The 144179-nt window shown below is 40.1% G+C and overlaps 8 protein-coding genes, 1 long non-coding RNA gene and 1 pseudogene across 11 annotated transcripts; 5 read left to right on the top strand and 5 right to left on the bottom strand.

Moving 5' to 3' along the window:
* Window positions 1–10154: 10154 nt before the first annotated feature.
* LOC132991044 (uncharacterized) lies at window positions 10155–14674 on the bottom strand. Its single transcript, XR_009676135.1, has 4 exons — window positions 14190–14674; window positions 11216–11307; window positions 11080–11110; window positions 10155–10885 (listed from the first exon to the last, which is right to left on the bottom strand). It is a non-coding gene; the product is annotated as an uncharacterized LOC132991044 (long non-coding RNA).
* Window positions 14675–26122: 11448 nt separating this feature from the next.
* LOC132991355 (lactose-binding lectin l-2-like) lies at window positions 26123–27028 on the bottom strand. The gene has a single exon (XM_061060116.1). The coding sequence runs from the start codon at window positions 26941–26943 to the stop codon at window positions 26458–26460; it is 486 nt and encodes a 161-aa protein (XP_060916099.1). The 5' UTR covers window positions 26944–27028; the 3' UTR covers window positions 26123–26457.
* A 9660-nt stretch (window positions 27029–36688) lies between these two features.
* LOC132991303 (lactose-binding lectin l-2-like) lies at window positions 36689–37557 on the bottom strand. The gene has a single exon (XM_061060020.1). The coding sequence runs from the start codon at window positions 37468–37470 to the stop codon at window positions 36985–36987; it is 486 nt and encodes a 161-aa protein (XP_060916003.1). The 5' UTR covers window positions 37471–37557; the 3' UTR covers window positions 36689–36984.
* Window positions 37558–44332: 6775 nt separating this feature from the next.
* Window positions 44333–52926, top strand: cdca7b (cell division cycle associated 7b). Of its 2 annotated transcripts, none has more exons than XM_061060392.1 (10): window positions 44333–44383; window positions 46299–46442; window positions 46556–46656; window positions 46871–47069; window positions 47199–47261; window positions 48463–48639; window positions 49539–49694; window positions 49785–49934; window positions 50721–50857; window positions 52435–52926. In XM_061060392.1, exons 1-10 carry the CDS (start codon window positions 44348–44350, stop codon window positions 52454–52456), a joined length of 1185 nt encoding a protein of 394 aa, XP_060916375.1. In that variant the 5' UTR covers window positions 44333–44347; the 3' UTR covers window positions 52457–52926. The 2 variants fall into 2 exon arrangements, with proteins under 2 accessions (XP_060916375.1, XP_060916376.1); XM_061060393.1 differs by lacking the exon at window positions 44333–44383 and adding an exon at window positions 44393–44703.
* Window positions 52927–54367: 1441 nt separating this feature from the next.
* sp4 (sp4 transcription factor) lies at window positions 54368–62856 on the bottom strand. Its single transcript, XM_061060391.1, has 7 exons — window positions 62271–62856; window positions 61912–61982; window positions 60609–60959; window positions 59333–60512; window positions 58809–59007; window positions 57983–58182; window positions 54368–56709 (listed from the first exon to the last, which is right to left on the bottom strand). Exons 1-7 carry the CDS (start codon window positions 62275–62277, stop codon window positions 56435–56437), a joined length of 2283 nt encoding a protein of 760 aa, XP_060916374.1. The 5' UTR covers window positions 62278–62856; the 3' UTR covers window positions 54368–56434.
* Window positions 62857–81408: 18552 nt separating this feature from the next.
* On the top strand, window positions 81409–84083 carry sp8a (sp8 transcription factor a). Its single transcript, XM_061059213.1, has 2 exons — window positions 81409–81778; window positions 82416–84083. The coding sequence occupies exons 1-2, from the start codon at window positions 81758–81760 to the stop codon at window positions 83640–83642; spliced, it is 1248 nt and encodes a 415-aa protein (XP_060915196.1). The 5' UTR covers window positions 81409–81757; the 3' UTR covers window positions 83643–84083.
* A 1072-nt stretch (window positions 84084–85155) lies between these two features.
* itgb8 (integrin, beta 8) lies at window positions 85156–102093 on the bottom strand. 2 transcript variants are annotated; one of them, XM_061059211.1, is made up of 16 exons: window positions 101488–102093; window positions 100417–100502; window positions 97894–98065; window positions 97633–97739; window positions 97003–97142; window positions 96387–96552; window positions 95374–95532; window positions 94721–94816; window positions 94540–94632; window positions 93381–93521; window positions 91185–91605; window positions 90831–91053; window positions 90632–90735; window positions 89769–89888; window positions 88090–88253; window positions 85156–86880 (listed from the first exon to the last, which is right to left on the bottom strand). In XM_061059211.1, exons 1-16 carry the CDS (start codon window positions 101570–101572, stop codon window positions 86752–86754), a joined length of 2406 nt encoding a protein of 801 aa, XP_060915194.1. In that variant the 5' UTR covers window positions 101573–102093; the 3' UTR covers window positions 85156–86751. The 2 variants fall into 2 exon arrangements, with proteins under 2 accessions (XP_060915194.1, XP_060915195.1); XM_061059212.1 differs by lacking the exon at window positions 100417–100502.
* A 21126-nt stretch (window positions 102094–123219) lies between these two features.
* Window positions 123220–124054, top strand: LOC132991514 (4-galactosyl-N-acetylglucosaminide 3-alpha-L-fucosyltransferase 9-like; annotated as a pseudogene).
* Window positions 124055–126610: 2556 nt separating this feature from the next.
* On the top strand, window positions 126611–134528 carry LOC132991013 (transmembrane protein 196). The gene is made up of 5 exons (XM_061059568.1): window positions 126611–127167; window positions 129040–129096; window positions 131861–131996; window positions 133447–133565; window positions 133882–134528. The coding sequence occupies exons 1-5, from the start codon at window positions 127003–127005 to the stop codon at window positions 133951–133953; spliced, it is 549 nt and encodes a 182-aa protein (XP_060915551.1). The 5' UTR covers window positions 126611–127002; the 3' UTR covers window positions 133954–134528.
* Window positions 134529–136463: 1935 nt separating this feature from the next.
* Window positions 136464–139315, top strand: polr1f (RNA polymerase I subunit F). The gene is made up of 4 exons (XM_061059936.1): window positions 136464–136789; window positions 137371–137512; window positions 138102–138310; window positions 138737–139315. The coding sequence occupies exons 1-4, from the start codon at window positions 136488–136490 to the stop codon at window positions 139218–139220; spliced, it is 1137 nt and encodes a 378-aa protein (XP_060915919.1). The 5' UTR covers window positions 136464–136487; the 3' UTR covers window positions 139221–139315.
* Window positions 139316–144179: the final 4864 nt, after the last annotated feature.

Genomic DNA, 144179 nt, shown 5'->3' with positions numbered 1-144179 from the left:
AGGAAAATTATATATTATCAGTGTAACATATTAGATAACATGTTGTTTAACATACATTTAAGAAGCAGCATGATGTATTTAAAGTTAAAATGATATAGTATCAGTGTAACATATTAGATAACATGTTGTTTAACATACATTTAAGAAGCAGCATGATGTATTTAAAGTTAAAATGATATAGTATCAGTATAACATATTAGATAACATGTTGTTTAACATACATTTAAGAAGCAGCATGATGTATTTAAAGTTAAAATGATATATTATCAGTATAACATATTAAGTAACATGTTGTTTAACATACATTTAAGAAGCAGCATGATGTATTTAAAGTTCAGAAAGACTCAACAGTGATTTTGTTTTATTTACCTCGTGATGGAGGTGGTGCAGTCTTCCTCGTCACAGTCCCCAGTGATGGATGCTCCTCCCATGCTGATCACGGATCCTTCCACCTCTCAAACAGGGGTTCTAGGAATGAACCCTTTGCAGAATGTGCTTGTGCTGCAGACGCAGACAGGTGTGACGAGGCAGACGGTGCTGGTGCAGCTTCCAGACATCCAGACCCCGCTCAGTGTTTCTGTTTGCCGTGGTTGTCGTCTGCCGCAGGTGTTCATGGCCTCCCCTGGGACTCTGATGGCTTGAGCTGCTTTAATTCTCCTCTTTTTTCTTTTTTTTTTTTAAAAGGGCTGTTATTCATGCTCTTATGTTCTATGTTTGTTTGTGTTTTTGTCTGCCTGTTGTGTGAAAGTTATCAAACCGTCATAAAAATGAATAAAATGATAACTTCATATAGTTCTGGTTTGCTCGACTTTGTTCTGTCCAACTTGATTTCAACCTCGTTCTTTGACTATCAGCAAGGACCAAAGCTGATTTTACTTAACAACACTTCTTTCTTTCACCAAAGCATTTTTTTAAACAAGTTACTTTATATATAAACTACAATGTTTTCAGAAGATAAATTTGACTGAAACACGTTGGCTGTCCAACACAAAGAAAAAGAGGTTAGTTATATGCACATTACATAGGTGCAGGGCAAAAACAACAGACTGAGGAAGAAGATATGCCCGCACACTTTGCTCAAATGCCACAAACTTTTTATTCCATCAAAATCACAACATTTGACTAGAGGTCTTCTTTTCCTGTGATAAAGTTATCACCTTCCTCTTCTGTCCAACACAAAACATTAACAGTGATTTCATAAACTAGAGTAATTCATTTTTCATTTGGCACTGCAGTTCAAGATGGAACAAGTTTGATTTCCTTGGCTATCTTTACATCATTTTAAGATGAAGAGAGAGAGAGCTGAAGTGTGGGCTCAAGAGGAATATAAAGTGCAAAGAGGGAGATTCAATCGATCAATGAGCTCTACCAGAAGAAACAGACGAGGGCTGCAGTTAATTAACCAACTGAAAGATGTTTCACATGTCTTTCTAAATGTGAGCATGTGCTGCTTTCCTGTCATTCATGATATTAAATAAAGAGTCCTTGGGTTGAGGAATGTTTTTTTTTTGTTGGATAAACAAAGCAGTTTGAAGACTTACCTTCAGGCTGTGGGAAGTTGTTGGAGAGATTTTCAATGATCAGATCGACTGAATATGGAAACAATCATTGGTTCAGCATCCCTTCCTGTGAAATGTGCTCTCTGATTCACTATCAAAAAAATTAAATTTAAGTTTCTTGACGAGGATTAATGATGACTGACGGGGACAAATAGCAGGTCTACACTCCCTCCCGCCCACTACGCTCTGCCAATGAAAGGCGTCTGATCCAACCTTCACAACAGGGTCCTAAGTCTCTGACTAGACTCTTCTCCTCTGTCGCCCCCCGGTGGTGGAATGAACTTCCAAACTCCATTCGATCTGCAGAGTCCCTCTGCACCTTTAAGAAAAATCTAAAGACCCAGCTCTTTCATGAATACCTACTAACTTAATGATGATGGTCTCCATATTATTGATGATGATGATGGTTGTGACGATTGTTTTTGTTTGATAACGACGACTTATAAGATGGTTTCTATACTGATTAGAGCTCTCAAGAACTGCCCTCAATGTTGTGCTTTGCCTCTGGTCACTTCCTGTCAGCACCTGTGTGTCCAATCGGACTCAAAGCTGATCGTTTGCTCTTACTGACATTGTTCCCTTTTTTCTAGATCCTTGCTTGTGTTGTACTTACTCTCTGATGTATGTCGCTTTGGATAAAAGCGTCTGCTAAGTGAATTGTAGAATTTAATAGTAACTGCAAAATATTCAGATGTATTTATGAGGTTAGTAGTAATGGACAATCAGTTGTCATCAGACTACAGCTCGGTTGTATTTGTATGAGCACTGATGTACGTATGAAAAAGGTCAACTGAAGACCCGTCAGACCACATGTATGATCCTTCTTCCTGGCTGTCTCTCAGTCTGAACTCTTCATCAGCCAAGGACAACTGCACAATGTCTAAGCAGAAGTCTGACAAAAACAATTAAATCACTCAGGAAAGTCACAGAAAATCCCAAATTTATTCATTTAAGTCAAACTTGGGGGTACCAAAACAAAAACATTATAGTCTAAGTCAAATAAGATTTTTTTTGCTGTCAATGCAATACCATGGTACCTGTTACAATGTGCCTTGCAGCATGTTGGTGTCATAGTCTCTGTCTTTGAAGCACTTGATCTGCACTGTGGGATGATACTGAAAAGCTTACAGAGACAGTTGAAAATCATTTTTTTTACATCACTGAGACAACTACAGTGTCTGAACATGAGCCAAAGAGACCACTAGTTCATCCAGAAAGGCCATAGAGAGCCTTGAATGTGAAAGAACAAAATAACTAATTGTTGAATTAAACAGATGAATAGAACAAACTTTTTAAACTGCTCATAACAAATTTCCCAAGGAGCACAAACAAAAGCCAATCGTTTTAGGCATGAAGTCTTTCCATTTAATTTCTGTTCTACCGTACTGATGTGAACGGTGTTCCTTCTCTCCAGCATTGTTTGGCTCTCCTTCAAGCCAAAAGTAAAAGTTTACTGCAAGGCTACTTAAAGTCTGTGTCCTCTTATGGGCCTCAGAGAGTATGATATCAGACACTGCTAGTCTGCTAACATTGGTCTAATGGACTTGACATACTCATGCACTTGTTTACAATAACAGTGACAGAGCACAAGACAAAAAACACAAGCCGACACAGATGTCACATAAAACCTATAATTTATTTGTTTCAGTCAAATTCGACATAGTAAAAGACAGCTTTAGAAAAGACATGTGGCTTCAGCTGTCTGAGGGTCGAGGGGACACAAAGGGACACGTATTGCTTTGTGGTTGACTATCTTCTTCATTTACAACCCAGAAATTATAACAACATACCAAACGTGGGCATATATTTACACATCAACAATACTACAATAGTACAAAGCCTTCAATGTGTCCTCTCTTGCATTGTGAACTTTGTTAGTTTTTTTTTGTTTTTAACATGCAAAAAGGTTTTAAACAACATTATTTTAATTAAAAAATAATAATAATAATAATAATAATTTTACAGTCATGACAACAGCAGATAAAACACTGAACACATCTCCCTGTCAGTTCCTGTCCATCACAGAAGTCAGCATCAGAGGAAAAAACGTGAGCATCATCACACTGACCTGGTCTTCTGCTGCCCTCTACCGGCCACAAAACAGAACAAGCAGTTCTACATTCCAGTTTCGCAGCTTTTAAACCCATTCATCTTTTCTGCTAAAGAAAGCTCTTTGACATTGTTGAACCTCTGAACATGGCACATGTAGTTTTGTCACCTCAAAAATACATAAATAAACAATATACTACAATAAATTATGAGAATAGCACAGTTAATCTGATTTGAACACATTTGTATGTGTGTTTATCATGTACAGGATAGTTTAAAAAAAGACTACCAAAGGCCTTTTTCTTTATCGCTGACTTTGAAAAAAAAAACCATAGCCCTGATTTTACCGCTCCAGCAGTCAAAGAATGACTGACGAGGGTTCTTAATCAATGATATCTTTCCTGTTATAAAGGGTTCATGTGATATATTTGGATTTAAATAACTCATGGTAGGAAACAATCTCAAGAATAGTTTGTAATCTTAAATCCAGGGCAATAAAAATATTTCACATCCAAAATAAAGTTGAATATTCAACTTGCTCAAATAGCATTTCAGCTTCAGCTTATCGATGTGGATGACTGTGACCTCAAATCTGGCTCCATATTCAGTGTCAGAGAATCTACAGGAAGGGTTTGTGAAAACAACAGGACCTCGTCTGTTTTGAAAGAGCTATTCAAGTTAGTTATTCAAAAATGTAACAAATCAGTCAGTCACATCGGGGTAATTGATTTTTTTTCTTTTTCTGAAAATAACTAAAAACAATGTGTCTCTGAAATGTTTTGGAAATTTCAGTCCTCCATTCGATTCGTACTGATCTGCAGGAGAGAGCAGCTTAGAGTTGAAATGAGGATAAACTAACGTGGCAACAACATTTCTTCAATATTGCACTTAACCCTTCATGTTTTATAACTGCAAACACAATGCAAGGCTTGCATCACAACTTAACACACAAGAATCTCACTGGAATTTACCCAGCAGAAATGTACTGCTGATACAAGGAGACGACAAACTAACACGATTTGAAGACTGCTCATGGTTCTAAAGGGAGGGTTTCATATCTTAATTTGTAATAATCTTCATCACTACTACTGAATATTTTCAGAATGATTCTACTCAACACTTTCATGTGACTCCATACTGACAGACTCATAACAAAGCAGGTTGGTCTCAGTGATTTGAATAACAAATAGGTGTTTTTTACATTTCACAGCCATGACTACAGGGCAATGTCGTCAGAATTTGTTGACCTATTTCGTTCAGAAACAGATACATTTTCCAGTCAATATGTAGTTAGAGGGCAAGAATATTGGGAATCATTGTTATGAGTGAGAAGGATTAATAATGGGTAATAGCAAAGCTGTGAAAATCCTCCCAGAGTCTTACAAAGAAAGTATTTGTCCTTGTGCTTCCATAGTGTGTGTGTTGATTTTGTCCAATAAAGCTACAGTATGTCTAAACAAAGTTTCAGATGTGTTGCTTTGACTAATCTCTTCATGTAATAAAATGTAAGGATTCATATAGGAAAAGAAAAAGAGCTCTGTGATGAGGATGTGTTTTCATATCAACCAAAATACAATCACACATCCTGCAATCAGTCATCATAATGTCAGAAAGCTTCTCTGAGAGGAGGCAGATCTGAATCTTCTCCTGTTCAAGGAAATCAATGTCTGATATTTAAAAAAAAGACACTAATCTTTAAACAAAGAGCCAGGACTCAATGTGACATTTGGCACTGAAAAAATGCATAGGTCCATATTATATACAATGTTGAATAATGATTATCTATTCCTACAAAAACCTCGGAGAGAGGAGCGCACAAGGAGAGTTTAAATAAAAGTCAACCAGGACTTTAAAATACAAAGAACCAAGTGCTGTTCACTATTTACCAACAGTGTTTGAACTTTTGCACACTCAAGAGAACTATACTGTCAATATAATTCGAAAGATACAATACACTGTAGAGCTGCACTTTTAAGACGGAGCCTCAGTGAGAAAAAAAAAGGTCAAAATAAAAAAAGTGTAGGTATGTTGAAGTGTTGTACTGCTTCAGAACAGACTGCTGCTTGTGTTACATAATACAGTACTACACAAGAACCCAAAGAAGCTCCACAGCAAACACCAACAAACTGTAAGCATGTAAACATATACATGCACTAAAAGGCTGATTTATGATATGCTCATAGAATCGTACAAGACCATGTGTGGGGCAGGATTTGGATATCAGGGCCCAGTTGTTCAAAAGTCATCTGATTAGATTAAAGCTACCACATTATATTAAACATTGACGAGGGGTTGCTGAAAGAAAAAACAATTCTGAAAATGAATATGATCAGTTAATCCAATCTTGATTCTTATCTGGATAAAAACCTCCAGTAGGTGTTGTTAAAGACTTTGCAGTGCAGGATTGGAACAACTCTGACCTCAAAATGTGGATTGTCCTGATCCAAGAGGAGTGGATTCAGGCTGAATTACACGGACATGGAATTAGAGGAAAAACATATTTTTTTTAATTAATTTTTAAAATCATTTTGGAATTAATTAGCAAAATGTCAAATGTGACATAGTAAAACTGTTCTTTGCTGTGCAGGTAACGGTAGTCATGATTTAAAGCAATGTGCATATCTCAAGAATTTGACTAACAGTGAAAAGATTGATCTCCTCAAAGAAAAAGGAACATGCTTTGGCTGTTTAAAAACTGGACACATTAGCAAGGAATGTACAGATCGCCACACCTGTAGTATATGTCATCTAAAGCATCCCACAGTTCTTCACATCATAACCAAACCAAAAATAACAGAAGAAAAAGTCATCATTAGTGCGATTGTATCTAGGCCATCACGTTTTCTTACTGGGGCCGGGAACCATGACTGTGTTCTTCCAATAATACCTGTACAAGTCAAGTCAAAAAGTGGAAAAAAACATTTTGGAAACGTATGCTTTCTTGGACCCTGGAAGTTCTGCAAACTTCTGCACAGAAAATCTAAGGAAAAAACTGAATCTAAATGGCACCAAAACCAGGATACTTCTCCTTACAATGGGTCAGGAGAGCATAACAGACACACTTCTCGTACCTGGAATAGTTTCAGTGGTACTCAGTTTTATGATCTGTCCAATGTTTACACTCAAAAGAGCATGCCTGTCACCACAGACAATATTCTTACTCAGGAGGACATCAGCAAATGTCCTCACCTCAAAAGAATACAGTTTCCCTGTCTGGATGCTGACGTGGAGTTGCTGATTGGATCCAAAGCCTCAAAGCTTCTTGAACCCCAGGAAATTATTAATAGCTCTGGCAATGGACCATATGCCGTTCGAACCCTATTGGGGTGGGTTGTGAACGGTCTTGTACGAGGAGGTGGGATGACTACGGGAAGAGAAGCTGCCCTACAGCCACTGCCAATCTGATTTTCATCATCTGAGTGGAATATATATTGATTGTTCAGTAATGTAAGGACTCACTGCTCAAAGACTGGTTAGAAGGACCAAAAGTTTTCCAAACAAGGCAGAGGAGTGGCCACTGTCTAGTATTGAGCAACTGACAGTAACCTTGATGGACCAAAAGTTTAAAAATGAAATAGATAAAGGCCTGTTACAAAACAGTGAATGCCACTAGAGGTGTAGGACTGGTAAAGACCAGATGGATGAAAGACTCACACACCCATTCAGACTTTTGGCTCCTTTAATTTTATTTATTTGGGTAATTGTGTGTTAACACTTTTCCAATTATGGGGCCGGTATGTAGGAGACAATTTAGTGTGTGTGTATGTATGTGTTTTATTTCTATTGCTTTAGTTTATATGTTTATTTATGTACTCAGTACTAAGCTCTGAGAATGTTTCGGCGGTAGATTAGAAAACACTGGTAGCCGTGCGATTAAGCTTTTTCTACTTCAAACTATTTTAAAAACACAATTTAGTATCGGGTTTTGATTTACAAAGGACACAGGAGGTAAAAGAAGAGCTCTGTGTGTTTGGACTGAAACTAGAGAGGATTAAAGTGGTGAATTGTGGGGCCACTATCATGTTGCTGCTAGCTTTAAGGCAGCGATCGCTCCGTGACAGAAGAGAAGTCTGTTAACAGATTCTTCACACATTCATTCACTAACGTATTAACAACGTTTCAACTGTCACGTCACATAAATATGTTGGTGAAAATGTCTCTGAACGATGGAACACTACACCAAATCCTCTTACTGAAAAATAAATGTCAAAATAAAAAGTTTGCTAGCTCGATATAACACCTCGTCTCGCCCCACTCATCATTATTTACACTCACATATGAATACAAAATGTTTTAATATCATCCAGGTGACTTTACATGTGTTATTCTTTTCTAAGTGAGATGATAACTCACAGTTTATGTCCCCTTTTCTCTAAAATAAACGTCTGTAACCACTCCATTACAGCTATGAACACTGTTAGAAACTATTACAAATAAATATTATTTAAAAATAAAGATCCCTCTCGGGTAACACGGTTAATAATGACTCATCAGGTGTTTAAAGTCAGTTTCCTCTGATGACTCGTTTGAGCAGTTTGACGGAGAGAGATTGAACAGACACTCACATACATGGTTAATTTTATACCGTTATGATGCCGATCTCTGTTCAGAAATGTCATATTTTAAATGTTTACATCACTGCTCATCAGATTTAGGCTCATACTTGCAGTTTTAAATTATGGTTTTCGTTTTTTAAGACTTTTTAAATCGGTAATGACCTCAGTTTGTCCATTAACCACCATTCATTCAGATGGAATGATTTCACCCAGAAAGGGGCGGGGCCGGCATCGTTTGGGCAAAGTACCCGGATGGGTTGCTCTCATGAATTAGATAATTGTTCAACTACAACTTCCCGCCTTTCAGCAGTCCGCGCGCGGCCTCATCGCCTGTTGGCTGCGACTAGCTACGTCATTAACCGCCAACATGGTCACAACTGTTTTAATCATAAACACACAGACCTTTGTTCAATTTACATAACATTACAGGCCAAGACGAGCGAAAACACTCACTTCCTATATTTTGCATTGCGGGAACGATTACGTCCACCGAATAAGATTTACATAATGATTTTAACCACTCAACGGTCAATCCCATCCGCAGTGGTTAACTGATATCTTCAAACAACCGGCGTACAAATCATTAACACAATTTATCGGATTTGTAAATTAGGGAAAATCGATTTATATTCGTTACAATTCGACGCATCACAACCCATAAGGGCAGCTCTTTTTTTCACAAAAGCACAGAGGACGCGGCGTATCTTTTCTAAAATACATCGATTTCAACCGTACAAAAAACATAAAAAGCTGTACTAACCTTGGTACCAATCTGGCTTCCGCACTGACCGACCTGGAGAGGCAGAATTTCCCTCATTCTCTTTTTGATCGTAGACTGACTGCTTCTATAAATTAATTAACGTGTCTGTTAGCGTGTACCAACGGCGCAACCATCTGTTTTATACAACAACTGAGCCCCGCCCTCTACCCCTCAGCTCGAACGTTGGTTGGCTCATTTCTTTACGCATGATGTACACGGACAGATTTAGACCAATGAAATCGTCCCTGTCTTCTCCACTATTGGTCCAGTGTGTCTGTCAATCACATTCAGTGTCAAACGTATGACTACCGTTAACCTGTCGACGTTAGCCATGACGTTGGCCTACGTCCCTCATGATGGCGGAAAAGAAATGCGACACCGACAACAGATTTAATTCATTTCACAGCCGCATGCAAGCGTGTTAAAAGAAAATGAGACTCATCGATCAGCTGATCTTAATAAACTATTTTGACTGTATCTAGTTATAAAACGTCGAGTCGATTTTAAATATTTAAAACAAAAATACACTGTTGGTCTACTAGATATTAAAAAAAATCTAACAGCTAAAAAGAACAGAAGCATTTATTAAATAAAAAATGTACATCTATAGTGAAAATATCTTTATATCTTAAACTGTATTCATTAATTTTTCACTTTGACTTGACTGTGATAACTTTTTTTGATTCATGACAATTTTATAGTTTTTATGTAGCCTACTTATAACTTGGGTTTTAATTAAGTGCTATAATATATATAGTGTATGTACCGTATATATGTAAATCTATATATTCAAAAATAAAATTAGACACACATTATTATACATTGTCTTAAACTGAGAGATCTTCACTTGCTGTTTGACTGCTTTTATTTTGAAATAAAGTAAGGACCTTCTGGTGTATCGAAGGTTACGACCATAACTTAACCTCGTAAAAAGAAACTGATTATCATCAAGACACTAATATTGTAAGCAGAATTAATGATTTTTTTAAGAAAAAAATATGGGGTTTTGAAAACAGGACTATGTATTTAATTTGGAGAGCAGCAAGAGACTTTAAAACTGTGTTTGATGCTTTATTGTACCAATATATAAAAAGCATGTAACAGGAGAGTAGTTTCTGGAGTATTCGCCTTTTATTTCCTGCTATGGCATGGAATTACTCGGAAAATAATTGTCTGTATTAACCCCACTATTTTTGATGTCTTTCAAGAATGAGTGACAGCACAAAAGAGTGATGATTAAAATATTTATTATAAAAACAGACATCACATACATAGCATGGTTTGGGTGAAAAGTTGCAAGACTCAGTCCAGACTGTTGCAGTACATTTAGGGGACAAAGAAGACGGTTTCTTTCAAATGAAGCCAGTAAACGAGGCAGGCTGAGCTGTTCATCCTGGCCTTTACACGAGGCTCTGACTGAAAACACTACAGTCACATTTAATGGTGATTCCCACTTCAGAGCTGAGCTTTAGGTCACATGACAACCCCCCTTTGCCTTTTAAAAAGCAAACTACAAAGACAAGCAAGCACACAGAGGAAAACATGCAGAAAAAGAGCAACTTAATTACATAAATAATTCAATGCACAAACTCCACATTGAAAAAGTAAACTTAATATTTATATACAGGTTGGCTTAAGGGTTCTTCAAGGTTTCATGGTAAAGAGATAAATACAGCAGATTTGGCAAGGGTTAAGTGCAATATTGAAGAGGGAGACTTGAGTTTATTTTTGAGTGCTCAAAAAGACAAAATGAAGCTCTTTATTCAATGTGCACATTATGCATGAACATAGAACTTGCAGACTGTCATTATGTATGATTGCTTTCAGTCCTGGGCAGTGTGTTGTGCTTGGTGTTGTTTATATCTTTATCTTTGTTACGTACCCTCTCTTGTCTCTGTTGGTGGGCTCCGAAGCTGTAAACAGTTTTCCTTCAAACTCAACTGCTGATACGTTTGTTTACTCTGAGAGAAAGAAAGCAGGAGTGACATGAAGATGAGTGTTGAGATGAACTTATCATGTATTATAATATTAAGCACAGTTTAGACATTTGTTTTACTTATTTCCCTTAATTTTCTTTATTGAAATAAACTATTTGACATATTTGTAAGTGATAGTGTCAAGCAGCATGAATGTAGTAATATTCACTCTGACCTACCTTTTGGTTAGGAGGGCAGTCATCCACAGTGCTATGAGAAGAAACAAGCATGACAGTCAAACCCCAATTCACATAAACACAAGCTATCATATCTAATCCAGAAGAAGAAGTCCTTTGCAGGGACAAACACACTCACTGTCTGCGGCGCAGAAGTTTCTGGAACTCCTTCAGGTCTTTCTCGAGTGTGGGGAACTCGTACAAGTCTTCTAAAACATACCTGTACAGTGTCTGCAACAAAAACAAACATGGGAAAAATGTGTTCATTAAAACTTAACAACATATCATAGAAACTCTCTCCAACCTTCTCTCTGAACTGACTCTGTGATGGTTGTTTATCGAGCTACTGAAGTTGTCTGTGTGCACTGATACTACACACTTATACTGTAAAACGTATTTGTTCTACTACTGACACCTGGAGCATCACTGACTTTGATTTTGCTTAAAAATGGGGTTTCTGTGAATGGCAAGTATGCCAGTCAATAGACCAAGTGTAAACCATCAATTATTAGCCTCATCAAAATTCAGCTTGTTTCTTCTTGTTCATCGTTGTTTTACACTAGCAGTTACTTTCCAGTTGAGTGACCATCTTGTCTTCATTATAAAACTATTTGACAACTGCATAGAGATCAATGAAATATACACTTTTATCTAAATGTATCTCTATAGATCGAACAAAGATCTAAGAACGATATTGGCACATATATCTGTATGGGAATTTTTCTCTTCCTAATGTCGTTATCGGTATCAGCCCCAAAACTCTCATATGGGTCAGGCCCTAGTTTTCAGGTAAAATATCATGTGAGGCGCAAACAAAGCTTCAGCATCCAGTGTGTTCTCAAACATGCCAAGACTGTATTTTGTATTTAAAGTTCAGATACTTATTTCATGAAAAAACACACAATAAAGCAGCTTTATTTAAATCAGTGTTTGTCTGTTTTAGGTTTGGAGTCCTTCGGTGTACTGAGCCAGACCATATAACAACGTTAGTGCTCGAATCACATCAATGCAGGTTTAGTAGGCTAATGATTTTAAATATATAATAAAATAAAGACTTTTGTTATTTTAATCCTTCCATCTAAGTCCATATGTTTTCTGTATCTTGTACTGAAATGGGTGATTAGGTGACAGTGACACTAACATGTGTGTGTGTTTGTCTGTGTGTTTGCTAGGTAAAATGACCAAGAAGTATGAAAGCAGACACAGTAATAACTTAAACACACACATTTTCAAACACCTGCTGACATTGACCCACCATCGCCACCCATCCCAATTCTCCTCACTCATTCCTCTGTTACTAGGCAACCATCACCTGGGTTACGCACTCCTCATGAGATTATACCCAGGCCAACCCTCGCATTTTGGTTTCCGTGGCAACACGACACGGTGCAATGCAGCCGTTAGGTTACAGAGGGACAAGTGATCATGCGTGTGGGGATGACTTCACGTGTTACTGTGTTTTTCTTTTCTTGTTTCACAGAGACGTCGGATTGATTCAGATTCACCTCTGACTTTACTTTTTGTTTTACTGTGACACTGAAAATGTCTATGTGTTTTTATTTTATGGAGCTATGATGTACTGTGTAGATTATTTATTTTGTCCATATTAGAAATCAATTAAATCCAGGTTGAAGATAAAACATTTGTGGATTCACCGCTCACAAGAGAGCTGAATTGCTTCTTCTCCCTTTTCTTAATCTTCATTTTCAAACAAACAACCGATTCGCCCATGGCTTCATCAGGTTTGCTATAAAGTAAACTGCAGCAGGGTGGATAGCCTGCTGGGTAGTCTCCATATATGGTCATGTCTCCATGCCCTTTACTTTAAAATCTTCACTTATACTGTATGAACACAGCGGTACAACACATTACATTTTACAATCGATATACTTTTAAATAACACAACATCCTTAAAAGGAAAATTACCATAAGAGAAACCTATACACCCCTACATCAAGGGGAACTTAAAGAGAGGGGAAGATGGAGTGTTATTTCTTATAACTTAATCCTGAACTTGACCTTTTTAGAGACATTTTGTGACCTTTAGTTACTCAGATACTGTTATGTATATATGATTATCTTGCAATTTAACAATTTTTGCACAATTGCTGCAGTGCGGTATTATCGTTATCTCCGGCCACATTGCCTATCATATCACGGAAGGAGGAAGAAAAACCTGCTCTCTCATACAAGACACAACGATGTGTGTGGATAAGCAAACCAGAAAACTAATCCCAACGCAGCATGGTAACATCCAACATTTTCATTAACGACAAGGTAGCATGCATATTAAGAATATCACAGTGGCCAATTACTAAAGAATAAATGAAAAAAACGTTTTTTTAAGAAGAACCCCAGTTTCACCCGGTGTTAGACACTTGTTATGATGATTTAAAGACAGATTTATTTTTAGGAAAAAACCCAGGAATTCAATCACCTCCTTGTTCAAAGTAAGAATCTGATCACCAGCTTGAGCTGTTCTCATTGACCTCAAGAAACATAATTTAGGTCTTGTTAGCAAAAAGTTCAAGTCTTAATGTATAGATATCCTTTTAACATTAAAAGCAGGTAGTAGGTCATTATTTACACTCAGTAAGGAGGAGGAAGAAGTTTATATAACCGAATCATCAGCATTCATTTAATGTGAATGATTCTGCTGGTTATCATGTTTTAGATTCTAAAAAGAAAAAATACAGCCTTATATCCTGATTTAAGCATTCATTCCTTATGAAACCTTTTTTTTTTTCCTGTTTGCTTTTTCAGAAAGATGAGATAAAAACATCAACAAAGGTTCTCCTATGGAAGATCGCTCGAACTCAGATCACAGGAAAGGCAGCAAACAAAAAGATCAGGGAGAATACACACACCAACATCCACACATGGCTCTGTTCTCTCTTTCTTCACAATATGCTTGATGTTCTGTCTGTGCAGAACTGAGGCAGGAGAGCCCAGTTTTAGAACAAGACAGAGACAAATGAAGATGAATGACACACAGGTGAAGGGACACCAGAGGATCTAAGTTGTTAAATCATTCAAGAGAGGGAGACAAAGAGAGACAGAGTCAGAAGAGAGATAATAGAACTATATAATGATGAAGAAGAAGAGTGGAGTACCTTCATGAAGCTCCTGACGTGCTCCTCATCCTTGAGGAAATCCTTGTAGAGTCTGCTCCAGTGGGAGACCAGCTGCAGTACCTTACGCTTTCTGAAGAGGGCGTCTTTGCCCTCCTCCTGGCCCCTGCAGCAAGCACTGCTATAAGTGAGAGCAGTCAAGGAGACAAAGACAGGCAGTGTGTAGGTTAGATGTTTGTGTCTATGTGTGAATTAGTGATTCCAGAAAGGATATTGTCCTAGTAGAGCCTGACAGAGGTCATTGGTGGACATGAACACCAGGTAGGTCAACAGGAAGTCATCCAGCAGCATTTCTGAAACAAAGAAACGCATCATTAGACACTACTAAGATTTTAACCAATTCTTGGAACTAAGACACTGAGAGTAATGTGAAATTAATTTTCCGTTTTCCTCTTTGTTTCCATGTTCAGTCTGCACTATGCAGATGAAGACTTTTTTCTGTGATTGATGAGGTCTAAAATATCTGATTTAATGGAAGCTTTAAAAAAGGTGAACAGCAAGCAGCAATGTTTCGAGGCTCATTTTGTGTAACCCATTACACATTAACTTGCTGATCAAATTGTTTGTCTCTTGATATCACTTCCACTCATTGTTCATGTTAAGATGCAGAATGAAATGTGTAAAAATTGAATGAATAACATATTCGGCACTGCGCATGTGGATTTTGATGTTATCAAAATGTTCAGAGAATAACAGTAACCATATTTAGGAGTTTTATGCTGCTTAGACTGAAAATGAATCAGCTTAGACTGAAAAAATCAGTCATCAGTGAGCCAGAAACATAACTCTAGAAGAATGGTTAACACTGCTCTGTGTCATCTGGATCATTTTGAATGCAACTCTTATCACATTAAAAAGTGACAACATGTCAACATGTTCTTCTAAAGGTCAGATAAAGTTATGTTAAGTTTGATTCTTTAGGCCAAAGAGGTTTAAGTTTGCATGCTCATGTTGCTCAAAACTATCAATCAAAATCTTTCCAAAAACAACCACAGCCTGATAATGCAGATCATCTTTTTACATTAGTTAAGTCAGTTTTTGACACTGTTTTTAGTGTTTAAGTTTTAACAAATTATGAACAATGATACTTTGCAAATATTAGCTTTTAGTGCTGTTTATTGCGTCTACTGTATTTTATATAATAGTGAGATGTGAAACTACGTTTCCTGTAGCTTTGAGAAACAGGTAAGCAAATGTTTACACCACTACAAAAGATACAAGCTTCTTCTCATATTCTGAAACACAGAAAACAACACACACGGTGGAAGAAATTCATCAGAGTAAAAACTGCCAGTGTGTGTGTGAGACTCAGCAGGTGTTCAATGGCCAAGAATCCGAATATAAACAGCCCTCGTTGCAGATGGGTAATGTTGGTGGTGTGAGGGAGTAGTAGTAGTAGTAGAGTGTGTGTGTGTGTGTGTGTGTGTGTGTGTGTGTGTGTGTGTGTGTGTGTGTGTGTGTGTGTGTGTGTGTGTGTGTGTGTGTGTGTGTGTGTGTGTGTGTGTGTGTGTGTGTGTGTGTGTGTGTGTGTGTGTGTCAAACTCTTTCCCTGGGAAAAAGTGTGACCCAAATATGGCTCTGTCAGGCAGAGAGCAAAAAAATAAATTATAGAAGACTGAGCAGAGGCCGCGGCATTAATTTTGATCAAACGTTTTCTCTTTGGAAATAAAAACACTACTTTTCCAAAGAAATATTTGAAGGCAGGTCTGACTGAGCTCATGACTTTTTTAAAAACCCTGCTGACTAACTGTCATTTCTCCTTGTGTGAGGCCTTTTCCCTTCAATCTACAGATGAAAGGCTACTTGACCAGCTGTCAGTCTTTTCTCTTCCGTTACTTTCTCTCTCTTTCTCTTCCTGCAACCCAGTGCTTAATTTTCTCCTTCTTGCCAGCCACTTTTCCTGCTGCTCCTCTTCTCCTACACTCAGCTCTCTGTGATGATAAATATCAATGTTCATCTTCAACATATGCCCTCTGCGATGGCCGGCTGGCACGCAGAAAGTCAAACACACACACATAAACTCACACATACGGCACCCTGATGAATAACTCATTCACTTCTGACCTTGATCACACACGCAGTGATGCTAAGAAAAGCAACAGCCCACACGTAACTGCCAGCACACTTGACCTTTGATTTACAAACACTCAGGGTCGGTCTACAAAAGAAAGGTATAAAAATGTACCTGCTCATGATCTGAAATGTGATTGTTTCTTAGTCTAGATTGTAATAAACTTAAAAACCTTGGAATTGGGGCGCTCTATTTTAATGTCAACTGGGATTAATGGAAATATTTACATATTACTTTATTTTCTGGCATTTAATAATAATAATGTTAATAATCCAAACTTTAAATAAATAATTAAGTTAGTTCTCTGGAGAGTAATTGTAAGCGTTTGCATCTCAAAACAACATCTTTGAAAGATATAATAAGTAACATTTTTCACCATTAAATATCTAAAAAGTAACCAGAACTACAGCTTTTTTGTTGAGTTGTGTTCATGCATTATTTCAACAACAACAGAGGATATTTCAAGGAAGAAGAAAAGAATCCGCCTCTCTTTGAGATATCTATCATCAGAAATTCAAGAACTCTGCATAAACAACTAATTATCCCTCATATTATACACAAACCTATAAAAACTACAATAATCCCAGGGCGCCAGATTGCCTATAGTGGTTATGTCGCACACGCCCCATGCCCGCAGTCTACAGTCGGTGTGACTACGACCTCTGCTGCATTTCCTGTTTCCTATCTATCTTCAGCTGTCCTCTCCAATGAAGGCAAAAATATGAAAATAAATAAAATCAAATCAAAAATCATCAAATCCATCTTTCACTATGTTTTTATGTAGAACCTCTGAAGGCAGAAATTAACTACTGTGATTTTGGTCTTTGTAGGACAAGTATTGCATCACATGTCCAATTTAAAAAAAGATTTCTTATTCACACTGTATTAAAGTCCCTTAATTGTTTGAAAAAATAAAAACGTGCTGATTCATTTTCATTTTTTCCTTCAGTATCTGACTGTGATTACACTTGCATTACTGTGCATATTTTATTTGTGTATGCATTTAGTATAATCAAGTTGTTAAAAATAACTGGAATGATAAGGATGATAATCTCACTATGCTAAGACTTCCAGACAAATACAGCGTTTTTGTGATAGCATGTGGAAACATTTATGCTGTGTGCAAGTGTGAGTCGAGTCTCTCTCTCTCTCCTCCGCTCTTGCCCTTTCATCTTTCTCATCTCAACGTATAATGTAGTTATGGAGGTGAAAGATTTCTGGCAGACATACAAATACACAACATAAACCACTCTTTTGCTGCATAATGATGCAGAAATGAGATAATCTTGGGGAGAATATCATCAACTTTCCCCTTGTGCCGTGATCATAAATTCTGAAAGCTTATAGTACGAGTGTGATAATCTCATTCACAGCCTTAATTACAGTATGTGTTTTGAGAAGCGCACATTTCTATGGTATTGTGGGTTTGTGTTCAACTTTTCATCCAAAAAAAGCCTCCACTCAACAACTAGTGGTCACACAAAGTGTAATTTTTCATCAAATGCATCCAAATGTTTTATTTTAAACTATATAATCTGGTAACGTGGTGCAGCTGCAATACAATTTGTCTTCCATAAACAAATAAATAAAGAATCACAGGAGGATGTTCAAAAAATCTGTGCCCGAAATAAAAAATAAAGGACGAGAATCTATGTGAAACAACAAAAGAAGATCAAAGGTGCAGTGCAGAAGTGTCCACCACAGGAAACAATGCTGTGATGTCACCGTTTTCTTTTTGTCTGCAATAAAAAAAAGCCGTAAATGCTACGTTATCTTTTGCACATATAAAACAAGTGTGCTGCTGTTTAAGTGTGTGAGTGCCCGGCTAATCAAAGCCAACTGCCAGAGTGCAGAAAGAACCAGTCTGGACAGAACAGCCATACCTTTACACTAGTTACCCACGCCTCACCACACTCACCCACACATAAAACAAACACACACAAGCACAACATTTTCTGCTTCTGCTTAAAATTCAAACGTTTTCCTACCCTAGTTTCAATCACAGAGAACAAAAACATGTAGACACTGATGCAACAGGCTAACAGGCTGCCATTGAAGTGATCCTATTTCTTACAGGAGTCCTTTTTTTACCTTTTGATTTTGTTCTAAAATTGATAGAAGATTTAGGCTACTTCTGGGTTGTTTTATGGAAAGAGAAGGTAGTAATAATAATCAGAAAAATAACAGGAACACTAAGCAAACGTAAAGCATAAGCCCTTTGAACATCACAAGAAATAACAAGATGTACCAGGACATAAAACATTCACCTCCTCTGTCCACAGAAGCTTAACACGACAAATGCTGCATATCTTTATCCCATTTGGCATTTGGTCCTGGCACTCACTCTCGGGAATCAGGGACACGTTTTCTCCTGACTGTCACTGATGATGAAGATGAGTGGAGTGGACACTTTGAGCAGAAATTTGGCCTGTCAGGTGTTTTCGTTCCACATCAGGGCACATTGAGTCACACACATTTACTGCTTAGTAGACACATCACGACAAGAAAGAACAAGGGGACCCATGAGAAGAGTTTTAGAGGATTGGGCTACAAATTTGTCCCATTTGGACTGGGGATGAAAGCAGGCTTCAGAGAGGCTAGTTCATGCAAAACAGACTAGCTTAAGCAAAATCAAACAAATAATTAGTAAATTAAAAGAGATAGGCCTAATTTACTTTCATGTTGTTGTAAAAGTAGCAGTTTCCGCACCTTGGTCAAATTTGAGTTTTTGCTGCAACCCATAATTTTATATAATTTCACTTAACCCTTAGAGGGGTTAAGGTTGGTTAGATAAAATAAAAAGACATGGTTATTTTTGATGTATCACGCACACATGTGCACGTTAACACATACACACTGCCTCTGCGACAGTAATGTTTGTGTCAAAATGCACCTGAGTCGCGACAGGGTTATGAAACAGCCCCGCGGCAAAGAGAAACGTTGTCGTGAAAACTGATGGTTAATAAAACAGTCAGTCATTGATAACCTCAAACATATAAAAACCAGGAAGGAAGGTCGGACAGTCGGTCCGCGGTCTGTTTGAAGTACTCACGCTCTTCTTCCGCAGGTGCAGCCCGTGCTTCAGTAGTCCTGGCAGATCCCGGATTTTGTGTTTGAGCTGAGCCTGGTCTCGTGCACTCCGGTTCCATCGCAAACCCGCGAGCAAGCCGTCCTCTGCGGGCTCGGACTCGTCCATGGTTCGTCTCCCGACTTTTCCTGTCTTTCCTCGAGCTTCCGCCTGCGTGCGCTCGAGCTTGGGGTCTCAACACTGGATCCTCACAATGAGGCGCACCGCCGCCCGCGCCCGTACGCCATTTCCCCCCGCCTCGCGCTTACACTCAACGACCTGCATCTGCAACCAAACCGCGCGCGGCGTTAACGACCTATGTGTTCCGCAGCACGCGACGCTGCTGCTGCACCCAATGGCTCGCGCGTCCTACTCCTCCATACTGCCAGGTTGATGTGTGAGGTTGTGAATGGAGAGGAGGGGGGGTTGTCACAGGTGCACAAAAACATTGCATCACTTCCACCTTCATTCCACTGTTGCGTCGGTGCAGTTAACATTTAAGTAGCCTATCATTTTAAGTGTAGTTACATCATAAGTTGAAGGCTTAATTAAACACAATAGCCTACTAAATAATAGTCGAGGGGGAAGTAGTATAAAAGAAGCTAGTGGAAGCTCAGGATGACGACGTCATCACATTACCTGGCTCAAATTTCCATAGGTAAACAAAGAGCAGCCACAGAGTGTATGTCCCTGTGTGGGAGGCAGGGGCGGACTGGTCATCTGTGTGTTCTGGAGAATCACAGATACTTTTTTTTTCCTGATAATCTACTGTTTCACACTCCAGTCCGGTAGGTGGCAACAATGCGTCTTTAAATTGGATGCCAGCCGGCAGCCGCCCGTGCCCACCAGCTAATTGAAAAGAAGAAGAAGAAGAAGAAGAAGAAGAAGAAGAAGAAGTAGTAGCAGTAGTGAAGTAGTGATGTGAAAAGCAGTTCTTTTCAGTGTACTGAATCACTAGAATCAGTTCAGTAAAGTGATTCGTTCAAAAGATTCGTTCACCGAATCGTTCAGTACTTCTCCGCAGCTCTGTCTGTGAATCAGAATTTAATAAACTGAAACACGGCCGAACGCTTAGTTCTGCTCGCGATCGTACTGAGAACAGCCGGTGGTGAATAATAAACCAATGAGCTGAGAATTTAGTTGGATAAAGTTACAGTTTGCAAACTGAAAGCTGCTAAAACAATCACATTTATTTTCCCCGACCGTTCAGTTCAGTACGTTCAGTTCGTTCACTGAACGAACTGAGAGGAAGAGCGGAACTGAACGAGAGCTCACACACACACACTGTACTGACTGAGGAGAGGAGGGAGGGCGGGCTTTGAGTGACTCTTACGGTCTAGAGAGAGAGAGACACGAGAGCGCAACTGAAGTTGAGAAATGAACGACTCTTTTCAGTAAGTGATTCAGTTCAGTTCGTTCACCCAGATGATTCGTTCGTTTTGAACGAATCGTTCACGGACTACACATCACTATAGTGAAGACAATCTTTGGTAGTAGTAGTGAAGCACAAAAATATGGATAACGTCGGTAAAAAAACGCAAAGAAAAGGGCTGAGAAGGCGAGGGGAAAAAAAATGCGACATTTAGAAAGTGAAGCCGCTAAATGTCACAAGCTCACTGAAATGTTCAGCAGCACAGCCGGCAGCAGCAGCACAGCCGGCAGCAGCAGCACAGCCGGCAGCAGCAGCACAGCCGGCAGCAGTAGCACTGCGGCACAAGTTGATGTTAGCAGCAGCATCCAAGAAGTTAGCAGCATGAGTGAAGAAGAGAGTGTTGAGGCGAGCCAGACAGTTGTGCGGCCTCAGCATGGTAGGGCCACATGTGATGATGAGGGACAGAGAGATGGGCTGGTGGAAGTTCCACAGACAGATACAGGGCAAGTAAGTATGGAACATGACATGACAACTTGCAGGCTGATGTTAGCAAATGTTATTCAGGTGTTGCTACATTTTTATCTATACCCAGTTTGTGTTGCTCAGTACAATGCAAAAAATTAAATGAAATAAAATAAAGTGAAATAATGATTATAGTAGTTAAAACAGCTCCACTTTAAACATTTTAGGTGTAAAATGCCACATGCAGTAATATTAAGAAATAGGCTATATACTGTATATATATAAAACTGTTGTGCTTTTACTTTTTTAAAGTTTTGGTAACGTTACAGTTTTCTGATAATACTTTAATACTATAATAAAACTTTGAAGACTTTGAATACAGAAGTTACATTTGTAGTGGTGTATTTTCATTATTATTTGTGCAGTAAGTGAATTATTGCATAAATTAATTAAGATTATTGAGTAATAAAGTAATCATAAGATTGCATGGAATAGATGATGTTATGATTCAGTTGGATACATAAAACCAGTTTTTTTTTTTTTATCCATTCCATCATTTGTTTATTCAGGTTGAGCTTAGAAAATAAAATCTCCCGTGGAGTTTTTAAAGTCTTTACTCTGCTAACAGCTGTCAGTCTTTATATCTGCATGAGCCCTGTGAACGATAGCTGCCCAGCAGAGAGTTAAAGGGGAAAAGACGTTTTTGAAACACATCAAATATCAACCAGAAATAAAGTGAAATCATTTTTTCTGGAGATAGTTGACTTTTTTTTTTTTGTCAGGGTTTGGAAGGGATTGTTGTTCGGGTAAATAAAGTGAGGGAGCCACCATCACCACATTCAGCAAAACTTTGGACATAATTTCAATAAATAGATATATGATAAACAGTTATTGAAATGCAAACCACAACAAGAAAAACATCAGTCCAGATTTTTAAAACGATATGCACGTTTTCAGCCTCACACTAAACACATGTCTCTTCGTTGAGACACTATAACTTCATAACTGACGACCTGTATGTGTTAATTTCTTCACACTTTGTGACACAGCACACTCAACCAGCAATCACCTGATGTCAGGATGCACACTCAAAGACCGACTGCGACCAATCAGATCACAGAAATCACAGCCAAACAGCGGGGAGGTATCGTCTTGAGTGGAGTATCATTCCTGCAGAAAGTTGTGAAAATCTGGGCTGACGTTTTGCTCCTTGTGTGTCGAGTTTTTATTGATAAAGTAAATAAATACATTAAAAAAGTGATACTATAATAAAGAGAATCGAAACAACAATTTCAGTTCAACACAAAGCAAACAGTTCATGAAGTTTACACCTATGTTATCCTTCCCCTTAAGTTTTAATAACTGTTTCATTTTAACATTTAGTGTTTAAACAAAAGTGAATTCAAATCATACTGTGTAGTGTATTTAATCTTCATGAAGATTAACCTTTATTGATCCCCACAAGGGGAAATTTCAGTTTTTACACTATGTAGTCATGCAACACACACATAGGCTGAAATATATACACACATGCACACCAACAGGATCCTATGGACATGCACTAAGGGAGAGATGTCAGAGTGATGGAGCTGCCCACAGCGGGCCCCCCCCCCCCCTTCACACTCGCTGGAGGGGAAGTCTCCTGATTATACCCTGCTGTATTTCTCACATCAGTAGAAGGCTGGCAGAAGAAAGTCCGGATAGTCCGAATGAAAAATTTAGCCGTTTACGCTCACTCACATGCAGCACACCCAAAAAACTTCAGGAGTTTTGTGCCAGATGTGAAAGTACTCTTTGAGAGAGTAAAACTGTTGCAGAAATGTCCTGAGCCTGCATTCCTTCTATTAGCCAGCAGGGGAAACCTAACAGGTTGTAAAAAGATGTCTGATTGAAGAAAATGTTCCTACTTCTCAGTAGATTTATTCCATCAGTAAACATTTTCTGAACAAGACATTTTCAAGTCTTCTTCAACACAGCATGATGTTCCTTTAGTCAAGGATGTTCCCATTTAGAGTCAAAGAGACCAGAGAGGAAGATACCTCTCTTCCAAATATGGTTACTGTTGGATCGTATAAAACAAGACGATGATGCTGTGTTTAAAGAAACTGGAGAAAACTAACAAACAGCCCTTAATGTCAGTTTAGGTTATAGTACTGTCTCTCTTCACATTTCTCTTTAGAGAAAACACGTCTCTGCTTTAACAGGCATTTGGATGAAGAAAAGCAGATTTAATAGATTGAATAAAAAATGATATGCATTAAACGCAGTCACAACCTCGAAACAAACGCAGATAATCCAGTCAGTTTCTACGTCTGCACTCTGACAATCCTTTGCTCTTTAGTGAGTTTACACTGTCGTCAACACGTGTAAATTAAAAGGTTCCTGCATATTTTTTTCTAGGACCTGCTGTCCCAGTCGGAGTGGATGTTCAGGTTGAAAGTTTGGATGCTATTTCAGAAGTCGATATGGTAAGCCCTGACTCAAGTGTTTTGTGTATTAGACATGCGTTGTCCGTGGTTGGTTGTAACGGGACGTGTACTTCCTTGTTGAAGGACTTCACGATGACCCTGTACCTGAGGCATTACTGGAAAGACGAACGCCTGTCCTTCAGGAGCAACAAGAACCTGAGCATGACTTTCGACGGCCGCCTGGTGAAGAAAATCTGGGTCCCTGACATGTTTTTTGTCCACTCCAAGAAGTCCTTCACTCATGACACCACCACGGACAACGTCATGCTGCGGGTTTACCTCGATGGGAAAGTCCTCTACAGCCTCAGGTGAGTCCCAACATGAGCACACAGTTAAACATTCACACACACTAGCGCTCTCTTTCAATGTGTGCATTAAAGCGACAGCAATGTTGCGAACAGTGTACACAAGATACTAAGAGAGGAGCAGAGAGAATCACTCCAATCTGCTTTTGACATCAGTTCCATAAAGGAGCAACAGACACAACGTGTCCTTTTTTCAAACATCTATCCATCTATCCATTATCTAATCCCTTTTCGTGTCAAGGGTGGGAGTTGGAGCCAATCACAGCTTGTCATGGGGCGAGAGGTGGGGCACAGCCAAGACATTTGTTCCATTTCTTTGTTCTGTCACATGTTTAGTAACTTCGGAGATCCAAACTGCACATTTGTTTTCATTAAATAAATCTGATTGGTTGATTGATATCAGAAATTTGGGTTGCAATTTTTCATGAAGGAGTTGATGGTGGGTCCTGAGACTAGACCAGTTTAGAACCACTGCTCTGTGATATAAAAAAAATTATTTTCAACTGTCTCTGTAAGCTTTTCAATATCATCCCACAGTGCAGATCAAGTGCTTCAAAGACAGAGACTATGACACCAACATGCTACAAGGCACATTGTAACAGGTACCATGGTATTGCATTGACAGCAAAAAAAAAAATCTTATTTGACTTAGACTATAATATTTTTGTACCCCCAAGTTTGACTTAAATGAATAACATTGGGATTTTCTGTGACCTTCCTGAGTGATTTCTGTAACAAGACCACAGGTAACTGAACTCAAAAGCACGACTCACAAAACAGTCTTTACTTCTTAAGCAGACAGAATTCAAAAAAGTGATCCAAGAGGAAACAAAGGGCTTCTACGCTTCTCACAGGGGTCAAAGACAAACTGGCACAGAAGGAAGGGAAGCCACAGACTACATTACACTATAATGTTTTTGTTTTGGTACCCCCAAGTTTGACTTAAATGAATGAAATTGGGATTTTCTGTGACCTTCCTGAGTGATTTCATTGTTTTTGTCAGACTTCTGCTTAGACATTGTGCAGTTGTCCTTGGCTGATGAAGAGTTCAGACTGAGAGACAGCCAGGAAGAAGGATCATACATGTGGTCTGACGGGTCTTCAGTTGACCTTTTTCATACGTACATCAGTGCTCATACAAATACAACCGAGCTGTAGTCTGATGACAACTGATTGTCCATTACTACTAACCTCATAAATACATTTGAATATTTTGGAGTTACTATTCATTGTGTTTATAAAATGTGGCTTACTTTTACATTTGAAACGTTTCTTGCCCTGTGTTTTTTTTAATGAACCTGTGTGACTAGCTGTAGAATCTCCTTGGAGGTAAATCCCCCCAGGAGAAGTTGTCGCAACAAGTGTCATCCCCGTTCTTGCTACATTCTTGACTGTTTTTTAAGTTGTTTTTTGTTTTTTTTAATTAGACAACCATAGCCCATTTTAGGTGAGTTCAAGAGCTGTTTCTATGCAAATTATTTTATGTTGGTTAAGTAAGAGTGACACAAATATGAAAACATACAAATGACTGGTGATGCTTGGGTTCTGTCAGCATTATTAAAAGCCTGCTCCTTGATTTTATACCATCAAACTCTGAAATGACAGCATGTATATAAAAATAATGAAAATAACAAAACCTGCATCTTAAATCAGTGCTAACTATAGCTTTAATGTCTATTGTATCCATCTCAGCACAATCTCCCAACAGCACCCTTTCCAAATGACAATTATACGGCACCTGCTTCACACTGAGCCTGTGGGTTCTATTTGTGTCACTTCCCTCTTCATCCTCCTGCTGGGTAAAAGACGTGTTAGGAGGACAGCTAAATGACTATAAGCAGCAACAGGAAAACATAGGCTATTGATGCAGCCTGTTCCAAATGCCCAGACCATTACATCCCTCCACAGAGACACAAATACACACAAAGACAACACATGGCAGGGACACTAAATTAAAAATGAATTTACACAAAGCAATTAGTTGCTTTATAGGAGAGACTGTATGGTGCACAAATATTACAGATACAGGAATAATCTTTGGTGTGATGTCTTTGGAGATATGCACTTTGAAAACACTTGACTGACTTAAAAAAAGAATTAGACACACAGCTGTGATAGTTGCTGATGACAGCAGGACACATTACTGTGCAATAACTTTAGTCCGTAGGTATTTTTATAATCCTTGCAAATGGCATGACAGTCCATCAGCAAGAAACCGTTTATTTGTGATTCAAAATTCAACACAAACAGACACACATTATACAAAATGGATGATTATCAGCTGTAGCAGACATACATTATTTGTTTTACAAAAATCATGAAATTAATATACATAGTCTTCATATTTAGAGCAAATGTGATTTAAAATGTGTTTGTACATTTATTGTACAAAATGCAAAAAAAGTATTGTGTACACAAATGAAAGTGTATACGTGTGTTTGAAAAAACAGAGCAACAGGTGAGTAATAACCAGGTTGAATCAGACCATTTCTGACATCTCAGTTGCTATGGACAGTTTATGCGAGATGCACAAACATAGGGAATCAAAACAGAACAAGATAAATCATTCCATTTTTGCTCTGTGTCAAAATTGGTGTGGACACAATCTTCACCATGCGCGTTGTTAGGCTCGCCTGTCCTCCAAAAGAAATATTTGGCCTGGCAGCCATCAGACCACATCCATTTGCCTTCTTTGTGAATGTCAGTGAGTCCAATCCAGGTCCACTCCTCTGTATGGTCGTAGTTCCTAATCAGGGATTTGACAAAGTTTTGCTCTTCTAGACTGTGTATAGACACCAGGTTTGCGCTCAGTGACAAACAGTAGAGCTCTGCATCAGCCCACGTCGTAGGTGTGCTGATGTACTTGTAGCAGCGACCGTTGAAATTGTACCAGAACAGTGGACAGCCTCGACTTTGTATCCTTTTCTGATCTGGATCTGAAGAAGACACAGCACCCAGAGCCAGAGCAAACAGGAAGAGGAACAGCTGCATAGTGGTGTCACAGTCTCTCTCTGTCTTTGGAGAAGTTGGTCTGCACTGTAGGATGATAGCAAGAACCTTTAAGAAATGATCGAAAGATCACTTTCTTTTATATGCATCAGAGAGGGTGTTTACAATGTTGGTGAGATATCATTGGTCATAACTACCTGGCAAACACTTTCACTTTAAGATTTACCCAGATAACTGACTAAAGACCTATGATTTATGAATTTAAGGTCAAATAAATTAGATCTGATACGAACAAAGTGTTTCATTCACAAAAATATGTCTTTTTGGATCTCGATAACATGTTTTATTTTTGGAATATCTTGTATTGAGCTCTTAAAATAAATATATGAAACATAAAAGGAGACCCTTTCAAACATCTTTATTTCAAACATTATGAGGGTTCCTCGCTTCACATGTCATTCACTACTATGTTGATTACAGCTGTTGAGTGTTATTCTAAAGTCTGAAATTAAACATTTCCATTAAATGGAGTACAAATGTAAACCAGTTGACATGCATAATAAAAGCTTTACAAGCAGCTTTAAGACGTGCTTTAAGCTTTCAGGAACAGTTTTAAATTGCAACATAATCATTGACAAACAAAAAATCATATTCTCCATGCAGTGTTTGTCCACTCACATAAATGTTTTCTTCAATTTCTTGAATAGTTTATTTTAGCTTATGTCAGCTAAATCCAGGTTAATAGTTGTATCCTAGGAGATGAAGAAAGTGGAGATCAGACAAGTTCTCTATATTCTGGCCAATAAACTTGAAGAAGGACTCATTCAATTTAATTTCAGATTCTATCAACACACTAACTTGCTTCAGGCTGGTATTTCTTAATGTTGTTAGTTACTGATAATTAACTGAGTCTTTCCACATAAGTCTTGTTTAGATCGGGTTATCAGCTTGATAAATTCAATAAAACCCTCCCTGAGACCAAACTTTCCGCAACACTAAATAAGGAAGGCCATTCTAACAAAGCAAAGGTCACCTCAGCATCCAGAGAGAACATGTGACCTAGGTCGTGCTGACTATTGATGACAACAAGTGTCATTCATATCTGTTGATAGATAACAGTTGATGCGTTCTGGCACATTCAGAGGGATTTCAGGTTTTGTTCTTATTTGTTATTGGATTTGTATTTCATTACTTCATCATAACTATGCATTTGAATCATTTCAAGTAATCATAAAGGAACACAAAATGAAAACACTATCCATAAACTATATGAGACGGACAAATCTGCTTTTGACATCAGTTCCATAGAGGAGCAACAGATACAACGTGTCCTTTTTTCAAACATCTATCCATCTATCCATCAATCCATTATCTAATCCCTTTTCCTGTCAAGGGTATAGAGTGGGAGTTGGAGCCGATTACAGCTTGTCATAGGGCGAGAGGTGGGGCACAGCCAAGACAGGTCACCTGTAAGTTTTTGCTGAACTTTCATTTTTGGCAGGTCACCAGGAGCTCTGGGAAATTGGGAGAGGCATTTTTCTGTTCCGGAAACATTTAGACTCAACCATAAATTGAGAATATTTAGTTACTTGTTTGGTTAAAAAATAGACTCAATCTATTTATACAGCATTAGCTGCATGGGTTATACTGTATCAATAGTCTACTTCATATTCAATAAAATGTACATTTTTAAAATACAGTCTAAATTATAATATTTACAGTCTATGTTCAGAAAAATGCAACATGATACAGACATGAAAATAGAACACAGATTACAACTTCTTTTTGGCTTCCTGTCCATCACAGCAATCTACACCAGAGAAACAAAATAGCATTCAAACAGAACAAGTATTTTAACCTCCAGCTTCAAACCCAAACATTCCCCCCGTCTCAAATATGACACAACTTCTAAACCCTGATCATTTAAGATACCTTACCCCCTTAAATACACAAATAATGTGTATATTTGAACAGACTTTGATGAACACATTAAATGGGGGTCTGTTTTTGCATGTGTGAGTCAAATACGGGTAAACAGAACATAAGAGTAGCCTGTTTGGTGATTCATGAACCTGTACTCTTCAGCAATGCATGTATGATCCAGCTCCTCACATTTTTATCAGTTACTATGGATTGTTGTGTAAAAAAAAGAAAAGAAAAAAAGATATACTTTCATTTGATATTTATTCAAACAAAGGTCAATCAAATAATTATGTACACACATGCACATATCTTTATCATGAAGACTTTATACATCACTTCAGCAGGACACATTACTGTACAATAACTTTAGTCTGTAGGTATTTTTATAATCCTTGCGAATGGCATGACTGTCCAAAAGCAAGAAACCGTTTATTTCTGATTCAAAATTCAACACAGACAGACACACATTATACAGAATGGATGATTGACGGCTGTAGCAGACATACATTTTTAAAATGAATATACATAGTCTTTATATGTACCGTGTATGGCTTCATTTGAATTAATTTATTCATTTATTTTGTACACTGACTGGAATGTTATAATCCTTTTTATTATGTCATTCACTACTATGTTGATTACAGCTGTTGAGTGTTATTCTAAAGTCTGAAATTAAACATTTCCATTAAATGGAGTACAAATGTAAACCAGTTGACATGCATAATAAAAGCTTTACAAGCAGCTTTAAGACATGCTTTAAGCTTTCAGGAACAGTTTTAAATTGCAACATAATCATTGACAAACAAAAAATCATATTCTCCATGCAGTGTTTGTCCACTCAAATAAATGTTTTCTTCAATTTCTTGAATAGTTTATTTTAGCTTATGTCAGCTAAATCCAGGTTAATAGTTGTATCCTAGGAGATGAAGAAAGTGGAGATCAGACAAGTTCTCTATATTCTGGCCAATAAACTTGAAGGACTCATTCAATTTAATTTCAGATTCTATCAACACACTAACTTGCTTCAGGCTGGTATTTCTTAATGTTGTTAGTTACTGATAATTAACTGAGTCTTTCCACATAAGTCTTGTTTAGATCGGGTTATCAGGTTAATAAATTCAATAAAACCCTCCCTGAGACCAAACTTTCTGCAACACTAAATAAGGAAGGCCATTCTAACAAAGCAAAGGTCACCTCAGCATCCAGAGAGAACATGTGACCTAGGTCGTGCTGACTATTGATGACAACAAGTGTCATTCATATCTGTTGATAGATAACAGTTGATGCGTTCTGGCACATTCAGAGGGATTTCAGGTTTTGTATTTCATTACTTCATCGTAACTATGCATTTGAATCATTTCAAGTAATCATAAAGGAACACAAAATGAAAACACTATCCATAAACTATATGAGACGGACAAATCTGCTTTTGACATCAGTTCCATAGAGGAGCAACAGATACAACGTGTCCTTTTTTCAAACATCTATCCATCAATCCATCATCTAATCCCTTTTCCTCTCAAGGGTGGGAGTTGGAGCCGATCACAGCTTGTCATGGGGCGAGAGGTGGGGCACAGTCAAGACATTTGTTCCATTTCTTCTGTGCCAGTTTGTCTTTGTCCCCTGTGAGAAGCGTACAAGCCCTTTGTTTCCTCTTGGATCACTTTTTTGGATTCTGTCTGCTTAAGAAGTAAAGACTGTTTTGTGTGAGTCGTGCTTTTGAGTTCAGTTACCTGTGGTCTTGTGACCTTCACTCAGGAAGGTCACAGAAAATCCCAATGTTATGAATTTAAGTCAAACTTGGGGGTACAAAAACATTATAGTCTAAGTCAAATAAGATTTTTTTTTTGCTGTCAATGCAATACCATGGTACCTGTTACAATGTGCCTTGTAGCATGTTGGTGTCATAGTCTCTGTCTTTGAAGTACTTGATCTGCACTGTGGGATGATATTGAAAAGCTTACAGAGACAGTTGAAAATCATTTTTTTTATATCACAGAGCAGTGGTTCTAAACTGGTCTAGTCTCAGGACCCACCATCAACTCCTTCATGAAAAATTGCAACCCAAATTTCTGATATCAATCAACCAATCAGATTTATTTAATGAAAACAAATGTGCAGTTTGGATCGCCGAAGTTACCAAACATGTGACAGAACAAAGGAAGGGAAGCCACAGACTAAATACAAAGGTGAGGGGGAAGACAATAAAATGCAGCTGGGAACAATCAGGGCGGGGCAGTGAAGTCCCGAATGAGACCAGGGTCCAATACGTTGCTTGACAACATATTCTGGACCATACCCTTTCCAGTCAACCAGGTATTGACAACTCTTGATACTGGGAATAGTCCAACAAATCTAGGGGCCAACTTACAAGATTCCACTCGCAGAGGGAGATCCTTGGTGGACAACCAGACTCTCTGCCCCGGCTGGTACGAGGGAGCTGGAACTCGACGACGATCTGCTCCCCTTTTATACCTTGCAGATGTCCTGAGGAGCACCAGCTGGGCCTGTCTCCATATCCGCCGACAACGTCGAATGAGGGCCTGGGCTGATGGGACACTGACTTCCGACTCTAGCTCAGGGAACAGAGGTGGCTGGTAGCCATAGGCACACTGAAAAGGGCTAAAACCAGTAGAAGAGCATGGTAAGGTATTATGCGCATACTCAGCCGAGGTGTTTGCTCCAGGAAGATGGGTTATGGAAGACCAGGCAGCGAAGGCAGGTCTCCAACTCCTGATTCATCCGTTCGGTTTGACCATTCGACTCAGGGTGATAACCAGAAGAGAGGCTGACAGTGGCACCCAGCAGGGAGCAGAAAGCTTTCCAAAACTTCGAGATGAACTGGGGACCTCTGTCTGAAACAACATATTTAGGGAAACCATGGAGACGAAACACATTGGAAAGCAAGGCTTCTGCAGTTTCTTTGGCAGATGGCAATTTCGGTAAGGGAATGAAATGCACCATTTTGGAAAACCTGTCAACCACTGTTAGAACAGTGGTCTTACCTTCTGAAGGTGGCAGTCCTGTGACAAAGTCTAGTGAGATATTGGACCATGGGGCAGAGGTAGGAGGAGGACGCCGAGATGATTTACACTGGGAACACACAGGACAAGCTGCCACATACTCCTTGATATCTTTCGCCAAGCAGGGCCACCAGAATCGTTGTCTAACGATGAATGATGTCCGTAGAATCCCAGGATGGCAGGAGAAACGGGAGGTGTGAGCCCAATGAATAACCTGAGAACGGAGTGACACTGGGACAAACAACCTGTTAGGAGGGCAGTTGTTAGGCACTTGGGTGTTAGCATTGGCCTGTTTAACCCTCCCTTCAATGCCCCAGGTAACTGCTCCCACTACACATGAAGAAGGCAGGATGTTATAGGGATGTTTTGTGGCAGTGTTTTGGTCAAACAGGCGGGACAGAGCATCAGGCTTTTTGTTCTTTGAACCAGGGCGGCAAGTGAGACAAAAGTGAAATCTATTAAAAAAGAGAGCCCATCTGGCTTGTCTTGCGTTGAGTCGTTTAGCACTCCTGATGTACTGCAAGTTCTTGTGATCTGTCCAGACGAGGAAAGGATGTTCCGCCCCCTCCAACCAATGACGCCACTCCTCCAGAGCCACTTTGACAGCCAACAACTCTCTGTTACCAACATCATAGTTGGCCTCTGCTGAGGACAATTTCCGCAACAGGTAAGCACAGGGGTGGGGTTTGTTGTCCGTAGGAGACCGCTGGGAGAGCACAGCCCCGATGCCCACTTCAGAAGCATCCACCTCAACAGTGAACTGAAGGTGGGGATCTGGGAGTCTCAGGATTGGGGCAGACACAAAACTAACTCTCAGCTTCCCCTCAGGCCTCGTCAGCCTGAGGGGACCACTGAAACTTCACAAGGGGGGAGGTTAGGGTGTGCAGAGGTGCAGCAACAGAACTGAAATTTCTGATGAATGTTCTATAAAAGTTTGCAAATCCCAGAAAACGTTGCACTTGTTTGCGATTAGTGGGTGTGGGCCATTCCGTGACTTCACTGACCTTGGAAGGGTCCATTTGGACGTTGTCTTGAGAGACCACAAACCCCAGGAGCGGCACAGAGGAAACATGGAACTCACACTTTTCAGCTTTGACAAAGAGCCGGTTGTCTAGTAGGCGCTGTAGGACCTGACGTACATGCTGAATGTGAGTCTCCTCATCTGGAGAGAAGATGAGGATATCGTCCAGATAGACGAAGACGTAGTCGTTGAGCATGTCTCGGAGGACATCATTGACCAGTGCCTGGAACACAGCTGGGGCATTTGTAAGTCCAAAAGGCATTACCAAATATTCGTAGTGACCACTAGGGGTGTTGAAAGCAGTCTTCCATTCACCCCCCTCCCTTATTCTTATCAAATGGTAGGCATTTCTTAGAGCTAGGTTGGAAAAGATCTTAGCTCCTTGTAATAGTTCAAATGCAGACGAAATAAGAGGAAGGGGGTACCTGTTTTTGATGGTTATGTCGTTGAGGCCACGATAATCAAAGCAGGGACGGAGGGTCTCGTCCTTCTTGTCAACAAAGAAGAATCCAGCACCAGCAGGGGAGGAGGAAGGGCGGATTATTCCAGCAGCAAGGGAAGACTTGATATATAGCTCCATGGCTTCTCTTTCTGGAGGAGATAAAGAGTACAGACGACCTCTGGGGGGAGAGGTTCCTGGAAGCAAGTCAATAGCACAATCGTAAGCACGGTGGGGTGGTAAAGAAGTTGCGCGTGTTTTGTTAAATACCTCCTTAAAGTCCTGGTAGCAAGAGGGCACCTTGGTGAGGTCTGGGAACTCAGAGTCCGGAGGCTGAAGAAGCTCAGGTGGCGGTGAGCCCTCAGGCAACACAGCTGATGCCAGAGCCGAAGGTCCTTGCATGCTATCTGAGGGGAAACAGGTTACTTTGCATTTCTCCCCCCAACCTTTAACTTCTCCTGTAGACCAGTCCATGTGCGGATTATGTTTGATCAGCCAAGGATGTCCTAGAATGAGGGGGTGCATTGGGGACTCTAGGAGATGGAAGGAAATGTTCTCAGAATGATTATGTGCCATGATCAGCTTAATGTGTGGGGTCTCATGCGTAACGCTACACAACAAGCGGCCATCCAGAGCATTAGCAATCAGAACTTTAGAAAGGGGGATAGGAACTAAACCCAGTCTCTTAGCCGAATGAAAGTCCATGAAATTCCCATCAGCCCCAGAGTCCACTAATAAATCATGAGGGAGGGAGAGACAGGAGGAGATGAGTTCGGATTCAGTTAAGGGTCGAGAAGGAATAGAAGAAAAAGTTGTTCGGCTCACCAGTACCCTTCTCTCTACTGATGAGCCTTGTCTTTTACTGGGCAGGAAGAGATGAAATGTCCCAGTTGGGAGCAGTAGATACACCTCCCCTCCTGAAGACAGCGCTGTCGCGCCTCAGGAGTCAGTCTGGCCCTTCCGAGCTGCATAGGTTCTTCCGAAGTTGTAGAGGGCGCCGGTGGGCTGGACCCCTGGAGGTGATGTGGTGGAGGTCTGCGAGGAACAGGACGATTGGAGAATGACTGCCCCTTCAGGAACGATGGATCTGACATATACTTGGACCTCTCCTTTTCTCTCTCTGAGACGATTGTCGATCTTGATGGAAAGGGAAATGAAGGAGTCTGTCTGCTGGACGCTCTAAGGGAACGAGCTGGCCTTTAATTCCGTCAGAAAGTCCATTGTAAAAGGCATCCAGCAGCGAGGGAGTATTCCAACCACTGTCTGCAGCTAGGGTGCGGAATTCGATTGCATAATCTGAAACCCGGCGTCTACCTTGACGAAGGCTGAGGAGGGACCTGGAAGCCTCCAGACCAGGAGTGGAACGGTCAAAAATCTTTCTGAGAGTGCTGGTGAAGAGGTCCACAGAAAAACAAACAGCAGAATCTCTAACCCACTCAGCAGCGGCCCAAGCCTCTGCACGGCCAGTGAGGTGAGTTATTATATAGGCCACTTTTGCCCGCTCTGAGGGGAAGGAGGCAGCTTGCAGTTCAAAGTGTAGCCCACACTGAACCAGGAACGAGCGACAGTTGTCTGAGTCCCCAGAAAATCTTTCTGGTTTAGAAAGGTGCAGCGTGGGAGCTACCAGTGCATGAGGTGAGGAGGCAGGGACCGAAGCAGGTTGTGTCTCAGGAGATGGAACAAGGCTTTCAACAGGTGAAGTAACTCCAAGTGTGTCTAAACGAGCCATAATCTGGTGTAGGTGGTCATTCAAAAGACACACTTGATTACCAATGGAAGACTGGAAGGTTACTTGGCGTTCATTAATGTCTCTCACTCCAATGCAGACTGAGTTGAGTTGCTCCTCAAGTTGCACCAGTTGCCGGCCTTGAGCCTGAAGGGCCACTTGCAGGGAATCTGAGTCGGCTGAGTCCATTTCAGTGGCCAGTTCGTAATGTAACAAGACCACAGGTAACTGAACTCAAAAGCACGACTCACAAAAAACAGTCTCTGGTTGGGGGGAACAAAAAACAGTCTTTACTTCTTAAGCAGACAGAATCCAAAAAAGTGATCCAAGAGAAAACAAATGGCTTGTACGCTTCTCACAGGGGACAAAGACGAACTGGCACAGAAGGAAGCAAAGCCACAGACTAAATGCAAAGGTGAGGGGGAAGACAACAAGATGCAGCTGGGAACAATCAGGGCGGGGCAGACAATCACACAGGTGGGAAACACATGAGGGCAGGAAGTGAAGGATCTGAAATGAGAGGAGAGGTTAGTGACCAAAACAGAAAATAATACAAGTGGAAATTAAAACATAACCTAAGACACAGAGCTGGACATGACAGATTTAATTGTTTTTGTCAGACTTCTGCTTAGACATTGTGCAGTTGTCCTTGGCTGATGAAGAGTTCAGACTGAGAGACAGCCAGGAAGAAGGATCATACATGTGGTCTGACGGGTCTTCAGTTGACCTTTTTCATACGTACATCAGTGCTCATACAAATACAACCGAGCTGTAGTCTGATGACAACTGATTGTCCATTACTACTAACCTCATAAATACATTTGAATATTTTGGAGTTACTATTCATTGTGTTTATAAAATGTGGCTTACTTTTACATTTGAAACGTTTCTTGCCCTGTGTTTTTTTTAATGAACCTGTGTGACTAGCTGTAGAATCTCCTTGGAGGTAAATCCCCCCAGGAGAAGTTGTCGCAACAAGTGTCATCCCCGTTCTTGCTACATTCTTGACTGTTTTTTAAGTTTTTTTGTTTTTTTTTAATTAGACAACCATAGCCCATTTTAGGTGAGTTCAAGAGCTGTTTCTATGCAAATTATTTTATGTTGGTTAAGTAAGAGTGACACAAATATGAAAACATACAAATGACTGGTGATGCTTGGGTTCTGTCAGCATTATTAAGCCTGCTCCTTGATTTTATACCATCAAACTCTCAAATGACAGCATGTATATAAAAATAATGAAAATAACAAAACCTGCATCTTAAATCAGTGCTAACCATAGCTTTAATGTCTATTGTATCCATCTCAGCACAATCTCCCAACAGCACCCTTTCCAAATGACAATTATACGGCACCTGCTTCACACTGAGCCTGTGGGTTCTATTTGTGTCACTTCCCTCTTCATCCTCCTGCTGGGTAAAAGACGTGTTAGGAGGACAGCTAAATGACTATAAGCAGCAACAGGAAAACATAGGCTATTGATGCAGCCTGTTCCAAATGCCCAGACCATTACATCCCTCCACAGAGACACAAATACACACAAAGACAACACATGGCAGGGACACTAAATTAAAAATGAATTTACACAAAGCAATTAGTTGCTTTATAGGAGAGACTGTATGGTGCACAAATATTACAGATACAGGAATAATCTTTGGTGTGATTCAAAATTCAACACAAACAAACACACATTATACAGAATGGATGATTATCAGCTGTAGCAGACATACATTATTTGTTTTACAAAAATCATGAAATTAATATACATAGTCTTCATATTTAGAGCAAATGTGATTTAAAATGTGTTTGTACATTTATTGTACAAAATGCAAAAAAAGTATTGTGTACACAAATGAAAGTGTATACGTGTGTTTGATCTTACATATTTAAAAAAAACAGAGCAACAGGTGAGCAATAACCAGGTTGAATCAGACCATTTCTGACATCTCAGTTGCTATGGACAATTTATGCGAGATGCACAAACAGAGGGACCCAAAGCAGAACAAGGTAAATCATTCCATTTTCGCTCTCTGCCATAATTGCAGAGGCCACAATCTTCACCGTGCTGGTTGTTAGGCTCGCCTGTCCTCCAAAAGAAATATTTGGCCTGGCAGCCATCAGACCACATCCATTTGCCTTCTTTGTGAATGTCAGTGAGTCCAATCCAGGTCCACTCCTCTGTATGGTCGTAGTTCCTAATCAGGAATTTGACAAAGTTTTGCTCTTCTAGACTGTGTATAGACACCAGGTTTGCGCTCAGTGACAAACAGTAGAGCTCTGCATCAGCCCACGTCGTAGGTGTGCTGATGTACTTGTAGCAGCGACCGTTGAAATTGTACCAGAACAGTGGACAGCCTCCACGTTGTAGCCTTGTCTGATCTGGATCTGAAGAAGACACAGCACCCAGAGCCAGAGCAAACAGGAAGAGGAACAGCTGCATAGTGGTGTCACAGTCTCTCTCTGTCTTTGGAGAAGTTGGTCTGCACTGTAGGATGATAGCAAGAACCTTTAAGAAATGATCGAAAGATCACTTTCTTTTATATGCATCAGAGAGGGTGTTTACAATGTTGGTGAGATATCATTGGTCATAACTACCTGGCAAACACTTTCACTTTAAGATTTACCCAGATAACTGACTAAAGCCCTATGATTTATGAATTTAAGGTCAAATAAATTAGATCTGATACGAACAAAGTGTTTCATTCACAAAAATACGTCTTTTTGGATCTCGATAACATGTTTTATTTTTGGAATATCTTGTATTGAGCTCTTAAAATAAATATATGAAACATAAAAGGAGACCCTTTCAAACATCTTTATTTCAAACATTATGAGGGTTCCTCGCTTCACATGTCATTCACTACTATGTTGATTACAGCTGTTGAGTGTTATTCTAAAGTCTGAAATTAAACATTTCCATTAAATGGAGTACAAATGTAAACCAGTTGACATGCATAATAAAAGCTTTACAAGCAGCTTTAAGACGTGCTTTAAGCTTTCAGGAACAGTTTTAAATTGCAACATAATCATTGACAAACAAAAAATCATATTCTCCATGCAGTGTTTGTCCACTCACATAAATGTTTTCTTCAATTTCTTGAATAGTTTATTTTAGCTTATGTCAGCTAAATCCAGGTTAATAGTTGTATCCTAGGAGATGAAGAAAGTGGAGATCAGACAAGTTCTCTATATTCTGGCCAATAAACTTGAAGAAGGACTCATTCAATTTAATTTCAGATTCTATCAACACACTAACTTGCTTCAGGCTGGTATTTCTTAATGTTGTTAGTTACTGATAATTAACTGAGTCTTTCCACATAAGTCTTGTTTAGATCGGGTTATCAGCTTGATAAATTCAATAAAACCCTCCCTGAGACCAAACTTTCCGCAACACTAAATAAGGAAGGCCATTCTAACAAAGCAAAGGTCACCTCAGCATCCAGAGAGAACATGTGACCTAGGTCGTGCTGACTATTGATGACAACAAGTGTCATTCATATCTGTTGATAGATAACAGTTGATGCGTTCTGGCACATTCAGAGGGATTTCAGGTTTTGTTCTTATTTGTTATTGGATTTGTATTTCATTACTTCATCATAACTATGCATTTGAATCATTTCAAGTAATCATAAAGGAACACAAAATGAAAACACTATCCATAAACTATATGAGACGGACAAATCTGCTTTTGACATCAGTTCCATAGAGGAGCAACAGATACAACGTGTCCTTTTTTCAAACATCTATCCATCTATCCATCAATCCATTATCTAATCCCTTTTCCTGTCAAGGGTATAGAGTGGGAGTTGGAGCCGATTACAGCTTGTCATAGGGCGAGAGGTGGGGCACAGCCAAGACAGGTCACCTGCAAGTTTTTGCTGAACTTTCATTTTTGGCAGGTCACCAGGAGCTCTGGGAAATTGGGAGAGGCATTTTTCTGTTCCGGAAACATTTAGACTCAACCATAAATTGAGAATATTTAGTTACTTGTTTGGTTAAAAAATAGACTCAATCTATTTATACAACATTAGCTGCATGGGTTATACTGTATCAATAGTCTACTTCATATTCAATAAAATGTAAATTCTTAAACTACAGTCTAAATTATAATATTTACAGTCTATGTTCAGAAAAATGCAACATGATACAGACATGAAAATAGAACACAAATTACAACTTCTTTTTGGCTTCCTGTCCATCACAGCAATCTACACCAGAGAAACAAAATAGCATTCAAACAGAACGAGTATTTTAACCTCCAGCTTCAAACCCAAACATTCCCCCCGTCTCAAATATGACACAACTTCTAAACCCTGACCATTTAAGATACCTTACCCCCTTAAATACACAAATAATGTGTATATTTGAACAGACTTTGATGAACACATTAAATGGGGGTCTGTTTTTGCATGTGTGAGTCAAATACGGGTAAACAGAACATAAGAGTAGCCTGTTTGGTGATTCATGAACCTGTACTCTTCAGCAATGCATGTATGATCCAGCTCCTCACATTTTTATCAGTTACTATGGATTGTTGTGTAAAAAAAAGAAAAGAAAAAAAGATATACTTTCATTTGATATTTATTCAAACAAAGGTCAATCAAATAACTATGTACACACATGCACATATCTTTATCATGAAGACTTTATACATCACTTCAGCAGGACACATTACTGTACAATAACTTTAGTCTGTAGGTATTTTTATAATCCTTGCGAATGGCATGACTGTCCAAAAGCAAGAAACCGTTTATTTCTGATTCAAAATTCAACACAGACAGACACACATTATACAGAATGGATGATTGACGGCTGCAGCAGACATACATTTTTAAAATGAATATACATAGTCTTTATATGTACCGTGTATGGCTTCATTTGAATTCATAGTAAAAGTTTATTTTGTACATTGACTGGAATGTTATAATCCTTTTTATTATGAATAATACACTCTTAGTCATTTAAAATGCTTTGGAAATATTCACATGTAGAAGTGCCACGAGAGTTAGCTGTGTGAATGTCCCACATTCATCATTAAAGTGACTTCTCTACTCACAAATGAAAGTGTACAATTGTGGTAGAACTGAGCCTGCAAGAAATCAGCAGAAAGAGGAAACCCTCCGGACCACGGTACGAGAGTGAACAAAAAGGAGTAAACCACAAACTGTTGAGTTGCTAAGTCACACAGTTTATTACTTGCAGCAAGGAGAGAAGTTCAACGATGCGTACAGGATACACAAAGTAAGTTCTCTGCCCGCTCTTGGGGCGTACAATCTTTATATACTTGAGCATATAGTGCGGTCGAAACTTACAGAGGAGGAACACAGAAAAGGGTGTAGTTTTATCTATGTCCGTACCTTGTACCCTGTGGTACAAGAATGTGCCTTATAAGGAGGTGTTGTTGAGTCTGTGTTATCTCAAAGGTAAGAACCTCTGGGGTGAGATAAACATCGTAAAATGTTCGTGTGCTGCAGAGGTATAAGGTCATGTTGTATGTTTATGTAAGGTGGTCATATATGGTCATGTTACATGTATATGTGAGGCTATGTCTAATACATTGGATCAGTTAATAAGCAAACATAAAAGTATAAAAACATAAGATTCCACACACCTTACTATTAACACGTGTGTACAGGTGTGTTTGAGCTGACACGTAAAAAACGGAGTAACAGGTGAGCAATAACCAGGTTGAATCAGACAATTTCTGACATCTCAGTTGCTATGGACAATTTATGAGAGATGCACAAACAGAGGGACACATTTTAAAACAATGTGCATCATTTCATCATCAGTGTGCCAGAATTGTAAAGACCACAATGTTCATCTTTGAATGTTGTTTGGCTCTCCTGCTGCCTGAAAGAAGAATTGGCTGGCAGCCCTCAGACCACATCCATTTGCCTTCTTTGTGGATGTCAGTGAGTCCAATCCAGGTCACTCTCTGCATGGTCGTAGTTCATAATCAGGGATTTGACAAAGTTTCGCTCTTCATAAGACTAGATTCTTTTGTTTGTTTACATCAACATCAACAAAAATCAAAGCAAACAAAAAGTATATTCTCCACGTACAGCAATTGTCATCTCTAAGAAGTAATGATGTTATGATAGATATCTGGAGTAGCTCATGTTAGCTAACTTCAGGTAAATGTCTTTTTTTCTGGTATTAGTACAGGAGGTCAGACAAGTTTGGTATATTCTGACCAGAATTTAAACTTAGAGCCTTTATGATTGACATTGAGGCTGGTATTGATTCATGGACTTTGCTCTTAATAATAACACAAATATATAAACTAAAAATAATTAAAAGCCTGAATAACTACAATGATTATTCAACAATTAAAATCAAATAAAACAGTTACAGTCAGGTATTGGGTGGTTAAGAAGAATAGTTCTAAAGTGTCCAAAAGTAATAAAAGTGCTCAATTTTAGGTCATGTTGTAAAATGTTCCAGGAGTTTGCAGCACTAACGCTAAAAGCAGTTTTGCCCAGGTCAGTCCTGGCATGAGGAACCTGGAGAACCAGTCTCTCACTTGAACAAGTTCAAAATGAAGCAGGGTTCAGATGTAACAAGGAGGTGATATATGATGGTAGCTTTCCGGTAAGTGCTTTACAGATAAATAGATGCCAGTGGTTATTGCGTCTTTCAGTAAGAGAGGGCCAGCCAACTTTATCAAGTAAATGCAGTGGTGAGTCATATAGCTATCACCGGTTATAAATCAAGGTGCAGAATGATAAACAGCATCCAAGGGCTTAAGCGTAGTGGTAGATGCATGTCTATAGACTACATCACCATAATCCATGACTGAAAGAAAAACTGCTTTGATTATCCTTTTCCGACAGAACATAGGGAAATTTGATCTATTTCTATATAGGTAGCCAATCTTTTGTTGTAATTTGACAGTAAGATTTTCAATGTGACAATAAGATTTTTTGTGTCCTTTCTTAGGTATCTCATAGAGTTTTGTAGTTTTTCTGTTCGTAGTATGATGTGTGTCTATTGATGTCTTATTTTGCTGTCTTTATTTGTCTTATTTATTATTTATTTGTGCCTCATTTGTATATCACCAGTTTGTCACTTCATTGCACCTAATACATTTTTTTTTTAAAAAGCAAAAAATAAAATAAAATAAAATCTTTTCTAAGCAGGGTAATTTGGATATTGGCCTATAATTATTAGAGTCACTCTTATCGCCACTCTTATGTAAAGGGATAACATAAGCAGTTTTCCATACTTTGGGAATTACACCGGATGAAAGGGAAAGGTTAAAAATGCAATCAGAGAAGCTGAGAGACGGAGAAAGAGAGGATCCAGTTTGTCTTCACCTGTAGATTTCTTAGGATCTATAACCAAACTACACTGAATGTGACAGGAGATAAGTTAAACTGAGAGGAGTTATTTAGAATGGGAATACAGCCATTGTCAGTGGGAGGAAGGTCAATGTTAGGAGGGAGTGATCTATTATCCACATCCTCAAAGGAAAGGGTAGGTCACACTGGGTTGAGAAGAACATTACAGGAACTCTTTTATACCTGCAGCTTTAGCACTGCTGAACAAAACTAGCAAAAGATGATGCACTTTAACCATTTTCAGATTCTTAACAGGTGTCTGTTTGATCCTCAAAGGAAAGGGTAGGTTCCAGAAGAATGGAACCAAGTATGCAGAGAAATTCATAACGACAAACTCTAAATATTGGAAAGAATTTGCCTGGAAATTGTATTCAAGATTTTTCATTAATCCAGACATGCATTCAAAAATGAACACATCAGTGAAATCTGACTGCTGGAAAACTGTGGTGAGACAAAGGCAAACAATGCACATGTTTTCTTCTTCTGCTCAGTTTTAAAATCATTTTGGCATTCTATCATCAAGACCATTGTCGCCATATTTGATTTTAAAACCCAGCTTAACCCTGTGTATATTATTTTAGGGAAGTTACCCCCAGAACTAACACAAGAACCAGACCGGTACCTTTACAGAATACTCAGAACAGCAGCTATGAAATGAATATCTCAGTGTTGGTTAAAGCCCATCAGTGCAAAAATGGAAAATAACTATGCAAGAAATATCAGAAATGGACAGAATAACTTATAGGGTTAGGAATAAAGAGATAGAGTACAGAATACGCTGGTCCAAGTGGACCAAATGGGAGGCTATTATTTAATTAATGAATTAATGTATGAATAACCAGTATAAATAAATATAATTATAATAATAAACAACAATTAAAAACATGATATAGACAGATCTTGGTTATGTGTAAACACGCATACAATCTTTGATGTAAATATCTGCAGGAGATGACGCACACTTATTTATTATTTTTTCATTTAATCCTTTTCTACTTCTTTTTTAATTTCTTTAACAGTATGCTTAACCTGACTATCTATATGCTTGTAAAAAGGAGGCACAAAGCTCGCTCTGGATACTGCCTCTGTTAAATGCATTTTGAATCTGCATACTGTGTATATATTTCTATGTATTGTTTCCTTTTCACCACTGGGTGTTAAAAATATGAAAAAAATGTTTGCAAATATGTGTAAGTACAATGATCGGAAACGTTAATGTATTGCAATAAAAGTATTTAAAAAAAGGAAAGGGTAGGTCATACTGGGTTGAGAAGAACATTACAGGAACTCTTTTATACCTGCAGCTATTTCACTGCTGAACAAAACTAACAAAAGATGATGCACTTTAACCATTTTCAGATTCTTAACAGGTGTCTGTTTGAGGACTTCTCCATGGCCAGATGTAATTGATGTTGTTTTGTTTGAATGTTTGAATGTTTCCTTTGAATTGTTTTTATATAGGCTAATGTGTTATAGGCCTATTTATCTCTGTAAACGCTGAATTCCTGTCTGCAAATCAAATTCACCTTTCGGTACTAATAAGAAACCTTGAAACTTGAACCTTGAATGGCACAATGTTTGTATTGGGGAAAAGAAACAGTGACAAGTGTGAAAGATGCGGAACTAAGGAAAATGTATTATTACACTGTAATAAGTATGCAAATGAGAGAGAGTTTGAAAGAGAAAATCAGAGCTACAGGGCGTGAATGGAATATGAGAGAATACTGGGCACAGAGAGAGAAGGAGGAGGGATAAGAGCTGTCAGGAGGGCTCTTTTTTCGTTCTTATATTACACAAGGGTGGCAGGCAAAATTTAAATCCTAGGGAAGGTAAGTGACATGATGATACTCACTCTTGGACAGGAGGTGGCGGTATGCACCTTTAAGCTGTGTGCGATCCGCCAGTAACTCAAAGTCCCAGTGAAGAAGAAAAAGAAGACGAAGAAGAAGAAGGGGACTGGACAACCACGCCCACATGCCGTTTTCGCGCGAAAGTACGGCCTGTACCATTGTGAGTCCGGGGTGTTTATCAGAAGCGAAAACACACGTATACATGCAGAGAATTTTTAAAATAAAAACTACACATGTGAGTAAGATTTTGCGGTAAACAGTTATCGGTGCACTCTCAACAATGTGCGTGTCCGTCTTTTCAACAAATGTATTTGTAAGCCGAACAAAAGTAAACCCCTTCGTTTGCAATGACCGGAGTTATCTCGCGGTTCACTTTTAAATCCACCACTACTCGTTAGTTTGTTTGTATTTTTAAAGGGAAAACTTTCCTTTTGTCTGACTTTTGCCTTGAAGCAGTTGAAAATGACCCTAACGTCGAAGGTAAGCCTGTGAAGAGTTCGTGTTATTACAGCTTTATTTTCTACTTTGGCGTCTGTGTCGAAGAAAAACCACGTGATCATTTTCAGTGAGGTTTTCAAGCGGTTGTTTATTGTGTTAAAGTTATTATCAATAAGATAACAATCAAACTGTAGGACTTGTATGATTAGTGTTTGTCAAGGAACAGAGTATGTTTGTCAAATCTGTGTCATCCTTTTGAAAAGTTGGGGTTCAACACCCCTTCGTATTTTAGATGTCAACAAGTGTGACCTAGAATAAAATAGAATTACTTTATTGATCCTAAACTGGGAAATTGTGGCGTTACAGCAGCAGGTTATCCAAACACACAATATGAGTGAAAAACACAATGTTAGCAAATCTAAACACAATATAATATTAAATACAAAGTAAATAAGCACTAAAAATATCAAAACTAAGAATGTGAATATATACAACCAGGATTTAACTAAACATTACTAGTCTTAAATAGGAAGATTAAATATGGAAGATTGAATGTAAATGTGCAAAAACAGAGTCGTAAATGGTTGTAAATTAAATATGAAAGATTAAATGTAAATGTGCAAAAACAGAGTTGTAAATGGACAGTATTGACATAAGTTAAAGTGCAGGAGTGTAGACATATTATAAGCAGAAACTATTCAATATAACGGCGAGTAGACAGACAAATGAAGTGAACATGAGTGCAGGGATAATTTGTAAATTTAACATGTGCATAGACATAGGTCTACGACATTAAAGTGTATGGATTAGACAAAACCTGATGTGTGTTTTACTTTCTTGACTATGGCAGTGTCATACATAGACCCTAGATCTAAAATAATAAGTCCTTATCTTTTTTATTCCTAGTCCATCTTGTCACAAACGACCAATCAAGAATAAAATGTTATAACTCAACACTGGTATTCTCTGTTGGCCTTTAAACCATAAACAATGACATAACCACATTTTACGAGGACTGATGTTTTAATACTTTTGAAAAAGAGGATAAGTAGAGCAAGTAAAAGGTTAAGTATCAGTTATTCTGCAACTTACTTTCTAATTGGTGTTACATTTCATGACTGAAATGACACACTGCTCTGTAGTTGAAAGTACTTACTTGGGTTAAGTGTAAAATCTTAAAATAGCTTTGCTTTAATAAGAGTTTATCCCGAATTTGGCTATTCTTGCAAGCTCCATAGAGACATCGGGTTCAGAGATTAATTTGTGAACAAGGACATCACCTGATTGGTTGAATACAGAAATGCCAGCCAGAGTTTAGATAAAGAATCAAATGTATTGTTGTTCATTACTCACTGCTACTACTCATTACTAACAAATGTGTTGAGTTTATTTTCTTCATTTTACATTGCACAGCTAATTCAAAAAAATTACCGCCAGCTCACTCACTTCACTAACTGCCCGTAATCTCCCCTCTTGTTTACGTCATTGTATCATATCTTCGAACCACTGCCACCTGCTGATCCTTCAGATAGCAACACAATGTCATGTGCACAAGATAAACAGAAAATGACCCACTTAAAAAAAACAACAACAGCATGTTACTAATTAAAATTAAGTTACTCTATGTCTGCCAACAGACTCCATGTTTCAAATCCAAGTTCATTACTGAGGACCTAACTCATCTGTTCAGCCAATCGGACAGTGAGGAGGAGTTTCAAGGTTTCAGTGAAGATGAGGAGGAAGAGGCTACAGGTTCTCTTGACAAACAGTCAAAGATGGAGGTATGATGTTTTTTTTTATTTTTTTTATTTCTGGCTGTATTATTTTTCCAAACATGTTTGCATTACTGCAGCCAAAGCACTGGATAGGAAGCTTGTTCTTTGGTGTTTTCCAGAGGTTGGATTCAGAGGAAGACAGTGACATGGACACAGGCTTCTACTCTGATGGAGAGGACGCTGCTCCACCGAAGAGGAAGAGTCTGTTAGTAGCCCTGAGGTGTGTGTGAACCTGTGAATAATCTAAAAGATACATAAATAATCGTCGGTTTCTCTGTATGTTGTAACATTTGAACGCACTAATATTGTGATTTTAGGATCATTCAGCTTATTTTGTATTATTTGTCCTATTGCCCATAGATAAAAGGGACCATACGGAGCACAATTGTTTTTCTGTGATAAAATGAACACTTAAGTCTAATATTGCTCCTCAGGTTTCCAATGAAAAGACTGTCTACCCCCAAACAGAAGCTGTCAGAGAAAAAACTAAAAGAGACAGTCAAAGACACTCCTGCACAGAGCGTCAGAGCAAGACAGAAGGTGAAGGAGGAAGATGAGGAAGAAGTCAAAGAAGACGTCTTGCCTCAGAGCCTGCGGAAAAGAGACAAAAACATCCAGGAAAACAAAGCCATGGTGATGAACCCCTTTCAACATGTCTTAAATTGTCTCCACATCTTTTTTAGAAACTTTGTGATGATACACATAAAATACTTGCTCAACCTTTGTGAGCTGCTGTTTGACTGGTGCTCTGTTGTCATACAGCTGGCAAAGCTGTTTGCTGATCTGAGCACCATGGCTGACCTGACTCTACCCACCACCCCTCAAGTGAGTACACGCACCAGAAGCAGCAAGTCCTCATAACAAGTAAATTTAGTATTACTGATCACCAGTTCATTTTATAAACTGTATTTGGTACACTGTTTTACCCCATATATCCTACAAAAAAAAGATATGATCCTTCAGGGTTTTAAAGTAGGGTAACAGTGACATCTGGTGGCTGGTAAAACTGAAAGCAGCTTTTCTCTGAAGCACCACCACACCTCCCTGATATTAAAAGTTGAATTTATGAGACGTTGTCTGACTTTTACCTGAGTGAAAGTTGAGTCCTTGTCCTTCATCAACAGAGGCCTTTTATTATTCCTGCTGCCACAGTTACATGACGTGCTTGAAAGTACGTTAGGTGAGCAAGTAGGGGCGACTCACAGTTTTTTGACCGTGGTGGCTCTACTGAGACCTGACTTATGCAGGGGTAAGAGGAAGTTTGTGTGCATACACACCAGGGAGGGATCATCATTCCTTTACTCTTACAGCCCCCATTAATCACATCTACTTACATTAAAGTATCTAAAATATGTAATAGCGTCATATTTTTTGTTAATCTGCAAATATGTTTAGGTTGTAAAACTTTTTAAACTGAACTAAGCCATTTCCGTTACCCCAATTTTCAAAAAAAAAAAAAAAGGTAATCTTTATTGAGTATTTTCTTTATTTAGGCACCTAAACATAGCACAAACTAAGCTTAATATTGGGTGCCTGTGGCTCAGTTGGTAGAGTCAATCGTCTCTCAACTGGAAGTTTGGGAGGCCGATCCCCAGCTCCTGCAGTACACATGTCCGATGTGTCCTTGGGCAAGAAACCCACGTTAACCCCAAGTTCCGCGAAAGCTCCAGGAAGTGACATATTATGCGCGTTCTCAACGTCCTCCTCACTCCGCTCGGCTTACAGAGATCAGCAGAACAAACTCATCACACACTCCCGCTCGAGCCAGAGGCCGTCTTCCACACACTTCTATCCGCTCTAGGAGCTCTCAAAGGTGGACAAACTCATCACACACTCCTGCTCTCAGCCAGTGCCTGCAGAGACTGTCGTTTGTAGGATGGAGAATGAATACAGACACACAGACTCCTTCACAGACTTTCACATGTGTATGACCACTTACCTCCTCTGTAAACATTATGCCGGTAAATATCCAGTAATTTAATAGTTCTGTTTTTTCAATCTCTTTCTTTACTCTGTAATTGTGCAGAAGAAGAAACGGGCGCAAGAGAAAGCGACGGCAAGAAAACGCAAGTTTGAACCGGAGGTGGGGTCAGAAAGGAGGAACCCGTCCCGTAAGGCGCGTCCTCCTGAGAACTTCGCTGTGGAGGAAAAGAGCGAGCCGCTCAGAGTCCCAAGGACTGTAAACATCAGGAGACTGGTGCTGGTACGATGTGATACAAACACTCCACACTCTGCTTATATCTGTTACGTTCAGCTCTCATGATGTCTATTTCAATGAGTTTATGGAGAGAGAGAGGGGACTTGCTTGATTGAGGAAGTTGTTATGCTGATTTTCATTTCATTCTTGCAAATTTCATTAATTTATTCAAATGTTGTCACTTATTTGAACCAAGTCAAATTTCTTCAGTGGAGTCACTTCAAATGTCTTAACAACACAAACCTGCACACTTACTCCATGACCCCAAAAAGGCATCATATTGGTCTCAAGCGTTTGACATCTTTAGGCAATGAGTAAATCATTTACACTACCCAGGTTGATCAACATACACAAACAGATGTTCAATAACACTACAGCTGTGTCATAATCCATTCCTAGATAAAAGACAAACGAGATGGTGGACAAAAGAGGAAATCTTAAACCTCCTTTAAGAACAGATCTTATCTAAAAGGCATTCACTTGTATTTCAATACATTAAAAAACTGTAAAGAGAATCCACTCATGTCTTATTTAAGATAAGATATATTCTTTTTTTACTTTGTTATACACATTTTTATACAGATGCGTGTATAGGAAGGCAAAAAGAAGTAATACACATCAAAAGGTAGAAGCCGTGTCAAACAAGCCCTTGTGGTTTAAAACCAATTTGACCTAAAATGTTTGATCTCATACTCTTGGTTCATTTTTTTTTTAAGTCTTTAAATCATCACCTCTCCCCGTGGTTCTGACCTGCTCCATGCCGATCCATCTCAGGGAAGCCTCTGAAAATGCTTTGATGAAAGTGGAATCACCATGTCAAATATCTAGAACACTACGCTACATAATAACGTGCTCTTTGTGTCCTCTGTGTTTTAAATGGCTTTCCTGCGCTTGTGATTGGTCAGGTGGACGAGGAGCATGCAGGTGAGAGACGGAAAAAGAGGAAGAGCCATAGTTCTACGAGGGTCCAGTACGTGGTGAGGTCGGTAGATGAGATCACCAAAGAAGACCTGGACAACATAGCGTACCGTAGCAAAGACAAGATCTGGGACAAGGAGAATGTGAGTTTAGGGATCTGTTTTTTTTTTTTTTTTACCAAACTGTACTGTCAGGTGTTAGTGCTGACTTCATTGTGTGTCTCCTTCTTCCAGGGCAGCTCTTGTCATCAGTGCAGACAAAAGACTCTGGACACAAAGACTGTGTGTCGCAGTGGAGTCTGCGTGGGGGTCAAAGGTCAGTTCTGTGGGCCTTGCCTGAAGAACCGCTACGGGGAGGACGTACACGATGTGCTGCTCGACCCGGTCAGTGTTCACACATTCTTCTGTTAAACATTGAACACTTTGATTTGGTCAACTAGATTAATGTGGGGCAGTGATGTAGGACTCCAGTCCAGGGCATGAGTCCAACTCTCGAGCGTTGATTTTCAGGACTTGTGTCTTGACCCTGATTGGAACAGTGATGACTCTGACACCGACTAGAGCATTTACCGGATCTGGACTCGGAAGATGTAGAGAGAGGGACTCTGACTTATTCATTGATAAAGTCTGTGTTATTGTTTCTGTCAGTGGTTTTGTGGCAGTGGGAGCCAACATGACAAACTACAAAGTAAAGAGAAACTGAATTGTTCATTATAGGAGAGAGAAGGCAGTCACGCTCTGGTTGTTTGACAGTTGTGGCTGCTGTGGTTCCAGAATCTAACACATGCAGCACAATGTGCTGTTTGTGAGCATCATCACAGTGCGATGAGATAATGTTGTTTAAAAGGTAACTGAGTAGTCCTTTCATTCAAAATTATCAGTGGGAAATGTAGTCCAATGCATCAAATCTGTTCCCACTGATCAACATGCCAAAAGAAGAGCGAGGAAAATCAAAGTGTCTCAAAATGAAACAAGCACTTGTCATTGTGTGTGGCTTATTGTTACACCATGCTCCTATATTCAACCAAAACCACAAGCTAATACAAGGTTCTTTTCCGACGGCAGAAAAGGAAGCTGATTTGAAAAATACCTAAGCAACATAAAACCTTAAATTGTTTACACTGGTGTTTTACATTTTATCCTTCAATGTGGACCTTCTTCTTTTTGCAGGATTGGTCGTGTCCCATCTGTCGAGGGGTGTGTAACTGCAGTCTGTGTCGTAAGAAGGAGGGTCGCTGTGCCACTGGAATCCTGGTGGGGTTGGCACGTTACAACGGCCATGACAACGTCCACGAGTATCTTGAGAGGTACGACAACTCATTCTCACTGCGCAGTTTGATGTTAATGAGTTTGATGATCATTTTATAGTCTTTTTAAAACATCAGTTAGGAAATGTCTGCTGCTACCAGTGTTGTAGTCAAGACCACTAACCGAGACCAAGACATACCCGAGACATTTAGGGATAGAGACTGAGTCAAGACCAAGACCAAGACAGGGAGAGACTAAGACAAGACCAAGACCAAGGCAGGGAGAGACTAAGACAAGACCAAGACCAAGGCAGGGAGAGACTAAGACAAGACCAAGACCAAGGCAGGGAGAGACTAAGACAAGACCAAGACCAAGGCAGGGAGAGACTAAGACAAGACCAAGACCAAGGCAGGGAGAGACTGAGACAAGACAAGACCAAGGCAGGGAGAGACTAAGACAAGACCAAGACCAAGGCAGGGAGAGACTAAGACAAGACCAAGACCAAGGCACGGAGAGACTAAGACAAGACCAAGACCAAGACCAAGGCAGGGAGAGACTAAGACAAGACCAAGACCAAGGCAGGGAGAGACTAAGACAAGACCAAGACCAAGGCAAGGAGAGACTGAGACAAGACCAAGGCAGGGAGAGACTAAGACAAGACCAAGACCAAGGCAAGGAGAGACTGAGACAAGACCAAGACCAAGACTAAGGCAGGGAGAGACTGAGACAAGACCAAGACCAAGGCAGGGAGAGACTGAGACAAGACCAAGACCAAGGCAGGGAGAGACTGAGACAAGACCAAGACCAAGGCAGGGAGAGACTAAGACAAGACCAAGACCAAGGCAGGGAGAGACTGAGACAAGACCAAGACCAAGGCAAGGAGAGACTGAGACAAGACCAAGATCAAGACCAAGGCAGGGAGAGACTGAGACAAGACCAAGACCAAGGCAGGGAGAGACCGAGACAAGACCAAGACCAAGGCAGGGAGAGACCGAGACAAGACCAAGACCAAGGCAGGGAGAGACCGAGACAAGACCAAGACCAAGGCAGGGAGAGACTAAGACAAGACCAAGACCAAGGCAGGGAGAGACCGAGACAAGACCAAGACCAAGGCAGGGAGAGACCGAGACAAGACCAAGACCAAGGCAGGGAGAGACTGAGACAAGACCAAGACCAAGGCAGGGAGAGACTGAGACAAGACCAAGACCAAGGCAGGGAGAGACCGAGACAAGACCAAGACCAAGGCAGGGAGAGACCGAGACAAGACCAAGACCAAGGCAGGGAGAGACTGAGACAAGACCAAGACCAAGGCAGGGAGAGACTGAGACAAGACCAAGACCAAGCATTCATATCCGAGATGAGACCGAGACCTTCAAAAATGGATTTTGTGTGCTACAACACTAGCTGCTACATTGTGCATGAAATAAGAATCTACTGGACTTTTAATATCTTTTAATGTAGCTTTAAAATATTCTATGGACAGCTAACATCTAGCCACTAATCAAGATGTGTTTTCTTCTCCTTTGAAACTGAGTATTTGTGGGTTAAGTCTCAAGTTTTTTTTGGCATTGTAGACGTCATTGTTAACTGAATTTAATCATTCAGTGACAGATGTTTTTTTTCTTCTCCATCGCAGCATTCAGAAGGAGGTGCAGTAAAGTCCGGCGAGGAGAACCTGCCCGCACAGCTGGAACCCGGAGCAGGCTCCTGAGCTGCACAGTACTGTAGAACTCAATATGATGCACATTGTTTTTTTTTGGTTTTGATTAGCCTTCTATCTTACTCTTGAAACAAAAGCTAAAAAAAAAAAGCTTGTTTAAAAATGTCACCTTAACATAAGGCACATGCACTGTTAATACATTTGATATATTCTGATTTAAGGCTGCATAAGATGCATGCCTGTTTTTATAGTTTTAAAGTCAGAACTCCAAACAGCTGTATATTTTCGTTGTAATGTTTTACCCCCTGTCTATTCAGAAAAATGTCAGGTTTGGTTATTTTCTGTGTTATGGATGCAAAGGAACTTTTTTTTTTTTTTTTATAGCTGCTGTTTTCTGAAAGTGAGTAACTTCACAGCATTCTTGTCAATTCACTGAATATTTTAATAAAGATGGCATTATCTAAAGGATTTGCCATGTTGTACTACATTTTTTTCAACAGATTTTGATGCATGTATGCGCTGTGTCTTTAAGAGAAAACTTTATTTGCATAGCACCTTTCATGCAACGATGCAGCCCAAAGTGCTTGATGGAACAAGATCAGATGGAGTAGGGACAGGGAAACAAAAAATAAACTAAAAAGAGGACTAGTAAACCAAACGATGCAAACAAAGCAACCAAAGATCAAGCTACGTGTGTGGCAGATTACAGGTGAGAGGGGTCAGCTGGCCTCAAGGTATGAGTAATGACAAGGTATGAGTGCTGCAGGGTCACGACACGGTCAGGCAACACCTTGAGTTCACTGCCTCTTCAGCCGATATCGCTGACATGCAACAAGTGTGAGGAAAAAAAAAAAAGGTTTATCAAAAGTTTGATCTAATCAAGGGTGTCTCATGGACAACACAAAGTGATTAAGGTCTGCACACAGGTCCAAATTTATATGCCTATCTTTGTGCTCAATGACTAACCCAATGCATCATTTAACATCCAAAGAGTTGAAACAAGAAAAAATCTTTCTCTTCTAATACTTTGATGGTTCTTTATATTCAACTCCTTTACCTTCTGAACTCCACTAAAACACCTGAGGTTGTAGCTTTAGGTGATTCTGCTTCAAAGGAGTGACATGTCAGAGGTGTGTGTAAGCTGACGACTACGTGATGCTTTCAATAAACGGAGTGAACTGACTGTGAACTCTTCCAAGTTAACCTTTGATCATGGCTGAACTACACTCGCATCGTTTGGTAGACTCTGAAGTAGGCGTCTTGTTGGCTAATTATCCTTTCACACAAATCAAAACAACTCAGTTGTTAGAGCACACTGTCCCATAACTGCATGTGACAGGTCTGATCGGCGTAGCATCGATTTTGGAGACTATTACCAAAAGAAACAGTAAGAAGGAATTTTCTTCTTTGAGGAAGTACAGATTCTTCATCATCTCTGTAGTCACAACACAGCTGGGAGATTGCTCAATACTGAGGGGCTGAAGGGAATAGAGTTGTCACGATACCAGAGCAGCAGCCAACAGTCCACACATGATGTCCCTGTCTCTCTCTTCTGTTCTCTCTGTCTGCAACAAACACTCACACAAGTTTTGCATCCAATATGAGTCATATATTCTAAGAAAATTGATGTTTGTTTTACCGCTTTGTTTTCATCATGGACCTCGCTCGCTTTAATTACCTCTCTGCTGTCTCTTTTGCTTGCATTAGTTTAGGATTGAAAACATGACTGCAGATATTTTGTGTTTGTAAAGCTTTGGTACATTTTCATCACAATTTAACAGAAATTAACAGATTGTGCCGTTCTAAAACACATGGTACTGAAAAGAATGTAAGCATAGCTTTTTTTTGTGCTTTTAAGTTTCATTGTAACAGTCTTCAAAGAACACAAAGCAACAGAGAACACTTCCAATCATTTTTGGATCACTTTATTCTGTGTTATGCAGGCAAACGGTTTCTGCTCGATTTCGTCTTTTTTTTTCTTTTTATATCGACATAACACGTTTTTACAAACCAGTTTTAAAAATATCAACAAACTGGAGCCTTTGAGGCTAACCCGGCTAAAAACCCATTATCAAATGTCATGGAGACGAACAAACATCTTTTAGAAAAGATTTACAAATGAGATGTCACTACAAAATATCAAAGAAAAAAGTTGGTTGTCACATAAAATATTACCAAAACATCTAAATTTGTTTGGTATCAACCTTTTTCAACTTTTAAACGATAGTAGCTTTTTTTTTTTTTTTTTTTTTTTTTGCTTTCTTCTTCTTGTGTTATTTATTTTTATTCAAAAACACATTATGGCGCAAGAGAAGAAGAAGAACCGGACAGCAATGGTCAGACGTAGAAAAAGAAAAATAGAAGCACAAAGAGTAAAGAAGAAAGAAGCAGCACTACGGCAAAAAACTGAAACATGCTGTACACAACCTCAGAATCAACGCACACAAATACAAGTCCAGCAAAGGCAAATAGTACAAATCAAGGATAAATAATAAATTAGCAAAACACACTGGGGTCCTGTGTGTTAACATTGTGGGGGAGGGGGGGGGACAATTAATAAACTTTGTAAAATAAACTTATTTTCAAATTTAAAAAAAAATGTACGCACTGAACTAACACAGAGCAACACCACCAAAAACATTTCATAATATCCACATATCTAAATACCCAACCCACTCCCACCCTCCTATCACCTGCTCTCTTTACCTCTCTGTGCTCCACTCACTTTCTCTCCCCCCCCCCTAACCCCTGACGATCCCGCCGTACGACAGCTTGTGTTAAGGCAATTGTGTACACCGGTCACGTTGGTAGCGTTGGAGGTCAAGAAGGTCCCCTCTGGAGCACAGACGGCAGAGAGAAACATCAGTGAAGGTGCAGACGGAACTGTCGTTAAACCTACCAGGTTACCATCTGATGTTAAACGCTCGTTACAAAATGACAAAAAGTCACACGAGATACATTGAAGCCTTGATGTTAAAGCCACCCTGTGGTCTGTCTGCAAATGTTCTGGTTGTTCAGACGACAGCACTGCTCTCATATGTTCTCCCCCGTCTTGGCTTGTTTTATTAACAGAGAAAACGTCCCCTGACAATGTAAACATGGTTTCACTAAGATTGTCGTTAAAGTATTGCTTTCACTACACAAACAAAGTTGTAGAAAGCTAGATTGTTTTTTCTTTATAGAAACCTTTTTTTTTTCTAATGGGCACTGCGCCTCAATAGGAATGCATTATTTTATAAATCTTTTCATATGTGCTTTTTTTCTACTATTTTTTTTTTTTCTAGAATTAACCCCTCTCTTTTTAATAACAGTTTATCCGTAGACTGGTCTCCAAAGGGTTCAACACCTGAATCTGATCTGAGGACGTCACCTGAACCATAAATAAACCTCAAATTAGGTAGATCCTCTCCATGACAGCATGGGAATACAAATCACATTCACACAGGTCACACATACACAATCCCAAGACTGCCTCTCCTCTGTCACTGCTCTGCAACAGCTCCTGTTTAATGATTGACCCTCAGTTCTGTCTGAAAGGTATGAATCAGGAACTCAACTTTGTGCATAGAGTTAGTTTCTGTTGCAATTAGGAAAATGTCTCTTGATGTTCGATAGTTTTTGATTCAGCAGGTCCCCCTGTCTTGTGCTAATCTAGACACACTTTTATTCCTTTCCTTCATCAGGAATGGATTTAAAATAGATTTATTTAATAAATGCCAAACTAATCTTTCATAAGATTAGACTAAGTTTGTTATTATATGTGTTAGTTCTTTTTTTTTTTTTTTAGAAAACAATGTTGCTATTTTATGGTTTCTCTTCATTGCATGAGCTTCTCTCTTTTGAGTCCCTTTCATGAGAGAACAACATTTTTTAAAAGATGTCAAAAAAAAAACAACAGATGCCATCCTCACAGTCCCTGCAAAGACTCCCAAAAAACAGGAAGTCAGCCTTCAACGAAGAGACAGGAGTCAGCGGCCTATTCAAACTCCTCCTCTTCCTCCTCCTCCTCTTCCTCCAGGTGATTGGAGGTGGTGGGTGTAGCGGGGTCAGAGTCACGTGAGAGTGTTGCCACAGCAACAATCTGAGGGATGGCCCCCAGGCCTACTGGCACGTCTTCTTCCATGTCATCGGTGGTGATGATTGCCACCGCAGCCCCACCCTTCTTATTCTGGTGGGTCTTGATGTGCTTAGAAAGGTGGTCACTGCGCATGAAGCGCTTTGAGCATTCTGGACACTCGAAGCGCTTTTCTCCTAAAGACAAAAGTGTAGAGAAAAATAAACTTTCTATAGAAGTTTTCAGAAGTCCTTTTTTTAATGCATTTTTGGAACTTAGAAAATAAAACGTATTAGTCCTACTTTTTTTTTTTTCTCTTATATCGATGCAAGGTGTAATTAGACATATTCACATTATCAACTAACGAGTTGAAAAGAATAATCAACAGAACAGAAAAGTATGATGCCGCTTTATTACATGCACACAGATTGCTTTGGGCAGAGATTTGTATCAGCAGAAACTGAATTGTGTTTTTTTATTTGAGTTTCTCAACTTGAATAATTGACTGAAATATTTGAATTCAAATCACATAATTTGAATATGTATTATTAAAACTGAATCTAAAAAGCATCATTTGAAATGGAATTTATTATTGTCCCAATAAACTTGAAACTGTAAATAACGCTCTGCAATAGAATAGATGTTTTGAAGCAATTTTTTTCCTCACTAAAATGACAAGATGCTAAATTCAGTTCTCTCTAAAAATCTACGCTACTACTGGTAATCTACTGGTAGATCGAGTCCAGATTCACAGCACTCCTTTCTGACCGAACTGCACCTTTCTCTTCACCATTTGACTACATGGATCCATGGGATTTTTGTACGTAGAGAAAACATTTTGCTCTTTCCATCATGGCCGACGCTGGGACAAACATGGTAATATTTAGCTTTCTCCTAACTGTTTAACATCACAGTTATGTAGTCAGATTGTGTCGCTCTGTCAGCGAGTATACACAAAGTTTATGCTAGGTTAGCCTATTAGCTTTTGAAGATAGGAAGAGTTTAAGCTAACGTTAAAATTAGCTCATATTATACAAGATAGCAACTGAGTGTTTCTTAATGCACAGTAATGTCAACACACACTTTGTTTGACATTTAGCAGCATGTTGAATCCTGATCTATTTCAATCAATCAATTTTTATTTGTATAGCGTCAACTCATAACAAGTGGTATCTCGAGACACTTTACAAAAAGCAGGTAAAAGACCTTACTCATTGTTATGTTACAAAGATCCGGCCTATCCATCATGAGCACTTTAGCAAAGCAGCAAAAATTTTGTTCTATGCACAATTGCTAATGGGTTATTTCAAATCAAAACCAAATGTGACTTAGTTGGAAATAAAAGGTCTGCATGCTGACACAAATTTCTGAGGATATTTTTTTCAAATAATACAATTAAGATTCATTGATGATGAGAACTTTAATCACAGCCGTTACCACATCCCCTGAATGTCTGAACGTGTTGCCCACCTGTGTGTGTTCTCCGGTGTCTCTGCAGCTCGTCGCTCCGTGTGAACCTCTTGCCGCAGAAGATCCAGTTGCAGACAAACGGCCTCTCCCCGGTGTGCCAGCGCAGGTGAGCCCTCAGGTGGGACGTCTTGCCGTAAACCTTCCCGCATCCCTCCATGTGGCAGATGTGCTGCTTCTTCTTTGAAGGGTCCCCACTGTTTCTGCAACACAAATGTGAGTTGACAAGGGTTTTCTAGAAGGTTTTTTGTTTTGTTACCATGACATATTTTTTTTGCAATGAATGCTTGACCACTTGGAGTAAACCATCAGGTTTTTTTTTTATAAAGTTGACTATCACGAGAATTAGTCAAACTTCTATAAAATTAGTATGCTGAGTAACCTCACAAGAAACATTTGACATGTCTCTGAGTATGTTCAGTGCATGTTTTTGAGACTGATTACAGTGCAATGTGTTGAGTGATGCTGATACAAGCTGCACTGAATTCTAACCATCTGTCAAACCAGTTTCTCACTATGACATGATGTTCTTCAATTATTTTGGAAAAATCACAAAATATAAACTTCTGTAAACAAGGCCATATTTGGGGTGGGAGAAAAACACCTGAACTTGTTTTTTACGTTTAGGCTCTCAGTGAGAACTATTTGTACTTTAGCATGGAACTTGTACCTTTGAGCAGCTTTATGATTTTTTTTTTGCTGAATACTTCTGTTGAGAACTTTAATGCCACGGTTTAGTTTAATTTCCCTCTTCTGGAAAAACCAAACAAAACCAAATCCAGTAGTTGACCTCAAACACCAGCTTTTCTTGGTCCCCATTGTGTCATACCTTCCCTCTCCATCCCTGCAGTTTGGACAAGAGCAGGCAACACGGCGTAGCCTCTTGCTGGGCGGTCCCTCTTGATCCGAAGAACTCTGAACGGAGCCCAGCTGGTCTGGACTCATCGATGAACCCGTTGCCACGTTGCCGACAGTGACCGTCACAGGAGAAGACTGAACTTTAACCCCATCCTGACCCTGTGGTTGACCTGAGAGGGGAAGGAAATTGACAAAAAACCTAAGAATCAAAAACTAATATTGTATTGCCTCTTGTGTTTTTTTTAAGTAATTGTACGGGAAAAACTAAAAGAGCAAGAGCATCATAACTACGAGACACGCAATTAAACAGTAGAATATCCTGGTTAAGTTAGCACAAAATTAGCCTCTAGTTGCTAATTAAGTGAATACTGAAAGGTTGGAACATGGAAATGATTAGCCCTCAAATTAACTCAGTAACTTCTAAGGCTTCCAAAAATAAATCAGTTATTGATCAGTCTCTACACATTCACACAATAACTCTTAGTGCACACTTACCCTGTAGACCAGTAATGGTGAGGGGGACACCTTGCACCTGAACCCCAGCAGTGCCCAGGCCTGCAATGCTGACCGTCTGCACCCCGGACCCTGGGTTGATTTGGGCTGCACTGAGAGTCAGTGGGGCTCCGCTCAGGGAGACCAGTCCTCCACTCCCCACTGTTGTCCCACCAGCCATAGGGGCAAGTGTAAGCTGCTGTGGCATAGCTGTCCCGAGGCCCCCCTGCAAAGAGACTCCTCCTGGTAGCTGCAGCGTTTGCCAGGTGATCTGCCCAGAGGGGGACAGGGTGGGGGTACGAATAAGGACCTGGGCTGGGTTCTGGAAGGCTTGGATGGGCTGCAGGGTTTGTCCCGGGGCAAGTTGGAGGGTCTGAATATGCTGAGGTTGCTGCTGGCCCTGACCCTGACCCTGAGGCTGCAGCTGGATCTGCTGCACTAGCTGGTGCCCCACCTGGCCAACGATCACCTGCTGGATGGTTCCTGCAGAATCTGCCTGGTTCTGCAGCCCGTTGGGCTGATTCTGGCTCTGTGAGTCCGCCTCACTGCTCTGCACCTGGTTGTCAGCTACCTCTGACGAAGCAGAAACAACTTGTGTCCCATCAGACACGCCGTCACCTTCGGCTACAGCCACTGTTGATGATGAAGCAGGAGCTGTGCTGTGCACTGCTGTTGTCATTAGCTGGTTGCCATTGGCAACAGAGAATGTGCCATCTGCTGATTGGATGAGCTGCACAGCCCCGCCTCCTCCAACATTATTTATCACAGGTAGGGCAAGCGTCATGCCACCAAGGTTTATGGGTAAAGTGGTCATTACAGGAGTCTGGGAGCCCTGCAGAGTCTGAAGCTGCAGCGGGAAAGACTGTGCAGGGCGGATCTGCAGCGGGACTGTCTGATTAGCTGTACTTGTCAGGATGGCTTGCTGGTTGGCTTGCTGGAGGATGGCCTGGGGCTGGCTTGGACTCTGGGTCTGGATGAGCTGGACCTGCTCTGATAGAGCCCCGATGGATGCTGTTGGAGCTGTGCTGATATGGATCTGTTGTCCATCTGCAGTCTGCAAGTGAGGGATGACCTGATACTGGACCCCGCCCCCAGCATTGGGCAGGTTCTGAACCTGGATAATCTGGAACTGCTGCTGTTGCTGATTGGCTGCAACACTGTTAGTCCCACCCATTGGCTTCACCTGTCAACAGGAAAGGTGCAGATACGTGGTTAGGAAGACAAACACAGACAGTAAAAAAACATTTGCATTAACCTGTCGCTCCCCCGCCTCCTTTACCTTGCGTCCTACAGGTGAACTGTCATTGGCCAAGGTGGTGGCCACAGTTACAGCTACAGGCTGATTGGTGTTCTCCTTGGCCATGGTGGGTGCTGTAGTGATGATCTGCCAGCCGTTCCCCGTAAACTGAGCAGGGACAAGTTCCAGCTGCTGGGGCACCAGGGCCTGGCCTCCACCTGTGTCCACCACTATCTGACCCTGGAGCTGACCCGCCTGCAGCTGGATCTGACCCGCCTGCAGCTGGATCTGTTGGGCCCCCGTCTGGGCCTGGGCCCCCTCAGCTCCTCCCTGCCCTCCGATCTTACTGCAGGTGGCCGCTAGCAGAGCCAATGGAGAGGGCTGTGAGGAATCCTGGAGGAGACGCGGCGGAAGAGAGGGTGGAGGACCGGAAGACGAGAGAGAGGGGCGGAGAGAGAAATGAGTGACAAGATGAGGAAAAGCCAGTCGAGGTAAGAGAGACACAGCTTGTTGACATAAGAAAACAAAAACGTATATATCTAGCAAGTAAGAAAAAGCCAGAAGAAAATGAGATGGGCAGATATTACGAGGCACTAGTACACTGCGAACAATTTGAAACAACGAGGAGATATAGTAAAAGAGCAAGAGGGGAGAGAAACATGGTGCAGCAAAAAAAAAAAAAAGAAACACAAAAAGCTGAGAGAAAGAGAGAGAGCTGTCAGTGGAAGTGGGCGGTATTACAGGAAGCGAGTGGGTGGGCGTGTGAGAACCACATTTCTCTTTTCTCAGAACACTGTAAGAAAATGCCGCCTTCTCTTGCTCTCCTCCCTTTCAGAGGAACTAGGTCGCAGGCAAATCTTTAATGCCGTGCACCTCTAAACCTTGTGTGGAAACTGCCTAGATGTTACTACAGTAGTATAGAATGAGAAAGCAACTATTTTTGTCATACACACTTAACAACAAAATACGTGTTAAGGAGTAACTGCATGGCCCAAACTAATCTCCAAGATATATACAACATATAAAAGGAAGCTTAACATAGCTGTCACCAGTTGGAGGGCCTTACTCCAGGTTTTTTGAATAAATCCAAAGAGCAGAATTAAACCATTTTGATCCTAATTCAAACAGATAATACAAAAGTACAGTTGCTGAAGTGTGACAGCCATGCAAAGCCTATTCAAGAAGCTGTGGGCTTGCACTCAGCAGGGCTGCACAGAAGCAGGAAGTGGAATTCACCAGAGAAACGCCCCCAGAGGTGTCTGGCTGTTCTGGAAGGAGTTACATTTTTTGGGGCTTCCAAGCAAAGTCACAAATAAAGAACTATATTCAACTTTCATTCTTTTACCTGCGACCCAGAACTTTTCCCCTTCTTAGACGCTTTCCCTCCTTCAGTTAAAGATGATTCCTTCTTCGAGTCTGTGAACAGAGGGTCAAATGTAAGAATATTTCCAGTTATATCATCATCACAGGAACATTTCTGAACAGTGCAAAGTGGAGGAGACAAGGATGAGGCACAACCATGAAGACATTTAGTTGCCTGAATAAAATCCTATCCGAATGCAGATATAGCTTCACAAAGGTGATCAATGAAGGCAGAGGAGAAACCAGTAACCTTATCATCAATATCAAAGGGGCTTGGAGCCTCCTATCTGTCAGACAGAGAGAGAGAGGGGGGTGGAGACGGAGAGGGGGGAGGGTACCTACCACTCATAACGTATTAATATACCGAGAGGGAGAGGGTGTAGTTCACGGTAGAAGGCCGGCCGGGCACAGAGGCGGAGGACGGCCTATATGTTCGGCGCTGGGCCGTGGCGGATCTGCCCGTTTGACGAAACCACCCACCGGCCAGGAAGGGCGGTGCCTAACGCAGGCACAATCAAGCGGCTCTAAATAACAGAGATAACGGACAACCCTGCGACCGTCCCCGGCCCGTGGCCTCCTCGCAGCCCTGCCGCGCGTCTCTTTCAGCGGACGAGCAGTCCATAAACTAGAAAATTAACGCTTGTCAAAATTATATCCACAGTGAAGTTGGCAGTGTGTGACGGTAGAGGCCCACCCACTTCCATTTAAGCATCAGGACAACACCCTCTCCGCTGCTCCTGCCTGTCGCCGCCGTTTCTCTCGCAGCACGACGCGGGGACGCCTTGTCGCCGTCCGTCGTGCACCGAAAACAACCCGTCACCACTGTTCGTATTTTACGCGTATTCCCTTTTTTTTCGTGCACAATTGATTTTTTAAGAGGAGATATGGTGAGATAGATGTGGCTTTGTGGGCGGATGCGCTCCTCCCACTTATTCAGATTGGACGACGAGGCTCGGCGTGCGAGGGTCGAGATGGGAGTTGTATTTTGGTGAGGCCCTGCCTTCTCGAACTGGATTGGGCGGCCGCGACTACAACTCCCATGATGCTCACGGGCGTCAGGCGGTTGTAGTGGCGCTGTATGGTAGTCATGTTGGTGTGAGAGCGAGAGAGAAGGGCGGTGACTTCTGTGTTGTGGGGGGTAGGGCGAACTGGAAAAGGAGGCGTTTTGTGTGTGTGTGTGTGTGTGTGTGTGTGTGTGTGTGTGTGTGTGTGTGTGTGTGTGTGTGTGTGTGTGTGTGTGTGTGCGCGCGTGTGTGTGCGTGCGTGTGTGTGTGTGTGTGTGTTTCCATTTCTGTGCAGTGTGGTGTCAGGGTGACAGTCCTATTGGGGAGAAGAGGAGAGCAAGAGAAAGCAGTAAAACTACAGTGTTAGTAAAGAGGACAATGTTTTTTTTGTTTGTTGAGAAAGTGAAAACAAGTCAATTCATCAATGAGTCAGCAAAAAGGAAAGTAAGCAACAATAGGCCTATCTATAACTTTAATAGGAAAATGAAAAAAAAAAAACCTTCTGGAACATTTCAAGTGTGAATGTCTGTTTTATATCTGCATCTTCAGTTATATTAAAGTGAATTCTGGGTATTCTATAAAACGAGAAACTGGATTCTGCCTCTAAAACTGCAATATTGTGATTGGATATCCTTCATTCTAACTTTTACAATGTAAATTATTTTAAAAAATAAACATAATTGAACAGGTCAGTTAAGAGTTAAATTAAAAATGAGTTGCAGTCTTCTATTGCTCCATGTCACATCAATGTATTTTATCCTAAATACTCAGTTAAGAACTATATAAGTAATCCAGCCTTTTAATCTGTAGTTAATGTTAATGTTAATATGCTAGAATCATCTATCTTCTACTTGAACTAATATTTGTGACTAAAATAACTTTGCTACTGCTGTTTAATAAATTAATTAGGAGAGCATTCAAGTTTCTTACAGATGTCATTTTTCAGCATTAATCCCACAGAAGTTTGTGATAGGCCTGACAGTCTGAAACAGAAGTCATGTCTCTCACCCACACACCAAAACCACATTCTCAAAGGGCAGTTATGTGCTAAGTTCAGGGTGACATGCTGAAGTAGACTAGTTGGCCTGTATGTTCTCAGGCAGTGGTTTCTCCTCTCCTTTAGCAAAAGTCTTCCTGAGATAGGATTGATGCTGAGTGGAGTTACAGCACTGGTTCACCAAGCAGAAAACATTGTTAGCGGTCAACCATACTGAAGATATGCCTGTGGCAAAGGGGGGGAATAGGGGAATAGGCTAAATATTATGACACTCATACAATTCTTATCAAGAATTACTGAGTTTAAAATCTAACTTTTCACACACCGAAGGCCCTAAAAAGATATAGTGGTTTCTCTGTTTCTTTGTGGTCCTGATCCAGTTTTTGCTCTAAGCATATGTTCACAGATAAACAAACTATAAACACACACACCTGGGGTGGCCCAGAAACATAGGCTACATACACACACACGCACTGTAATTACTGCGGAAGCCAAGCGCCTTGTTCCCGCCCCCTGGGCCACTCAGCAGGATGTTGCTAGGCAACGGGGTCTGTTCTGAAGAAGGGTTGTTGTCTGTATGTGAGCATGTGTGGTGGTTGTGATGAAAAGGTGGTGTTAGAGGGAAAGCTATTGAGATAAAGCCTATATACATGCAGAAAGCTAATTTGTTCATATATAGAGCTATAATACTGTATACTGTATACTTCCAACAGCATGAATCCTTAATAAAGCACACGTAACCTTGAGGGATTATACAGGGTGGGGGGAGGGGGGGTTCGGCAAACTTAACTTTTGGCATAAAAGAAAAAAGCTGATGAAATACAATGGTCAATAAAAAGCTATTCTTTCAATGTAGTGAAAAGTGGTTGTTATAATCTGTTGTTTTCCAGCTGCTACCACTAGATGGTGCTGTTTACCATGCAGCTTGGGCTTCTCAGATACTACAGACAGTGTGGGCTACTGTAGGCTACTCACACCTGTGGTGATAGAAATATTAAGATCCATAGGCTATTTGATTGAAAGTTAAGATATACTACAATACTCTGTAACAATTGATTTGACATACCAAATAACTACACAATGAACTAAAAAATTTAAAGTAAAAATATTTTTTAGATCGGAGCCTGAAAAACTGCCCTTTATTCAGTATTGTCTGTTTCTGGATTATCATAGGCTACTTCTGCATTTATATTTAAGAAGCAGGTTCAGCTAATTTTAACCATTGGTATAAACTGTTTCATCAATGTACATGCGTCATATTTGATGTTGATTTTACACACGTAGGCCTACATTACTTGAGCTTTGAGTAGGCCTACTGACAGTTCTTCATCTCATGAAAGACATATTTCTGAAATTATAATCACTTAACTTTAAGCTACTTCTTAATTGGGAAAGGATGAACTAAACTGCCTCTCTCTTCAGATTTCTACTAACTAACAGTCCTACTGGCGTTTATGGCCTGTGTGGATTTTTATAAGCCTATAGCTATAGCTTCTTCTAAAAATCAGAAATACATATATTTCATTACATCAGTATACGTTCTGTTTGCTTTGTAATTTTTTTTTTTTACAAGTGACACAAATTAAACAAGAAGTGTGGAAACAAATGCTCAGGTCATGATTTGGGAAAGAAGGCTATACAAAAACATAAGTGCAGCCCAAGTCAAGAGAGGAAATGAAGACATAAATGTTAGCAATTGAACTGTCTGAAGCACACCGATTTACAGTCCATGAGCTCACCAGCTAAAAATGTGTGACTGTAGATTTAAGCTAGGACTAAGGTTTACTTGTTATCTTTAAAGCTATCCACTCTCAGTTGGCAGTCTGTATCTCTTCCATGCAAACTCCAGCTGAGAGCAAATTCCTTGGATCTGACTTTGAAAGTAAAGCATCACATTGACGCGCAAAGGGCTCAGAATCAGCTAAAATAAAAATAAAAAAGCAGGGTACAAAAATTGGATTTAAAGATATTTCAAACTGAACATGAAAATGACCTGATATGCGTCTTTGATGTTCTACTATTTAGACAATGATTGATCAAAGTCAGAATATGTATGAATTAACTTAAAAACATACTACAAAGATTTGATTTTAGAGTCATTGTTCAGACATCATGATTACACCTCAGACATCATGGTGAGTGTTTCGTCCACTTCATTGTTAGTGTACATCTAGTCAGTTTCTTTCTGTTTCTTCTTTTTTTTGGGCGTGATATATCAAAACATTTTACACATACACACACGTAAAGTCATATGCGTAGGTGTGCATTTGTCACATGCGGCCCTGGCGTCAGGATGTCTCCCTCTCCTAAAGGTTAGGCAGTAAAGACGGAGAGATTTATGACTTCTAACATGAGTTAATGTTTTGGCAGATGCCTCTTTCGTTCATACCATCTGTATGCATGCGTGTCTGTTTGTATGTGTGTGTGAGTGCAGACCTGGGGAACTTGTTGACGGGTGATAACAGACGTGTCTCACATAACTTTCCTGTAACAAGCTACAAGCTGTGATTATAGATGGATAGATGCAATATAAAGTCATTATGTGCTCACGCTTTAGTGCCAGTAAGTATGAATGAGATTGATGATGTCACTCCTTTGTATAGCTCATCATCATAACTTCCTTTTGGGATTTTTAACAGATACAATTTTGATTGACAGAGGGATGTTACTTTTTGATATTTTTTCAAATGTCTTGTGAAAAAGAATAATTAAACCTGATGCATCCTGGTGGGATATGGTGAAAAAGGACACACATCCACTGGACTGGAGTAGCATTAAGCTCCATGAAAGTTGGCAGCATCTCACTGTAATTATAGCTGAATGATTGATGCTTCCTGGTGTCTAGATCTAGTGGAAAAAAACTGGTGTGTCTTAGTAGGCATGGTGCCAGTGCAGGGTGCGGACGGGACGTGCGTCTTACCAACAATGAGAAACAGCTTTTGTCAAAGGGGTTTTCCTTTGTCCTCCTCTCTAAATGTTTTAAGATTTTGTTTTTGTTTTGCCACCAGTTGTTTTTGTTTGGACATGCCAGCTGAAGAGCTATAGTTCTGTCAGATGGTTTCAGACCTCAGCCACTTCTCTTACTTGCGAGCGTGCTTTAAACTCAATGCACTCCTCATTAACTTGTTTTCTCACCCATCGTCTCAGTACATAAACAAACACAATGAACAAGTAGATATCAGAAGTAATCTGCAGCAGATTACTGATTTCTAGAGGCCTCATGTCTGAGTATCCAAAACATGTACACAATAGAAAAAAACGAAAGGAGAAACAGCAGGAGATGATTTATGTTTGAACATTTTGTTGATTTTATGCTGACCCAGAAGTTAGAATTAGAAATATTTGATTTATCCCAAGGGTGAAATTCTGTAAATACTCAAAGTACTCAAAATAAACAATGCTCAATCTGTACTAATTTAAAAAATGTGTTCAAATAAATTATAAACAAAAATTTCTGTTGAATTGTTTAGCCAATCTGCCTAGTTAAAGATAAAGTCAGGATCTTTTTCCTTCAAAATAAAATATAGACTTGTATAAAACTGATGCCGCTCAATCCCCACGTGGTTGTGACTGTAAATTAGGATGTCTCTAGTCGGGGAGTGGATTATTTTCTCCCAGCCAATGAGAGGGTGTAGGTGAAATCAGCGTTTGGATGCCATTCAATCCCGCAAATATTGCGGATTTGGATGTAGCAGCAAAGAAGAGAAAACATAATCAACGAAGCAAAACACCACAAGGATAAAGCTTGTTTTGAAAAGAGGGGGAACCTAGGGTTGGCTTTCACCGGCAGACGTGGAGTTGGCCTTCTTTCTGTTGGACAAGCAGGTGCTAAACACTAGCGGTTAGCTAGTGCTAGCTTGCTCTATTATCAACTTTTGCAGTACAACAAGAGTTATGTTCTCAGGTAGCATGCAGTGTAGGTTCAAGCAGTGAACATACACGCTAAGTCCTGAAGTGGGCGTGTGATTCTGGTGGTGATGAGCCCAGGAGGAGGGGCCTAATTTGAATGTTGTGTTTACAAGCTCAACATAACAGACTCTACCTTTAAGTATAGTGTAAAATGTCTATAGTTGTTGCAAACTGTTGTCTTTACTGCACCAGCATCCCCATTTGGTGTCGTTTCTGGGCTTGACTATGACTTTTTCAGCTCGAATATCTAGTCTCTGCCCTTGCTTGTATTACATTGTATACAACACTACAGAAAGCTAACATTTTCTCTGAAAATGTGAACGCAAAAGATGTTACAGACGAGGAAACCTTTTTCATTGTTTCTGCCGAAACAGAAATACAGATGTATTTAATAAAAGCTGCAGCTGCTTTGCCAATGCATCCTGGTACAGGCATTGGCTGTACAGCACTACAGACAGCTCAGCTTACTCAGTGAATACAGTATGCACACTGGACATTATTGCTTCTACATCTACAGGCACTTTTTATTTTCAGGTGACACTTGTGAAAACGTTTACGCTCTTTCTAAATGTTTTTAATAAGTGAATGAGCTGCCGGCCTACACTTCCACTGAAACAGGCAAAACCTTCCATCACCTCTGAGTAACAAGACACACATTTCAGAGGGTAAGAGTAAAAGAGGCCTTTGGTTCATCCAAATGATTCAACTCAGACATTAAGGAAAAGTATTGAGTTCACCTGCGTTCTTGTTTTGTGACTCAACAGACTGGTTGTCTGTGTGAAAACAAGACTCTGATGTGTGTGTGTGTGTGTGTGTGTGTGTGTGTGTGTGTGCGTGTGCGCGTGTGTGCATGTGTGTGGCTGTGTGTGAGAGTAAAGGGGTGTGTCAACAGGATATAAATTTGACAAATGCTATCAGTACCAAAACATCTGTCAAATATGACATTTGTCAAAGATTTATTTTCTGGAGTAATAACCCTTTACAATTAATGTGTGTGTGTGTGTGTGTGTGTGTGTGTGTGTGTGTGTGTGGGTCTGAACTCAGAAATGAAATAAAACTCTTGAAGACCTCCAAGGAGAAAAATCTTTCCCCCGTCATAATCATGCCTTTCACTTCCGTTCGAACAATTCTTGTTTGATTCAAATCCTCAGAAGATCTTGTTCAGCAGATCAAAATCTGTGCAGTATCCTTCAGACCGAACACCAAGGTCGGTCTGAAGTCACGTGTGCCTTTAGTGTGTCCAGTGCAATGTGTATATTGTATTCAGCTTAGATGTCCCATTGTTAGATAATGAGTGAAACTGTAGATGTTTAGATAAATGTTTTTTAATTGGCTGTAATCTTTCAGTTTAATCAGCTTAGTTTTTTTTCCTTTGCTGCATAACAACATGGATCCACAAAAGACAAATATTACTCTTTAAGCAACCACTACTATCCCTAAAGTTATATAGTAAACAGGCAATTCTTTATTTCTTATTACATCTGTACATTTTATATGGCCTGGCTGTAATGGCCATGTTTTCACATCATTTTGATTCAGCCTGATGAAGCTCAAGCTAATGAACTTCCTTTTCAACAGGCAGAGACCTTGTGAGGAACTCGACTTATCTATGAACAGAGGCAGAGAGGCAGAGTTATGAGGGACTGAGAAATATCGCCTAGCAACAGGTAATGTCTTTTCTCCGTGCTTTTTGCTTGCCTTTATGAAAACACACCTCACGCATCTTCAAATACTGACAAACCATTTGCTGCTGTTTACAACTCTTTCTTCCAGCCGCCTAATGACAAGACTCGCAATTCAGAAGGCAGCTTCAAAGCCCGAGTCTCAATGACCAGAATGTGCAGAATGTGTGCTCTGGCGACAACTGCAGGTATTTATTATGTGCATTCATGTGTTGCTGCGGTGTGCATTAAGCATTTTCTAAATCTGTGTGGTCATTTAGCAGGTCAGAGACGCCCTGCTTCTTCTCCTTTTCCACTCACATACACACTCAGGTGACATTTCAGACAAAACACATGCACCAGGAGAGGGGAAAAGTCAACCTGCGGTCACCTTCCGGGGGGTCAAAGGTCAAAAGAAAGAGCTCCTCCGGACAGGAGATGAGATGCTCCAAAGATATGACATCATTAAGGGAGAGATAGGAGCAAAAACCTTGAACTGAGACTGAACTCAGTGTTGAACTGTTACCCCATCAATCATGTATTATATATGTAGTGGAAAAATGAATAATGATTGGTTTGTTGTTTGTAAATGAGACTCAAATAAATTGAACATTTGAAAATTATTCACATCAGGAATGCCACAACACAATTCCACCTGTCAGATTAATTAACAAGATTATTTTTTTTTATTGTTAAGGGCACTGAAACCTTCCCCTTGTGTACTAGAGGCAGTGATTGAGAAATGCACTGAAAAGGAAGTGTGCTCTCCATTATCTCAGTTGTGTCACAGTTATGATTTCCCCGTCCGAATGCAGCTGAACTCCAACACACAGATCCAAGTCGAACAGAGAGACTATTAAAGGGGACAGGACTCATGCTGTGCTTTCAGACAGTGAGCAAGCGAGTGTTTAAACAGTCTCTTTGAAGCTAAATGTGAAATGATTAAGTCTGCTCACAGGCCACTGTGGGCTCTCCAGCGTGTGTTTGTGTGTTTGCGTGGGCCTCTTTGAAGATGCTACTCTTGTACGAGTTCAGGAAGACCTTTACAGCAGTGCTAAGTGGAGGGTGCAGCACGCCGTAAAGATCCAAGATAAGTGTGTTAATGTGTGTGTAGTTCAGAGCGGGACCTGACGTGACTTGCGGGCCCAGTGGAGCTGACGCCAACCGCTTGTTTCTGGCTGTCTGTGTATGTCCTGAATGACAGCCCAGAGGCTCTGCATGTGTGTGTGCGGTTAGGTGGGAAAAAGAAGCGTTTCATGTTTGACGGGAACCATCAATAAAACAGCAACCGTGAAATCGCTTCAAAACCACCTGAACCTGGTCCTAGAAAGTGTGTAAAAATGTGTGCGTGTGAGAAAGAGAGAGACAAGAGCAGAGTGGAGGATGTGTATTGACCTGTGTGCTTTTCTCTAATCTTTCTCGCGCCTCCATCCACCCTGCCCTGATTAATGACCACATCACGCAGGACTTGAGTGTGTTGTCTGTGAGTGTGTGTGAGCATGAGTGTAAATATGTGATTGTGAGACCTTCCCCGTACATAGATGATACATTTAATTCAAAGTGGCCTTGAAAGTGTACCTACGTTTTCAGCTAAATCTGGGGGGTGTTTTTGCATCTCTTTGTGGAATAAATTAACAATTTGTTGCACTGCAATTAGCATGAAAAAGCCAGCAGCTTCTTCCAGTCAATTAAACATCAAGCCATCTCTCAGTGCTTTTCTTAACACACCCCCCTCCCCTTCTTCTGCTCCATCAGCCCCCCCCCCCCCAATTTTATGGCAGGCATTGTGGCGAGGTGAAGAAGCGCAATGAGTGGGAGGAGCAAAATTAACCAGGAGCATAGCATGAATAGTGTGATAGTGTGATTGTGTGTGTGTGTGTGTGTGTGTGTGTGTGTGTGTGTGTGTGTGTGTGTGTGTGTGTGTTTTTAATGAAATGCTAGAACATTTCACAGACCAATAAAACATTTTGCAGGCCAAAATAAATGTCACAAAATACAAAACGTTTTGCAGAAAAAAGCATTTTTCACACTTGAAAGGTTAGAATAACCTCAGTTGTTTGTTATGGGATTGAACTGATGTCAATGCAAACATGTGACCCCGTCTGTCCTGTTGTACTGTTTCTGGTGTCTCTGTCTTGTTTAGCTTCTTTGCACAGATAGACACGTCGTAGATCCTCCCTCGGCCGCTGCCGTTCACTGGAGCAATACTTCAATGTGGCTGCCATCTTGGAGAGGGCCAACTGCGCCTCCTAATGCACGGAAGTCCATCGCGGCGGGAGGTCTATATCCGCATTTCAAGTATTCATAACTAGCAGAAATGTGGACCAATTTTCAAGACTTTTGTTTTATCGCAAACGTCAGACATGAAGCAGGATTCAGGTTGTGAAATTAAAAACGCATTTTTCCAAACAAAATGCTCTCATAGACGTAAGATTACTGACCTTCTCTTCATAGAGAATAACATTTCTATTTAAATAAATCAGAGTCCGTCGTGAAGGCTATTTAACATGTACAGAAGCGTCTTGCTCTCACTTTATTGTACGTTAAAAAGCGAGGTTCGCTGGTTTTGAGAAATGTTCAGATCGATGTGAGTAAGGGAAGACAGTCGATCTCATTGAAGGTTATAGCGTTAACAGTTGCAGTCAAAACAAAGAGGTGTTATGTGTTGATGTGTTTTCATGAAATCAATGTAAGTGCTGGGAAGAAGTTAAACTGTCAGCTGAAGAGCTTAAACAGCAGCCGCAAGGACTTCCAGAGGTTCACTTTTTTGTCGACCTTTTTTGGGCTTATGTGTTGTCTCAGCCGACAAAGAGTGAGATTACCATTTAAAATCACACTTAGACACACAAAGACACAATTAAATACGCACATCGTTGGCTGGTATAAGGAAGAGGAAACCCCACCAACAGGCCTTCAGATGGGGATGGGAGAGACCACTCAATCATTAGTTGACTCAGATGGACAGATGGACTGCTGGCCAACGAGAAACACACACACACACACACACACACACACACACACACACACACACACACACACCTCAAAGATGACCTAGACCCCCCACGCTGAGGTAGTAGTGATCAGCGGCATCGAGTCCATCCATCAGGACTGAAAGTGAAAAATGACGTCTGGAAGTGTATGATTATGCTCCTGGGCTTCAATGCATCAATCAGCTGACACACACACATTCAACCACACATTAAACACAGAGAAGACAAGAATTTGAAAAATGAACACAAGTCAATTAATCTCCCTGTCTGAGACGTGTGTGTCTGCATGTTGTGTATGTGTCTATGTGGATGTTGGGGGGGGGGGGGGGGAGCAGAAAGAGAGATGAACATTGTTATTGGTGAGGAGAAGAACAGAGATCACGGTCAGAGCAGGATTTAATCAAGGAAAGAGTGAAAACAAGTGTGTGTGTGTGTGTGTGTGTGTGTGTGTGTGTGTGTGTGTGTGTGTGTGTGTGTGTGTGTGTGTGTGTGTGTGTGTGTGTGTGTGTGTGTGTGTGTGTGTGTGCGTGTGCGTGCGCGTGTGTGTATGTAGTTCAGTTTATCTGAGTGCTCTTTAGTGGTTGATGCTGAGGAACATCACCAGCTTCAGTTGAGTAAAAAAAAAGATCTTTCAGTGGATTTAAAAGAGATTATAAAAATGAAAACACGTCTGACGTATGGAATAACCACCCTTTCTGGTTTTCTATCTTCATCCCCTGCTCCTCATCTTCTCTTCCACATCACCAGTCCTCCCTGGTGTGCGAACTGTGGCGCTATCGGAGTGTGTGTAATTCAGAAATGGCAATGTGTGCATGTGGGGGGATTTGATTTGTCTGAATTAATGTGTCAGAGCCAGCTGTGGCAAACAGACTATAATAACAGACTTTTACTGCTACATCCGCTCCAATTTATGTCGTTAACCACTGCACTTGTCATGATCTGTTCCAGAAGAAATTGCTACTCGCGCCTCTGTTCTATGCAGTAGGCCTAAAGAAGAGACAAGCGAAGAGGAATGAATCACTCAGGAGTATAGCAGGCCACATACGGGAGACTAATTTTACAACCTTTCTGTATCTTTACAACTTTAAAGTTGTTAATTGAGATATTCTCAGGTTTCTCAACAACTACCTCTGATCTCCATAAACATTCATTTGTAAAGACCAGTTTGACACTCTGGTAAATTCGCTTATGTTGCTTTCTTGTTAAGCGTAAGATGAGACAATAAAGACAACTCTAATTTACCTATTAAATAAAACAACTTCAACAAGCCCTGATTAGCTTAGCTTAGCATAAAGACTAGATGCAGGGGGGAAGAGCTAGCCTGGCTATATCTCATTTGTTTGATGTGTACAAAAACAAACAGTAAAATTCCTTAAAAAGCAGGATATTAGCAGCAAGTTGCTTTAGTTGTGTAATTTGTCACCCTAAACATAAAATCTGCATAAATCTGCAAAACAAAAACATCCCAACATTAATATCACTTTATAAAAATGTGAAAAATATTCTTATTCTATCTGATGTAAAACAGAAACTAAAGAAACAGTTCCTGTGTGGGATGGAAGACAAATACCTTTATATTACTAACAAAGGAATTTGCAGAAAAAGTTGTTCGCGTTTACGTAATATTTCTGAAATAGGTCGTAAATGACGAGAAAGAAATGATGCGATGCGGCGCGGCACAACATAGGCACGACTTGACTTGATACGATACACTACCATACAATAAGGTACGGTAAAGTAAGACCAAACTTACCTTCTTCCACAGGAAATCAAAGTGTCACAATAGCAGAAATAAAATAATAAAAATGTTATATGATTTATTTATTACCTTATTATACTGTAGGATACTATACATGAGGACAGAATGAAGGATTTGTGTGAGCCCTTTCAACATTTAACTGTCTGAGTTTAAGTGAGGGATTGTTGTGGATTTATCACTGATAGTGAAGTTTAAATGAACAAACATGAACAAACATCCTGGTTCCCAAAATTCGTCAGCTTGTATGTGTTATATCTGAAAATGGTTGCGAATGACCAAAAAACATGGTATGGCCTCCTAAATGTTTTAATGTTGCAGTGCAGACTCTGCACAACGATGTGTGCCGTAATGACCAGAGCAGATATCAATGAAGGATTACTGATGGTTTAACACTGGGAAAGCAGGTTGGAGAGAGGAAGCAAGGTGAACACAGTAAGAAGGAAGGCGAAGATAAGTGTTTGTCAGAAAAAAAATTCAATTTAATTGGACGCCAGTCATCATGTGAAAATTTTGAATTCCATAGTGTGAAATACATCTTAGGCTTCAGCACTCAGATTTCTGTAAATCAATGAGAAAAGAAAAAAAAGGTAAAGTGTAACTGTAACTTTAACATCAACATCTTTGCCAGTCGATTTAATCAAATGCATAACTTTATTCTGAACTTTTCAATTTGTATTCTGTATAATATAATATAATAGACATTATTTCAGTGGTTACCTCACAACTTAAGGTGTAGTACAAAACAAGATAACACACTGAGGCAGCTATGGCAAGTCAACAGGATGCAGCACAAGTGGATAAAAGCTATTGATCTGCAATCACACACGTACTCTGAGTCCTCTTCACAAACGTCAACAGCATTTGAAAGAAATCAATGACCACTCCTCCCTCAGATGCATCTCATTAATATGTTGGCATGCTGAATGACTGGTCAGCATAAATCAGCTGCTTTATTGTGAGTAGTTAACAGACATGATGAAAGTTTGTGGAGGAGCAGAGAAACTCAGAACGCAAGCATCTTCGGCAAAGACGCTTGTTAAAAAGATACCAATTTGTAGCACGAGCCTGTGCGTGTGTGAGTGTGTGTGTGTGTGTGTGTGTGTGTGTGTGTGTGTGTGTGTGTGTGTGTGTGTGTGTGTGTGTGTGTGTGTGTGTGTGTGTGTGTGTGTGTGTGTGTGTGTGTGTGTGTGTGTGTGTGTGTGTGTGTGAAGGAAAGGCAGAATCACAGCCTTTCATCCACTTCAGTTACTAATCACAGTCTCATTCTCTCTCCCCCTGCATAATTCTCCCCCTCGCCTTTATAAATCTGTCTTCTCTCCCCACCTCTTCCTCTCTTTCTGAGGGCAGAGACAGCAGATGTGTTGGCAGGTTAAATGACCTCTGTGATGTACGACTTAAGAAAACCCCAGGCATCCATTAACCCTATCCTAACTCTGTGTGTGCGTGTGTGTGTGTGTGTGTGTGTGTGTGTGTGTGTGTGTGTGTGTGTGTGTGTGTGTGTGTGTGTGTGTGTGTGTGTGTGTGTGTGTGTGTGTGTGTGTGCGTAAAACAAGGAGCAAACCATAGTACTCCTCAAGTGCCATTTTAATTCACCTTCAGCCCAAACTTGTGCCTGAAACATACCCAGCAGAGGCATTCTATCATTTTCCTCACCCATGAGTCCATGTGACCATTTCAAGAGAGTGTGTCTGCAGCTGTCTGTAGATGTGATGTAGTTAACATGACTGTGAATGAAGCACTTCAGCAGCCTGATTACATCGGCCAAGATTCCTTCAGTGTGGAGCATAGATTTAGTAATGAGAGATGACCCCTCTGACCCCTCTGTGTGTGTGTGTGTGTGTGTGTGTGTGTGTGTGTGTGTGTGTGTGTGCGCGCTAACATATGAGGATCATTTCAGAAGAATTTTCAAGATGTTGGCAAAACAGCTCCCATGCCTTGAAAATATGTGTATACATGCCAAAACTCAATTGAATCCATGAGACGTTACCTTTTTTGTATTTTGTTTTACCTTCTACTTATTGATGATGATTGTGATTGTACTGTTTCAGCATTAAAGGATGCAAATGCTCAACTACAGTACCTTAAAGCTCCTGTGAGGAGTTTTTGGAAGGTTATGAAACAGACTGAAATGAATATTGATGCCTCTTTATGGGCTACAAAAGCAAGCAAGACCATCATTGACAAAACTGATTATTTATATATATATTTATTTTTTTAATGCTGGAAACTGTTGCCACAGGGTGGGTGTCAAACAAAGTGATTAACAACACACTAAAGATTTAGCCTTGTTTATTGACATTTCTCCAGGGCAAAGATTCTCGAGAGTGAACATTTTGAATAGTAAAAGAAAGCAGGATGACGTTTCTGATTAAAAACATTATTCACACATGTACAGGGACAAAACAAGCTCGGAGACAAGAGTTACTGCGTTACACAATCTTGTGTAACCATTATAAAACAGTCCAATTAAATCCTGAGGCCTCTCTGTGGCTTTAAGAGGCACATGACATCTGGTTTTCCTTTATATAACTAACGGAAAACCATAAATACCACAAACTGTTATTAACTGATTGTTTGTTTTAAATCAGAAAGATTTAATAATTGCAGCTTCTTGCAACAGAAAGATTTAATAGTAGCTGCGCGTGCTGTTTTGTCTCTATACTTTGAATTCTAATTGCATCAGTATCAGGCGATTATGCTGAGCTGCACCTTTACAAACTTTAACAGTAAAATCCTCATCTATGCATGGGTAGTAATAATTATTGATATAATATATAAAACAACTACTGACAAATGCTTAGAGGACATTTACTTTAATATGGTAAGAGAATCATCTTGTTCAATACTTACATTCTTAAGCAACATTGTCAAAGCAGGAAATGTACTTCCCCCACTAATTAAAAAAAAAAAAGTATTTTCAACAAACATGCTGATTACTTTTCTGTGATTCGATTTACGATAGTAGGGCCCAATATCTTTAAAGACTCATAGAGAAGGACAGAGGAAAGAAACAGGACTTCATGTGTTTGCATTAGAATTTTAGTATTTTTTTTATCTTTTTTGCAAGTTGAAAGGAGGAATTTTAAAATCGCTTATATTAAAGTTTTCATGGTAGCAACCTGAACACGTTTCCCCGCTCTGCTGCCACAGTCGTCCATCACCTGCGTGCAGACAGACTGTGGACGTGCCCTCTCCTCGCTGTAATTACAGGAAGCCAAGGAGGAGCTGCTCCAGGCACATCCTGGCACACGGCTCACCTGGATGACTTCTTCCTCTCTCGATTTGTTTCAGGGGCTGAACTGATCGAAGACTAATTCAGGTCAGTCAGTCAGTCAGTCATACACCTCTGTGGTAAGAGATATACACTAAGAGAAATCATCTTGACAGCGAATGAGAAGATTCACCGCAGACAAGATGTCTGAATGACTTCTTCTTTTTATTTAATTACATACTCAAACAAACAAAGCGGCCTGCATGGGTTCATCAGGTTTGTAGACTCTTAAACATGTTTTCCTTTTGTCCTTTGTATACTCAATAGATATTTACAAAAGTAGGTTATAACTATGTCTACGTGTGATCATTAAAAAACAACTGTATTTAGTTTGTACAAAGCTTGAATATGGCCAGCAGAATTGTTTATTTATTTAATTGGAGGATATTTTAATACTTTTCATTGTGGAAACTTGTGAATGACTGAAATCAACTATAGCTGCTGTACTTCACCAAATGATAATACTTCAGCTGGAGTATCATAGACTTACTAAATCATAAACATGATATCAATGCACATCACTCTTCACAGAATCTTAAATTAAATGGTGATCTCAATAGATAAATACAACCTATTATTTTAAAAGAAGATTAAACATAAGCTGACTACTAAACTTAAATACTGTGTTTGTTCTTCTGTTATAACCTTAAAACTTTCAAGGTCAACATAATACAACACTTCTGTAAAGCTGCACTGATATTAGTTTTAATGGGCGATAAAGAGGTGGACGGTTTTCCAGGACAGAAATTAAAAGTTTCAATCAAAGTTTGGAGAATTCTCCCTAAAAAGAAAATTTATAAAATCCATTGTTAAAACAAAACAAGCAGACAACAACTTTCCCCACTCAGGTCTACAGCTGATTTTTAAGTCAAACTCAATGGCTCAATTAATACCCAGTGTCCCTCTGCATCCTTAAATCACTTCATCTTCAAGCGACAACAAAGGAAATTCCAAACTGTTAAGAGTAAACGTCAAAATAAATGACATCAACTCACCCCTGAACTTTTCAGAAGCTGCAGCCAATCCATTTTTTTTTCTTCTTTTTTTTACACAAACGGACAAACCCCCTGCTTGTGATGAATATTTTTGTGTCATGTTTAAGCAGCTTGCCTTTTGACTCTCTGATTCTCCTGCTAATTGTCTCAGCAGGGCAGCTGACCAAGATGGCCGCCCTGCCCTCTGGATCACTCTGACTATTACTCTGACAAACAAAAGAGTTGTAGGGGAAAACACCAAGGAGAAACAAAATACCTCACCCATCCCTCTCCTAGAGAAGTGCCAGATCTTTATTTCACTCTTTTCTCTCTGCTTTTTCTGACTCAGTGCCCACAAAGTGAGGGGAAAGCACACGACAATCTTGTTTTGTTGACGTCCGATGGCGCGTGATAATGTGGTCATTATCATCGCTAAAGGAACAGGTTGGGGCTCAGACAGGGTTTCATTTGGGGCCTTTAGAGCACACACATACACACACATGCAGACACACACTTTCAGTGTGGGAAAAGAATGCATCTAAAAGAGGGACAGCTGTTTGGGTGGCTTGTGAGGTTTGCAAGATGGCCTACTGTAAACTCCACCTGTGCACACGGCCGGGCCTCAGGCTACCAGGGAGGGGGCAGCAGCGTGGGACCCTGTGATTAGGCTCGACATCCCAAAATTATACCCAAATAATCCTAGATAACGTATTCATGTGGCATTTAAAGGATTTTTTTAAGTACTGAATTTGAACTCAAACAGATGGATTAATAACAATAGGAGACACAACTTCCCCTTTAAAAGAAAGTAAGCAACATGAAAGTTGAGTGAAAAGGATTCAAAGTTTTATGGTTTGGTGTCTAACTGCGTGTGACAGATACAATCATCATTTTAATACAGATATTTCTCTCAGTGTAATTCGAAGAAGTTGCAATGATCTTTGAGCTCTTTGTTTGTTGTCTGTTGTGAATGAACGATATCTGGCGGTTCCTCTTCTTGTACTTAAATGTTTCATTTTTCAAAAATATTCAAGCATTCGTTGAATCAACAGCATTTAAGGTTTGCTTAAAATGATGTTGAGATACAAAATCCTGTGGTGTTCCACACTGCGGTGAAGTGGTTTGAGGTTATTGTCTCTAATATGCAAAACAAATAAGAGGGCCCATCTGAACAGTATTTTACTGTACTGTACTGTTATTGTACTGTAACATTATTTACTCAAAATTGTAAATTTTACAGAGTCCCTGAAAGTAGAAAGTAGAAAAAAGGAAAATTCTTATATTTTGCTCACAAGATATGATTTTGTGCACATAATATGATTATCTTGTGTGCACAAGAAAAAAAACTTTAAATTTAAAATTTTCCCTTTTGGGGACTTCAGGGGCTCAGTGGAATATATACATGTTTAAAAAAAGAGTTGGGATCTTGAGTTTGGCTGCTTTCAAAGGAGTCTAATACAGTTATTTCTTCATCAAGATTGATCCAGCAGCTTCTACTTCATTTAGTTAAGGTTAATATACATATTTAAAAACCAAGGGGTCAGTTAAATTAAATTAATATATTTCATTGGATTAAAAAAAAAAAAAGGTAATAGTAACTCGCAGTGTGTTTGAAATCCTACAGATCAAAAAATAATTTCCTTTCACTACCCATCATGTTTTGTTTTTTAACCAAAAGAGTAGAAGGGTCCAAAATGGCTTATTTTCAGATATTAGCAGCTACATCACACAAACGCCTTGTTTTTGTCCAATAAAAATAAAGTTGAATTAAAACACAACCTACAGTCCTGCCTGTAAGCTCTGTGGTGAATTCAATTGTTTGTCTTTGCATCGCATCCCCTAAATTCATCACGTGCACTATCAATCACTGGTTATGAATGGCGGGTTTGTGCAGGAGAGGAGCTGTGTTGAGTGGATGAGGAATGTGATTAACTTTTCCATATACGTGTGTGCAGCTGACTTCATTCAGGCTGGTTGTAGAACAAGAGAGATGAAGAAAGGGCAGGAATGCAGTTAATACCAACCAAATGAAGAAAATTGATTAAATCCGGCTATTTTATTAAATTTGAAATTCAAATGAAAGGCCCCCCTCTTGGGTTTGCTGATATATTAAGATTACTCTCCTTTTTTCAGGGTGTGTGTGAGTCACCTTATTGGTCATTTTTTAGTCAGAAAGGATTACCTATTCACCTTCAAGTGAAAAAAGGTTTTCCCTGTAGTTTGAAGTCGGAGCTTTGACATACTCATCATTGATCTATAAAATTGGGGAAAACACAGACTTGATTTATTTAAAAGTCAACATTTGTTTTGTGTTGAAAGAAATTAAATTGTGAAGGCAGTGGTGGTGTCCTCCCCTCCCTCCCCCAGGGCTGACTGGAAACGCCCCAGGGAAAGGATGGGACGGACGGGGCCGCCTCTCATTCATCAACCTCTCCCTCTTCACGGCTTCATCACATCAGTAGAGCTGAGACAAACATTTCTGTCGAACACATCAGGGGTGCCGTAAACATTGAATTCCCTATATGTCTTTAACCCCAGTCTATATTGTCTTTAGAACAAACTCAGTCTTTATTTGTCTATATTTGTTTGTCAATCAACTTTCTTTCTTTAAGCCATCTTACTGTTGGTAAAATAACATTTCCACAAATGTTATAGAAGTCTTTATTAACCTGAATCTTTTTCCAGGCCATAAGGTGTTTCAGATATTTAAATTAGAAAACGAATGTAGGCCTATAGTGATATAACAGCTGGGATAAATAAACACATCCGCTCTAACTGCTAATAAGCTTGCTATCAAATACGTACAGTATATTAAATAATTAGGCTTGGCGTGCTTCCTCCTGGACATGAAACAGAAAGCATGTTGCCAATGTGTCTGGTTATGACAGGCTTGTCTACAGACTTGATGAGAAGTATGACAAGTGACTCGCCTATTCTGGTATCTTTGAAGCTGACTTGGAATTTGTGTAGGTGTGTTTTGTTTTTGTTTTTTTTACCTCATTGTTGCCTTCCACTTGTTGAAGTCTAGGGCTCCCACTCGCGAGAGCTCGCTTTTAAAATTTACGACGACCTCGAGCGCAAATGTTTGGAGACAAGCTGAGCTGCTCTGTGATTGGCCCCTGAGCTCTAAGCGGCACCTCAAAGCCACGAGTAAGATACAACTACACAGAAGTCAAAAAGAGAAGCCCAGACCCATCACTTCTTGACACAGCGAGCACACACACACACACACACACACACACAGGACATATCCCAGCACGGACCATGGCCGCTACACTGCTAGGGGTAAGTTCAAAATAACTACCTCTTTCCAAGAATTGACTTCAATCTCTCTTATTGTGGTTATCTTTGTTTAACGTGTTCCGCGTGTCTGTGGGATCCGGGGAACAGATGGAATTTAGTCATTTGAATAGCCTACTGTTTCTTCTGCAATCTCGCTGTAATAATCGATAGAATTCACATGATAATGTAAAAAAGAAATGGACAATAGAACGGCAGCCAGTTTTGCTGTCATGGTTTAACTCACAGAGATGGGGAAAAAAAAGCAAATAAACGCCCAGCAGAAGTAGCAGAAGTAAGATGAAAGTGAAGTTGTGCACTTTTAGTTTTAGAAACTATGTTTACATCTAATAGTTATTCTCCATCTGTTTATGATTCAGTCTGAAAATGTTACCGCTTTGGTGTCGGTGTTGTCAGAAAAATTGGTTTAAGGTCCTGCATTGTCAAAACAAATGAGGTCAGAAGCTGACATGCTTCTTACTCACCTTAAATCTACAAGGCTTGAATTTACTTTAATGTGTCCCTGGATATGCTAACGAGCTAGATTTCTGGGTATATCTGATATTTTGCGCGTCATTACGCACACTTTATTTGTCTTCTGCATAGTCCTAACGTTTGTGTATGATGTTTGTCTTCCCCGCAGGAGGAGCCACGGTTAGGCAGCACCCCTCTCGCCATGCTGGCAGCCACCTGCAGCAGAATCGGTGACCCCAGTCCCTCCTGCTCCCCCGCTCTTTCCGACGGAGCCCCGGCACTTGTAAAGGGCTTTCATCCTTGGAGAAGAAGCGCGCCGGCCACCAGCAACCTGGGAGCCTGCCTCGGTACGTTCGGGGTCCCCTCTGGAGTCAGGGGCAACGGGACCGGACCGACGGAGACTTCCAGCGCTTTCTCAGTGGCCGCCGCCAACTCCCCTTTTGGAAACGACTTTACTATGTATCAAACCGCTGTGCCATCAGACAACAGCGTCCCAGATCCCATGCACTCGCAGCGGTCTGTGTTTCTAAGCAAATTTTCCTCCACAGTGGAAGGCATAGGTGGGATATACCCGAGGATGCACGCGCACCCCTATGAGTCTTGGTTCAAGCCCGTGGGGGACATCAGTAATGGGTCTTCTGCTTGGTGGGACATGGGAACTAGCTGGATGGACCCACAGAGCTCTGCCGGGATACCCTCTCATCTGAGTGGCTACAGCTCTGACTATAGCTCCGCTTTCAGCCCCGGCGCATCTCAGCACCTACACCCTGCTACACAGCACCTGTTTGACGGCTTCAGACCACCTGTCCCGGCTACGTATACAGAGCCTGCGACCACAGGGGCGCCTGTACTATCAGGACATTCTGTCGTATCTCTCCCTGCGTCTTCCCGCTCCTCATCACGGCGTTACTCCGGGAGAGCCACGTGCGACTGTCCGAACTGCCAGGAGGCCGAGAGCCTCGGCCAGGGCGGCACGAGCCCACGGCGCAGGGGCTTACACAGCTGCCACATACCTGGCTGCGGGAAGGTTTACGGCAAGACATCCCACCTGAAGGCTCACCTGCGCTGGCACACCGGGGAGAGGCCGTTTGTCTGCAACTGGCTCTTCTGTGGAAAACGCTTCACGCGCTCCGACGAGCTCCAGCGGCACCTGCGCACGCACACCGGGGAGAAGAGGTTCGAGTGCTCCATCTGTCACAAGCGCTTCATGCGCTCCGACCATCTCAGCAAGCACGCGAGGACTCACAACGCGGACGGGTCGGAGGAGAGCGGGGAGCCGGGGCTTGGTAAAGGCAGCAGCGACACGGACAACAGCCTGTCAGGTAGCCCGAGCCAGTCTCCCGGGCTACATGGGCGCGACACCATCCATACCTCAGAGGGACCTAGTGGAGAATAATTGACAAAGATAAACACTACAACATGTGGGCATTTGTGTTTTCTTGGATACACAAAAAAAAAATGAAATGGCACTTTAAAAAGAACTGCAGCTGTTGATGAACACGTGTCCTTACCTCATCTATGTTATTTTTTTTTAATTTCTTTTAAATCTTTACATTTTATCAGACTTGTGATGATTGGAATCATTCTATGTGAGCGTTTATTTATTCTCCAGACATTTTTTTTCTTGTTGATTACTGTAAGTAAACAAGTGGACCATAGGCTTAAGTAAAATATTTCTTGGCCTATTTTTTTAATTATCGTATACATTTATTTTCAAGTTTTTATAATGTCAATATCTGAAATATGTTTTGGTTGGAAGAGTGATTTTTTTTATTATTTTTTATCTGTGTGTAAGCCATGATTTTGGAGTCAATAAAACTAGACAATTTTGGACACATTTCCTTGTCATTAGATCTACTTTATTTTGATTGTATACACTGGATATGTTTTCTCAATATTAAGAATATACCTAAGGATATCACTCGAATCTTAAATATACCTTGTTTTATTTTTAATTGGTACAAAAAAGTTTTGATCTCATTTTACAGATATCAAGTTTATTTATTTGGGATATTTCTTAGTGGAGTGTTGCTATTTGATTCATTTACATTTTTGGTGTAAGCAAGACATTAGAGCAGATTTAGTTTGTATAGAAATTTGATCTTTAATTGTAATCTATTAACTTAAAAGTGATATTTCAGTTGAGTGCAGGTGAACGTCAAGCTTGGCATCTTTATGAAAATGACTTTTTCCTCAACAGGGTATTGAAATTATTCAATGTCTGCCTTGTCAAAGAAAGATTTCAGATGATATAAAGAGCTTTGATAAATCATTTGGCAAACCTTCTATAACTGTTATTTCTTCTTCATTTAATCATAGGTCCAAACAGAGAGTTAAATTTGAGTGAGTTATAAAAAAAGACTTCAGTGGTTATATGAAGAGCTGTTTGGGAGCTTAAAGAGCCAACTATTATCACTGAGCTGATCTGATTCACAAAAAGTCCAGGAAAGAAAAGAAAAAGCGGATTATTTAAATGTGTTTTCGATTTCCCCTGAGAGAATACTATAGTTAGATAGTTTAGAGATTTTACCAAATGCTCACTTTCTATATGCCTGTTGCTTCTTGTTCAGTAACACTCATTGCTGAAGTGTACATCTCCACCTAGTGTTCAGTTTCTGTAGCCACCAGTATGCTGGACCACGTGTATTTTGTTGCAGCACAAAACAAGAAAGAAATATTTACATTATTCACGCAGTATATGCATTTACCTGAACACTAAATATTTATTATATCCATAAAACACAGGCATGTTTGCAAATGAAAACCATGTCATTTAGGACTGCCTTACTTTTAACCACTTAAAAATAAATGATCTCTTGAAAATATGACTATATGAATATTTTCTTTATAATTTTGTATTCACGTCCAACTTCAACATTTTTGGCAAATAAGGCAGAAGGACTCAACAGTTTAAAAAAAAAGCAAAAAATCTTGCAAATTTTTATTGTTAGACAACATTAATGCTACACAACTATTCACATTGATTGACAGCAGAACTACAGAGAAAAAGTGCTGTTGTTATTCCAGACTGTCTGAGATGAGATAATTCACTTATTGCTGAATGATCCTCATGGTTAGAGATAGAGAGCACTCTTCTATAACCATAACAGCTATAACTCCTGTTGTCAAACATAAACTAGTACAATTAACATAAATAAAAAGAACAAAAGAAAATCAAAATAAATATGAATTAGTGTTCCTGGCTTACAGTAAAAGAGAGCAGGTATTGTCATAAACAACATTGTGTTAACTAAAGATCAAAAGAGGAACAGGATGGCGTAAGTATACATCTCTCAAAATGCCATGAAACTTTAACTTTGGAGGCAGACGATCTTGTGCATGAGGGATGCGATTTAACCTCTGATCTCAGAAAGAGCAAGTTTGTACCTTTGTTTGTACCAGAAATGTTCTGTATCCATTATGGCCCTGGGGTGATCAGCAGTTGCATGCAGGCAGTTCTGGTTCTGTTGCAGAGGCTTCATATAGAGTTGTTGGTTGATGCAGTTTCCAGTTTTCAGCCCATTGTAATTCCAGTGTTGTGGATTTGTTACATTAGCTTTATATGCCTTATAATGCCCAACATATAGCAAACCAACCATTTCGAACCCACAATTGCAGCTCTCCTGCTCATACAGACCCGCAGTTATCAGTAGTATAATGCAGCAGAAATGTTCAAGTGCAAGTCTAACCAGATTATCAACAACTGGCAATCATATGAAACTACATTTTCAAAAATCATGACAAAATAAATGATATATATTAACACTAGTTTGCAATGAAATTGAACCGTTAACAAAACTGAAATGTCACATTTAAAAGCACAACAAGACAAAGTAGCCCAACAAAGACAAAGAAAATCTAACTAAAGTAAAAAAAATCAAGAGTCATTGGAGTGTTTCATGAGATAATCCAAAGGAACAGCAGAGAGAAGTGCAGACTCTGTTATTTCAGGAAAAAAACGTGTTACCTCAAATTTACCACAAGGGGGCAGACTGAGACAAGAATATAGAATGTTGGAGTGTCACAAAATCCCATACACCTAAAGCATGTAGTGTTTTTAAACCATAAAATCATAAATAGAAAGCAAAGATGGAGCACACATGCATCTACCTGCAACACAGACACTCAGTCATTCACACACTCTCTTATCCGCTCTTAAATTAGACCATTAGTTGCCACATGGCAAAAAAGAAAAGAAAAGCGAGTAGGGATCACCCTTTACCCTGTTGAAGACGGAGCAGCCTGCCTGCTGCTACAGAGGAAGAAGAGGTCTGGGACTTGTGCTCTTAGTTTCATCTTGATCTCCTGGATACTGGCCACATTTGTCACACAATCTATATAAGAGTTTTCATTTTATAAATATGATCCCGTGGAGGTTTCATAGTTAAGTTTACCACTTTCAGAATCTCCACATACAGCTGGTCGTTTTTTTTTTTTTGAAGGTTGAAGAGCAGAGAAGATGCCTTTAGTTGTGACTCCTTCTAAATGTATCTTCTGTCTTTGGCCTAGTACTGCCAGGGGTCACCAAGGGGCATCTTGGGAACCTGGATGTGCATCTCCAAGGGGCGGTCAATGGGGCGGTCCCTCCTGTAAGTAACTGTCTTCTCATTGGTTGTAGGGATGTATGACATGTCCTGAAGTTGGACAGGAAAATAAAGTCATTACCAGCCTCAAATACTGTACATACACATGCATGTATCCAAGGTCAACATAAATCTGTAATGTCTCTTTGAGTACGCTTAGAAGTCTAAGACATTACATGACTTTTTTTTTTTTAAAGCAACGGAAAGAAACAGGATTATTGATACAGACACCTACAGGGATTTATGATTACAGTTTTAAAGAAAATTCAAATTGACTATGCAAAGTAAGACAATGGGCTGCTTTCATTAAAAAAAAGATTAAAGAATATAATGTCAACCTCTTCTTATGTGGTTTGAGGAAGTGTCTGTTGTAAAGAAGTTGGCAAGCCAACTCCTGTAAATGAATAATGGGAGCAGACACAGACTTCTCCTTTTTTGTGAGTAACCATAACACAGAATTAAAGGATTGTTCTATACTACATTAAATACAACCAGAAACCTAACAACATTAAGAGCTATTCATGTTAAGACTTTTTTAATGCTGCATTTACCGACATTTGGTATACCATGTAAACATTTAGTGTTTGGAATAAACATCCTTAGATTATGTAAAAACTATTTTATGAAGTGCCTATTGGAAAACTCCTGACTGAATAAAATCAGTAACGTACCTCTGCCATAAAAGAAGACGCTTTTAGGTGAAGGAGAAAACACTTTCAGATAATCTAATGGTGTAGTTGGCATCCTCAGAAAGTAGAATGTCACATTTGGCTTATAATCAGGGATGAACCAAGTGTAAGAAATCAGATGTTCTCCAAACAGATGCATCATTTTTTTTTTTTTAATTGATTTATCAGCAAGATCATGAAGACAATCTTCATGAGAATCCCAACTTGTGAATAAGCTAAAGTAGTTGAGACATACAAATCTCCAGAAAGCCCCTCCCCTCATCCTTTTTGAAAATTCCATTATTGCTTTCTTCTCAAAGGTGCTGTACATCACTGTAAAGTCACAAATCTGGACACTCTGGATGTTGAACTGGGATTTGAGAGGAAATGTGAAATACAGCTGTATCACTAACAGCAGAATCAAAATTTTGACTCCTGGTTTCAGGGGACGGTACACTGAAACAAAAACATCCTAAAGAATGAAAGGGTTATGCTTTCTTCTAAAGGCCCGCAGGGCTACATTAGCTGCCCCTAAATTAAAACCCTTGAGTGCAAATGACCCCTACAGCATACTTGACTTTTGAAAGCTAACCTTTCCGGTGCAGAGGTAGCCTCCGTCCTCAGGAGCGCCGCCTGCTGACCTTCCTCTGGTTTGCAGAAGCAGCCGGGAAACAGCCACCACAACCAGCCCGCACAGCACCGTCAGAGCACACACACTCAGGAATGTCCCCACCAGTCGCCCACTGCTGGCACACTCTGTGGACACACAAACACACACAAAGAGGATTTACTGCTGTGCCTCTCACTGTTACCATCAGAAAGTTCAGGACAGAGTGTACTGCTGTATAGAGGAAACATCACACATGTACACAAAAATACACGCGAAATATGCAACCAATTTGGGAATTGCAGAGCCTTCATGACTTTATTACACAAAAAATACCAATCGCATGTATTATGAGGATCTTTGTCCCTAAGACCCCTACCTGTAACATTAATGGTCACAATTACCTGACCCCAGCCCTTATCCTTAATCTTATCCTAACTCAAAATGGGACTATCATTTGGAGTTTAACATCATGCTGTGTTGAACAAGACTTGAAATGTTAAACAATACTGCTTTTTTAAAGGAGGAAATTAAATAACTGACACAAATCAGGCTTCTTTTTGGAACCAGGGAAGTCTCCCCCTGCTGGCCACCAGAAAGAATGCAGGTTTAGGGTACTTTAGTGTTGGCTTCACTTTCAAAACCACCACTACATCCACTACTTATACACAGTTTCTTGGTAAAAGATCAGAACTGTTGTTAAAGTAAGTAATTATACTTGCAATGTAAAAATACTGCACTTTATTGAAATCCATCAAGCAAAATCTTACTTTGGTTAAAGTAAAATACAAAAACTTGTCAAAGTTATACTGAAATTGTTAGTAGAGAAGTTAATTCTGCATATTGTCATACATATAATCAAGTTATTTTAAACAGATACATCGATGTGTGTAATTCAATAGCTGAAAAAATGTAGGTAGTGGTAAACGTTTTGCTATATTAAGCTGTACGAGAGTAGAAGTTTAAAATAGCACATCATTGAAAAAAGTTGAAAGCCTTTTAGTAAAGTAAATTTATTCAACTACTTTCCACACATCCCCACATTTCTACACACTGACGGTTCGCTCAGTGGCAGCTGTGCCAGTGATGCTGCCCTGAGCAGTCAGCTGGCTGGGGATCTGCTGGGGAGCATGTGTGGATGACGGGCTCATCGCTCAATACAAAGGGCCCAAAGACTGCTCTGACATTTTGTAACAGGGTAACCATAGAGACCTGGCTCCTGCTGCACCCGGGAGGAGTGGGCGTGAGCAGGAAGAGGGTGTCCCATTGGGATGGAGGAGGGAGGTGGAGGTGGTGAAGGGAGGAGGGGGGGGGGGGGGGTGCGCACAATGAGCACTGCTGTTCCAAAAATTTGGGAAGGCGGGGATGAACTGTAACACTTGGACATGTAATCATGTGTGAGTGTGTGTTTTTGTGTTTTTGTGTGTAACCATGTGTGAACCTGTGGGTTTTAACTTAAGCACCATGTGTGTGTTTGACTATTAAAATGAACAAAAATAAGCTGCAAGCTGAAATGGAAATGTAAAATACAGCTGTAACACTGACAGCAGACTTGCTGACTCAAATACACCAGGGTGCAGTATTGCAGCAATGGCAACAACGGAAGTGACCTCGAATGGATGCATGTGTGTGTTTGTGTGTGTGCGTGTGTATTTACACTATACCTGGTCTTGTGTTAATGTAGAGCTGGGTCTGACCAGACTGTGAGCTTGTTAGAAACTGATAGCGGCATCTGTGTTTACTGATGTACAAACACTGAACACCAGGCTCCTCTCGTTGTTTGCCTGAATAAGAAAGACAGAGAGACAGAGAAAGAGTTAAGTCAAATGTTTTTTCAATCCTGACTTCAAGCCCCAGTGAAAATATGGCTTGGGGCTAAAAACAGAAGAATCAATGAGCAGCATTAGAGGAAAGCTGGCTTGTTTTATAGGTCCTAAGTTCTCACCTGAAAGCTTTCTGGTCAATATCTTTACTGTAATAAGGGATCAAATTACTACTACAGATTAATCCTATTTTCAGATGCAGGAGGCAGCAGTTTCAGCCAAAACACATCTCTGATAAATAGCTCCCTGATTAGCTCCCCTAATCATAATTATCTGTCACTACAACTTGTTAGGTCGCAGACTGCCAGTCCCCTTCAAATCTGTAGGAGAACTTACTGTGGCAAGTGATTATTGACCTGAAATCACATATTCATATGATGGCAGCCTTAATAGTATCATTTTAGGAAACACTAGGAGAAACTGAGACTCTTTGACAACACAGAAACCAAAATAAAACAGAACAAAAACCTAGTGTTCAAAAATGTGGAAAAACCAAGGATCTCTTATGTAAAAAAGTAAAAAGCCGTTGTTCAATTGGCTTTTTTATAATATTGCTAAAAACAGATCATTTAAAAAAAAACAATCACACACAAACATCCTTCTTCAAAACCTAGCATATTCTTATTTTTTTTAACGCTGGAGGTCACAAAATTTAGGAGTGAAATTGTGTTTGAAGCCGATTATCTTGGCTCAATTGGATGTACCTGATTTGTTGTCCATGTAGCCTACAGAGTGGCTACAGCTGTTATTGCAATGTCCTGCCTCTTCTTGTGTGAAACTGTGAGACACATGGCAGTCAACACAGTTCCTGAGAGATAGAAAACAACAGAGTCAGCTTCAACTATAAATAGACCTGTAACATCTCCCATCATGCTTTGTGTCTGAACAGAAAGTGACAAGTACCAGTATGATTGGCAGGTGCTTTGGTGTGCAAGACGTCTCTCACAGAAGTCTCCAGAGTGTTGGAGGTAGTCGCACACACAAACGCCACACACACATCTTCCCTGTCCGCTGCAAATTAAACCGTTGGCTGATTGGCAGGTCGCTGTGGAGACGGGACAACCGCAGCTTTCGCCTGTCCAGCCATCATCGCACACACACTCACCTGACACACATACACCTCGGCCTGAGAAGGACACACAGAGAAACACGAGGAAAGAGTTTTAACATTGTAAACAAAAAAAATGTTCACATCAAAAGTCCGTATAATTTAAATTGTCCAATCTTGTGATTATTTTTCAAGTGTTCATCCCTTACCTCCACACAGCAGCCCTCCTCCATACGTGCAGGAGTAATCGTCTTTCTCACAGTATTTCCCGTAAACTGTCCCAAGTCGGCTCTGCTCACAAACACACCTCCCACACTCACACAATCCTCGCCCACTGCAGTCCACATCAGACCCCTCAGCTCTGCATTTCCAGTTTGAATCTCTGTTTGAGTTCTTAATTGGTCCATGATCCAGTTGCTGAGCTTGATTGAGCCCGTCTTGTGCGCCGCTACATGCTGATTGGCTGTCATCATTGCAGCGCTTTGTTTGTCCACAACTGCAGCCACAAGTAGCTTTGATTCTTACAACGGTGGATTCATTGTAACCCACAGGGCGAATCACAACGGTTACTTCTTCTTCTTCCACATCAGCAGGACATGAGTATAGGCCGATCGTAATATTAAAGTAGACCTGGGGTTTGGAGACAAAATAGTAAATATGTGATTTAACCGAGAAGCAGTTTGCCTTCTTGGTTAGCAAATTTACTGTTGGTCAGTACACTACTTTGTTTGCGACTTACATGTCCTAACGACTATTTAAACATGAATTGCAATGAAATTTGGTAGCCTACAAATTCTTTAAGTTCCAAGAGGATATTTCTCTCTGAAAATCCTCATCAGGTAAACTTTACATTTGGTTACCTTATTCTTTGGTTTATGTTCAGATACCTTCAAAAATATTAATACTCCCATCAGTCTGTACATATAGGCTACTGATTTACAAAATGTTAGCAAGCTAGCATGCTAAACTGAGACTGCCACTGTTGTGGAAGAAACCCAGCTAAACATCAGGATGCATGGTCATTTTGAGAATGTTAGCAATCTAAGATGGACACTGTAAAGATTAAACAATAAGAATATGTTGTCATTGTAATTTTATTTTAGCATGTATAAGTGCTACAATAAGACAGCAACCCTAGCAAAGTGTAAACCAGCTGAACAGCATTCAAGTGTTGTCATTGAATAATGGTAAATTAGCAGATTTGCATTTAGCTAAAAATCAGCAAAGTGTGTGGCCTCAGAGTGATGATAGCATCCTCACAAAGCTGGTAGCTAGCTGTAGACTTCTCTTGGCACATACAAGATATAAGACAGACTTTTTAATCACCCTTCATTTCCCTTCACTTACATGTGAACTTTTGTGTCTTACATTGCTTATGGAGCCCCTGAGCCCCCCGCACAAGCTATCTTTTCTTTTTTTTTTTTTTTTACTTTTTGGTACTTCAGGGCCACCATACCTGAGAGATTCTATATGGTTTGATGGAGATATAAAACGTTTTTCATGCATTTCAAACTTATCTCTTGATTTCAATTGAAAATGAAATATATACAATAAGTTATCTCTCTCTGTATAATTATTGCTATCTCTAAAAAGACTTTAAAGGCTGGCTAAATAACTTGAATGTCAGTGCGAATAATTATTCTGTTGATGTGGTTTCATCCCAAAGCTTTGAACTGCAGGAAGGCCTTTCACTTGATTTTTTATCTCACTTCTGGTAAGTGTGGGTACTTTCAATTATTCACTTTAATCCACCCATGGATTAAAGAGCAGGGGCTAAACTTCAATCTTTCTGTACAATGGACTGACTATGAAGCAGCGATTAAGCCACTTGGAGTTCAACAAAGTTAAGAACCCCAAAAGGTTACAGAGGAAAATAATCTCATCTATCATTTAGTGAGTGAACAGAAGGAACATTTCCAATTATACTGAAGCTTTTATGATTTGCAAGTTTCCTGTAGAGACGCGATAAAGATGGATAAGAGATTTGTAACAGACTGTTTACGTCGTTTCTATTCGTAAATACATGGATTATGTATAAAAACAGAAATTCCAACGACCTATTTCACATTATAAACGTCCTATTTGTGAGCATAGAGGCTCTCATGTTAGGCTAGGTAAGGTCATGGAATCACATGGAAATGTTTTCCTTTTAAACACAGCCTGTAATCCGCTCAACTGGGATTATTTACAAAATCTGTCCTGCCTTCCAGAGCGCTCAGTGATGACTCTGTGGGTGTTACTGTATGTGTCAAAGTAATCCAATACAACCAATAAATGTCCTGTGACATCTCCAGGAGCTTACATTCTTTGATAGATTTTTCAGCTTTTTTTTTTTGCTTATTTTTGGAGCTGTTTTTATCCTGTGTTTGTGTGATTGTATGCTGTTGTGTGTTCATTGTTTGTACCGTCTGGTTGGGCTGCACCCCGAGGCAACTCTGGTTGTTAGCAGTGGCTCCATCAGGACATATGGGAGATACAGACACCCAGTACCTGCTGACTGCCTTATCCTCCACTGACACAGACACTGCCACCTCCGACAACAACCTCTGGATGGAGAGAGCGGGGGAAAGGACGGAAAAACATAAAGATTTCTACTGTTATGCTAGTTGCACGGGAAAGTAGGCTGAGATAAAAGGGAGTAAGAAGAACAGAGACAGTATAAATAATGAATGAATCTAACGTGTGTGTGCAAAGTAATGAGCGAGAAATAGATCAGTAAAAAGGGGGAAGTGTGATTAATTGAAGTTGTCACATGTCCCTAGAAAGCCCTCATTGTCATCCTTTCTTTCTTTCCTTCTAATATACATGGGGAAACGGAGGGGGGTATGGGAAAAAGGAGGTGGGGCCAAAAATAGCTTGGTTGTTTTCATCCGTGATTGGGACACATGGGTCCTGTGGGGATCTGATAGCTTTTATAATGCAAGCTTCTGTTTGCCGCTTGTGTGTGTGTGTGTGTGTGTGTGTGTGTGTGTGTGTGTGTGTGTGTGTGTGTGTGTGTGTGTAGACCCGGATCTGTGGATTCGGCAGATTCTCTGAGGCAAACAATGGGGCGTTGTGCCTGAGGCTAGATTACAGCCAAAACTGCTGCCAGCTGAACGAACCCCATACACACACCCTCCTTTAACCTCCTGTTCTCATCTCTGTGTTTCTGTTTCAGTAGGCCTTCAGCGACCAAGCACTTCTCCAATCATCTGTTTTCCAAAGTTTTAAAACTTGCATTACTTCCTGACTTTTTGTTTTTGCAGTCTGCACAGTCCCACCTGAATGTTGCGGATAAATAAAAGTAGTACAAGCTTTCATGACAATACTGTAGTGGTTCGGGTTGTGAGGCCTTGTTTCTACAAAAAGGAATGTGTTTTTGTTCGGCTTTCTTGATAAAAAAAGGCTAAAGAGTTCATGTTGCCAGGGCAGATCAGCCTATACAATTAAGACACTGTGTTGTACTCTTTTTTTCTCTGACCTTTCGCTTATTCCTGTCCTCTAATTTCTTCTCTAAAGGATGCAGAGTATACAGCGAGAGGAAAGAAGCCATTCATAAAATTTGCAGGAAGAGTTGATGAGTACCTTGTATGCATCTACCACCAGCTCTATAAGGTTTGGAGCCTGGAAGAGGCCTAACTTTCCCAGATATGAGCCAGGCAGCAGGCGCACCAACTCCTAGAGAAACAAAGGGAGGAGACGGTTGCTGTAATGTTTATTCTCTTACTATCATTTGTGGTCATATGATGTTTCAGTGAGAGTTTACCTCGTACCACTGGTACTGCTGCTTCTCCACAGCAAACAGGGAGTAGATGTGGTTTTCCAGCAGCTTATCAGACAGTTGACCCACACTGGGATGGTCCTGAAAAACAGCCAACCAACAGTATGCATCTTTTACGTCAAGTTTCACTCATGAATTTGCAGTGTATAATTTTAGAGTCAAATAGCATAAACTCGACAGTGCACGGTCCAAACGATAACTTCACCCCATAAACTAGAGTCAATAAAACCTTAAAACCATGGCTTCACAGAAACAGGTTTCCAATGTGGGGACTTATTTTCTTTGTTGATAAAACTGTAAAAAAAAAAAAAATATTGAAGCCCGAAATTACACCCTTAAAATCACGATTTGTCATCTTGCAAAGATAATCATTTTACTGTCATTGATCAAAAAATGTTACCATTTAAGAAAAAAAAATTTGAGACTACTGACCGCATTTTTGATTGATTTTCCCCAAAAGAATTAAATTAATACTATAGCCAACCAGCCCAACTCAGGCTTGAAACAATTTTTTTCGGCTTGTGAAATACATGCAAAAACCAAAGCCTACAATTACTTTATTACAGGCAATATTTCTTGACAGTAACTGTCAGCCCAGTTAAAAAGCTACAGTCCACTGAGTTTCCTCCTCCTCTCACCATCCTTGTGCTGCCGGTGTAGACGTTGTTTTCCAGGTGACACAGCCCGTCATGTGGCGTCACAATCCCTGCGAGGCGGCTGTCCAGGGCGAGGTGAGACGGCTGGTCGGTCATCAGCAGCAACAGACGCTTGGCCTCTGGTCGCCAACCCACTGCTTTCTAAAGACAGACAGGAATCAGGACACCGTGCCATGTGAGTAATACTTCTTTTTAAACCTATTTTGATCTAAAGAAAACCAAATTACCATCGCAAATTAATCTCATATTCTGTTACTTGGGAGCAGTTAAATAGATTCCCTCGTTCTGATTCCCTGATATCACTAGTCAGCCACATTCACACAGACTGATGGAGAAAATATGCCTATGCTTTATTTTGTTCAAGATTTATACATGTGGTAAGAAACCGCAATTCAAACATTTTACTCATCTGAACTACATTAGTTTCCATAGTGATCAGCTTGTTCTGTAATGATCCACTAAATGAAGAACAGCACAAATTCCTCCACTATAGTCACTGAGTCTGCCTCTGTGTCTGTGACTCGTCAATGACAGTGTGAGAAAAAAAAACAACTGTGCGAGTCTGTGTGTGTATTTAAGGAAACCCAGTGAGTTTAGAAGTAGGTCTGACATAATGGAGAGTCTATTTCTGGACTGTTGGCCACTGTCGTGTTTCCCTGTAGACTGGTTACTCAGTGCCCCCCTGCATGGTGTGATTCACAGCCCTCCTGCAGCCATAATTGACCGTGTGTGCGTCTTTGTGAGTAAGCGTATGTGTGCGTGTCATACCCAAGCAGTGTTGTCATTACTTACTGGGATTCTTGAGTTAATATAAAACCCTGAGTCAGAGTGCCACCAGACAGCAAGAATGAATGCCTCTTTCACCAGCAGGCAAGCTTACTACCAAATATGGGGTCAACCCTCATTTTTCAGAAAGTATACGAGCAACTCAAAAATATAGTGTATTTATGTGAATTTCTATTTGTTACACACACTCACACACTATAAATACACACCTTGCAGACAGCAGCCTGCAGCATAGCATCCAGTCCTCCCTCCGGTGTGTCCATGTTTCCTGAGATGCGCTGACGTTTGATCACTCGAGTGAACTCGCTCATATTTTTGGTCATACTTAAGACGTGGTGGTAGCCGTGAGCTGGGCGACAGCGGATCTCATAATCACTGGGGAGAGACAGAAAGTCTTTAGTGGCAACATTCAAGAATGTATCTCCAGGGGGGTAGTTCCAGGGGCGTGTCCAGAAGGTGGCATTGGCCCCCTTTTGAATCTGAATGGCCACCCCATAATCTTTGACTGTGATTGGCTACTTGCCCTGGTCAGAGATGGGTTTTATTTTTAAAATACTTTAAAATACTATTTGGGCCTAGCTGTATCAGACTGCAGTAGCTATGTGTCAAGAAATTAGACAGTTCAAAAGTCCGACTAACACTATACATTCTTCTAACGTAATGACTCGGCAGAGTTCTCCTCTTGCATCATTTAAAGAAATAAAAGTTGATTTTAGAAAACAAGTGGTTTACTCTTAAGGTGTTAAAGATGTATTCTTTTGTAACAGATGCATACCCTAACAAAAATAATGATAATAAAAGTGACTTTATCCTTCTGTGTCTCACCTGCAGGGGTTGTTAATCTTGGAGGGGTGGACATTGATGTAGGGGGAGACAGGTTTGTCCACGAACGAGCCGAAACCAAGCCAAAGGTCTGAGGAATGCTCTGACATCCTTAGCGACAGAGCCACTCCCACCGTCTTCAACTGGAGCAGGGAAAACATGGAGACGCAGTTGGACACAGGTGGATTCAGTGAGATCCGGAGGATGGTACAAGAGAAGAGAAGAAGACAGAAAAGGGGGAGAAGTAGGACAAAGGAATATTGAAAGAACAAATGGGTGAGTAAGAAAAAAAACCCCAGAATGTTTTATAGGTAAATTAAATGTGTGTTTTGTTTGGCAGAAGGGGTGAGACACCAAAACTTTGGCAGGGACTACTAAGCACACTCTGGCTCCAAATGAAGTCCCTTGAACAAAATGTCAGCGTCATTGTGAGGGTATTTTTGCTTCACTACAGCATGAGGAGGCCTGTCGTCCATCTTAATATAGAGTCAAAGTATAACGACAACCTGTAATCTGTGTTTAAAAGTCTTGTTTTTTTCCCAGCCATAACTAAAAACAGAATTTAGTTTAAACCTCAGAAATGCATAATTAGCTTAAGGTAAATAAGTGTCAGCTGAGTTTATGAACACCCACATGATCAAGATTTTCCTGCATAGATGCTGAAACATCCACCAGGTAGTAAAGATCCACAGGATAACGCTCCAGCTGCTGAACAGCCACAATGATGCTCGCCTCCAAACCTAAAAACACAAAAAATAAACAACATCTTTCAAGTTCAATCAGCTGATTGATTGAAAACAACAACAAACAAAGAAGTTCAAATCGGAGATCTGTGATTACATATTGACATGAATTTATACTGAGGCACAAATCAAGAAGGTCTCTGTTGTCTACCTGGTCTGAGGTTGATGCTGATGTCCCGTGGTGACACTTGTGTGCTGCTGATAGTGGCATTGACCTCCACCTTCACCTCTGACCGCTCCATAAAGTCCGCTTCACATCCCTTATGCAGCAGCTTCTCCAACAGGTCGCAGCGCTGGCTCGGGCCCGTCCCATCCAGAAAGTCCTGAAAGTCACACAAGGTCAGAGGAAGGAATTAGTCAATTTTGGAAAACAAACAGTGCTTACTTTTCTCTCGCTTCGTGTTCTCCATTTTGCAACATTAAATTAAAGAAACCCAAATGACTCAATAAGACAGCAGAAAAATCTGCCAGGCAATTTTGGAAGATAACACAGCTAAGCGCCCTTTTTCAAGATGCTATCACTCTAAGCGCGTTTCAGGGATAAGAAGAAGCGACACAAACAAGAGGGTTGCCTTGGATTCTAAATGTAATTGTAGTTTGTGCAGACTCATGCTGCAAAATGTATAACTGAATAATCTGTAAATATAGTCTCGCATGTTTGGTTTAAGCAGCTGTGAACTTTCATATTTAAAATAATCCCAATCCTCCTTGAGTCAATGTGTGAAGACAGTAAGACTTGCCCCAGCGTTAACCTTTCGCCTACTCTAGTTTCTTATCTTTATTATGTCTTTGTGGAAGTACAGTGACAGATTAGATAGAAATGAATCTACACTTAAATCCCCACTAGAAAACATGGCATAAAAGAAACCAGTTTCACAAACACTCATTCTGGTTTCATTTTCTATTCCTGTTATCTTTTTTTACTTTTGTATTAAAGTATGAGGTAGTATTCTATGAGAAGCATTTCCATTTGTAATATGTGATCCCATGGTTACTCCTCAGCTTGGCGAATAAGGAAGTGTCCTATTTTTGTTCAGTCAGCCTTCTCAAACAATAGTCTCTGCCCATATAATCAAGAATGAATGTTGAATGACAGCAGCAGATCTGGTGGATAGAAAATAAGTGTTTTTTCTTCTGAAAGGTATAATGTAATCATCCCTCACTGAGGGATTCTGGTTGTAATCTTTCCCAAAACAGGCTCATGCCTTGCAGCTTTACTGCAGTGGATTAGTGACCTTTGATACTTCAGTAAGTTAGGAAATCACCCACAAATACAAAGACATGAACTCTCAAGATTAAAGTACTTTGATGAATAGGTGGCAGGAGTACATTCATTACTCAAGTAGAAGAACAGCTTCTTTTATAGCAACTAACCCTGATTAACTAAAAGTTGGACTTCAGTAAAACAATTCAACCTTTTTATTCACGTAACAAAACAGTAAATGCTTTTATATAGTGCCTGTATAATAACAGTAAAAATGAGACTTGTAAAGAATATTTCTTCAAACTGCTTCTGTGCAAAGCTCAATGAACTTCTATCACATTTGGGAGCATTTTGGACTCATTCTAACTTCAATTTAAATGTCAAAATATATACATTGAACTTTAACTGTGCTGCAACGCTCAGATCAGTTTGCTAGTTCACTTCTATCCATGTTGCCATGTTCCCTCTGTGAGTAACGATATCACATTCACTGGACACCTCTTCTCAGTAAAGTTTCCCTCTCGTATCTGTTTCATCTTGATACATCTTCGGCACTTAAAATACAATTTCTGCACACTCACCACCAGACACATCTCCTATACATTTTTTGCATGTATAACTAGTTGACTGTAAAAAAAATAACCTTTTGTGAATATGAACCCCTACCCCTCCAAAATCTCTGATTACTAAAAAAGTTTCACAGTGGCTCCCCTGGACTTTCCTCACAGGGTAATTTAACTAAACTGAAGGTCAATGGAAAAAATGAGCAATAATTCAAGCACTGTATCTGCTTAATTGTCGGTGCTTTTTCAAGAATGGATCCGTGACGCTAAATGTGTGTGTGTTATTTTATGTGTAGGAGGTGGTGGTTGAATGCTTTCACACACACTGCTGAACCTGGCCCTGTTTAATTATGCCATATAACGTGAGGGTTCAAAGGATGGGAAAGCACCTGAAGTCTGTAAACACACATGTGTCGATTGTCTTGTCGGGTCAGAGTGACTTTGTGTGTGTGTGACTGAGTGCGTGTGTTGTGACTTGTGTGGCGGCTGTGGAGGATTTACAGCTTCTCAAAGCTGATTTCGGGGTGGGCTTTTTACGAGACAGCCTGACACGCGGAAAGCAAAGACAGATACAGACAAACAGCAACAGGCAAGAGAGGAGCAGTGATATGTGTGTGCGCCTAGACTAAACACATGGATAGAAAGTGGCTCCGTCTCATGAGAAAGCATGCATGGAGCCATTCACACACACACTCACACACACACAGACGCACTCACCCAGGTCACAGGGGCAGGCCACTGAGCCCGAACATACGCATTATATTCACATCTGCGGATGGCATCAAAGCTCTGAGAGTGTGTGTGTCATCTGAGGAATGCCGCTGAATGTCCACCACGTTCTTTTTTTTCTCTCTCTCTCTCTCTCTCTCTGTCTCTCGCACAAACACACATTTATAAACATTCCTACCTCCTTGAAGCACCAGGCACACTGCGGGCCTCGTCTGAGACACTCTGCACAAGAAGAGATAGTGGGAGACCAACAAACACTGTCACCTGCAGCAAGAAAAGAGGAGGAAGAAAGAGGTACAGAAATGAAACCGGTAGAGACAACCAAAGATGAGTCTTTGATTAGCATATGAAAGAACGTGTGTGTCAACACTCATTAGCCATGCAGCATGAGGCCCTGCGGACATTTAAAGATCTCATGCACACTTTCGATGATGAAAGCACCGCTCAGCATCTCATATGAGGAGCTCTTCAGTGGGTTTAAGGGAGGGGGAAAAACAGCTTTGGAGTGTGGGAACAGGTGCTCGAGCCACTGGAGTGGTGCAATGGATCATTTCCCACACACCCACACACCCTCACACTGGGGACATGTATTCATGAGTCAATCAGTGAGTGCTTAACGTGCACAAATGCTTTAATGGAGTGACACAGTGAAAAAATCCCTCAGGCAGGGTAGTTTTACGCAGCATTAGCAGGAAAATATATCAAGGGCTGCTGGATCTGAAGAATTTGCGGTGTGAAAAGGCACAAAATGGACCAGGGGGATGACTGGTAGTTGGATTAATGATTCATTGGTGTGATTTATCTCCTGGGATCCTATTTTCCAGAGCTGTTTAAGTGCTGGAATGTGGGACAGAGAAAGGCTGCAGGTCCTAGCATCACTAACAGCCCACTAACAAGCAGACATGACCCAATTAGCAATCCTGGCCTCTGGCAAAGCCCTGAAAAGGTAAAGCATTGAACTTCTAATTAGAAGTGATCAATACATGCTGGAAGAAGAGGATGAGGCAGTTTTCTTTAAAAGGGCTCCCTAGAAACCTGGATTTTCCTCTTTAAGATTGAATACTTGTAATCTGCCAAAAACATGTGGAAATGACAGCTGTGTAGGGAATTTAATCTGAAATCCCCTACATGAAACATTTAGGAATCCTGCAGAGCGCGCAGATGGTGGGGTTGGAAGCTTGACATGATACAAGATGTTGACTAATTGCTGGAATATGATGTGACTGGCCCCTAATGAGGCTCCACTCACCGGCACCGGAGGCTTCCACTGCGCAGAGACACACCAACAGGAGACAGAGAGGGACGCTGACGTATGTGCGGAGCCAGGAAGTCATATTATCCGTATCCACACCGGGGAGGCGAGGCGCAGCTAGAGGAGACGATCGGAGGGAGACCGGGCACGGTGCGTCCGCCGCCGCGCGAACAATAGGCGGGAGTGCCGGGCCGAGCCGCGGAGCATTGTCGTCGTTCACCCAATAACCTTCTAATCCCGGAGAGTTATTCACATCCCCCCGGGTTAAATCAGCTTACAGGCGCGCTCCCCCGTGGAACACGAGAGGAGGTGAAGCAATCGCTCGATTGCGGCGCAAGTTCCTCCATCTATTTCCATCCGTCCAGCCAGTTTGCCAGCCAGCAGGTGTGTGGATCGATGTGCAGCCCGCCCCGCGTGCTTCCACAATAGAGGCTACCTCCGCGTCGCTCTCACAGCTGATGGTCAAAACTCATCCCGGGGCAGAGCGCGAGCTGATACACACACGGCGAAGACATACCACTGAGTGGGTGCTGCTGTCAGCCAGTGCGCACCAACCTGCTGACTGAACATCACCAACAGGCACGAGAGTGACCGTGTTTTAACCGCTGTGTGGCCATGGCAACGACGCTATCAGAGGGAGAGAGAGAGAGAGAGAGAGGGGGGGGGGGGGGGGGGGGGAGAGAGGAGGAGGAGGAGGAGGAGGAGGAGAGGGGTAAAGTGCTTACTACAAGGAGTTGTGCATTCCATGTGAACCTTGAATTGAACACTCATGTTTTTATTTCTTCTTCTGGGAGTCATTTAGTCGCACTGACAGCTCCTGTGTGTGTGTGTGTGTGTGTGTGTGTGTGTGTGTGTGTGGGTAGGGGACCCAAACTGTGCTTAGATGGATGATGGGGTGGATCAGAAGCGAGGGAGAAAGAGGTTGAAGAGAGGGGTGGGGGTCAATAAACGCAGAGTTTGAGCTCTGGGGGTTCACAAGCTGGCGCTAAGGAGGAAGAGGGGGGTTTGGGTCCATTGTGAACAGATTCCAATGACATAAAGTAACCTTGCCTCGCCGGCTGCTCTGCTGAGTAGGAGCCAGAGACTTACCAAACAACTCAACATTTTAAGCATTTTGAGCCTGTGGAAAACAGAGCCACTGAAGGACAAAGGACACAATAGTCTACCATCTTTGGCCTGATCCTATGCTGGAGAGAAATTGGACATGTTTGGCTTGGAGCGCAGCCCAAAACACAGGGATTGTGAGAGTGCCAGCAGTCCTGAAACACACACACACACACACACACAGGTCCCTTATCTACTCTGTTTGACCCCATCTGTCGAGCCAGCTACGCCTCTCCTCTCATTCATTCACATAATTTTTCAATTGGGAATTTCAGAGGGGGAGTATAGTGCCAACACAATTCCATCTGTGCACTCTCAGCAGTCACTCTTAATTATGGTAATGATGCAAACACACACTCCATGGTCTTTTGTGTGAAACATCTCCAAAATCCTCCACTTACAGATTTCTCTACACAGGCTATGTCTCTCTTGTCTGGGCTCTGCAGACAGAATTATTGATCTGTCCCCCGTTAGAAACTAGCGTAAACACCCTCAATACTGCTCAATGTCAGTGCCTTAATGACAACTGTCATTATTTTAAAGCTGACACAAACCACCCTTCTTCTCTTCTTCACAAACTACCCCACACCTTTTTAACCTCCCTGTCCTCCCCCCCCCCCCCCCCCCCCCCCCCCCCATTTTGTCTCTTTCTCTCTCCATGGTGTGTTTATGTTATCAGTCGGCTGGGCTTTTCATTACGCTGGTCTGGTCTCATCACTGTTCAACCACAAACACACACTCATTGTGTTCATGTCGACTCGCCCTCTTAAATCTGTTCACCTTTCTTTTTTAATGGCCCTTTACAGTCGATTCATCTTACATATTTTCTTGATGACCTACACTTTTCAATCTTCCATAAATTCTTTAGCTAATTTTTAGGTGGGGGGTGTTAGGGGTTAAGGCGACATGGCCCGTTTAAAGTCAACTCATCTCAGTTTTTTTCTCTTGAATATTCTCAAATCCTTGAGCTGAGTTGATGTGGTGACAAAATCAAAAAATGGCCTGTCAGATGTCACTTTATGTGATATAACTTTTCTCCGAAGTGTCCCAAAACCTCTTCATTCTCTACACTAACTTTGGCTGAGTTGTTTTGGCAACAAATTAGACGTCAAAGTGGGAGCAAAACAATGATTAAAAAAAAAACATGGACATCATTTCAGTGTAATTTGAAGCCCAAGCCCCCACAGTTTTTTCAGGGGTAAAGAAATCACCTAATTAGCTCATAGCCCTTTTCTGAACCAGGCTGTCTATGTTTTTATTTCTGCTTAAAAAAACGCATACAAGTGAATCCATTAAAAGAGTAAGTATCAGCATTAGTGATCTTTACTGCAGGTGGAAACCTTACAATGTCACTATTTAGAAAGTGTTCCTCTTAACAGCTAATTTTGTCATGATATAGTTATAAACAGATCTATTCAGATTCCCCTCTACTATATGTCATCTGACATTTGGTGAGCTGGATTTCCCCATTTCAGAATACTATCACCATCCTTGCCTACACAAAAACACAAAAACATTCTCATACATGCTGAGTGGTTTTGTTTGTTTTTAAATTAAGTTAAAGTTTAAATTTCCAAGTCTGTAAAACTGCCAAATCAGGAATGAGGTCATAGAGATTTAAATTTGGCTTCCGACACACGCAGACAGGTTCATTTTGTGATGTGGAAGTTCAAGAATAGCTAAGCTAACCACTGTTCCTGTTTTTTATACACATGATCTTTACATGAATGTTTTTCTACACAGTCAGTTGAAGAACCTCCTCCATGGAAAGCCAACATTGAAGTGAAATTATTTAGGTCACAGTGAGACGTTTGTTTGGTCAGACAGTCACATTGTGTGGCGTTAGTCCTCGTGTTCCTATTGTAACCACTTCACTATTTTGAATGTCACACTGGAAACAATCTGCTTGTTGTTGTGTGATGTACATCACCATCGCTTGTTGAATGCACCAAAAAGTGCTGCTGATCTGTTTTTGATCCTTTTTTTCCCAAGTGTTAAAGTAGAATGTGTCACACACTGACTGTTTACAGATGAGGCCGGATGTTTGTTGAGTTGATTTAATGTGCTGAGAGACTCTGACCATTAGAAGGCCAACTGCAATTTAAAGGTCACTTTTGATTACATGATGGGATAAATAGTCAGTGGCCACATCCAACAGTTTATTCTTTCTCTCAGTGTTTTCTGACTTCTTAGGCACTTAAGCCCATTCTTACGAAAGGAAGAATATGCAACTTTTTGATCCAGTAGATGTCGCCCTTGAGCACCAGCATGAAACCAAAACAACTCGAGCTGCATTGTTGTGTTAGCATGCTAATGCTAGCGCTTCAGTTTGCTCATAGCTTCACACTGCATGTAAATTTACACAAAATGCCCGTGATCTAAAACCGCTTACGTGACATCAGCAGTGAGTACAGTGTGTTATTCTTCTTTCTCTAGTCCCTCAATTAAACAACTTTTATATGCAAGGAGATGAGCTGGCCGGCCCGGCCAGGTAAACACGGTGTAGATACAGAAAACATCACAGACAGCAGGACTCAGGTGTCACACTCATTGTAGACAATCATGACTCACAGAGTTATTTTCAGATCACTTCTGCTATATTTATGTTTTAAATGTCGCACATTCAGCCTTTAAAGAAGACTATTAATATATAATATAATAATATAAAGCAAAAATATTGTCGCCAGATACAGATAGCCAAGTGGATAAGATGCACACCCCGTGTATAGAGGATATAGTTCTGGTTGCAGCAGGCGCTGAATTAGAATCAGACCTCGGCCCTTTGCTGCATGTCATCCCAACTCTCTCCTTCCAACCATTATGTCTCTCTTCAGCTGTGCTACCCAATACAGGCAAAAATCAATGGAAAAAATACAGAGAATATTTTTTGCAATGTTCATTTTTGTTATTTAATTTAAGGTCTATTTAACCAGGAAAGAAACTTGTTTCAATTAAAAATCTCTCTTTCAAGACTGTCCTGGCCAAGACAGGCAGTGAAAGAAAATATGCTTTTTTAAATAGCTTATGGAGACTAAAATGATAGCACAGACTGAAATAACCAATAAGAAAGACCAATAAGTTGGTCTAGATCTCTCATTGAATTTATAGAGATTTATAACGTTTATTACTGAGTTTTATTCATTTACCAGCCCCACAGTGCAGGTATAAACTCTTCACATTCAGCTGTAGATGATAAACTTACAGCAGTACAGAATCTCCCTGTTTGCTCTTATATTAAATACAGGTTGTGCAACTGCACTGCTGGTTTGTGTACCAGAAGATTCATGTGCATCTGTTCCCCATGAATAATGTATTTGTTGACCTCCAGTGTAAAATGGTGAGTGAGCAGACAAAACATAAACGAGGAGGGCAAATGTACAGAATATGGAAAGACACTGCTTTAGAAAAAATAACTTTGAGAACATTCGTTCACATAGAACACATATGCAAACGTTTTTATTCAACTTTTTAAAAATCTTTTTTAAAGATGAACATTTCTTGGACTTGTGGCCAGTAGCAGAATCAAGGAATTGTGATCTAGGAGTTATAGCGAGACTGGATTGTTTTCAACAGGGGCTGAGGATTTCCTTAGAAAACACCAGAAATGTTTCGGGCCTGTTTCGCCTTCTGCCATATTGGCTACATCCTGCTTGTTTTGTTATTTCTTCATAAAATGTGGCAGACTTATTGAATTGTTACTTTTTTGCCTGGGAGAATTTGAATTTTTACTTTTTATTTACTTGTCCTCTCCTTTGGTTCCTGCTTGGGGACAGAATGGTTTGTTCACTTCCTTTCGCCTGATTTCTGTCCCTCAGGGTTAATATTGTTTGATCGAATTTATTTGGTGTGTTTTTATTTTATCTGCACAGTTAACCAACAGCGTAATATTGTTTATTATTTATATACTCTATCTATTTTGTTTCTTTTGTCTAATTTACAAAGCCTGGATGTGTTATACTTGTTTGACTTTTCTCTGGGTTTATGCTGCTTTGTAAGAAGTGCCACTAATTGTACCCACTAATTCTCTTCCTCAGATGCTGAGAGCCCACATTAGCACAGGCTGTGAGAGCGGTAGAAAATCAATATCCTACACTACTGTATTTTATTTTTATTTTATTCAGCAGCAGCTAAAAAACAACAACAACATAAGATGTCACAGATCATTTGATGCCATCATGACAAAAAATTCCCCACCTTCTCATACCAGTGGTATTGCTTTCACAAATGTATTTCCATATTTAAACCACGATAACCATAAACCCAGACAGCTTACTGTTTCAAAAATGTTCATGCCACTTGACCAACTTCCTTCCTCCAACTTCATCGCTCACTTCCTAAAGACAACAAACAAACAAACATGGACGCTTAAAGTTCTGCCTTGGACGAGCGTTTATTCGTTCTTTGGGCATATATCTTTAAGATGCTTTTATTGAGATGTATATCTCAGAGTCGGAACAAACAAGGTTGAGCATTTTGGTGGTTTCATGCTTGGACTGATGGCATGAACTTGACTTCAGAAAAAAACATCTGACATAGCCAAGGAAACCCCGTGGTTCTTACCATGTTGATGCTGACATTTACATTGACCAGTAGTGGCCTTGTGGTCAAAAGTATACACGCACAAACACATGGTTCACAACCACCGCCATGACTGTCAGCACATAACAGACGCTCAAAGACCACAGTGAGACATGTTTGTTGGTTTTAAAACCTTAAAGCTCTGACGGAATTCAAATACTGCAAGTGATTGCAAAATTCCAACAGTTTTCCTGTGTTACTCAATTCTTTTAAGGAACTGATTCAGGTCAAGGACACTGTGTAGTTCAGAACCTTCATGGAATTATGATGAATTTTTTGAAATTTGAGAAAAAATGGGAAAAGCAAACAAAACTCAAATTGAAAAACAAAGTTAATCTTAAAGGAAAAATGATATCTATATTAAGCCTAAAAGGGAAAACATTTAGCTGTTTCATCCATCAGCTCTCCTGATGGTTTGGTTCAGTAGCTACTTCTCTTTAGTAAGAGTCTAGCTGGATTATTGGGCTTTGGGTTTGATAATCCTCTGCTCAATGCAGACGTGGAGTTGACTCAGTGTAGCCCAGTTATTACGCACACATTCAGTGGAACTAACCACAGCTCATGTAGCACAGCAATGTAATCCCACGTCAGAAGTCTGTGTGATCTGCATGATGACCTGGACAGCCTTTGTTTGAATGGTCTGGAAAATTACAATCAAACAGGAACTGTGTATTTCCAGAAATTTTAAGTCAGATTTTAGTGTGCGCTGACCATGGCACTGTCTGACCTTGACAGCTGACATAAGATTGTACAGAAATGGTAGGAAAACAGAGCATTAGTACGGTTTAAAATACATAGCACCACAGGAAAGAGCAGCCTGACGCTGAGATGTGAAACTACCTTTAGTGAACAAAGAACATGTTTTTTTGCAACCTTGTCCCTGCAATGCCACGGGGCTCTAAGAAGTTACAGCTTGTCAGTATCTTGGGATTCTCCCATGGAGATAAAACCTGATCCAAGTGGATCATGTGGGTCTTTTTCAAAGTATTTGGGCTATTGGAAAAACCATATGTAGTCGTATTGAAACTATAATGAACAGCCCAATCCAAAATTGTTTAAAGAACGTGTTTTATCATTTTGGATTGGGAAAATAAAGACGTTCAGGTTAAACATCTGGTAAATATACATTATTAAATTACAAATAAGAATTTAAGGTTTTAAAAGGCTATTAGAACTAGCTTTAAACACTTGGGTTAGGGAAACTTTGGATGGCCCCCTGTTACTGTAGTTTAATGTGAAACATTTCAGAAAGCAACACTCATTTGTCCTTGAAATCTAAAAGTGAAACAGTCCAAGAAGTGAGGCCCTGAGGGCATCCTGATACTATCCTCATCATGCCCTTTCCCACTCACCAGGGAGTCTTGGAGAGTCCCTGATTTCCTCACCCACATCATGGGTGCCAGCTGCTGCACACTTTGTTACTGTAATTCTATCAAGGCCAACCGAGCGGCTCGCCGGCTCGGTGCCAGCTTCACTCTGCGAAAGAATGAGAATGAAAGAGAAAGCAAGCAAGAGGGAGGGGGATAAAGAGGTCACTTTTCTCGAGGACTCTCAGCCACAGCGTCTGGGGAACAACGCAGTTTGGACTGCAGGGCTGCAGCAGGGAGGAGCAGCAATGATAAACCATCCTGTGGTCCAGTTTTGCGCACACCCACGCTTACCGCCAGCTCCTCTGAATCTCCACCCGGGTTATATTTCCCTGACACAACTGTGCGGCTGTGTGATGTGAAGAGAGAGACCTGTTATTCATGTGCAAGTTATCTCGGATTTCCAGGTAACACACCCACAACTGCAGCAGCCGAGGTTCTGATGTAAATGAGTCATGGGGCTGCAATGAAGGCACTGCACTGATTTCCTTCAAAGAGATGAGAAACAGTATTCCATTGTATTCCCTTGAGGCAAACCACGGCTATTACACGGTTATAACAGATTAGACCCGCAAAAATAGGTATTTAAGTTTGCTTTATGGTAATCTGTAAATGAGCACAACACAAAAAAGTAAAAAAAAACAAAAAAAAAAACACAAAAAAACACTCTTGCCCAAATACAATTTTAATCAATCTAATCACCAGAAGATTAGCTTTTAGATCAATGGCTAAAGCTTGCACTCCTACTTTGAAGGATCACACAACTTTTCCTGTTAGGCAAAGGTCAGGGCATCAAGTCAAGGTGTCCCAGGCAGTATAATTGCCTGTATATAAAGATGATAAAGATGAACGAAGCATCTACACCTCCTCCACCTAAAAAAAGCAGTTTAACCTAATAAAGCAAATACTTCAGATCGCTCAGGGCAAAAGAGGAGGATACATATTTTAGGTCTTGTTCTTGAGAGAAAGTGGACAAAGACATTTGAGTGTCATTGAAGTTAAAATCACCTCTAAAACGATAATGTCTGCTCACCGACAATGTGTTCAACAGAATGTAACTGTCACTGAAAAATGTGGAGCAAGTTCAACAATTTATTCTCTGCACCAGTTTTCAGCTTCACCCCCCCCCCCCCCCCCCCCCCCCCCCCCAACTAGTTGACATAGTATCTTCTGATACCAGGAACGGTCAGTTCTGTCAACTATAATCTGAGTTAAAAAAGAGATACCTTGATTTAGTTTCACATATTTAGTAAATCAGAAACAGTTTGGCTTCCATGCTAGTTATTTTTTTTATTTTGAGTTCAAGGGCTTAGATATTTGTATCCCTGGCTGATAAGACATGTCTGATCAGATTGCATTGTTCATAAAGACCTCCTCCTTCTCCTCCTTCACTTTTTTAATGCAGCGAATCAACTTTTTTGGCTTTAGTGTGCACATTAAGCATGATTCAAGGGTATTTTTAATAATACTTATTTCTTATCTTCTCATACAGTTGCGGACCACACTCAATGGACAGAAAGTATTCACATTTAAAACCCAAATTGCGTCCAAACAAATGCAACACAAACAAAAACGGTAACAAAATGCTAATGAGAAGAATATGCTGCAGACATTCAAAGTGAAGTATAAAACAGAAAACATGCATCAAATAGTTTAGTGATCCAAATAAAGAAACAAACATAACCAGGGGAAAAAAAAGAGAAATGGAGGAAAAAAAAAAAAAAAAAAAAGCGTAACCTATAACTGGGCTTCACTTACCTCAGAAGTGTGGGCAATGGCAGCATGGCATGTCGAGGTCTGGACTCTGGACCATCACAGTGACCAGCTTGTTGTTTTTGGTTGCTCAATCCCCAGAAATCCCAAACCAGCTTTTGTTATCTAGAGATTATGTGACAAATAAATATGTTATGGTAAAGCCAGTTTTGTTATCTGAGTCTAAGTAAGTCAGGATCTCAGGATCAAAAAAACAGGATTTTACTCTGATTTTAAAATTGAGTAATTAAAATGTACAGATGTATGGTCACTTAGGGCTTCACTACTTTTTAGATCTCCACTAAATTTCATCAAGTAATCTTAACTCATCCATGACGCAAGTGCAAGAAGGAAGTGCTTTTAATAGTGAAGTCATCTCTTTTCAGTAAATGTGTCACAACTGTTAAGAGCATTTATTTACAATGAGGATTATGTTATGAGCTGAATATCATGAAGCACTGCTGTAAAGGTAAAGACAAATATACTTAAGAAGCATATTGTTTTCCAATCATGTAGGTCATATAGGTGGATCTGATAAAATGGTGTTTTGGGACTCAGAGCATACTGGGAGTGGTGTGATTTGTGCTTTGTATCTACTGTATGTTACTGTCCTGCAGTTAGTAATTCTCTGTGGAAAACAGCAGCTCCAGGAAGATATTACATCACTCTTACAACTGTGTTGGGGTGTGTGCCCATGTGTATCTTTATTTGTCCAAGCAAGGTTAATGGTGTGAGTGTTTGTGTGTCCCTCCCCCTCCCCTATGCGTCATTCATGGATATGTCATCCTTTAATAAAATTACTCATATGTAGTTTCATTTCAGACCTGCAACAAAATGATGTTAAAAAAAAGTCTGAATGTGCTGTGAGAAAAGAAGAGAGGAGGGTTTGTTTATATTAAAACAAACTGATTCAAGTGTCAGCGAAAGTCAGCCTTTGATGCTTTGAGGTAAGCTTCAGGGAGCCAGCTAATGTATTTCTATTGACACAGTCTCTCTCTCTCTCTCTCTCTCTCTCTCTCTCTTTCCTCCGTCTTTCTCATAAAGACGTGCACGCGGAACACACAGCTGCTCAAGTGGACTTTGGACTGACGTCCTCTGGGAGAGCAGGGAGTTTCCTTCCTGGGTGAACAAGTTTCTGTGTCATTCAGTGGGCTGGAGAAATAAACATCAAGGCAAACTTTTCACCTTCAACGAAATCCAAGCTTTTCCTCCTTTATTTCCCGTGAAGTCAGGACACGGTGAGTGTAAAAACAAAACAACCAGGTTATATGGAGCAGAAACTGAAACTCCGGCAATGCTATTATAATAAAAAGATTAGCTAAAATAAACTTTACACATTGGTGGAGAAGATTCCAGTTCTTAAAACTAGAAGTACCGGGGTGCACATGGCCTAGCGGTTATAGTTGCGCCCCCATGTACTTAGGCTTTAGTCCTCCAAACGGGCGGCCAGGGTTTGAGTCCGACCTGTGGCTCCTTTCCTTCATGTCGTCCTACACTCCCTCTCCCTGATTTCCAACTCTATCCACTGTCCATTCAAGGGCAAATTTAAAGGTAGAAATAAAAAGACGAAATCCATTCCCAATAACAAATAAACGTACCACTGAAACAACTTTAAAGCACTAATTCTAAAGTAGAAATCTTGTATTCAAACACTGATTTTGGAAAAAGCAGTAAATATTATCAGCAAATTGAAGTGAAGTGAAGTAAAAAAAACTCTTTCTGTAGAAAGCTTTCTGTTATTGTATCTATTTTTTTATTGTGAGATTGTTAATGCTGATACATCAAAGAGAAAACAGGAACTAGTATTTATGTCTACTTTGACCTTTTGGGGCCTTTGATCAGCATTTAATCTGAACCATCTGGATTTTTTTTTCAGCCTGAATTACTCAGGAGAAACGTCTTACTGATTGTTTGATCTTATTCTCATCATGTGATTTAAATTACAGTCACTCTTGAAGTAAAAAGTCAAAATTCCCTCCATATGAACTGAGTAAAAGTACCCCAAAATGTGCTGGTTCAAAGCGCTCGTGCTTGAAACTTCGACATAATACCTTTTTCTGGTTTGCTGGACAGAGACAAACAGACTTTATAAGAAGTCATCTTTGTCACGCAGAAATAGTGATGGGCAGTTTACATCTTACTGACAGAACAAAACAATACATCAATGTGTTGCTGCCTTAAAGAGGAATCTTTTCACATTAAACGCAGCTTGATAATACGGCTGCAGTTCAAACAATGTTATCTACCGCATTTGCTTTCCACTGAGCCTCTGTTTATTGATATTGTAGACATGAACAGACACTGACTGTGCAACAGGGCCCTCTTGTGGTGCCAGACTTAAAAACAGAAGTCATGATGGGGAGAAAGTGAAAGGGGGGGGGGGCACCTTATCCTGTATGTCTCATCCATTCCACTGCCATGTAGAAAAAAAGATCAAGCGGTACAAACGGACACAGATGAAATAGTTTCCTTTCTATAATAAAGTCATGACTGTTATTGTGACTCCAATAATATAGATCAAAGGTCAGAATCCTCGACTGTAGGAGCTCTTAGAGAAACAAACTTAAACAAGTGTTTAAGTTGCATCTTCTCACATGATCGTACATCCCACAGCGAAGGGCGCATGTTTCATCGTCTCAGCTGTCTGTGGTGGAGCTGAATCAGGTATATTCACACTCTGCTTACTAAGTCAATCATCTGTCCGTCTGTTTAGCGCTCACCAGGGACATGGACTGGCTGTTGTGTTGTTTTTTTATCGTGTACATCCTCCTTACAGAGGATGAAGAGCGGGGTTGAATTTCACTGTGACTGTAGGAAAAACCAAGAGGCCACTGACTCTGCAGTAAGACCCCGGTCCACTCTTCCAACGAACTTGCATTTGTGCATCTTTGTGTGAACGAGTGTGTGTTGTTTGTAGAGTGTAGTGTGTGTGTGTGTGTGTGGTTTGCGTTCCCTGCTGCGATGTGTTTAATAGTTAATAAGAGCCTTGTTCACTTGGCAGGGTTTTTGCCCACACAGCAGATGCTTCTTAAATGCTGAGCGGTTCAGCTTAGGAAACACGGAAAACAGACAGAAAATACATTTTGGATGTTTTAACGACACATAGTCCAACATATGTTCATTGCTAGAGAGTAAAGAAAAACATATGGAATCATCATCTTAGAGTAAACTGTGCTTTTCAATAGGATTGTTTTTTTTTCTCGACAAACACACTTAATACTCCTTATTTAACGGCCTCATTGTCTAAATGTCTCACACAGCTGCGGCTGGGATTTTATTTCAGAAATAAGTCTTGTTTTTCTTTTGCTGCCAAAATGACGACTTGTCGCTGCTGATTGATTACGGTGATGTTTTATATATCTCTATTAATCTCAGTGGGACCAACCTGGTTAAATAAATACAAAAATATATATGCATGCATATTCTCTGTGCCCAAAATCTTTGGATTCTGAATATCATGGTGCTTTGAGATTTACAACAAATATGAAGGCCCTGACTCATCAATGTACGTTGTATGGTCGGGTTGGCTGGCCTGCATTGTCTATGCATAGACAAAATCACATGTCCTTGTCTTGTGTTATTGTATTTTAAAAGTAGATTGAAGGTGTTGGAGGAAGATGCCTCAGGTAATGACTTTTCTTCTCTGTGACTCAGGACATGCTGATCTGTGTCTGTAATTTCTTTACGTTTTATGTCTGTAACTTGTTGATTGTGCTGCTGCCCCTCTTGGCCAAGACGATCTCTTCAGTGAGATTCTTAAATCTCAATGAGGTTCTCCTGGTTAATCACGTTCAAAATAAAATGAAATAAATTTCCAGAGGGAGACTGCACATTGTGGCTCTCTGACTTACAATTCACTAAAATAAGTAATCACACAAATATATTCACAAACTGCTGGCTCTACATATTGTTGTTTTGCTTTTGTAATATCTAATATTTCAATTTAAATGTCTTTGTTTTGCATATTTCATCAGATTTTCTATACAACTCCTATGGTGAACAAAGTGAATGTGTTTTCTACATTTTTGTGGCAACAGGTCTACTGTATTTATTTTTGCTATGAAATTCAGTTTGTTAGTCAAAGCATGTCTCAGGTACAGAAAGACTCTCTGGGACTTGATATTTATATTACGCAGATAGAAACTCTTAAGTGCTGTAATTTACAACAACACAATTTTGTAGGAAAATGGAAATCACAGAGGTGCACAAAGCTCAAGCCTTTGCATTTTGACTTAATGTTATACGTGTTGTTTATCATTTTTTATTTCTAACCTAAATTAAGGGTAATGTCTTTGGTCAAAGAACAAAACACTGCTGTGGTCATTTGATGGCAAGGTGAGAGACACAGCCTCATTGCTCACATGATGTTTGTTTTGCTGCATGTGCTCAGTGACTGATAATGCATGGAGGGTTTTATTAAATCTAAGGGTGACAATGTAACCACAATAAAAACAATCTCCTCCTGCTGACAGGTGAGTCAGGTCACATCAGGAGAGAATGACAGAGAGGGACGCAGATAAACAATATTATATGAGGGAGAAAAGCACACAGACAGATGGGCAAAGAGACAGATGGGCAACAGTCTGCTGTAGCCTTACTATAAACACATGAAAGAACAATATCTGATACTTATGATAATGCCTGTAGTGCAGAAAAAAACATCTATTCGATATGTGCAATTTTGTATTCAATCCTTGTTAAACTGCATTTCTGACACAGCTGTAGTTAAAAAGAGGTTTACAACCATCTGACAGATGATGTTACTACTTCTGCTGCTGCTGATTTTCTTCTCTGCAGTTTGCATCACTACAGATCATCTTACTTTAAGTGTGATTAAACCTGTTGTACATTTTGTTCACTCCTAAGAACAAGGTGGATATTCTCGTTTCATTCTGACTCTTTAAATGCATCTCCCTCTATCACTTTCTTTCTGTAAGTAATCCCCTATACTGATTGACGTTCTGTATGATAAGTATTGACTGCAGCACAATGTCTGTGCCGAAACATCATTAGGCGTCTCCTTCGACTTTTTAACACGCGCTAACAAGCACCTTCATCTCTGACTTATGACCTTAGTAAGTGGGAAATGGTGATGAAGGCACGACATTGATTTCTTTCATATAATGACTACATCTGTACCTCTGTGTATTGTTAGCTGCTCACTGTAGTGTGTCCACAGGGAAGTGAGATGCTATTATCTAAGATTTCTATTGTCTGGAAGGCAAACACACATACACAAAGACACAGACATGCAGTATAATAAAACGTTTCCCCTCTTTAACATTCATTGTTGGCTGCTGTACAGTATGTGTATTATTCTCTGAGGGTCTGAGGGCAATATAGCTTCAAGCAGCTCACAGCTAAAATTAGCCTTGAGCCCCATGTAACTTGAATAGCTAATTATCTATTTTTGGGTTTCGGGACAAAATAACCACAATGCCCTATGTGGCAAATGTATTAAGCATTGTCTCTAAACCATCATCAGGGTTTTCTCTAAAACATTTGTTCCACTCTAATGTCTGTAAGCTACAGGCAGCAGCCAGTAAGCTTAAATTAGCATCATGAGTGAAGAAAGGTATAGTTAAAATGAATAATCATATTGTACATTTTCACCACTTTTTTTTTTAAAGATTATCCAAGAATACATTGCATGCATTATTGAGCATTTGGCATTGTTGAGAGAATTTTGAGCAAGCTGTTTTGCTCTGTTCCCAGTCTTTGTGCTAGGCCAAGACAAGAACATGCTTTTCTTTGTTTAAATTGCTGTGAACATAAGAGACTTATTGTCTGCTCCAGTGTTATAGACGTCACAGTTTAGTCTAGGTGGGTCAATGTGACCCTGATAATGATAATGTCTTTTTAGGATATATGCGATGCCTTTCGAGAAGTTCTGCAGATGTGATTGAGCGCTACACGAGTACAGAAGTGTGATGTTGAATCATGTCTTCTCCGGAGTATTCTTCTTCTTCTTATGTATAAACTTTCATCAACGTTAGCCATCTCAGTCAACTGAGTCTTATTGTGTGGAGTCAAGTCTTAGTCATTTCTTCAACAACCATAATGCCATGCATGACACAAAGTAGTGTTAAAGAACTATGTTCAATTGACTGGAGTAATTGGAAATCTTTTTATTAGGATACCAAAATTAATCCCTTTTAAGTCATGGTAACCAAGTATACAGAGATGTTGTGCTAATGATCATCACAGCACTTATAAAAGAGTGAATATGTATATTTATTAAAATGTGGGAGTTTCTTAATTTTTGTTTGTCTTATTTGTTTCACTTATGACTTTTTTTGTTGTTCTCTTTCATTGATCCTGGTTTTTTTTTTTAAGGGACAGGGAGTGATGCCAGGTCATGTGTGGTGTGCTTTAGTGTGCCTTTATGAGTGTGTTGTTTTTTGGTTCCAAGTTCAAGGGCATTCCTCCACCAGTCTCCTGGCACTGCCTACAGCAACACACCCAGCAGTGGGACGTGATACAGTTTCACGCTGCATGATCATCAATTGTAGCCAGAACACACACACACACACACACACACACACACACACACACACACACACACACACACACACACACACGCGCGCGCGTGCGCTAACACACACAGTGTAAAAAGGTGCTTTGCTAGCATTATGACACAGAAAATTAAGGCTCTGCATCATTCCTTTGGACAGATTTGACAGGTGATTAATACATTTTGTGAAGTTGTCGTGAAGTTGCGGGGCTGAAAAGTCAAACTTCTCCATCTTTTAGTCCCTTTCACAAACTACAAGCGTCTTTTTCAAACAATCTAGATTTTTAGGTTTTGTTAATTATTCAAACTGAAGAAGCATTGATTAAGCAGGCCAGTCAAGTGATACTTAAACGTAGAGCCTCCTTTGATATCGTGTCTATGCGTGGTTTGGAAATTTGACATGCTCAATCAAAAGCCAAAATAAACAGACTCATTCAGACAGCAATGCAAATCATTGGAGTCCATCAAAATCCCAACCCGCGAGACATTTCTCAACAAACCATAATCAGACAGGAAGAAAAAAAACAATCAACTCAGACCCATCTTATGTTCACATGTTCTTCACCCTGAATATAGCCAGTGTTTTTGCATCTATAAAACATGTATAAAAAGAAAACGAGCAAGAGCAAAATGATAAAAGAAAGAGGTGCTGGAGTAAGAAATGCCTCTGTGCTGTGAGCCCCAGAGGCTGAATTGATTTTAGCATGTGTTGTCTTTGTCAGACCTCACACAGTAAGAACATATTGATCAATTATGTAATGCCCCCTCCATCTCCCCTCAGCTCCACTCCTTCATTCCTCAACTGGGGTCTCTCTGTTGGTCCTCTAACACCCCCCGTTAATTTTCCCTTTTCCTGCCAACACAACCCTTTTTTAATCACACCTACACATGATCACTCAGTGACACACACCCTCCTCTCAGGTTCTAACACTTTCCCTAAGTCATCAGTAAGAGGTCGACTACAACCTCTCCTGGCTTACCCTGACTTCTTGACCATGGAAATGAAGTTTATTTTCTTTATTTCTTAAACAAGAAAAAAGTTCAAAGTTAAATATGACTAAAAAGAAGGGAAATGTCTGGTGCAGGACTAGAGGGATATGCCCTCCTGCTATTTCAGAAAAACAGAAGGATGCATGGCCAGACACCATCTGGACACACTACCACCCACTATCAAGCTATCAGGCTTGAATTGACTATAAAGTAGAAACAGTGTGTGTGTGTGTGTGTGTGTGTGTGTGTGTGTGTGTGTGTGTGTGTGTGTGTGTGTGTGTGTGTGTGTGTGTGTGTGCTTGTCCTTGTCCTCAACCATAATACAAAATCCTAAATGTATGAAAAGAGGTTTACGTGAAGGCTTCATTTTCAGATCACGCAAGAACTTTGACAATTTCATGATTCTATGATGTAAATATGAATAATGGTTTAAAAAGGCATGCTCTTTGTCATTTATCTGTGGTAGACAAACACAACTGACCCGTTTCATCTCTTTCCCCGGCTTGCTGCAAAATCTCAAGTTTTATAAAATCACACTTTGCCGAGTATTTTCTTTCAGATACAATTTTCAGCACTATTGAGTTAAGTCTTAGTTTAACAACAATCATTTTAACACAAAGTTCATCTTTAACAGCATACTGACCAACACAAAACGTAATGCAGCCGTTTTAATTACGTGCACGGAGATCGTAGTGGTTGCGTGTATACGGTCTATGCACCGTGCAGCAGTCACAGCATAAGTCAACACTCATACACTGCCAAAAACTGGTGAACCTGCAAAGTAAGAGAATACAATTTAGATAAAAGGATTCAGTGACCACCCCTCTTTACAAGAGAGTTCCTTCCAGCAGACAGGTTGCCCATTCCAACTTCTGAAACTGCTCTAAAGTGGCCTCATCTTGAACAACTGGCAAACAAGATTCCACTGGATTGTGAAGAAGGTCGTCTCATCGTTTATGACTGTCAGAAAGCCCTTCATCGAAGAGATATCCTCTCCGGGGAAGAAAACCAACTACATGTACAGCTAACTGATCTCGGCTGGAGTATTGTTGGACTAAAAACAAGGACTAGCTGACCTGTTCATTGTTTATGCATAATAAAAGAATAGAGGAACAAGATGGCAATCTGTAGACATCAGACACCAATATATATATATATATATATATATATATATATATATATATATATATATATACATTTTTTTTTTTAATATACATTTTGTAAAATGTCCTTCTCAATGATGTCCTCAAAGATCGCTTGAGAATTCCTGCAGATGCTGTTACCTCAAGTTAGAGAGATGATTATCAGGAATACACATCACTGTGGTGGAAATAATATTGCTGGTATGTTGTGAAGAAAATGTGTGTAGTCTACCAAAAAAAAAAAATGAAACAAGCATCAATCCAATGTCAGAAAACATGGTGTCAAATCATGTCAATTATTCTCAGGCTGTATGGGTAGCGCCAGACTATTTTAGAAGAGAATATAATAGCAGCGGAGTCGCTGTGTAAGTTGACGCTTTCACAACTATGCTGAAGTATCTCAGATACAAAGGAAATGTCCAAGTGGCCCATGGCGCCTTCGATCTCCCTCGCTTCTTATGTCTCTTGGGAGCGATGAGAGATTGACGTTTGCCCTGTGCTACACTCATTATTGGCCAGCAGGCATATCTCCTAATGATTCAGAGCCTCGCTGAGAGTGGATGGCACCTAAAAGAAGCTTATAATGGGCCTCTGGGGACATCATAGTTCCAGGCACCTCCTGGTAACTATTCTCCTTATCCACTTAGCTGGATAGAAGTTTATATATCTAATATATCATTGCTCTGGTTCCTTGGGACAACACAAATGGTATATGTGGGGATAAGCTGGAATCGTTATTCACTGTTTGTTTCCCCAGGAGTTTCAGCTATCTTCACTGCAATAATACAATACTGCCAAGCACAGCAATGATTATCCACGGTCAAAAAGAAAATGTGCTTTAATGAGCCGGAGACTCGAATCATTTCTTCTAACTCATCAAGATCTCATAGTGCAGCAGGAAGAAGACAACAGATAGCATTATGGCTCTAAAAATAGCATATTAGTTCCAGTAAAGCACATGATTTCCATGCCTGTGATTCAACGACAACACACACACACACACACACACACACACAGCAGTGATTGAAGCTAATTTATCAATGATGAAACCAAATGGGCTTCTATCTATCTATCTATCTATCTATCTATCTATCTATCTATGTCTGTCTGTCATTTATTTTCTTAGTAGGAAGAAAGTTTTGACTGCTCCTTTTCTTCATGTACCTTGCTACATAAGGTCATTATGACAGACATTGCCTTTCGAGGAATTCTTTCAGGAACGCTTTGACATCAAGGGATCCCTCTTCACTTACTTGCCTTACTTTAAAAGTTGAGAATATCGATAATACAAAATGCAAGCTGTAGTTTGTAAAGTCCTTTGTTGTATTTCACTCGTTTTTTGTTTCGGACAACTTTGACTGCATTATGCGTGGCGAAATGGGAACAAGACAGGAATCGCCCGTCTGTTGCAAAATACGTTACAGAATCCTTACAAGCAGTCAACAGCAATGCAGACCAAATACGCAAACAGAGAAATGGAACATCAACAAAGATGCGTCAGACATCTGTTTTTCAATTCAGCAAGAGGTAAACACGTCTGCAACTGATTAGAAGCTACCCAACAGTTCACGCCAAATGCTGCATATTATTCCAGACCAATAGGGGTTATGTGCAACAAACACCTGTATTCTGCTAAACAGGACTCAACACTTCCGGTTCAGGTCCACAGTACGAGCTACGTTGACTATGACGCTATTTTTTACTGACAATGCCTCCAGGAGCTACCTAAGATGATCAGAACCGATGTCCATCGCATAATGCAGGTTGACATCTAAAACTCCTGCCACCAAGATGGATAAGGGATTTAAGCTATACGCTTCCTCATACATATGTGACTACGAAGGGACCAGATGGCTTGAATTTCTATCCATCCGCACAGACAACAATTTGGACTGGTTGAGATAAAGTGCCCTAATGTGAAGAACTATTGACTGTAAATACCTTGAAATGCAGTTTGGCACTTTGGCTCTTCGTGAAAGCCACTGGTGCTACTGGCAGGTGCAGGGTCAACTGTTGATCACTGGCCTGCAAAGGTGTCACTTTGTGACTTGTGCCCAGGAAGACATGCTGGTGCAGCATATCCAAATTGATTCAGAGGTAACAGCCCATCATCAGAGAGAGGGTGGAGCAGTTTGACTTTAATGTGTTCATGCAGAAGTACCTGATGCAGGAGAATACGAACAGGGGCCCTTCTGTAGTCAAATGAAATACCTGCAATAAACTCTTAATGTGAAAAGAGGCATGAGGACATTTTTTTTCACAAAGATTTATTTGCAATGACAAAAATAACTAGACAATTTGCATTTACCTGCGGAAAATGCGTGGGAATGCTGACCACTGAAGTGTTTTGCAAAACACTGCTGAATGAAGAAGAATCAGCAGAAACAGCTGAAGGAATAGTAGAAGATGAAGAAAAAGTAGAAGATGTAGAAGAAGAGGAAAAAGTAAAAGAAGAGTAGTAGTAGAAGAAGAAAAAGTAGTAAAATCAGAAGAATAAGAAGTAGAAGAAGTAAAAGTAGTAAAAGCAGAAGAACAAGAAGTAGAAGAAGTAAAAGTAGTAAAAGCAGAAGAACAAGAAGTAGAAGAAGTAAAAGTAGTAAAAGCAGTAAAAGCAGAAGAACAAGAAGTAGAAGAAGTAAAAGTAGTAAAAGCAGAAGAATAAGAAGTAGAAGAAGTAAAAGTAGTAAAAGCAGAAGAACAAGAAGTAGAAGAAGTAAAAGTAGTAAAAGCAGAAGAACAAGAAGTAGAAGAAGTAAAAGGAGTCGTAGAAGAAGTATTAGTAGAAGATGAAGAAACAGTAGTAGAAGTAGTAGAAGTGATTAAAATTCAATAAAATGTAGATTTGCAAGGTTTTCATCTGTTAGTTTCATGTTTTCATTTTAGCTCTTTTCAATCATTTTCAGTTTCCATGGAAATCATCTGCAACTTGATCAAGTCTGTCTCACACAGGGTCATCCGTTCACTTTTGGTCTGTCTCTGCATCACTTAGTTGATCCAGTAGAACTGGCTGCAATATTTTGTTTGTCTTTGTCTTAAAGAGACGTTTTGTAGTCAGTCGTTCATTGTGTTTGTTTTTTGTCTCTCTCTCTTTTCTCCCTATTCCTCTCTGCAGACACACGGCTCATGGTTGTTTAACAATGAGTGTGGTTCTTGTCGAGATTTCTGCTTGTTTAAAAGAAGGTTTTTTTCTTGCCACTGTTTGCCACAAGTTTACGCTCATTGGTGTACCCTCTGGCTTCAGTTTAATTTAACCTCTTAAGTCATTAAGGACACAAATGTCACAAAAGCTGCTATAAAAATATTATAGATTCATCTTTTTTTCAGCTTTTTTCTGCATAAATCTTTTGATCAACTTCAGTCCTGATCAAAACTATCAAACATTGAATAATTATCAGGATTTAAACCCTTTAAAAGCCAGTTTGATTACATAATGATAATATTTTTATGAAAAAACACACAATTATTATTCAACTTTTTGCAGCAGTTTTTGGAAGTGGACATTTTTGTCCTTAATGACTTAATGAGGGTAGTACATCTTTAAATCTGATGCTACACACACACTAATAATGCATCAAAGTTAATATTTTGGCTAATCTTTGACATTTCAAAAACTGATTTTTTTTAAATACCCCAGCCCCCCAACATTTGTTATATGGAAAACTATATTTTTGTGTTTGTTTTTTCATAAATAACAACACTGACATCAAGTAATCAAACTGGCATTTGAATGGTTGAAATCCTCAAACTGATTGAATGTTTGGTAGTTTTGAGCAGGGCTGAAGTTGTTTAAGATATTTATGCAGAAAAAAAGAAGAAACAAATATTATTCTGTACTCTTTTTCTAGCAGTTTTTTGGAAGAGGACATTTTTGTCCTTAATGACTTAAGAGGGTAGTCATTTTTTTCACTGTTCTATTGATCGATTAGAAAAATTTTAAATTGCATTCCAAAATTTGTCAAGAGAGAGGCTTCTTTGAAACTCGATGGGATAACCTTTTCTAACATTTAAAATGAACCTGCTGCTGATAGCAAAATGAATATAATTTTGATACAGGGTTCTTCTGTCCTTGCAGGTGTAAAAAGGCCTTTGCTCCTGTTTTAAAGGTCATCCTCACAGGGAGTTTAATGCTGGCTGGATTTGTAGTTCTGTTTTTAATGTACTACAAGTCACTCCCATCTCACAAATGTCCTCCTCCCCTGCTTCAACCAAAACAATGGGGAAAGCGGGTTGAATTTCATTGCACAGCAAAGGCTAAAAAAGCAGCAAACAGCACTGCAATGACATGCTGCTGTGGATGTGGCCTGAAAACAAAAGGTTTGATCTGCAAGCCTGTGACACTCTTTTCGGGATTGACAGCTGCCATCTCACAGACGATAGATCCTTATACTCCAGCGCTCATGGAGTTTTGATTTTTCACAGAGGCATCAATGATGATCTCTCCAACCTCCCCACCTCAGCCAGACTGAGATTTCAGAGGTGGATCCGGTTAAACACAGATTCCCCTTCGAACACGTGCAGGATAGAAGGCATTCAAGGCCTTTTTAATCTGACTCTAAGCTACAGGAAGGATGCTGATATCCAGCTTCGTTGGCCAGTGTCTTTTAATAAGAAGACGGATAAAGATTTTGTGCTGCCAAGAAAGGAACGCTTTGCTGTGTTGGATTGTAGATAGCAACGTCCTTCACACAGAGTCAAGGGAGAGCTCTAACTACTACAGAGAGCTCGTAAAACACATCAAAGGTGGATGTGTTTTACTCTGCAGAGTTCTCAAAAAGTGAGGACTATTTCCTGACTATCAGCAGCTGAAAATTCTACCTTTCCTTTGAGAATTAAATTCACAGAGACTACATCACCGAGGCTTTCAATGGACCTCTTGCAGCAGGTACTGTGCCAATAGTTTTGGGCCCACCGCGATTGAACTATGAAGATTTTGTCCCGGGTACGTCCTTCATACATGTTAATGACTTTTCTGCTCCCGTGAGTTCCTCCTGAAGCTGGATAAAGATTATTTTTCCTATATGAGATACTTTGATTGGCGGCAATTCTACAACACGAGGCCCCATCTTACTGCGGAGAATTATGAGTTTGTGCATGGTATTTGCCAGGCTTGTCATTAACAAGCATTAACAAAGTGTACAGAGTTGTTCCTGATCTGTACAAGTGGTTCTTTGGGTGATGTTTTCACATATTCAGGGATTTTTGTAGCTGGTTAAAGTTGAATAAGAATCAACGAACACATTTAATTACTTAAGGTGAAGCATTTGGGGTTGGGAAGGGGTATATTGTTATTGACATCTAATAAAAATATATTTCTCTGACTTTTCATGAACAGATAACAGCCGTGCTTTCAATCTCTTTTGGATTTTGCATTTTTTAAGATAGTCTGAGGGGGTCATATAGAGAGTTTTTCTTCAGCCTGAAAAGCAGGATTTCTTTTCCCACTGACCTATGAGTAAAATAACACATTTTCAGTGACTTTTTATTTTATTTCACCTGTATTTTATTGAACATTTATATTTACCAGGGATGTTCCTATTGAGGTTGGAGAAGTATAGTTTTCCACTATACAGCTACACTAATGTGTGCCATAGTGATGACCTGTATAGAACTACAATATTGATGTTGTTTGATAACTGCATCATTTTTTTTTGCAATATATGTTCTAATTTTTATTCACTGGTACAAGACCGAAATGAAGAGAAAATCTCTAGTTGCCTTCATGACAGATGCAATATTTAGAACACACTACAATTAAAATGACATGGTATTTTATTGTATTATTATTCTGGAGCTTTTGAAGATGATGTTTCTTCAGAGAGTAAGAGTTGTATTTACATTAAACTGTGTCAGACGCTCAAACCTTGTGTCATCATGGGCCCATCAGGAATCTAATTGTTTCAGCTCATTTCTGCTCATTTTTCAAACGTGATGTATGTTTAATCAAGAGTGAGATTGATTATCCACCATGACATGTTCCAGCCTTTTTAAAAAGCATGATGTAGTTGGTGTATTGGTTTGTTTTTTACTTTACTTTACATGCACAAAATTATCTTAAAAACAAAACAATGGTTTTCCATATTGTAAAGAAATGTAATTCTCCCTTTTATTTCAAAAATAGCTGCTGAAGAAGGAGGGAACACCAACCTGATGGACCATGAATGTGTAAATGTTCAGTTTAAAGTTTGCTACTGAAATTTAAAGAATGACATGTCTACAATTCTATAATGATAAATAATACTGTGGGTATGTTTTAGGGTATATATTCTTTCAATGCAATCCTGACAAAGCCAGTCCTCTTGTGCAAAGGCTACATGTGAATCCTCAGAGTTTTACCACCTAAAGCAATGACAACATTGACAGGTGAGTCTTTATCCTTCTTGCACATTTAGAACAAACTCTAAAATGAGATTAGGCACTATTTTTATTATGGATCTTTCCCTTCATTAAAGCTCCTGTGATGAACTCCATTTTTGGGACCCCGTTGACAAAGGTGTGTCGTATAGCTCTTTGCCTGTATTTCCTCTGCACGTGACAGTCTAAATATATATACATATTTAACCAAATTCTCATCCTGCTTTCTTTTAAAAGTAAAATCACTTGTCAAGAATCCTTGCTACGAATGTAAAAAAAGGCTAAGTGTGGTGTGTTGTTAACAACTTCGTCTGGCACCTACCCTGCAGAGTAAGAAACAAATTTAATGATCAGAATTGTGATTAAATGTTTGTAAGTACCTCCATAGCTCCTAGAAGACGACACTGCTACTCTTTTCAAAGATTGCTAATGAAAGAAAAAGATTAATAATGATATATTAGTGTAGTGATAAGTTCATAATATGTGTGAATTGATTATAGGCCCTATACTGTTTAACTATTTTCCAGCAGGTGAACAGCACCAGTCACTGGAATGTTGTTAGTTTTGAATCCATTAATTCCTGTCACAACCTTTTGTTAAAGATGCTGAACGAGCCATCTTGTCTTACCTGATGGTAAACTGGTCTCTTAACCTGGGTAGATCACCATGGTAACTCTGCACTCATAGTCTGGTTATATTTAGAAGAGTGCTTCAATGCCAGCAGATCATTTATTCAGAATTATGAGGAAGTCTAAGAACACGGGATCATGTTGCTTCTTGGTCCTGCCAAGTCCGTGAAACATGGTTTTGCAGCTAAAATGCAGGTAGGCTAATAAAGATATATAGGTAGCCTATCTATCATAGATTCATTTGTATCGATACATTGATTTGACTTCTATTCGACCCCCTAAGCATTTAATGAAGTGAAAGTATACAACTTTATTGCACTTCCATTTTCCATACGGTCCTATTTTAAGTAGCAGGAAAGGTTTTAATTGCAATTATTTTCCTTTAGACTCTCGCATCTCATCATAACAGTGTGAATGAAGCACGCTAGATAGTCTGAATTAACAGATAATGTTGCTAACCATAGTGATAGCCTACAGATGAACTCCAACTTTATCTCTAAGCAAGCCTTTAAAAACAAACAACCTGGGTATGTCGACCTGGCTTCGTAGTGCACCCCTCTTATTTTTGTTTTCTTTGTTTCCAAAAGTCTTATAAAGTGTATAATTGAATACGGGACCGGTCCATTTAGATAGCCTACCTAACTAAATGAGTTGTCCTCGACTTTTGTGTAACCCATCAAATTTCAACCAATGGTGTGTATGAATGTTTCCACTTGGGGGCGGAAGCTGCTGTCTCCTGGCTATGACCCTGGATTGTGTGTTTGTGGTGCTGAAGTACCCTGGACAGCGACAGGAGGAGCACACACATCAGCAGCAGAGGAACTTTAGCGGACTGCTTGTGTTTTTTTTTTTTTTCACAAACAGAGCAGCTATCTTCCACCTCCCTTGTGTGTTTCACTAAGTGTCCTCTATGCTTGGTTCTCTTCTTGGACTTACTTTGTGAACAATCAGTTGTTTTTTTTTTACGACCGGGTATGAAGTAACAGATAACGTCGCCCACGGAGCTCCGTGAACTGGGCTCCTCTCGATCCCTGACTACCCCTGTCGCCTCCTCCTGCTGGAGCTGGAGAGATGCCCGGGTCAGGATGTGCTCCAGCCGCAAGATCCTGTGGAGCCTGCTTCTGTTGTCCGTGGTGGAGGTTGGCCTGGGTGTGGCGAGTATCGTCCTGGGAGCCGTGGGCATCAGCTGGGTCCGGGGCCAGTACAAGCCGCAGCAAGGGGACGCGTCCCCGGTGTGGAGCGGGCTATGTGTACGTCCTTTTGGTTTCAACTTTTACCTTAATTACTTTCAAAGAAGATAAGTAACATCTGGGGGATCTTAAACTGAGGGGAAACATTAGCTTTTTTTCATTAATGGGTAATGACTTTGGGATAAAATAGCATGCTGGTGTTTTTACGTCTTAAAGTAAGGCATTTATCCGACTAAATTTGGCTTCAAGTTAAAGCTTTTTTTTCATATCAACAGAAACATGGCTAGCCTCAATGTAAAAACTTTTGCTCCAAATCCATCTCTTTAAAAAATACAATAAATGCTTCAAACTCTCTTGAGCCATGTACACATGATCCCTAAAAAAAAACCTCTATTAAATTGGTAATTATTCTCACTTAATGAGACACAAACATCCGTTTGTCCACTAGATGCCTCTGCACTGAAACTAAAGATCAGTTCCATTAATTCATGCATTCATTTTGTCTCTGTGTTCGTTATAGTCAAAGCTTTTAGCACTGAGGCCGTTCTCCTCTTGGTCTCAGACTGTCTTCATTTTGTTGCTGAGTAATGAAAAGATGAGTTTCTGACAATCTTGGTAGCTATATATATATCCCTGAATTATCTAACCGCCTGTTACTGTAAGTGCGTGGAGCTCAGGAAATGTGAGTCACAAAACAATAGGCTTTGTAAACATTGGACTTATGTATAGTTTTGAGTTCAAAATAATATTCCCGAAGTGAGTTCAAATATTTAGGTGTACATCCAACAGAAAAAAAAGCAAAGACTTAAATGTACATTTTAACATGACATTTGTTGAATAGTGAGTGTGTGCTGCTGTACTTAAAGTTGCTGGATATGCAATGTGAGGTCTGTGTGTCTAGCCTCATAGTTGTGTCATGCTGTCTGCTGCATCAGCCACTGGTGTCTCGTGATTACCAAAAGGTTTAGATCCCCTGTTGGGACCTTAGAGTTATTAGATCTGACTGATCCTAGTCCTTGAGCTGGACTAAATCCAATCTCTGATTTTAGATTTAGTTTGCAGCAGAAACAGGAAAACAGTCACTTCATTTAGAGCTACCAAACAGTATCTTTATTAATATTTAGTATTTTAATATTGTTCCTATTAACAACTGGAAAAGTGTATGATGTAATGCCAGCCTGAGCCATTCTGATTTTTGACATAACATTTTTTTATTTGGTCTTAAAAAAGAAAGAGGGGGGGACGCAAATTCACATGTAGGCTATGTATTTATTTAATTTTGTGTCCAACAATACGACTAAGAAGAAGAAGAAGAAGAAATTGATGAGGATTATAAGATACCACTAAAAGCCCAACTTGAATATATAACCAATAAGTTACTTTATAGTTAGTTACTACTATTCTGATGATTAAAGGTAAAAGATAAACCATCAGCTTACCTGAAAGATTTCAAAATGTTTCCAAACTGTGATATAATAAGAGAATGTCAGAGAGTAATATCAGACTCTCCCCTTATGGAAACACATAGACATACAAACAGAAACACCCCTTTGACTGTATCCTCTTTCAGCCAAAAAGATCTTCTCAACGTGCCGTCCCTTTGTGCTGTGAGTGGACTATCTGCTATCATAATACACCAGCGTGCTGCTCCAGTTAAGTCTGAATCAGTGACTTCCAGGACAAACATGGATCCTGCTGGAAGCCTTCAATGACACTCTCTATTTTTGGAGGGAGAAAATTGCATCTGAACCAACTGAGTGTAAAGAATCCATCTACCCTCTCTGCTGTAAAACCCTAGGGAGCGGTGATAAAAATAGCTTACATTTCATTGAGTTTTTAGACTTTCTTTTTTTCTCGTAAAGCAAAGTACTACACAGTTTTAAAGTGTTCATTTACTCCTTTGTTCTGATCCCTCTTTCTCTTTTTTTCCAGTTCCTTGTCTGTGGGATGTGTGGAGTGCTATGTGCTCGAAAAAGGACAGGTCTTATTGTAAGTACATTGATTTACTTTTTTGGTGTCCAAGTAGCGTCTTTTGTTGTATTCTCTTTTAGACTGTGATCTCTCTTTATGCATAGCACTTTCTGGCCAGACACGGGAAAGGCTTTCAGTGACAGAGTGGACAGAGGGGTAACTTTACTATTGACTTTATATAAAAAATGGGCCCATCTCCACCTCCTTCTGTTGTACAAATGTGATGCAAAAATACCCATGCGACAGGCACTGACAAATTGCACTGGTGATAACTTTTGGAGCCAGAGTTGTACAGTAAACTCGATGCCGCGGTTCTGATTACCCGCCCAAAAAACACAAAAAACATTTAACTGATGAAACAGCAAAGACCCGTCAGGCCACTACAGCCCCCCACAGAACAGATTCTTGTGTCAGTTTGAAGCAGACTGGTTATTAGAAGGTTCAATACCTCTTGTGTTTGTGTTTGTAATAGTCTTCTTTTAACCATTATCTTCAACTATAGTGCACACAGGGCGGCAGGAGACACATATGTCAACAGAGCTGTCAATCATAGCATGATACCTATTTTTATTGCATCAAATTACTAATTAAAAACTTATCAGGAAAGTATACACTTGGACATGAATCAGCAAGATAAGAACTAACTTGAAAGACAACTTTATTGTTCGAGAAATATGAAATTGACATTTTTTTTATTTTATAGTTTGACCCTTGTCCAATCTGTTGTCAAAGAGGGAGCTGCAGTTTATGACCTATACTGCAGCCAATCAGGTGCTCCAAAGGTTTTGGCCTCACTTTTGGGGGGTATGTCATGTCGTCCATCTTTGTATAAGTGTATAATCTGTACAGTAAAAACGAAGCATCCAGCTGCCTAGATTTGCATAGAAAAAGAGGGAAACAGCTAACCTAACTGGGTCCCAATGCAATCAAATCCCCCAACCAGCACCTTTGAAATATGCAGATTAAAATTGTATGTCTAGTTTATTAGATCCAAAGAAAAAGTTACGGCCAAGCTAAGAAAACGTTTTGTTTTGCAAAAGGCGTAGAAATGTAACATGCCAATTCTTAAACTTTTTAGGAGTGCTGATAGGTTGGATTTCATCCGCTTTTGTCAATGTCAGTGTAGCTGTCTTTCCCTGTTTTCAGTGTCGATGCTAAACTAAGCAATGCCAGCTGGCTCATGGCTCTTGCTTTAACAAACAGATAAAAGTGGTATTGATTAATTCATCTAACTTCAGGCACAAAAGCAAACAAGCATATTTAATATATTTCTCAAAATACACACACTGAATGAATATAGGATGTTATTTTGTCACAATGGTGTTCTGCACTATACTTCCATGAATTTCTCTTGAAGTTCTTGGTTGTTTTGTCTTCAAAGAAACCTTCTCAGATTACATATAATCCCCACTGATTTGTTCTTTTCCCCCTTTCATTCATTCTTTCACAGTGTCTTCTTTTGACGTTGTTTTTAAAAGCAAAACACTTAAATGATATAAAATTATGTGCTGTCAATCAACTTATTAACTCTGAACCATCATGAAATAATACTGTACATTACGCGCAAGCTTCTTCGTAGATATTGACAACAAACATGTCTGCATAATCTGATCCTTTACGTTGACAAGTCTGGACATGTGGTTGACATTTGTGCTGTCAAGGTGCACTGTTTGATATGAAAAGGACATCTGAGGAAACCAGAGGAGACAAGCAGTCACCTCTCCTCTTCTGTTTTCGTCTGTTTTCCTCAGTGAGCTGCTCTCAGTCTCTCTGTACGCCCGAGTCCTCGTGTTTCTCTCTGACTCTCTCTGTCTCCTGCAGGGAGGGCACTAATGACGGATCAATGTCAGCACAATCTGCTGTAACAGAGACATCCCTCAACCTCGCTCTCTCTCCGTCTCATCCTATTCATCCGCACCTATTGCCCCCTGTCACCATCTCTAGCCTCATTCTTTTCCCTTTTCAGTTAATCTCGTTTATCCACCTTTCATCCCTCTTCCTTTCCCCGCTAATTCGCATCCTCTCATCTCATCTCAACAGTCGCTCCTGCGCTCTGATTTTCCTCCCTCCTTGTCAGCCTGTGGGGTGATGATTGCATTAGGTTGGTTGGCTCCGAACTCCTGCCAGTTTGCTTTCCACACTTCACCCGGGTAATGACTGAAATTGGAGAGGCCTTTTTTCCATGCGGTTAAAGGCACTAAAGGCATCTGCACTGGGAGCAATGAAAGAGAACCTAAACTCCAAACACAACAGACACACACACACACACACACACACACACACACACACATGCTTACACAGTAACTAGAAAGCAGAATTGAATCTATATATTTTGATAAGTGAACTGCAATCATTTTCCGTGAGATCCTGGAAAAAAAGGGTTTCTTGCACTAAGTTTTAGTTTTCCAGTTACAATGCTGAGGAAGCAATCCATAAAATTTGATTTATTTAACACTAAAAGTAAAATCTCCACCAACACACAGGCACAAGTACAGCAAGTGAGTGATGCAAGCATATTTACAAGCCGCGCAATATTTCTGGAAGGGACAGTGTGCTTTGAGAGCGATCCAATTTTCTAATAGAAAATGAGATTTATTTGTGACTGACACTCATTACTCACCAGAGCCGCCATTGAGCAAAACAGCAAAATGATGAAGATGGAAGCTTAATAGCAGTCTGTTTATCTCCCGTCTCATCACTTTTTGTCAGTTTATTTATGGTTTTGGTAATAAGAAAAGAAAATCTTGCATTAACATGAACCATTCTTTCTCCGTTCCCTCAGATGATCCTGTTTTCAGCGTGCTGTATCTGTGGTCTGATCGCTGGGATCCTCAACTTCCAGTTTGTTCGGGCGCTGAACAAACGGCCAGACTCCATGCACTCCATTCATCTGGCAGCCATGACGCTGGCCTGTCTGGGTAAAATAAATATTACTAAAGACAACACTTTACTTGATTCTATGATATATGTTTGCTATTTGGGGAAAGAAACATTGTGAAATCATAAATTTGTTGACGTTTCTAAATGAGGGAGATAGTTTAAAAGGTTTAAACTGAAGGTAAATCTCATCTCCATTTATAAACCAACAAAAGTATGAGTCATCCCAAAATATCTTATTGCTATGACCCACCCTTTGGCGTGGCTGCATAGTACAAATAAAACTCCTTCAAACATCCAAAATAAATCAGTGTGTGGAGCCAAATACTAACTTTAGCATGCTTAAATAATAGCAGGTGACAATGCAAACTTGGGTTTTCTGGCACCTTTCTGTCGTCTTTAACCCTTCTTTTACCTACAAATTTACAAACATCTTTTATCCTTCAGGTCAGCAATTTAAACCTCCAGAAAAATATTATGATTAAAATTGTTAGCCAAGTTTATGTGTCAGGTAATTTATGTTTGTTTGTTGACTACCTAAATAGCCCTTTAGATAAAACAATCCCCCCCTCCCCCCACCCCCATTATACATTCAGAATACCTGTTACGGCAAAGATAATAGGAAGGTTAACTATATAACAGTTGCCAATAAAGAAAAAAAAGCACCAAGGATGACAGCACGTTATTTGTTCAGCATGTACTTGGCCGGGAGGCAAAAGTACCTTATGGTGGAGGCTCCAATGAATTGTTGTCAATATTTTTCGGAGTAAACAGTGGTGTAACAAAACTGAGTTGATGCCTTAGTCTTGATGCAGCCTTACAGCCAAAAGAAATAAAAAGTAGAAGCACTTTGAGCTAAAAAAAAAAAAAAAAAAAAAAAAAGCTGCTGCAGGCAAGGCAAAATCAGTCAAGGATAGTCAGGGTTAGCAGAAAGCCAGAAAACTTAAATAACATCCTGAATTATTGAACTTGCATGCATTGGAGCCCTTCAGCCTGCCTGTAAACTTATAAAGATCGAGGAAGGGTAGTGGACGAAAGCGTCACAGTGTTTGGGATTTTTGCAACTAATGAAATAGTAAAAGCAGAGTTTTATAGTCACTCTTTTTTTTACTGTAACAAATAAGGATCTGATTTAAAACAGTGATTCAATCTTAATCGTGTGTTTTATGACATGTGGAACCCCTATTGGAATTTAAGAAACACCTGCCCTTCTGGTATCACTAGAACAGAAACAAATTGGGATCGGGACCGCAATTTTTTGATATATTTTAATTGTTTACGAATTGTTGACCATGAACAATACTATTTTTTTTATAGATATATCAGTTAAGATGAATGTTTGAACCACCCTAGAAACAAAGAGACGTATATTGCCAAGAGGCATAGCTCAAAAATGCTAAATATTTAAAATCCTATTGCTCACTTGTGCTTGAGAATGAAAACAATTGGGTTGTTGCTGTAGCTTTGATTCTATTTTCCTGACTCGATCAGGGATCTCCTCCTGTACATTATCTACGTGGCTGACTTGTCGCCTGGCCAGCTCAGAGCAGCAGAGGATGTTCCTGGAGAGGGAACATTCCCTCCACCACTCGCACGAGATGACCGAGAAGGTAGGGCACGGCAGCAAAAGATGGCCTCTAATTGCCCAGCTTGTGAGAAAGTATTGACTTCCTTTTTTGTGTAATTTAGCTTTAGATTTTTCCATACACTTGTTACAGTACTGAACAGAAACATTTTTCTTTTTGGGTGGTCTACTAGTAACAATGTACACATTACAAAAAAAAAAACAATAGGACAGAAACAAAACATTACCACAGCTTAACAGGCCACAGAAGCTCTCCCTGAAACAGTATGGACTTAAACATCAACAGCTGCAAGAAGGCATGTGTATATAAAGTAAAAAAGTGTCTGTGTGTCCACAAACAGGAGATCCTGGACAACTCAAGTAACGGCATTCCTCAGATCTCTTATAACGGACACACCACAGCATCACCATGATGAGTGTTTGCTTCTTCCTACATGTCCTGCAGCACACGCAGTAACTATAGCCTGACTGTAAGGAGGGAGGGCAGTAAAACCAGGTTTCCCTTCTCTCCCCCACCAGAGTCTTAGAGGGGACATTTTGTCAACAAGGAGACACTCCGGATAATTATGCAACCACAAGTTCAAACCAGGAAGCGGATCAGATGTCGTTTGGGTGATAACTCAGGTGATGGACATCTGCAGGACATCATCTGACCTTGAAACCAACGAGCAGAAAGGATAGGCTCTGTCCAATCAGAAGCCTGGAAATGATGAGCACAAACCAAGCATGCAGCTGATTCATTTGTTATGAAGCGCTATTTCAGTCTCAGTGTCCTTATTCTCTCTGTTTGTTATGGAATGCAGATCTTGAAATGGCCTATCTGTATGTATCATCTGTTAATGGAATGCTTTGACATGAAAATACAGCAATGCACTATGTACTGTACTGTATATCAATGCTTGTATATCAGGTATACAGCAGTAACTATAAATCTACATATTTTTATAAATGCTTCTTATAAAACAGAAATCAATAAAAGTATTATAAGTATCTATGGTGTTTCATTTCAGTGGGATTTATTTGATCTCTGATGTACATTATCACACATTAACTACTTGAGCTCCACACTGTCAACACTTCCAATTTTCAACAGGAGTTAAGAAGTCAGTGGATTCCTATGGGACCATACTTTAACACAGCGCTGCCTTCAAGGTTCACACTTGCTCACCATAAAGTTAAGTGCTGGTGTAAATCTGCTTGAAAGCACTTCTCAACCTCGTAAACATGCAGCGCTTCACAAAGCAAAAGCAGAAACAGAAACAATGTAACACACGGACACACGACTGTGAAGGCTAATAAAGATGTACACTTAATCTGAGAACATCATGCTGCTCAATACCTCATTATGGTGTTTGTGTATGGCGTGTGTGTGCATATGTGTGAGTGTGTGTGTGTTTTAACCAGGGACCACAGCAGCAGAAGCCGCTGGGAGCACTTGCTGACTAATAGCCCACGTCACTATTTATCACTGCGAAAACAGACAGGAGTGGGCACCGGTGCCCCAGATCTGCACTGCACTGCATGTGTGTGTATGTGTGTGTGACGTGTGTGTGTGTGTGTGTGTGTGTGTGTGTGTTAGGGAAATGCTGAATCATGTGACCTCCTGTGTTGCTGCTCAGTCAGAAAACGGTAACACTAGATTACCAAGTGTGTGTGTGTGCAAGTGTATTCTTTATGCATGTGTTTATGTGTATTTCTGTGGCTGTGTGTGTGTTTGTGTTTGTGTATGTGTGTGTGTGTGCATGTGCACTAGTTGTTCTAATTGACACCTCAGGTCACCCTAATGATCTTATTGTGCCATTGCAGGTAAGAACAGGATACAGAATCAATGCACGTCTCTTATAAGATGAACAGCTCTACAGCATCCTTACAAAGCAAGCCACTGAACAACCTTCAAAGGGCTGTTGGTAAGCATATGCACATTTTGTTTCAGTTATATAGTTACCACCCCAAAATGTTCAATCACATTTGGTAAAACTTTGTTCTGGAGAATAAGAAAAGCCTTTGCCTTTTGTCTCAATGCTTATAGGAGTAAATATAGACTTGTTTATACTGGGAGCTAGCCTGCTGTGACTGCACTGTTGGAGCCCTTTTTACTCCCTGCTCTTCCCATTCCATGGGAATATACCATGGCCCTTGTAATTCTATCGATCTGTTTGACACAATTTAATCTAGTTGTACCTACCAAGTTTAGTTTAAGAACCCCTAGCAATGTTTGGGCATGAAACATTGCCATTAAATTTATGTATGAAAGTAAGCCTGCGTTCAGGAGTTTATATGCTATTTTCAAAGTAGTAATTGTGACTTTGGACTTCAAATGAATAAGCTAAGAAGATGTAGATGTTGCCAAATGGTGCAACATACAAGTACGTTTAATTTATTAATGGGGGATAGAAAGAACAAAAAAATTAAATGAATGCACTTGTTCACACAAACGTAATGCCACCCATTCATAAGTCAGTGCCCCAGGTGGGCCACCCCTGCAAAAGTATGGACATGCACACGCCCCTATATACAGACAATAATGCTATAATAATATTGTTAGCTTTAACATTTATTATGTGCCTTTAATTAAATATATTCAGAACACCTGAGGCAGATCAATTCATACGGTCTGAAGGTATGAGGAAGACTGTTGTAGTAAGATCTTACATGGTATTTAAACAGGTTAAAAATGTGGGTGCGTGTCATGTATATTTTGCTGATACTTACTAAAACAAAATAACCTTACGTTATGCAGCAGTATGTTTATACGTTTAGGATTAAACTATTTTTTTTTAAGTAAGCAATGTTTGATGCTGGACTATCACAATTTGGCTGAGCATGTCATTCCACTCCTGCCCACCAGGCGGCAACATAAAGAAATGTTGGAGATAGTTAAAAGCTGCTGAGCCTTCCTTAGAGAGGAAGTTGCCTGCCTTGACTCTTCCGGGGTTTCCTTAACAGCATGGCGAACTTGGAGCATGCCGAAGACGACTCCAAACAAGTGAAAATGTCAGGTGAAATCACCGCCGCCACTGCTCAGGTCCAGCCGGCAGAGGTGTCCTCTGCACCGGGCAGAGACGCGGCCGCTGTGTCGTGCTCTATCCCGTCGTTCGCTGCCGCCTCCGAGCTGCTGTCAGCGCCGTACTCGTGTCTGGTCATGAACACGCACCGGAGACACATCACTCTGCCGCCCATGTACCTGAACAAGAAGAGGACAGGTATAAAAGAGGAGCTGGAGGCCGAGCTGCTCAGGTTCTCTCAGAGGTAACAACACCATTACAGCTCTTTATAACCGTGCTATGAGGATTTCTTTACAGTTTTACCTGGTTTGTCCTTCACGTCATTGTTGGTTAACTGTGAATAAGAATAAGATAAATTAACTGTGAATAAGAATAAGATAAATAAGAATAAATAAATAAAGATAAATAAGGGTTTGTTAGTGATAAAGTAAGAATTGTGCATGGAAAGTTAGAGCTCTCTCAGAAGGCCCCCCTGACAGTGTTGTTGTTTTGACCTATACATTACAATGTGTTTGTTTAGCTTTTGTATGGTGCAGCTGGTCTTGGTTACATTACATTGATTTTGTGTAATAAAACTTTCATACTACAAAATACTTCTATTAAATAAAGCGGAGTTTAAACTTTGTGCTTGGTTTCTTGTCAGTGCTGTGTCCATGATGTCAAAAACTTGAATTGTCTCTTTGACAGTAGATGACATGTGTTTCAATGTACATTATGTGCAGTTATTTGTTCTGTGCACCTGACTGTTAAGTTGTAATGTTGATCTGTATGAATGTGTTGGGTTCGTCACCAACGTAATTCATTTTAATCTGTGTCTCGTTGCAGTCTAAAGGGAGTACCCATGGCATATGACAACATCAGGATAGTAGGCCAGCATGGAAACATCTATGATGACAGTGGATACATCCACATGGACATAGAGGCCAACTTCATCGTCTTTCAGCCCACAAAAGGACAGCAGCTGGTGGTGAGGACTCGAGTTGTAACAATCTGCAGATTCTTTTATCAGTCGTAGCCTGTTGAAGAAATGACTAAGACTTGACTCCATACAATAAGACTCAGTTGACTGAGATGGCTTACGTTGATGAAAGTTTATACATAAGAAGAAGAAGAATACTCCGGAGAAGACATGATTCAACATCACACTTCTGTACTCGTGTCTTGCTCAATCACATCTGCCGAACCTCTCGAAAGGCATCGCATGTATCCTAAAAAGACATTATCATTATCAGGGTCACATTGACCCACCTAGACTAAACTGTGACGTCTATAACACTGGAGCAGACAACAAGTCTACCAAACATCCTTACAGATATCAGGAAGAACAGCTGACACTCTCTAAGCTGTACTTGGTGTTCTAATAACAACTGAACTCTGTCAGGTCTGACTGACATTAGAGAACAGTGAATAAACCTAATGAAATCTGTACAATATAATCTAAATAACTACAGAAATTCCACCACAGTAGCAAATACAAATCAAGATTTATTTTTCTACAACAATCCTTTTCCACTTTTATGCTTTATTTTTGGATGTTATTGTGCATCTGTTCTCAGGGTAAGGTGAATAAACTGGGTGTGAGTCACGTAGGCTGTCTGGTGCACGACTGCTTCAATGCCAGCATACCCAAGCCCAACCTGGTTGCTGTGGAAACGTGGCGGGATGCAGGGCCCAGAATCGGAGCAGAGCTGGAGTTTGAAGTGACAGCCCTCGATGCTGATATTTTTGGGGTCCTGCTGATCAGAGGACGACTGGACAGGACCAGGTACGTGTTCAGTCACAGTGGTTTCTGTTGGCTCGTCCAAACCGACCTGTCTTGTGCGGTAAATTTGTCGTTGTTTTGTTCTTTATTGGATGCCTAGCAGTAACTTTTTATAGCAGTGTAGTGGACGGTTCAGAGTGTGCGCCACAATCACTACAGCTGTTATTTTTCTGCATCAAACTTCTGCTTACTGGCATCTCAGTCGAAATCAATCTTTAGAAAATCTGACATATTATCACATATCCTCCATTAATTGTCATATTTGTTTTTATTCCGAGTGGAGTTTGAAATTGTACCTTTACCAAGTGTTTGACAGGTTCTTTACTTTGATCACTTATTTTCTATAAACTTGTTGTGTAATCTTTTAGAAAAGTGATTTTCAGTGTGTCACAAAACCCCTTACTGATTGCATTGTTTTGTCTTTCTCAGGGTGCAGGAGCTGCTGGCTTTGGGCGAGAGCTCAGAGTCCAATGTAACCACAGACTATTCAGAACCAGCAGAAACAAACCAAGAACCCACAGAGGAGTCTCCTGTCGACAGCCATAAGAAAACAAAGAAAAGGAAGAAAGTAGGAGAGGAGCAGACAGGGGAGGAGATCCAAAGTTTACCCACTATTTTGGAAAGCAACACAACACAAGAGCTGAACAGAACAATGGATGAAGCAAACGGCAATGAGGCTGGTGAGAAAAAGAAGAACAAGAAGAAAAAGGAAAAACATGTGAAAGAAGAGGAGGAGGAGATTGAGCTCTCTCAGGTACAAGGCAGCAGTGACTCGAGCGGTTATCTTAGCGACAAGCCTAAAAAAAAGAGGAAACATGAAACTAGTTCAGATGTCACATCTAGTTTAAGTGATAATGTTGAACCACCAAAATCCAAAAAGAAGAGGAAGAGTGACATACAGCAGTTTGCCTAAAATATGAATCATATTCTGTTAAGGAATCAGGCTTATCGTGTTCTGTTGAGGAATATACTGGCGTGCCTTAATAAAAACACTGTTTTTAGAATCAACTCTTATACTAGGCATTTCTGAAGCGGTTCAGACTTTCAGGTGGGGCTTTTCTACCGTTAGAACTTCTATTTTGGTGAAAACAACCAAGAGGATGAAGGCAAACCCTGACCCAAAGGACCTCATCAGGTTGCAATCCCTTAAACTGCCTGAAGGGGGCACAAAACTACTTCAGAAATCCACACCTGGACACAGAAACAAATGGGGGAAACCTTGTCAGATTCAGATACTACTTATCAGTAAGTTGTGATAATAGAAATAGGCCTGGTCTTTTCTTGTATTTGATTGAGCCAGTTGGGAAAAAAAATAGAGTTTCTTTACAAACTCAAGCACATTTTGTCCTGCCTGCATACTGAAAGTGGGTTTCTGAAACTTTTTTTTTTTCATTCCCAACATGTGCCTCGATGTTAAATTCCTAGGCTCAGTGACAAACAGTTTTAATGAATTATTGAATGACTGTTTTCATATAAAGTTGTGTACTCCTGTCTATGACTGAAACCAACAGAAATGTAAATTAAATATTTAGATCCTAATTAAAGATCTTTACATTTTGAATTGTTACCCTTTTTTCCCTTCTTCCACTCTGAATCAGTTAATACTTAGATATGTCTTAAGGTATCTCCATCTTAGATATCTAAAAATCTAAAAAAAACAGTTATTTAATTATGCTGGAAATATATTCAGTTTTTATTAATTATAGATCCCAGGAATGGTAGGAGGGGAAGTCAGCTGGGTTCTGAGTGCTTGTGTTTACTGCTGTCAATGTCAGGAAAATCACCTGCACTGCACCACATTTTGATCATCTCCAGGGCTCGCTTGTATAAAAGGTTTAATCCAGATAAGAATGATCCATATTTGGTAATCAACTCTTTATCTACCCAGGATCAAGTAATCCAGTTAACTTTTCTCACATCAAAGAAAAACTTGATTAGATCAACCTTATCTAGATGCATACTTCCAAGGGTTACCAAATATCTGTCCTACCAGTGCTATCAAGAGGACTTCCCACTACATACATTGTCCACAGGGGGCGCCAAAATCCTGACAAGCTAAATCAACGTTACGTTAAATACTTAATGTTATTTATTTATTTAAATAGGCACAGTGCACGTTAATGAACATAAACATGTAAATATGCCAGATTATAGCCATATTTTATTTCCATCTGTAGTCCCTTGGCAGGTTGATGGTAAACAGGTAAACAAAGTTACATAGAACCACGATGACAAGTCAAACCAATACAACAAGTAATGACAAAGCAACAAGATATACTGTACATTAGTAGACAGTGACAAACCATACCAGTATAAAGAGTGACTGGTTGATTTTGTTCAGAAAGAACCAGTATAAAGCTACCATCAGATATTGATGCTCTTTGGAGGAATATTTTGTTGTGGGTAAAATCCTTTTCCTACCACACTAATGTATACCTCATCTAGTTACTAAATCCCCTGTAATCCAGTCTGAATCCAGCCCTCCGCTGTGATCAGGATTATCCTGATTCTTTGATCCTAATCTTATTTAAAAGTTTTGAACACAAACTGGAGGTTTTATATAGATAAAAAAATAGGATGGTTCATGAACCTTTTTAATTTTTTTTGAACAACCGGATTTCTCAAGATTTGGTCCTATCAGATACCTTTAATCCTGTTGGACTGCCTTTGAACAAGAAGGCCCAGAGGACTCTTGGAGTTTCATCTTCCGAGGTATTTTGTGACTCAAACATCTGACCCTGATTAGGTCTTCTGTGATCTTGCAACATAAGCCTGGAGTTACTCATTGTTGTAGTGCAGCATGAAATAGAATGTAACGTGGATGCAGACGTAGTTTATTAATACATGACAGAAAATGAGGACAAGAAGGAGCCTTTGATGGATGATTTTTTTGTTTTTGAGGTGCTCACTCATAAAGAACATGGAACATTAATTAGATTTGAAAATCACCATTCATATGTTCCTGAATATGTGAAGATAGTCACAGTTCACAAGTCTACAGCTCCTGCTGTTATATAAGCAGAAACCACTGGTTTGAAAACCAGTTAGTTTCAAAACTTTTAGGGACTATTTACCACCACCATCCTCTTTTCAGGCAGCCTGAAACCACAGACCATGTCTTGTACTTTCCTCTTGAAGAAAATCTTCAATTGAATTTGAATTTCTCTACTTTACAACCAGCACTTTCACACCACTTGTTTTTGCCTAAATTGGGGTGCGTTTTAAGGACAGGGAAGTGACATTTGGCTGCTCTCATCTAACATTTTCCTTGGAAGCTAAATCAAATTCCTAAATGTTGGTGACACACAAGAGAACTATGTGCAAATTTCCAACACGATCTGCATAAACAGGGATGCAAAACAAAAGGCCTTACCGGGAAGCTGATGTAAAAATCCAGCATTAGCAATTTAGCTTCAACTGTTTCAGTATGAACATGTATTCTCTTGTTTGTACTTCGTCTCAGGACATGTGATGATGTGAATGGTCATATTCATCATATTTATCATCCGTTCCCCTTTCTGCCCCCTTAGAGGACGTCATCTGAGACAAACCAGGAAACAGTTTGTTTTTGTTGCTGGCATACCGACAGAGGGACTTTAGGATTTACCTTACAGAGTAGTTACAGGAGGGAGAACTGAAGTAACACTGTATGTTTTTAAGTAGGCATATTAGCAAAGGACATTATTACTCATTTAAAAGTAGTGAAATACTCAAACTTCAACTATCAGCAACTTTTTAAACCACCGTGTTTTCAGCCTCACTCTGGAATTAAATGGCTTCCAGATTAGAGAGGGATCTCTGCTGTCCAGTCTGTAAGGGCAGCTTAAGAGATCCTGTTATTCTTTCATGGAGCCACAGCTTCTGCAGACTGTCTGTAGAGCAGGTGAGGAGAGAAACAAATACAAGAGGGTCCACTTTGTAAGGCAAGGATCTTCAAGCTCAAACCCTCTTTTTAATCTGGTGTTAAAGAAGAAAGAGATCAGAGAGGATCTCTGTAGTCTGAGAAACTCGACACTTTCAGCCTGAACCATCAGCAGCCACCGGACTCGTCTGCAGAGATTCAGAAAAACACAGATTCAGACCCGTTGATGAAGCTGCACAAAACATGAGAAGAAACTTCAGAGAAGTCTGGAGCCCTTGCAAGAGAAGTTTTTGAGCTAAAGTTAAAGCAGGGTTTGATTGAACTGCAGAAGACATTCAGGTCCAGGCCCGCCACACTGGGAGGAAGATTAAGGAGCAGTTAAAGAAGCATCACAAGTTTATAGAAGAGGAAGAGAAGGTCAGGCTGTCTGCACTGAGGGAGATACAGTTGCAGAGGTAATGAGTCTGATGGTGAAGGAGGCGATAGAGGCTCTGAGCAGTGAGATGGCAGCTCTGTCACACACAGTCAGAGACACAGAGGAGGAGCTGAGAGCTCAAGACTTCTCATTCCTGCAAAACTACACGGCTACAGTGGAAAGAGTCCGGCAGTGCTCCCTGCTGGAGGACCCAGAGCTGCTATCAGGAGCTTTAATAAACTAGGCCAAACACCTGGGCAACCTGACACTCAACATCTGGAACAAGATGAAGGACTTAAACACAGTTGAACCAGGACTTGTCATGTCTGAAGATCTGACAAGTGTGACAGGCGAACAGCAGCAGCTGCCTTTTAAATATTTACAGTGGTCCTTTTTATTTTATTGTGTCCTGGACTCTGAGGGCTCTAACTCAGGGACTCACAGCTGGGAGGTCGAGGTGTCCCGTGAAGGTCAATACAAAGCAACTTGATCCATTTTTATCTCAGAAGCAGCTCGTGAGGATGTGGACTGGGACAGGGGACATGTGTCGTTCTCAGATGCTGGTACTAACACACACATACACACCTTTACACACATTTACTGAGAAGATGTTTCCATTCTTTGTTCTCATGAAAAAAACTCAAGATCAGTGTGACCCAACAGCAGCATTAATAGATTATTTAGTTTGAAGGTAGACGAAATATGAAGCTTCTGTGAGAACTTTTAGCCAGTTACTGAAAATACTTAAATTGTAACAAATGTCTCTACATGATGTACAAAAGGAAACAAAGACATTCAAACAAGATGCTTATTTCTAAAGTGAATTCTAATGCTTCTAGTCACGGCAGCTGGGTAGGTGTCAGGCAACAACACATTGCAGAAACAGCTTTTGTTGACATTTTCCACAGCAAAGATGAACAATGAGGGATTTATTTGATTAAAGCAGGAGTGTAGCCTCTGTTCACGGGGGGTCTGCTCCACCAACTAAGCTTAATAACCAGCACCCCAAACATAGACATAAAGTTAAATAGTGATGTTACCCATTTGTTTGGAAGCACCATTGATGGCAGTCACCATGCAAGAAATGCTGTCTCAACCTCTCTTTTCAACCTTACACCAGGCTAAAAGCTGGAGCTGAGGCGGGTTTTAAGCCCCCTCACACACAGCTACACAGCGCCCACCCATCAGTCAGGTCGGCTGTGCACGTTATTATCATTAATTCTTTAACTTCACAAAATCTCAACCGATTTGAATGTTCAAATTCGTATTTTGAAACAGGCTCGTGTTTATTTCTGCTGTGAAAAGAGCATTCTTCTAATGGGTGTGTATATGACTCACAGGGCTTCTTCAGCCAGTGGACACTAGATAAACTACTGGCTTTTGCACTTGAGCATTGGCTTCATTTTTAAACACTGGAGGTAAACCTGGCCTAAAAGCAATAGTGTGTGTGTGTGTGTGTGTGTGTGTGTGTGTGTGTGTGTGTGTGTGTGTGTGTGTGTGTGTGTGTGTGTGTGTGTGTGTGTGTGTGTGTGTGTGTGAATTCTCTCCAACTACAAACTCTTTAATGCCGGCCGGTGGGTGTCAAGTGATGAAGT

Source organism: Labrus mixtus, chromosome 16 (assembly GCF_963584025.1).
Source record: "Labrus mixtus chromosome 16, fLabMix1.1, whole genome shotgun sequence".
NCBI lineage: Eukaryota > Metazoa > Chordata > Actinopteri > Labriformes > Labridae > Labrus > Labrus mixtus.
The sequence above is the reverse complement of the archived record's forward strand: the minus strand, read 5'-3'. Positions and strand labels throughout refer to the sequence as shown.

What these genes read in the sequence shown, in the direction of transcription:
- LOC132991355 (XM_061060116.1), bottom strand. Translation starts at nt 26,943, where the DNA reads ATGCAGCTGTTCCTCTTCCTGTTTGCTCTGGCTCTGGGTGCTGTGTCT.
- LOC132991303 (XM_061060020.1), bottom strand. Translation starts at nt 37,470, where the DNA reads ATGCAGCTGTTCCTCTTCCTGTTTGCTCTGGCTCTGGGTGCTGTGTCT.
- cdca7b (XM_061060392.1), top strand. Translation starts at nt 44,348, where the DNA reads ATGCCGTTTTCGCGCGAAAGTACGGCCTGTACCATT. An exon ending in TCCAGGAAAACAAAGCCATG is followed by an intron (nt 47,070 to 47,198) that starts GTGATGAACCCC and finishes GTTGTCATACAG; the next exon opens with CTGGCAAAGCTGTTTGCTGA. An exon ending in AGATCTGGGACAAGGAGAAT is followed by an intron (nt 49,695 to 49,784) that starts GTGAGTTTAGGG and finishes TCCTTCTTCCAG; the next exon opens with GGCAGCTCTTGTCATCAGTG.
- sp4 (XM_061060391.1), bottom strand. An exon ending in GTTCACCTGTAGGACGCAAG is followed by an intron (nt 60,513 to 60,608) that starts GTAAAGGAGGCG and finishes TCCTGTTGACAG; the next exon opens with GTGAAGCCAATGGGTGGGAC. An exon ending in CACCATTACTGGTCTACAGG is followed by an intron (nt 59,008 to 59,332) that starts GTAAGTGTGCAC and finishes TTCCCCTCTCAG; the next exon opens with GTCAACCACAGGGTCAGGAT.
- sp8a (XM_061059213.1), top strand. Translation starts at nt 81,758, where the DNA reads ATGGCCGCTACACTGCTAGGG. An exon ending in TGGCCGCTACACTGCTAGGG is followed by an intron (nt 81,779 to 82,415) that starts GTAAGTTCAAAA and finishes TCTTCCCCGCAG; the next exon opens with GAGGAGCCACGGTTAGGCAG.
- itgb8 (XM_061059211.1), bottom strand. Translation starts at nt 101,572, where the DNA reads ATGACTTCCTGGCTCCGCACATACGTCAGCGTCCCTCTCTGTCTCCTG. An exon ending in AAGATTAACAACCCCTGCAG is followed by an intron (nt 96,553 to 97,002) that starts GTGAGACACAGA and finishes GTCTCTCCCCAG; the next exon opens with TGATTATGAGATCCGCTGTC. An exon ending in AGGAGGGCTGCTGTGTGGAG is followed by an intron (nt 91,054 to 91,184) that starts GTAAGGGATGAA and finishes TGTCCTTCTCAG; the next exon opens with GCCGAGGTGTATGTGTGTCA.
- LOC132991013 (XM_061059568.1), top strand. Translation starts at nt 127,003, where the DNA reads ATGTGCTCCAGCCGCAAGATCCTGTGGAGCCTGCTTCTGTTGTCCGTG. An exon ending in CGGTGTGGAGCGGGCTATGT is followed by an intron (nt 127,168 to 129,039) that starts GTACGTCCTTTT and finishes CTTTTTTTCCAG; the next exon opens with TTCCTTGTCTGTGGGATGTG. An exon ending in GAAAAAGGACAGGTCTTATT is followed by an intron (nt 129,097 to 131,860) that starts GTAAGTACATTG and finishes CCGTTCCCTCAG; the next exon opens with ATGATCCTGTTTTCAGCGTG.
- polr1f (XM_061059936.1), top strand. Translation starts at nt 136,488, where the DNA reads ATGGCGAACTTGGAGCATGCCGAAGACGACTCCAAACAAGTGAAAATG. An exon ending in CAAAAGGACAGCAGCTGGTG is followed by an intron (nt 137,513 to 138,101) that starts GTGAGGACTCGA and finishes ATCTGTTCTCAG; the next exon opens with GGTAAGGTGAATAAACTGGG. An exon ending in GGACGACTGGACAGGACCAG is followed by an intron (nt 138,311 to 138,736) that starts GTACGTGTTCAG and finishes TGTCTTTCTCAG; the next exon opens with GGTGCAGGAGCTGCTGGCTT.